The 141,171-nt window shown below is 40.6% G+C and overlaps 1 protein-coding gene across 1 annotated transcript; it reads right to left on the minus strand.

Annotated features, from left to right (window-relative positions):
- Positions 1 to 11,058: 11,058 nt before the first annotated feature.
- Positions 11,059 to 103,663, minus strand: LOC137361876 (prominin-1-A-like). The gene is made up of 23 exons (XM_068026477.1): positions 103,621 to 103,663; positions 103,413 to 103,529; positions 102,505 to 102,722; positions 96,474 to 96,548; positions 92,626 to 92,689; positions 89,878 to 90,037; positions 88,500 to 88,652; positions 88,222 to 88,345; positions 87,532 to 87,635; positions 86,441 to 86,522; positions 83,075 to 83,221; positions 80,832 to 80,903; positions 69,671 to 69,763; positions 68,764 to 68,781; positions 58,368 to 58,421; positions 45,498 to 45,578; positions 45,171 to 45,239; positions 35,443 to 35,532; positions 35,206 to 35,321; positions 34,189 to 34,212; positions 23,947 to 24,043; positions 17,919 to 17,963; positions 11,059 to 11,210 (listed from the first exon to the last, which is right to left on the minus strand). The coding sequence occupies exons 1-21, from the start codon at positions 103,661 to 103,663 to the stop codon at positions 23,974 to 23,976; spliced, it is 1,974 nt and encodes a 657-aa protein (XP_067882578.1). The 3' UTR covers positions 11,059 to 11,210; positions 17,919 to 17,963; positions 23,947 to 23,973.
- Between the last annotated feature and the right edge of the window lie 37,508 nt (positions 103,664 to 141,171).

Genomic DNA, 141,171 nt, shown 5'->3' on the forward strand with positions numbered 1-141,171 from the left:
AGATGAAGATGAAGATGAAGAAGATGAAGATGAAGATGATGAAGATGGAGATGAAGATGAAGAAGATGAAGATGAAGATGATGAAGATGAAGATGAAGATGATGAAGATGAAGGTGAAGATGAAGATGATGAAGAAGATGAAGATGAAGATGAAGATGAAGAAGAAGATGAAGATGAAGAAGAAGGTGACTAAGATGATGAAGATGAAGATGAAGAAGATGAAGAAGATGAAGATGAAGATGAAGAAGATGATGAAGATGAAGATGAAGATGAAGATGATGAAGAAGAAGAAGAAGAAGATGAAGATGAAGATGAAGATGAAGAAGATGAAGAAGAAGAAGATGATGAAGATGAAGATGAAGAAGATGAAGAAGAAGAAGAAGATGATGAAGATGAAGATGAAGAAGAAGAAGATGAAGATGAAGATGAAGATGAAGATGAAGATGAAGAAGAAGAAGATGATGAAGATGAAGAAGTTGAAGATGAAGAAGAAGATGAAGAAGAAGATGAAGAAGAAGATGAAGAAGAAGATGATGAAGAAGAGGAAGATGAAGATGAAGATGAAGAAGAAGAAGATGATGAAGATGAAGAAGAAGAAGATGAAGAAGAAGAAGAAGAAGATGATGAAGATGAAGATGAAGATGAAGAAGAAGAAGATGATGAAGATGAAGATGAAGGTGAAGAAGAAGAAGAAGATGAAGAAGATGCAGATGAAGATGAAGATGAAGAAGATGAAGAAGAAGATGAAGAAGATGAAGAAGATGAAGATGAAGATGGGTAGCTGGTTACTGATCACCAGCTCCCTGGGGGGTGGGTAGCTGATCACTGTTCATCTTCCTGAGGTGACATTGCAGAGTTTGAGATCTCAGTTGAAGAGGACATCAAACCTGCATTCCATCATTCAGTGGTGCCAAATGTTTTGTTGCTCCAACACACTGGGAAACTGCTGTCTTATCTTTGCAGTGAACCTGCCAGCTTGCATCTTGTATTTAGTGCACTATGTGCAGCAAGAATACAACAACAGTAAAACTTACGGTGGCTACAGTCACAGTAATAATCAACATTAAAGTTAAGTTCCCCAAATTTCTGACTTTTGAAATATCTTTAATCACTTTTATTTTCTTATCGTATAAGAAATAATTAAGCTTAGATGTGACTTTAAATGTCTGCATTGAAATAGCTATGGAGAATTGAATCAAACACTATCAAAACCTATACACTTGTGGACATACTGCAATTAGCAAAAGTAACCTTGGTGCACCAGTCATCAACTGCCAAGGAGTGGAACATCAGATCCAGAAGAAACCAAAGCTCAATTTCAATAAGAAACAGGACTAATCTTGGGTTTTAGAAATATTTCTGGTACCTAATGAATTTCAATCACTGAGCATTAAAGGGCCTTTTCTCACAAGTTCAAATATGAGGATTGACTTTCTCTGTTAATTTGCATGGTTAACTCCAGTGCAATTCACCCCAAATTGTTTAAACTAGAGCAAAATATTGACAGGTTTCAAATGCAAATTACATCCAGCACAAGTTGAGTTTCTGCGACATCCTAAAAACATCATGCTGGGAGGTGGGCTAATCCACAAAACTGGCCATGTGCCCAGATTGAATAAAATCACCATGGCAAATTTCCATGAATTGCATCTATTTGTGGGCCTTTGAGGATGTTCTTAAACTTTTTTTTAATGTGCATTGTTATGGACAGGGGAGAGGAGAGAAGGGATAGCTCCCTCTTTTCACCTCTCAACTGACCAAAGACAGCATGTTTTTTAAAAAAAGGTTTTAGCCCCTGAGTGCTTTAATTGTCAGGAATAGACAAATGACAGGTTTTCTCATAAGTTTAAAGAAAAGATAAATGTTAATTTTTCAATTCCCTAATATACGCAACTACACCCACTCTCACATTAATACAGATACACACACACCCAAGAAAAGATTTTGATTATAAAAGTAACTTGCATTTAGGTTTTATGATTTCAAGAGTTCCCTGTTACACTTGCTTTTCCCCCGGGTTGAAGACTTGAAACAATGCAGGCCTGTAATTCTTATTTGTGTCCACTGAAGAAAAGGCTCTAGAGGTTTAAGAGGATGGATTCACTGTTATTTTAGGTTTGCAGTAGCAGACATCTCTTGTTATACTCCAGTCAAGGTTCAATGGTGAAGCCCTGGTATGATTCTTCAGGTGGAAAGTTCCAGGATTCCAGTTACTGCCTACATGAAGCTTATGCTGGTAGTATTACGCAAAGTCTTTTCTCTTCATTAGCATAGATGCTTTTTTGTCTCTGTGTGCCCAGAATGAGCCTTATTAAAGCCCCTTAGCAGAAATCTAGTGTCCTCAGAAATAGTTTCTGATGGTTAGGCCATTGTCAGACAAAGAAGTCCAGGTATCACTCATCCACATACCATCTTGATAAAATAGAGTTTTTCGCACCCAGTTTCTGGATTTCAAGTTTGGCGTCAAAGATTTTTGTCTGCAACAGTATTTAATTAGTTGGCGAAATGCAGCCATTACCACAAGAAGGGTTGTTTGCATTTTAATGACTTCTCAAAGATATGTCTAGAAAGGTCATTTGCGTTTTAATGACTTTGCCAAGACTTGTTGAGGCATCAAAATTAGTTCAGTGTTCTTGCAGTTCTATATGAATTGGCAGGAAAGAAAAGATCACCTGACTTCTCAACAGCATTTTGTTTTACAGGAAAGTGTCCTTCATAAGTTCATATTTATAGTTCATAAGATTGTATTGCGTGAGCATGACACTTCCCCACAAAAAGGGAAAAAGTGAAATTCCTTGACATTTCATTGTTTTTACATCATAGAAAGAAAGAAATGGAAAAACACATATTAGCAAACATTCACATGCATTCCTCAGGGTCACTGTCACTAGGCCTTCCACAGCTTACTGGTGGCACTTTATTTAAATTCTGGACAGAGAGTCCACAATTACATTATTTTTCCCAGAAATGTGCGTATTTTTTAAGTTAAATGGCTGTAGGAGTAAACTTCGTCTGAACAGCCTGGCATTGTTAACTTTAGATTTCTGCAGGCAAGTTCTGGATTGTGGTGAGTGTATATTAATATCACCCCGTGTCTGTTACTGACATAGACCTCAAAATGTTGAAGGGCTAACAGAAGCCCCAAAGCCTGCTTTTCTATTGTGGAATATTTTCACTGATGTTTATTTAACTTTTTAGAAAAATAGCCAATTGGTTACTTGTTACCCGAGTCATCTTTCTGGAGTAAGATGGCTCCTACTCCCATATCGCTCGTGCCAATAGCCACCTTGAATGATCGATTAAAGTTTGGTGCTGCTATCATGTGTTCATTTGTTAGAATGTCTCAAAAGCATCTGGCACAGTTCTGACCACACTAACTTGACATTTTTCTTCAATAAATTGGTCAAAGGAACAGCTAGGATGCTGAAATTAGGGAATTTCCCCAGGAATCGTATTATCTCTCTCGTGGTTTTGGGAATGGGGAAATCTATCGGGGTTTGTACTTTTGCTGCCCTTGGCAACACACGATCCTGACATACAACATGTCCCAAGTAGCTCACTTTGCCCTTAGCGAACTCACCTTTGGTTAAGTTTACCACTAATTTAGTGCTTTGTGGACCTTCGATTAATGCTCTTAAGTCATTTAGGTGGTCTTCCCAGGTGTCGCTATAGACCAGCAGGTTATCAATGTATACAACACAGTTGCTTAAGGTTGATTCTTGATTCAACAATCTTTGAAAGGTTGCTGGGGCATTCTTTACACTGAATGGCATGACTTTGCGTTAGAATAGGCCATCTGTCATTAGAAAAGCCGAGATTTCCTTAGCTCGGTTGGTCATCGGGACTTGCCAGTACTCTTTTAATAAATAAATTTTACTGACGTAAGCGGAGTTGTCAACCCAGTCAATACAGTCTTCAATGTGTGGAATCAGGTACGAATCAGTTCGAGTCAATGCATTAACTTTCCGATAATCAATGCAGAGTCTCTTAGAACCATCCAGCTTAGGAATTAACACAATAGAACTGCAGCTGCTTTGACTAGTCTCGATGATGTCATTGTCTTACATGTATTAAATCTCCTCTCGGACTTGAGCCAATTTATCGGGGCTCAGTCAGTATGGGTTCTGTTTAATAGGTGGGGTCTCCTCTACACCCACATCATGAATGGCCAAAGAAATGCAACCCGGTTTGTCCCTACACACTTTTCCAAACTTTCTTAGCAGTTTTGTTATGCCTTTCCTCTGCTTGTCATTTAAATAATCAAGTATTGTGTCTAGCCTCCCAAAGGCTTCTGTGTTAGTTAGTTTCACAGTAGGGTGTTCAATCTGGGAATTTTCCAGGTCCCTTCTTCCCCCATCTCCTCCTCACTATTGTTTCCCTTCTCATCTGTCCTCACTACCTGGCATACATTTACCAGTTTGTCTTGTTTCTGATTATAATATCTCCCTTGCATGTTTATGTGGCACAGTCGTCGTTCCTTTCTCCGATCAGGTAATTGACCTCGCGGAATTGGCCCAAGCAGAACGTACCACTAAACCTAGCTTTCAGGTGTTCACCTGGTAATGGCAACAGCACCAGGACCTGATCCCCTGGGTTGAATGTCCGAGCCTCAGCATGTCTGTCTGCCTGCCTTTTCATGATCTGCTGGGAGGCTTTAAGGTGTTCCTTATCCACAGCACATGATTTAAAGAGTCGCTCACAGAAGACTGATACATAATTCAACAACGAGATTTCTTCCCTTTTATCAGCTTAAGGGGGCCTCTTACCTCATGCCCGCAGACTAGTTTGAACAGACTGAAGCCTGTCAAATCATTGAGTGAATCCCTAGTGGTGAACAGCAGAGAAGCTAACCCCTTGTCCCAATCGTGGGGGTACTCACAGCAGTTGGCTTTGATCATGGTCTTCAGGGTTTGGTGATACTGTTCCAGAGCTCTCTGTGACTGTGGGTGGAATGCTGAGGCTATGCATAACCTCCTGGAATACACAGGACATAAAATTTGATCCTTGATCCAATTGGATCTATTACGGAGGTCCGTAGCTGGTAAAAAAAAAAACCTGGGTCAGCTCCTCCATCATGGTTTGTGCTGTGATTTTTCTTAGGGGTATGGCCTCTGGGAATCGGGTGGCCAGATCCACGATAGTTAAGATATATTGAAAACCCGTCTTAGTTCTAGGTAAGGGTCCCACACAATCTACCAGAACCCTGCCAAAAGGTTCGTCAAAGGCAGGTATAGGAATTAGTGGGGCGAGCTTGATGCAGATTGTGGTTTCCCAAGAACCTGAGGTATGGCAGGTACTACAGAATTCAACCATATCTTTGTGCAGGTGAGCCAATGAAAGTACTCGTTTATCCGGACATGGGTCTTTTGGATACCCACATGCCAGCCATTGGGATTTCATGGGCAATCCTCAATATTTCCCTTCGATAACCAGGAGGAACTAAAATTTGGTGAACCACTGTCCACTCCTCCTCTGCAGGTCGCTGAGGTGGTCTCCACTTTCTCAGCACAACCCCGTTTTTTAAGTAATAGCATTCGGGAACTCATTCTGCCTCTGCCTCAGAACAGGTTGTCTGCGCTATTCTTTTTAAGTCAGGAGTCTGCCTGTTGAGCCTCAATCAAGGAGGATCTGCTGAACATCTCTTTCTTCTCATTTAATTCCCGAAAAAGTTTTCAGCTAGCCAGACCTCTGGGTCATCTGACTGAATTACTGGCTCAGCTCTCTCCAGTGAAGCTCATTTAGCCATGGACCTGGACACTACAGAGTCAGGGAATACTCCAGGGACTTCCTCCTGTAACTACTCTGGCTCCCTGGCCTCATTTGCCTTGGCTAAGACTACCATGGAGGCTATCACTCTACCCCCAGCCAAATCATTACCCAACAGCAAATCTATTCTGGCCACAGGCAGATTAGGGATAATCCCTACCATAACCAGTCCAGAGACTCGGCCGCACTGTAAGTGGGCCTGATATAGCAGTATGGACATAGACACCTTCAATGCCTTTTAGCAGAACCTTCGCATTCACCGAAAGTTCATCAAATTATGAACGAATTAAAAATTTATCCTTGGGGAATATGAGCTAGTACTGGAAGCTTACCGCCAGAAGTTCCAAACCCTTCGGAAACAAGCTGATCAAACTTACTTGGAGTTTGAGAGAAATAAGCAGCTGGCTTTTGACCAGTGGTTGAGCGCTGTTAAAGTACAAACCACATATGAAAACCTTGAGGAATTTAAAAACTCTCTCCCACTCTCCATAAAGACCCATGGGGAGGAACAAAAAGTGCACAGAGCGAAGCAAGCTACGGTTCTAGTTGATGAGTTCGCTCTAATACACAAGTCGGTTCGCCAGGGGAAAACCTTTTCCAGTCACCCCAGCAAACCCAAAAAGGGCAAAGGGTGGGAAGGTGATAGGAGCCCAAGGAGAGAAAGAAAAGCAGGACATACACCGGGGACCCTCCTCCAGCCAAAAGAGAGAGTGCGGAAAGTAAGAGTGAGACCCGGAGCCTGTGTGCTTCATTGTAATAAGGCAGGTCACCTCAGAGCTGATTGCGGGAAACTACAGGGAATGCCTGTAGGGTTAATGAGGACACAACCGCTCAGTGCAGGAGATGGGACCTGATGGAAAGTGCAGCAGAGCAGGCTAGGGCTTTAACTGCAACCGCAGTAAGATCCAGAAAACATACTGCTGCAGGTGCAGGAAAATTTAATAGGAAGCCTGAAGGTTATCAGGATTTCGTATCTGAAGGGAGAGTAACCCCTTACCCCTCAAGTGGGGCAGGCATGCCCATCATCAGACTCAGGGACACAGGGGCTACCAGATCCCTTTTACTGGGAAAAGGCATTACCTTTCCCCCAGAGAGTGCAGTAAGTACCAGAATGGTGGTGAATGGTATTGGAGGGCAGTGTACGCCTGTATCTTTACACCGGGTGCACGTGGAGTGCGACCTTGTTTCGGGACTGGTGACCATAGGGATTGTCCCTAGTTTTCCTGTGGACAGGGTTGGCCTGCTTCTAGGTAATGATCTGCAGGGGTGAAGGTGGTAGCTTCCCCAGTAGTGATAGAGACACCGAAGGAGGTCAGAGAGACAGGGCAGTGGCAGGAGACGGTCCCCTGCAGTTCCCCTGAATGTGTAGTGAATCGGGCCATGGCCAAACCAGCTCCCCCAGAGGAGACAGAATTGGAACTACAGACAGATGACCATGCTGTCTGTCAGATTCTTTCCTTGGAAAGTTAGAGGACCCAGGGACTGGATTAAATGATTTTCCCTAGCTGAGACTCAGCGAGCCAACCCAGTATTGAGAAAGTTAGCACAGGCTGCCTAGACTGAAATTGAAGCAGAGGGAGTCCCTGATTGCTACTAAAGAATTAGGTACTGATGAGGAAATAGAGTTCTCCTCACAGCCCTGAGGACAAAGAGTGGACAATGGTTCACCAGTTGATGGTGCCGCACAGGTACTGAAGAGAAATGTTAAGAATGGCCCATGAGACTACGGTGGCTGTACATGTCGGTATATGAAAAACCAAAGCCTGCATAAGTCAGCAATTTGACTGGCCAAAACTCTAGGAGTTGCCACATGTGTTAGGTTGAGGGGAAACCCCAACCTGTTGTGAAATCTGCACCCCTAATTCCTGTATCGGCTTTTGAGAAACTCTCCAGCAGAGGGCTGGTGAACTGTAAGGGATCTATGCCGAGAACAACCGGGAAAGACAGGCACAGGTCTGGCAGAGAGTTAGAGAGGAAAGGGAAAAAAGGGACAAAGAGGACAGGTTAAAGGAAGTCCGAGAGGATTCCCAAATGAGAACCCCCTACTGTCCGATCAGCCAACCCTGAAATGTTGGAAAAATTAGACCCCACATCCGCCTATGTAAATGCAGACAACAGAAGCACCCTACCAGGGCTGCTAACAGCATTTGCAGAAACCTATAGGGACAAAGTCCTCAAGCGGGCAGAGAAACCACGAGGGTGATGCCTCACCTAGTCGAAGTGTTGTAGAGAAGTGTAGTGGAATTTGGACAAATGCCTGTCAGCAGGAGTGTCCCAGAGGACAAAGGGAAGATTAGCAAAGAATCTTCCCCCCCACCCCACCAGTCAGGAGAAAAGGAAACAAACAATACCCTGAAGTGAACAGCACTTGGATGACTCACCAGAGCACTGAAAATGAGGTCAAAGTGGATCCACCCACTGCAGACTCCTATAATCAGAGCTCAAACCCAGAGCTAATTAAATCCAACAATCCCCCCCTGCAGACCCCAAAAGGAACAAAGGCACCCTAGACAATGATGGAACTTTGCAGGCACCAAGCTCCCAAAAAAGCATCCGCAGTATTTTGCTTTTATGTTTATTGGGATGCCCATCCCCAGCTTATCACCAGATGATACTAAGGAAACTTTAAATTCACTGGGTAACACCTAACTATATCAGACCCACCTCAAGGAAAAAGAGGGCAGTTTAAAGCAGCACTGCTACAAGGAAAAGACAGGCTGAAACAATTTCTAAGATTTCTGAATGAATGAGAAATGCAAGTGTGCTTTGCTGTATTTTTTCTTCTAATTTATAATAAAATGCTCCCCAAAATTGCATTCCATTCAGTGTGGGTGGAGGGGTGATGGAAATCACACCTGCCAAATAGAGACATTAATTTCGTCATATGGGACACTGCTTGAAACTGTTTTACTGGACATTGCAAATGACTTTTTAAAAAAGAAAAGCAGAACTGAACAGCTAAAAGATGACTGCATATTTGCATTCTGAGAAGACAAGGACTAGCTGAGAGACAGCTGAATAGAGTCAATGGGAGTGCTCATTGATTCAATTAGCAAGATGGGTTTTGCCAATATTGATGATCAAAAGACATCGAAAGCCTTTGACTTAGTAAGAGCCAAGCTCCACACCACCACCATGCTTCCCCCACCCCCCCTCCCCACCCCGCCCCCACCGAGTGGGTCTGAAAGACTTTGAAATCGAACGACCTTCCAAGAAGTGGCTGTTTCAAAAGAGATGGTCACATGACCTACTTACTGCGAAGACTGGGGCCTTTGATTTGTGCCTCAGAGTGAAAAAGACTGCAATTTGAACACCGAGGAGAAGACACCTCTCTCTGTGTGTCTCTCTCTCCAGCAAAGTCCCAAAGAACCCACAGTGGCAGCTTAAACTTCAAGATACAGAGAATGCCCCACTTCTGCCTTCTGGTACCAGAGAAGCAAGCCTGAAATTATGTACCTGGCCCCAGCGAGGACTCCAAGACCTTCACTTCAATCAACGACACTACAGCAAGGACAATAAGAACCATATCTGTATACCATTTATTACAAACTCTACTTCAAACCCCCTAATTATTTCTCCCCCTCTGTATCTATTTATGCATGTGCGCCTCTCATGCGAGCATGGTTGTGTTGCGTATTTTAGTAATTTTAACCGGGTTAGAGTGATAAGGTTAATAAACTTACATCTTTCTTGTTTAAACCTAAGAAAACTTGTCTGATTAGTTCATTTGCAATTGTAATGAGAGTGCAGTGAGCAAGGGCTCACTGAGGTGGTAAGCTAAAACCACTGTTTTAAAAGATAAACCCTGTTATGGCCAATCCAACGAAGGTGCAAAAAGGGAGCCTGAGACCCCTTCCTCACCTGGTCGTAACACTACACAGATCAGAATGGGATTTAATTAACAAGCATCATCGTTTTCAGCTTTTAAAATATAATTTTAACACTTTTGTATTAAGCATAGTTAGATGCTTAGTATTTTTTTTTAATTGTCTATAAAGTAAAAGCAGAAAACGTTTATTGGCGGAATAAAATGAAATACAATTGTAGGCTGACAAGAGTGGCACAGTGCAACACAATATCCAGAGTGGAAAATTAACAATTTTGGTTATACCTTCCCCACAGAGGCCTTCATCGAAAGGCAGCCAGACTTCCTTTTACACAAATTCTCGCATCTGGCTCACAAGCAAAATAGCCAGAGGAATGGAAAGCAGGAGGATTCAAGCTCTTTTGTTTAAATAACGATGCATGGTAGAGTAGAACTTATTAGGGGTGGGGTGTGGGGTTGAAGATGAACAGTGAATTGAAAGAAAATAAAAGACTAGCAAATTTCTCAACTTGTAGTTTGAGAGATCGAATTGTGTTTTTTTTTGCGGTAGCATTTCATTACAATGACACAGACCTATCTTTCACAGGAAATACAGCTAACAAAATACCTAGTATCCATGACATTTTATTGAATTTTCAAAATAGAAGATCCCATAAATCTACAACTATGAACATATATACAAACTCAATTCTAAAAAAGTTGTGGTTAAAGCATACAGTATTTGCACATTCTACTCAATGAGAGCACCTGAATTACACAATTCCAGAGATAACCCCATATTTAAATGCTTTGGATATTGCACACTTTGAATATAAACTGGTGGACATGATTATTAGGTGATGGCAGTAGTACAGTAATTTCAATGGTCAAAACAATTTCACTAAAATACTCGACATTAGTGGCATCATAAGCATCTTGAAATAAAAAGGTTAAAGATAACACCTAATTTAGAAAAGTACTGATTTCTTGTATAATAGCTCATGACAATTTAGTTCTAAAAAAAACTTGCATCACGTTTATCAAAAAGATTGAGAGACTGTAATAAACTATTTCTCCCCACCCAAAAATCTCAATTAGTTTGAACACCTACCCATACAACACAATTCCACCAACTATAATAGGCATTCCATTAAGTATTGTTGCATTTAAAGATTACTAAATTAATTCCACATTCCAAACATACAAAATATTTAACCTAATCGTCACAATTTAAGTATACAAAACAATCTACATTAAGAATTTTTAAAAATGATTAATTCAACAAGTTTATAATACACAGTATCCAAATTCAACTGGTTATGCAAACTGTTCACAAAGTTTAAATTATTCATAAAGCAAAAATGTAGCAAAATGTTTAGTATCCTGAAAGTGCTAAGATAAAATGTAAGCAGAAAGAACCTTATGATTTTACACACTGAAACACCACACTATAATGTAGGATAGAAACTAAAAAAAATCCCCAAGTGTTCAACTGTTTATTCACAATACATGTCAACAAACAGCTTAATAAGGTGCACATTTACTAAGCGATATGCTGGAGCTGATTCGTCTGAAGGCGTTCTGCAGGGCACATAGATGTGGATTGATTGTTGGACCCAGCAAAAGCATGAAGGTTCTCCTGTTGGTGGCATAAAAAGTAATGGCGATATGAAATTTGAAGAAAATACACAGGTCACGATCAAAATATGAATTTATGCTTCCTCGACCTTGGATTAATTTATTTCAGATTTGAGGGCTGTTCTTTGTTGAACAACTGCAGTTTATTATATTATGATAATAAATTTGTTACCTACATTAACTTATTTCACACAAGTTACAAATTAAGCTTACTTAAATTATTTGTTAATTCAGAGGAGGTAGGCTAACGGTCAAGAATTCTGATCCGCAAATAGCTGGTTTCAAAATAAACCACAAAATTGGTGATAGCTTTGCAGACAAGCTAATCTAATACACAAACATTTGGGCCGGAATTTTACAGTGGGCAGGAGGGGCCCCATCCACTGGCCGAAAAGTCGGTGGCGAGCCTGGAGATCCAGACTGGCTTTTACGCTCCCCAGGCCCTTAATTGGTCTTGGACGGGGCTTCCATCTCATTGAGGCAAGAGGTCCCACCTAATGGAGCTGCTGGCCAATCAGTGGGCCGGCAGCTTAGTCCCAGCAGCGCCAACAGGAGAGGTGGCCACCGCTGGGACTACACCCAGCTGCAGGTGGAAGATGACGGACAGCCCTGGAATTAAGTTTTTAGGGCCTCACCGGGCCCTAATTTGTCGGGCCCCAGTGAGGCAAGCGGGGTGGGGGTGGGGGGGGGGGGTTGTTGTGCGTTGGGGGCGGTTGGGGCTTCAGGGTCAGCCCTCTGTGGGGCACGGGGTGCCAGATTAAGAGGGTCCCCCCCACCCAGCCCACCATAAGGCTGCCTAGTTTTATCAGGCGGGTTTTCTGAGGCCTCAGTCGCCTGCCAGCCAAACGTAAAATACCTGTGGCAGCGGGCGGAGGCCTGTAATTGGCAGATAATTAGCCACATAAGCACCTTGATTGGCCTGGGGTGGGCAGACCATTTCTCACCACCGCCGTCCCGCGTAAATTGGCAGTGGAGGCGGGAGCGGGTTGGAAAAGGGTCCCCCAGCCTCCCATTCCATTTTACGCCGCCCCCCCCCCCCCACCAGCCCGCTCTTTCAGGAAGCGTAAAATTACGGCCTTGATTTCAATATAAACGTGAGAGGACTTATAGGCAGGATAAGAGACATAATAATCACTATGACAGACAGCACACATCTGGTGTGTAATGAACATGCAAGCATTCTGCCCGCTTTACTGGCTGCTTAGGAACTGTCTGGTGCTTGAAAAATGGGCATGGGGCCATCGCATTTCTTGGCCGTGAACACCCATGACAAAATGACAATAACTTGCACCTAAAGCCCTAAATGGGATATAAAATCATATTCACCATTCCTTATTATGCATCTTCTATATTGCTCATTAATTAAGCAAAGGACCAACATAAAATAATTGAGTTTAGTGGCATGCTATATTCCGGTATGGTTCCAGAAGAGGAAGAGGCAATGTTAATAAATTGACTGCTGTGTGACGTGGTTTTAAAATTTCTGAACATTTTGTTCAAACAAGTCTCCTAAGGTAAAACTGCTCCAGCAATTGAAATGTAATCTATGAAACATGAAAGCTGTTTTCTGGAAAAGGTATATTTTAAAATTAAAATGAACAAGTAATTTCAAAGTAAAAAAAACTGAAAATGCTGGACATATGCAGCAGGTCTGACAGCATCTGTGGAGAGAGAAACAGAGTTAATGGGCCGCATTTTAAGACTCCACCATCGAAATAGGTGGCGGGTGTAAAAAGATGCGACCCACACGCACGGGGACCACGGCACTGAGCTGCCATGATTTCAAACGTGGCAGCTCATTAGCATGTCCTTGCTGCCCGCCACCCCAACCACGTGGAGGGGGAGTCGTCGCTAGCAAAGGCCTCCAGCGCCAATGCTATTTTTAAAGGGTTTGCAGCCCTAAATAAGCATTGATCTTTTTAAAGGGCCTGTTACTTCAAAGTGTAAAAAAATGAATGGACAAGTCTTCCCATGCATTCTCCCACCTTCCCAATGGCATATCACAACATTCCTATCCTTCACCCCCACCCCCCAAGAATACCTACCTTGCAAATTTGGCCTTTTTCAACCCCCCCCCCCCCCCACCCCACCAAAGTTCGGCACCTTTGTCCTTTACTTCTTCCCACCAACCCCCACCCCACCAATCCGAGGCATTTAACACTGCTCCCCCCGGCTCCCCAGCAGAGAAAAAAACCTCCTGCCCCATCCCCACAGGTGTCGCACCATGTTTCCCCAAACGGGGATTTGAAGGTGCGGCATCGTCAGCCGCCAGAATAAAGATTGCAACATGGTGGCTGAATCGCTGCGGCCTGCAGTAGGTATTAACATATTTTAATGTGGGTCCCGTTGCCAAACGGCAGGGTGGCCGCCACCGAGATCGGTACAGGGCCTGCCGCCGTTGGGGTCGGGCCTCCTCCCTACCGACCTTCATTGCTCCCCGCCCCCCCACCATTCCCATTTCAGGTCTGTAACCTTCCATCAGAATTGGGAAAAATTAGAAATGTAATAGGTTTTGAGCAAATGAAAGGGTGAAGGTGGGAAAAAGAATATGTGAAGGTCTGTGTTAGGGTGTAGGGCAGGACAGATTAATTGACAAAAGGTTTCATGGTGCAATGTCAGTGAGTGGTAAAGGGACGAGCAAAGAAACAAAAGATGTGTCAAGAGGAGGTGTGAATGGCAGGATTCTGAATAGCTACCATCTGACAGCAAAGAAATGGAAATGAGAGAGAAAGAGGAGAAAAAAAAGCAAATAAAAAGGGAACAAAATTGGGTCAGAGGATACGATCTAAAATTGTTGAAAGCAATTTTAAGCCCGGAAGGCTGCAAAGTTCCCAGTTGAAAGACGAGGTGCTGTTCCTCAAGCTTGTGTTGAGCTTCATTGGAACACTGCAGCAGGCCAAAAAACTGAAATGTCAGAGCGGGAGCAAGGTGGAGAATTAAAATGAGAGGTGATGGGAAGCTCAAGGTCATGCTTGCGGAACAAACGGAGGTATTTCGCAAAGCAGTTATCCAGTCTGCATTTTGTCTTGCCAATGTACAGCCAACCACATTGTGAGCAGAGGATACAGTATACTAAATTGAAAGATGCATAAGTTAATAGTTGTTTCACTTCGAAGGAGTGGACAGTAAGAAGCGGGGAGGTAAAAGGGCAGGTGTTGCATCTCCTGCGCTTGCATGGAAATGTGCCATAGGAAGGGGAGGGAGAGTTGGGTGACTGAGTGGACCAGGGTATCGCGGAGGGAACGGTCCCTTCAGAATGCTGAAAGGGGAGGGGAAGATGTGTTTGGTCATGGCATCACACTGGAGGTGACGGAAATGGTGGAGGATGATCCGTTGAATACATACTATGCCCTGGAATATTTTTCTAATTTTACTTGTTAGCAGCACTGAAATAATTGAAATATTTAATGAGAAATATAAAAAGAGAAAATAACAAACCCACTGAACAGGGCTAAGTCTGAAAGGAGTGATCTGTCTAAATTTGGAATACTACAATTCTATTGCTGATGAGCTATATGAAAGTCCAGTTTGATCGCAAATTAACCATGGGGATATAACATAGTTGAAACTCTTTTGGATGGCTTTTACAGTTTACAATTTAGTTTCATTAGTATTGAATATTTACTGTATCTGTGTACTAATGGAAAGATTAAGATGCAACCGGAAAAAGGCCATTTTAACTCAAGTCACTCCTTCCGAATGGACAATTTATCCTTCATGAACCCTAACTTCCTACTTAATGGTCTGAGAAAAATGATGTATAAATAACTCCTTAAACTCAAAAGATGATCAAATTAAGCTACAGTTAATACATTCACTCCCTGATTTCCACTGATCAATCCTCGCTTCGGCCCAACACAGGAAACAACCTGACAGCACAGAATCCATGCTCTGAAATGTGCAATCAGCTCACTCCAAATTTATGCTCAAGACTTCTAATCGTCTTCCGAGTTATTTAACAGCGTTTTTTTGAAGAAATTAATTACTGCATTAGCTATTATTGTGAATGTTTCACATATCCACGCAGTTGAGGAAATAAACATTCTTCTAATCTTGCTCAAGATCTGTTAAGCCTGCTCTTATCTACATTTTCTGTACTAACTGCAATTTAAGAGTCCTTCCTGCAATGAAAATAAGTTCAGTTCTCAATGTTTTTAGGATGAGAATCAATACCAAAGTATACAACTGAAAATCTAATTTCATGCATGAGATCTTCATTATCTGTTGTTTTCTATTAGATCATAAAGCTGATAACATTGGAAAAGTATTAAAGCCAGAAACTATGAGAAGCACTTTGAGTGATCAAAAAGTACACAAACATGAATTTTTAAATGCAAGAAAAATATTAAAAGCTCGATCTTTTATTATTGTTCAAATGCCTATCCAACTGAAAGCAGCATGTTACAAGTTACTATTTATCGAATTCTCACCATACTAATACAAAGCTGGCAAGAGATTTTAAAGATTCCTTTTCTGAATAGTCAGCAATATAAGCTAGTTGATCTGACTAGTTTTGGTTTCTCACTATTGCAAGATGATAATTTATTTTAATAAACTTGTAAAATAGTTGTGTAATTGGCAATTCAACTTCAATATAGATAAGTGTGAGGTAATATTTTTGTAGGAAGAATAAGGAGACCACATACTCCTTGGAAAATGAAAGTGTCTAAATGGGGTAGAGGAAGAGGGGGATCTGGGAGTAAAAGTAGTAACGCAGGTTAATTAGGCCATAAAAAAGTAAACAAAGCATTTGGATTCATTTCTAGGGAAACAGAATTGAAAGCAGAAGTTATATTATGTTTGTGTAGAACCTTGGTTAGACTACATTTGGAGTACTGTGAACAGTTCTGATCTCCATACTATTAAAAAAATAAGGCCCTGGAAAAGCTGAAAAGACTGAGGGGTGACCTAATAAGAAGTTTGATGGAGTAGGCGTAGAGAAGTTATTTTCATTTGCAGCTGAGGCCAGAATTAGGGGCCAGAAGCATTAGATTAGGTTAGATTAGAGATACAGCACTGAAACAGGCCCTTCGGCCCACCGAGTCTGTGCCGAACATCAACCACCCATTTATACTAATCCTACACTAATCCCATATTCCTACCAAACATCCCCACCTGTCCCTATATTTCCCTACCACCTACCTATACTAGTGACAATTTATAATGGCCAATTTACCTATCAACCTGCAAGTCTTTTGGTTTGTGGGAGGAAACCGGAGCACCCGGAGAAAACCCACGCAGACACAGGGAGAACTTGCAAACTCCACACAGGCAGTACCCGGAATCGAACCCGGGTCCCTGGAGCTGTGAGGCTGCGGTGCTAACCACTGCGCCACTGTGCCGCCCTCAATTGTCACAAATAATTCCAATAGAGAATTCAGGAGAAATGCATCTACCCAGAGAGTGGTTAGAACACAGAACTCACTACCATAGAGAGTAATTGAGGCAAATAACAGATGTGTTCAAGGGGAATCTAGATAAGCATGAGGAAGAAAAGAATAGGAAATGTTGCTGGGGTTAGAAGAGGTGGGGTGGGAATGGGCTCATGTGGAGCATAAACACCAGCAGGGATCTATTGGGACTAAATGGCTGTTTCTGCATCATAAATGCTTTGTAATTTTCATAGGACCATTGTTAAAATGGATTCTTGAACCTATACCTGAACCACCTTTGCATTACCCTTATTTGGTACAGATTGCAGAGGACTTGTCCGAACAGAACATTAAAACAATAATGCATTTCAAAGTGAAAGACACTTAAAACATGAGGGGCCTCTCGAGAGGAAAATCTTGAATCCGGTTAAAGATGGCACATGTTAAAAAATATATAGTATTTGTTGACTGTGAAGGGGATTGGACAAAGGTGATTTTTATTTCAAGACTGGAATTCATGACTCAGCTATCAGCAGACAATTTAACAAATATGGGCCAAAGTATAACAATGAAAAAAAAAATCATGGTCAGAGGTTTTTTATTAACCCCTTCTGAGCTAGGGAATTTTACACACTAAAGGGGTTTGAGAAAAAGTGAGAATATATAGGGTCATGGGTTTTTGATTTTTATTGGCTAAAAAAAAAATCTTCAATTCAGTTGATTCATAGAAGCATTTGGTGAATATAGAATTGTAATGGAGTAGACCTTTACCAGTAAGGTGATGACAATTTCCTGAAGGAGGAAAACTGTAAGCAACACTACGGAATTTTGAAAAACACTGAAATTATATAATGGCTTGGACCAAAAATAAAATGGAAAGATTGAAACCAAAAGAGATAAATTTAACTCAGGGAACTTTCCTTTTTTAAAAAGAGGGAATTGGACAGAAAGCATTTGTGATCTAGAGTGACCAGCTACAAGAAAGTGCTGTTTTTCGTCCAAATATCTTAATCACCAAGTTTGAAGTAGACATCAGTAGTTTTCACAGCACACTGGTCCTAGAACATGAACTGAAGAAAAGAAATGGTCTCTTAAGTCAGTATTTCACACTAAAAGTGTTGGACAATAGATCAAGAATTACATGAAACATATTTTCTTGGAATATAAACTGGATATCATATTCAGTCATTACATTCTTTTCTTTGCCTTAATCATATTTAACTATCCTCATTTATGTGTATGACAATAGACAAATTGAATCCAAACATTGTGATAAAACTAACCACTTAACTCTATGCAAATCAAAATGATTAAAATGGTTGTTTTAAGAAACCTACCTTCAAGAAGCTGCCCAGTTCATCTACCAGTATTCCATTACACTGCTACAATTTTAGACAGAAATGCAAAGGTCAACATAGGTACAATTTCAGCATTGCAGCTATTCCATTTAATTTTAATGAAAAAAAATCTTATCCGTTTAGTTTAGTGAAGGGTTTCTTTCAAAATGACCCATTCCGTTAGGGTCTAACATTTAAGTAGTCAAGTTAATATTTCTTTAACTACATATTTATCTGCAGTGATAGCTGTGCAATACAAGATATTAAATATGATTAAGTTAAACATTTGTATTAATACAACAAATTTGAATACAACAAACTGCATAGCAATACAGTTCTGAAATGCAAGCAATGTCCCCACTACCAAGAGGCAGCTACAAGGTGATAAGCTGCACAACAGACATTAACACTGCTGGATAAGGAATAGGGACTGATTCTTTATACAGGGTAGGGGAATGATGTGACAATACGTAGTACATCAGTCACAGGAAACTGCTGAAAGTTCATTTAAAAATGAAACAAATTACTGTGTTAATCATAATGATAAAATATAAAATTCAGCTTTCCTTTACAACACTTTATTACTGGTTTTAGACATTTCAAGAACCTGATGAGAAAGCAATATTGGTGCAGAGGCATTAAGTGAAATTCAAGATGATTATCCATTTTATTCAGCACAACTTACAAATTACATTTGAAATCATTTGATACAATGTGCAGGATCACTTCGTGATCCAATTCTGTATCTTGGCAATTTTACACTGAAAGATCGCCATTTACTCATTCCAGCTTATCCAACAACAGGTCAAACCACCATAAATCTTTAACATTTTCTGCTGTCAGGACTCCAATGCCTTAATTCATACTCCATTCACTTTTTCGAACATGGCATTGTCTCTATTCATTCTACGTCAATAACCAAACCATTCATTTTTCTTTGGATCTTGCCTAGCAAACACCCATTTTCTAGTGCCAACTTTTCATCCAAACTTGAGCATGCTTTCTTTATGCTTCTGATGTGGATCAGCCAGGTCAATGTGGAAGACTCCTGTTGACCTTAGTGACCCTGGACTTCGGGTTGTGGTGGGGGGAAAGAAAATAAAGAAGTGCGGTTCCTGCATGCAATTTCTTTGTGGTGATCCTTGCTGAAAAGTGCGTGAATGCCAGGTGAGGACTGAATCATAATAAACTGCAATTCTCCCTTGAAACAAAATAATCTGCAAATGCTTATTATATCCAAGATCTCTCAAAGAATTGATAAATTGAGGGTTATTGCTGCTGGGAGAATTATATCTTTATACAGGTCAGGCTTCAAAGGAGAAAAAAATACTACAATAACTTTTTAAAATATTCTTTTCTTGGTGTTTCGGTCGACACCCCTCCCTCAACCACCACCAAAAACAGATTTACGGTTCTTATTTGCTGTTGGTAGGATCTTGTGTACAAATTGGTTGCCATATTTGCCTACTTAACAGCGATTACACATTAAAAAGTAATTAATTGAACATGATGCTCATTAAGACACTAAGGACATAGGTGCTACATAAATGCGTCATAAAGACAGTAAATATGTACCATAATTGTTTCATAATTAAAAATACAATGCATCCAAAACATATTTAATCACCAAAAACAGCCATTACCAACTATTGCCCAAACACTACAATAATGGAATTACTTTTCATAAATATGGGATAGACCAGCATCTGCAACAGCTGAGGTGGAGAGCATGCAGAAATTTATTGGTACCTTTAATTTGTTGACTGATTTTTGATGGTATTTCTTCAAACAAATGGGCTCATAATAGCACCCAAAGGAAAGGGTACCTCTGAAGTTTATTAACTGTAAATCTGCTATTAAGAATTAAAGTTAAAGATTGTATTAGATCAAAAGAAGAGACTTATTAAGTTGCCAAAAAAGTTGGAAGCCTGAGGATTGGGAGCATTTTAGAATTTAGAAAAGGAGGATCAGGAAACTAAAAAAGAAAGAGAAAATAGAATATCAAAGTACACTTGCGAGAAACATAAAATGGGACTATAAAAGCTTCCATAGGTATATAAAAAGGAAAAGGTTAGCAAAGACAAATGTGGGCACAGAAAGGAGAATTTATAATGGGGAATAAGGAAATGGCAGAGAACCTAAACAAATACTTTGTGTCTGTCTTCACAGAGGAAGATACAAAAAAACTTCCAGGAATACTAGAGAATCAAGGACTAGTGAGAATGAGGAACTGAAAGAAATTATTAGTAAAAAGTACTGGAGAAATTAATGGGACTGAAAGTTGATAAATCTGCTGGACTTGATGATTTATGTCCCAGAGTGTTGAAACAGATGGCTGTACAGATATTGGATGCGTTGGTGGCCATCTTCCAAAATTCTATAGATCCTGTAACAGTTCCGGCAGATTGGAAGGTAGCAAATGTAACGCCACTATTTAAGAAAGGAGGTGGAGAGAAAACAGGCAACTACAGACCTACTAGCCTGACATCAGTAGTAGGGAAAATGCTAGAGTCTATTATAAAGGATGTGATAACTGGACACTTAGAAAATACTTGTAGGATTGGGCAGAGTCAACATGGATTTATGAAAGAGAAATCCTGTTTGAGATTTTTTTGAGGATGTAACTAGCAGAATAGATAAAGGGGAACCAGTGGATGTGGTGTATTTGGATTTTCAAAAGGCTTTCGATAATGTCCCACACAGGAGGTTAGTAAGCAAAATTAGAACACGTGGGATTGGGGGTAATATACAGGCATGGATTGAGAATTGGTTAATGGACAGAAAACAGAGTAGGAAAAAACAGGTCATTCTCAGGTTGGCAGGCTGTGATTAGTGGGGTACTGCAAGGATCAGTGTTTGGGCCCCAGCTATTCATAATCTATATCAATGATTTGGATGTAGGGACCAAATGTAATATCTCCAAGTTTGCCAATGACAGAAAGCTAGGTGGGACTGAGAGTTGTGAGGAGAATGCAAAAGAGGCTTCAAGGGGATTGAGACAGCTAAGTGAGTGGGAAAGAACATGGCAGATGGAAAAATGTGAAGTTATCTACTTTGGTAGGAAAAACAGAAATCCAGAACATTTCTTAAATGGAGAGAGATTGGGAACTGTTGACATCCAAAGGGACCTGGGTTTCCTTGTTCATAGATCACTGAAAACTAACACGCAGGTCCAGGAAGCAATTAGGAAGGCAAATGGTATGTGCATTTATTGCAAGAGGATTTGCGTACAGGAGTAAAGAAGTCTTACTGCAATTATATAGAGCCTTGGGAGTATTGTATACAGTTTTGGTCTCCTTACCCAAGGAAGAATATATTTGCCATAGAATGAGTACAACGAAGGTTCACCAGACTGATCCCTGGGATGGTGAGATTTTCCTAAGAGGGGTGATTGAGGACACTGGGTCAAATTCTCTAGAGTTTAGAAGAATGAGAGGTGATCTCATTGAGCATACAAAATTCTCACAGGGCTTAACAGGAAGGATGTTTCCCCTCACTGGGGTTTCTAGAACCAGGGGACATAGTCTCAGAATAAGAGGTAGGCCATTTAGGACTGAGATGGGAAGGAATTTCTTCACTCAGAGGATGTTGAATCTTTGCAATTCTCTATCCCAGAGGGCTGTGGAGGCTCAGTCATTGAGTATATTCAAACAGAGAACGATACATTTCTTGTTTTAAAGCTATCAAGGGATATGGGGATAGTGTGGGGAAAATGACGTTGAGGTAGAAGATCAGCTATGATTGAATGACGGAGCAGGCTCGAGGGGCCAAATGGCCTACTCCTGCTCCGATGTACACCTACAACCTTTCCAGGATAATCAAATGTGCTCCACAGACTCTTCAATATCTTCAGAATTTATTTTAGCAATTTGTTGAAATGTAAATATGAAAAAATACTCATACATTTGCACTTGAGAAACAGTAGAAGCTTTGCAGAACTAATTGATGGAACACCTGTGGATGTGTTTATATAGACTTTCAAAAACTGTTTGATAAAGTTCCACACAAGAGATTAGAAGCAAAAGTTGGTATAGGGAATCTAAGTTAACCATGTGGCATGTTTTGGTAACTTGTTGGGAGCTAAGAGACAAAGCACAGGGATTAAGGGAATGTTCTTCGATTGGTAGGATGTGATAAGTGGTGCTCCCTTGGGATCTACAGTGAAGCCTCAGCTTTTCATCATATACATGAATGAATTGGATGAAGGAATAGAGAATTGCATATCCATGTTTGCAGATGATATGAAATTAGGAGGCAAAGTTGTGCGCGTGGATGGCTACAAAGGGACATATACAGATCAATTGAGTAGGCAAAACTGTGGCAGATAGAGCTCAATGTAGAGAAATGTGAGGTCCTCCACTTTGGATTCAATAAAGAAAAATAGGAATATTTCCTTAATGATGAGAGACTAGAAACTGGAAGAACAAAAGGCTTTGGGTGTCCAGGTACACAAGGCAGTAGACAAGTACAAAAAAAAAGCAAAATAAGGCTAAAGGAATATCGGCTTTTATTTCAAGTAACAGAAATACAAAGGGAAGGAAGTTATGCTGCAGTTGTATTAAAACTTGGTCAGTTCCCTTCCAGAGTACTACACTCAGCCACCACATCTCAGGAAAGACATACTGGCCTTGGAGTGCAAATTCCCTAGAATGATATCAGGGTTTTAAGGGTTAAGTTATAGAAAAGTTTGCATAAACTTGGCTTCTATTACCTTGATTTTAGAAGGTTGTTTAAGGTCAAAGTGTTTAAAATCATAAAAGAATTTGATAGAAAGGCTACAAAGAAGCCATTTTGTCTTCTAAGGGATTTCAAAACAAGGGGCACAATCTTAACTTTTTTAAATCTTTCAAGGGATGTAGGTGTCACTGGCAAGGCTAGCATTTGTTACCCAACCCTAATTGCCCTTGACAAGTGAGTGGCTTGCTAGGTCATTTCAGAGGGCAGGTAAGAGTCAACCATATTGCTGTGAGTCTGGAGTCACATGTAGGCCAGACCAGGTAATGATGGCAGATTTCCTTCCCTAAAGGTCATTATTGAACCAGGTAGGTTTTTATGACAATCAAAAGTTTCATGCTATCTTTCAATTCCAGATTTTTAAAATTAATTAATTGAATTTAAATTCCACCAGCTGCCATGATGGGATTAGAACCTATATCCCCAGGGAATTAGCCTGGGCCTCTGGATTACTAGTCCAGTGACATTACCACTGCACCACTGTCTCCCTGTAGAGCTAGGTCATTCAGCTGTAAAATCAGGATGCACTTTTTCATGCAAATTGTAGTGGCAGTCTCTCCCCCAACAGGCTGTGGATGTTGAGCCCACTGATTTTTCTTTGAAGGGGAAACTGATTTTTATTTGGTAAGTCATTCATAGGATATGGATCTAAAGCAGGTAAGTGGGGTTGTGGCACAGATCAGCCGTGATCTCATTGGATGGTGGAACAGGCTCGAGGTACTGAATGGCCTACCCCTGTTCCTATACCTCAAGCTGAACAGAGCTAGAATTCCTGAAATTGTCATGTTTGTCATGTCTTGCTGCTTATAGCATGACAGTAAATTAATGTTTAAATCCTCACATCAGTTGTGGCTCAGTGGGTAGCATTCTCGCCTCAGAGTCAGACGGCTGTGGGATCAAGTTCCACTTCAGCACAAAAATATAGGCTGACACTGTTGGAGGTGTCAGCTTTTTGGATGAAACGTGAAACTGAATCCCAATTTTCCCTCTCAGGTGCATACAAAGGATCCCATGGTATTATTTCAAAGAGCAGGGGAGTTATCCCACATCCTGACCAATATTTATCATTCAACATCACTACAAACAGATTATTTGGTCAGTACTGCATTGCTGTTTATTGGAGCTTGCTGCCATGTTTTCTACATTACAACAGTGACTATACTTAAAATATTTAATAGTTTGTGAAGTACTTTGGGACATCTTGAGATAATGAAAGGCCTTGTAGGTCTTTCTTTCTGTCTGATGCTGCACCACAATTTTTTTTAAAAAGAGAAAAATGTAGTATATCAAGTACCTTAACAACTCCAAAGACAGGAGTGTCTCACCAACCAGAAAGCTTTGGAGGAGCTGAAGCTCTGGGGAATCTGGTCAAAGTATCATATGGAGGTGTGCTATTGATGTGAACAAAACCCAAAATCAATTAAGCCAAAATATTTACCGCATCAGTTAAACAGCTATTTATTCAACTTTGTTCTGAAACCATGCTGTTTAAAATAAAAAAACATTCATCTGCTTGCTTGAAAATGATCATCGTTCTCTTTATTCAAACAGAAATCACAATCTTTAAAAAAAAATGCTGAATTTGCATTGAAATTGAAAAGTACTCAGTTCTCAAACATAACAGTTGTATCTATAAAATACTTGCTTGCCTTTGAACAGCATTTAAAATAACATTTGAAGCACAATAAATCTCATGAAAATAACTTTAGCATGCACACTCATACAGTAAGACAACAGCAAAATACTGCAGATGCTGGAAACCTGAAATAAAGACAGAAAATGCTAGAATTACTCAGCAGGTTTGGTGGCATCTGTGGAGAGAGACACAGAGTTAATGGGCTGGATTTAGTGGAGGCAGCAGGGGCCCTGCCGCTAGGGCCAAAAGTGAGGGGCAGCCCCGCTTCGGCAAGAAGTCGGACCCAGGGCCGCATTTTGCCAACGGCAGCCAATTAAGCAACTGCTGCCGGAACTGCCACCCTAGAAAGGAGTTACCCAATTGGAGGGCTGGCAACTCAGCAGCACCACCCCTAAAAGCAGCCACTTCTGGGGCTGCGCCTAGAAGATGAGGGCGCATCAATGGCCTTGTGCCCTCAAAGTCAGGTGAGTGGGGTCTGGGGGCACCAGGGCCAGTCAGGCAGGCCCGATTGAAAGGGGGGATGGGTGGGTGGGGGGGGGAGGGCCGCTGAGGACAGGAGTCGTTGTTGCCTCGGAGGTAGCCATTGGAGAACCCTTTCTGGGCTAAAGAGTGCCCAAAAAGGATGCCCCTCCACCTCCCCCAAGCTGGGTAAAATTCTAGCGGAGACAAGAAGTGGCTCAATTGGGCTCTGTGCAGGTGGGCTGTCTGCCAGCTTTCCGCTGCTGGCAAAAAGGTATGGTGGTGGTAAGACATCGGGCAAGCCACCCAATGCCTTCCAGTGCTGTTTTGCCAGCTTTCCTGCCTCCCAGCCCATCTCCTAAGGGCTGGTAAAATTCAGCCCAATATTTCAGGTCAGACAGACCTGAAATGTTAACTCTGTTTCTCTCTCCACAGATACTGACAGACATGCTGAGTATTTCAAGCATTTTTTGTCTTTATTTCTGATACATTAAGAAACTGATTACAGCTTGTTGGTGTTTACAGACATTAAACTGCACTGCTTACCCATTCAAATCAGACACAAAACATGCTTTCAATCACCCATTCTCTGAAATGAAGCATCATCACTTTACACGGAGTTAGAGTGATATATCTAATGAAAATTAGTTCATGTAAAGCTTCTAAAATTACAAGAAAATTAATTCAATTTTTATGGTGATTTATATGTGTACATATGCATTGGTTTGGACAGGCTGCTCCATTTTGCAACTTTCGCTAATTATGCAGAAATAATTTAGTCCAAACCATATTCTGAATCCTGTCTCATTTGAATTGTTCCAAAATCAAATGCCTTATTTGCTTCAGATTTGTTTTTTTTTATTTGGTTCTACAAATCCCTTTTTAAATAAAGGGGACGAAGAGAGTCATGATTCAAGCATACACACTTAGCCTAACAAATCTGAAGCTTTGTAGTTATGAAAATTGCCCTGAACCATAGCAGATATGGTAATTTTTTTAATTGCACAAGCTAGGTCCATGGCAGTTAGTAGCAACATGGTGGCAACCTTGTGAATTTTCTCTAACATTCAGAATTAATCAGCATGAAGAAAATTTTAACAGCTGTTTCATTCATGGTAAAATGTGCAACAGGCAAAATTGCAGCAGTTCCTGCTATTCCAGCCTCTGCCTTATACCAAGAGCAGATAAGTATAAACTCACTGAGACTTGCTGTGTTAATTGGGCTTAATTGTCATAGAGTCAGACACCATAGAAACAGACCCTTCGGCCCACCGCGTCCACGCTGACCATAATGCCTATCTATACTAATCCCACCTGCCTGCATTAATTCCATATCCCTCTATGCCTTGCTCATTCACGTACCTGTCCAGATGCCTCCACCACCTCCTCTGGCAGCTCATCCCAGATACCCACTATTCTTAGTGTGAAAAATTTACCCCTTTGATCCCCTTCAAACCTCCTCCCTCTCCCTCAAATCTATGCCCTCCAGTTTTAGTCACCCCTACCATGGGAAAAAGACTCTGGCTATCTACCCTATCTAATGCCTCTCAATTTTATATACCTCTATCATGTCCCCTCTCAGCCTCCTTCGCTTCAGGGAAAACAGACCCAGCCTATCCAATCTCTCTTTATAGCTCAAGCCCACCAAACCAGGCAACATCCTTGTGAATCTTTTCTGCACCCTCTCTAGCTTAATCACATCTTTCCTGTAGTGCGGCGACCAGAACTGCACACAGTACTCCAAGTGCAGCCTAACCAACGTTATGTACAACTGTAACATGACGTCCCAACTCTTGTACTCAATGCCTCGGCCGACAAAGGCAAGCATGCCATATGTCTCCTTCACCACCTGTCTACCTGTGTTGCCACTTTCAGGGAACTATGTACTTGCACCCCAAGGTCTCTCTGCTCAACAACAATGCCCAGGGTCCTGCCATTCACTGTATATGTCCTGCCCTGGTTTAACTTCCCAAAATGCATCACTTCACACTTGTCTGCGCTAAATTCCATTTGCCAATCCCTTGCCCACTTTCCCAGTTTATCTATTTCCTGTTGTAACCTTAGACAACCTTCTTCACTGTCCACTATACCACCAATATTGGTGTCATCTGCAAACTTACAAATCATGCCCCCTCCATTCACATCCAAATCCAAATCATTAATATATATGACAAACAACAGAGGGCCCAGCACCGATCCCTGCGGCACACCACTGGTCACTGGCCTCCAATCTGAAAAACAACCCTCCACTACCACCCTCTGCCTCCTGTCACCAAGCCAATTTTGTATCCAATTTGCTAGCTCACCCTGGATCCCATGTGTTCGAACCTTCTGGACCAGCTTACCATGCGGGTCTTAGTCAAAGGCCTTGCTAAAGTCCATGTAGACAACGTCCATCGCCCTGCTGTCGTCAATGCTCTTGGTCACCTCCTCGAAAAACTCAATCAAATTCGTGAGACATGATTTCCCATGCAATAAACCAGGCTGATTATCCCTAATCAGACTTCGCCTTTCCCAATGCATGTAAATCCCGTCTCTCAGAATCCCTTCCAATAACTTTCCCACCACTGATGTAAGGCTCACCGGCCTGTAGTTCCCTGGCTTATCCCTGCTGCTCTTCTTAAATAAAGGCACAACATTAGTTATCCTCCAGTCTTCCAGTACCTCACCTGTGGCTAACGATGATACAAAAATCTCTGCCAGTGCCTAGCAATCTTCTCCCTTGCTTCCCTTAGCATCCCAGGATAGGCCCTGGGATTTATCCACCTCAATGTGCTTCAAAACCTCAAACACCTCCTCCTTTGTATGATAAACTCCAGGATATCGCTGTTCCCTCCCTTGAACTCACTAGCTTCCATGACCATCTCCACGGTAAATACAGACAAGAAGTATTCATTTAAGACCTTGCCCATTTCCCGTGGCTCCACACACAGATTACCACACTGATCCTTAAGGGGACCTACTCGCTCCCTAGCTACCCTTTTACTCAGAATATACTTACGGAATCTTTTAGGATTCTCCTTTATCTGATCTGCCAGGGAAATCTCATGGCCCCTTTTCACCCTCCTAATTTCCTTCTTAAGTGTACTCCTACATTCCCTCTACTCCTCGAGGGACTCACTTGATCCCAGCTGCCTATACCTGACATATGCCTCCTTCTTTGTCCTGACCAGACCCTCAATATCCCTCGTCAACCAAGGTTCCCTAAACTTGCCAGCCTTGCCCTTCCATCTAACAGGAACATGCTGGCCCTGAACTCTTCCTATCTCACTTTTAAAAAGCCTCCCACTTGCCAGACGTCCCTTTACCTGTAAACAGCCTCTCCCATTCAACTTTTGAGAGTTCCTGTCTGATGCCATCGAAATTAGCCTTCCCCCAATTTAGGACTTGAACCTGAGGACCAGTCCTATCCTTTCCCATAACTATCTTGAAGCTAATAGAGTTATGGTCACTGGTCCCAAAGTGCTTCCACACTGACACATCAACCACCTGCCCAGCCTCATTTCCCAAGAGGAGGTCGAGTGTAGCCCCTTCTCTAGTAGGACCATCCACATACTGCTTCAGAAAACTATCCTGGACACACTTAACAAATTCTTCCCCATCTGATCCCTTAGCACTATGGCAGTCCCAGTCAATATTAGAGTAGTTAAAATCACCTATTACAACCCTATAATTCCTGCACTTATCTGTGATTTCCCTACATATATGCTCCTCCAATTCCCTCTGACTATTGGGGGGCCTATAGTATAATCCCATCAAAGTGAACACTCCTTTCTTATTTCCAAGTTCTATCCATATGGCCTCGCTGGACGTTTCCGGCCACCACTTCCCCCCCCCGACAGAGCTGCCTGTCCTGCCCATCCCTCAACCACGTTTCCGTAACAGCTACATCACAATCCCATGTACCGATCCATGTTCTGAGTTCATCTGCCTGACCTGTACGGCTTCTTGCATTAAAGTAAATACAATTTAGCCTACCAGACCTTTCATGCGCCCTGTCCTGCCCCTGCCCGACTTGCCTACTGGACTTGCTTGCTTTAACCTCTACATTTGCCACAACTATCTCATCGGAGAGACTACTACTTTGGGTCCCACCCCCATGCAAGACTAGTTTAAACCCTCCCAAGTATTACTAGCAAACCTCCCTGCAAGGATATTGGTCCCCTTCCAGTTCAGATGCAACCCTTCCCTCTTGTACAGGTCACTGCTGCACCAGAAGAGATCCCAATGATCCAAGTAGCTGAAGCCCTCCCGCCTACACCAGCTCCTCAGCCATACATTCATTTGCCTTATCCTCCGATTCCTACCCTCACTAGCACGTGGCACAGGGAGTAATCCTGAGATTACAACTCGAGAGGTCCTGCTTTTTAACTTTCTGCCTAACTCCCTATATTCACTTTGCAGGACCTCATCTCTCTTCCTTCCTCTGTCACTAGTACCAATATGGGCCATGACCTCTGGTTGCTCACCCTCCCCTTTCAGAATGTCCTGCGGCCGCTCCGAGACATCCTTGACCCTAGTACCAGGAGGCAACATACCATCCTGGAGTCTCGTATGTGGCCACAGAAACGCCTATCTGCACCCCTTACGATAAAATCCCCTATCACTATAGCTCTTACACCCCTTTTCCTCCCCTCCTGTGCAGCAGAGCCCTCCGTGATGCCACGGACCTGGCTGTTGCTGCTTTCCCCTGGGAGGTCATCCCCCCACCAATCCCCCCCCCCATCAAAAACAGTATCCAAAGCGGTATATCTGTTTGAGAGGGGGATGGCCACAGGGGACTCCTGCACTCCCTGCCTGCGCCGACTACTCTGTCTAGTGGTCACCCATCCCTTTTCTGCCTGTGCAGCCATTACCTGCGGTGTGACCACCTCACTAACGTGTTATCCACGATGTCCTCAGCATCGCGGATGCTCCACAGTGAATCCATCCTCAGCTCCAGCTCTGTACTGCGGGTAGCCAGTAGCTGTATGCAGGTGATGGGCATTAACTGGGGATTCACTTGTGCCTCTGTAAATAGAGGCAGACAAACTATGGCTGCTGTAGTTTGGAGGTGTATGCTTGTAATATGTAGCACTATAAATAAATGCTTATTAAAAAAAAGTGTATAAAGATTGGCTCCAGTTCTAGCATTCACCAACTGGCTTTCTGGATTAAAATGGTGGCTGAGGATGGTTACTTAAAAGGTGAAGGTTGGAAACCAAGAAAAAAAATTGAGACAGAAAACTACAATCCTTGCAGCCATTGTAGAAAACAGCAGAAAGCAAGTGTAAATTGGCAGGGTTTTGATCACATTCCAATGTTTACAGAGACTGAACCATATGATCAGTGGAAGAATGAAGAGGATATATGGACACGGTTTATGTCCCCATCAAAAAAGGAAACAAGGCATGGTCTTGGCGTTGTCACTTCCTACAAGTAGTCAAATCAGAAGTAGAGTATGTTGTGAGATAGATACCCGTCAGTTGGATAGTGAAGAAGGTATGGACCTTCTACTAGAGTTCTTGGATGAAATCTACAGGAAAGATGATCTGTTAAATGGCTGTGAGGTATGGTCAAATTTTGATAGATTTCGGAAAACAGATGGTCATTCCATGGAAGAATACATCACAGACTTTAACAGATTGAATAAAAGATTGACAAAATTCAAATTGGGGATCACTACTAGTACTTAAATTGCTGGATTGTGCTAACTGTCTCACATGCACAGATTACTGGTTCTAACTTGCGTTTGCTTCCCAGAGAGGGAGACAGAACCCTTTGCATTACAATGCTGCGGCCTTGAAAAAATTCCTGGGGAAAGTCTTTGCCTTCAGCCTTCATGGAAGGAATGGAACATTCCATGGTAAGAAGAAATGGGGACTCAATGACTGAAACATTTAGAAATATGGCAGATACTGGACATGGACATCAATACAATGGAAGTATTAGAGATAGGTAGAATGAGGATAAAAGCATATTTAGCACATCTGGCTATTACAGCAGAAGACAGAACTGAAACAGCAATAATAGGGGAATGAATCCAAAGAATGCCCAGGGAACAGTTAATAGGTGGTTCAAGCGTAACTCAAGGTATTATGTGATGAACTGCCCAAAGTGGAGAGGCAGGTTCCTCAAGATAACACATGAAGAGAATTCTGAGGAACAGGATAAGATAATGATGCACCCATACAAAGTATATTCGTAACCAGGAGTTTTAGGCTTGTGATGAATGTGTTAGTTGCAGATTCCTTTAACTGTACAGTACTAGATAGTGCTTGCACTTCAACAGTATGTGGAACAGACTAGTGAAAATGTTATCTTGATTCACGAAGTAGTGAGGATCAATGCAAGGTTAAGGAATATAAAAGTACTACTTTAGGTTTGGTGATGATGACACATTGACATCACTAAAGAGAGTTGGAATTCCATGTAAAATAGCGAGAGTAAACTATTTTATAAATACCTATGACAGTCCTATGCTGTTGAGTAAACCCTCTATGAAAAAGGCAAAAACTCGACATGGAGCATGATAAGGCAATTACTTTTGGAAAGTCAGTGAATCAGCAGTTTTATATAGACCGTGATTTAACTGTTAGTTCATGTTTAATTTTTGTAAGTTTTAGTCTGAGTGTTAAAGTAAAATTTATAAAAGTGAACTCCTCTCAGTTTGTTTTTTTTTCCTTCTAAATTGGGGTCAGTTGGTGGATTAGATTATTTTGGTTTGTGATCTCCACGGGGATCATAACAAAATCATAAAGGAGAACTTTCAGGCATCTTCGTGATGCATGCAAAATTTGAGAAATGCGCAAATAAGATTACAGTAGAATTTAAAATTGGGAGTTGAGCTTGTGGGGCCTTTAAATACGTTGGTTTAAATATTAAGCAGAGTAGGTCTTGAATAAATTTAAATCAATAATCCTATTCAGAAAGTGTTACTCCCATCCCGGTTAATCATGTTCGGTCTTCATAGAAAGATGAGTTATATTTAAAGAGACAGAGCAAATGTGAGGCTGGATTGGTCAGTTGAACTGGTTGGGCACTCAGCCTATACCAGATGCTAGTTTTGATGTATTGGAGTTAAGTACTATAATAAAACACCCTAAAGTTGAGAATGTCATAAGGGCAAATAAAACATAATGAAAATTACATCTGGAGAAATACATACTTAAGCTCCCATCCTTAGCTGCCCCAAAGAATATGAAATTAGTCTTTTTTAGTGATTCTTCACATACTAATCTTTATGATGGATGTTCTAGTGCAGCTGGTATCATAATATTTCTTATGGATGAGAATGGGAAATGTCCTTTAGCTTGGGAAGCTAAGAAAATAAAAAGGGTTGTTAAAGGTACTTTGGCTGCTGAAACACTGGCTCTTGTGGAAGCAGTGGATGCGGGATTGTATTTGTTGAACATTTTAAGTGAGATTCTATGTAATGGGTGTACTCAAAGTAGTATACCCATTGAATGCTAAGTAGATGATAGTTTAGTGTGGGATAATGTACACTGCACAAAACATGAGAAAAGTTTATGGATTCAACTTGCTGGTTTGAAACAAATGTTGGAAAGGAAATTACTAAAATAAATGGGTGGATGCAAGTCATCAACTATCTGTTTTACAAAATGAAGTGCATGTACAAATAATTTGTCAGGGGCCCTAGAAGAGGGGTGTCTCATAATGTAATGCTTTTCACAGATTATGGAGACTTTTGATTTGGTTGCACATATATACTCCAAATTTTATTTAAAGAGATAGAAGGAAATCGATTAATCATACATTAATTGTGTTTATTTGCATAAATGCGATAGGCATTAACTGGGGATTCACATGTGCCCCTATAAAATAGACAGACTAAAACTGGGGTTAGGTGGTATATGCTTATAATGTTGAATTCTGTAAATAAATGCTTATAGTGTGTAAAGATTGGCTCCAGTTCTACCCTTTACAACCAACTTTCTGGAATATAACATACTGTGCCCTTAAAAGGCAGATTTGAATTTCCAGCTCTCTGGATCCTGATTTACCTAAACATTCATTTCTGCTATCCAGCATGTAACACTGAAAAACTGATGCATCAAAACAATGAATTACTCAGCCTACAGTAATTTTCAAATAAAAGTCTGCTCCACAAATCATGTTTTCTTGGCTTGAAGCCGGTACAGCTCACAAGGTTTAGGATGTGCCCTGAAAACATTTCCTATAGATTATCATGTATATGTATTACACAGTTTATGGAGAAGAACAAATGAATCAATATCCATTTTTAAATTTATACCACTCCTTCCATAGATACACTAAAATTAGCCAGTCATCTCCATAAAATGAAAGCACACAACCTAATCCAAAGCAATGACCATGTCACATCCTTCAGACATGCATCTTTTAGATTATTTTCATGAAACTATGAATTCAGAAATATTGAAGAAATTTATAATCTTTTCACAGTGACAGAAGAAATAACATATTAGTTTGTAAAAAATAAATAATTTTCTACAAAAGTGTTTTTGGGCATTAATCAAACATTCCTGAACAGTCTACAATTGTTATATTCATGCCATACATTAAACATTTCACTTTGCTATGGAGCACAGTAAATTCAGTGAAAAGTTTATTATATCTATAAATGTACACACACCATACTCGTGCTGGTTAGTTTTATGGAAGCATGCAACAGTTAGAAGCTTTTCAGTGTTTAGCTTGAACAGGGAAACTTCCAGTAAATATAGACAAAATTCAATACCTTGAGAAAAAAAACAAAAATTACCATGCATAGATTCACGCTAAGCCCATTTACCTTATTAACTCTGGACTTTGAATATCTTGTGAATGCTTATTATGATAACCATTACTACCATTTTCCAAACTGTGACAAAAAGATGATGGAATATGTATGGTGTTTGGGGGGGGGGGGGGTGGGGGGTGGGGTGGGTGGTGGTGGTGCAGGTGGGTGGTGGCGGGGAAGACTTGGGATTTCAATACAGATTGTTTTAAAAACTGCATGAAGTAAAATGGAAAATGAAATAGGTCTGTACTGCTACAATTATTTCACATTCATCTCAAAACAAAGGAATTATACTTCTTCCATCTCTGGATCTGCAATGTTATCCTACACTAAAAGGTATCCAAATAGACACTAAATACACTGCATTAAAGCATACAGAGGGCTATTTTATAATAAAAGGCAATTAATATGCTTATATGCAGCTTAATCTATTTCAGTAGCAAAAATAATACAAAGCAGTTATGCAAATAATTAAAGTACATTTCAGAATATTTTTGTTCAATTTCTTTCACGATTGTGCTCGTTAAGTGTTACACATTTTAGTGCCATTCAAATTTCTTTAAATATACTTCTGCCCAGGTTTTGCATAACACCACAAGTATAATTTGGTTTACAACCTACTACCTTGTCCGACTTACAAGCTAACCCCAAAGGTGCATCAGTATGAAAAAAATTCTTACATTTTCATGGGAATATTCTCAACACTACAGAAATACAAGAAATAGGAATATTGTTAATATGCATGGAATATATTAAGGCAGTGTTTATATTTTGCTGAGGACAATATCAATGTGCAAATATTATGTGGCAATAAACCAGTGGCATTAAGTCTACTCAGTTTAACATTTAATGTCAAGTTTATTACAGAAAAAAAAGGTAGAATAGAAATAAAAATTGAAAATACAAAGATGTGACAACACTTTTCCAAATGCAATGTGCATCAGACCCCAACTAAAAGTAGCAATGATTGCCTGAAAAAAAGCAGAACTGAAAGAAAGTGGAAAGGGTATCAATGGTTATCACAAAGTAAAATGCCAAGTCCCTGAGACAGAGGAACTGTAGAGAAGAAAAGGAATATATAGGATTTAGAGTGTAATAATTAGTAATTCAATCATTCAAATTAGCTCTATACATTATTTACAAAGACAGCATATGAAACATTAGGAGAAACACAAGACCATAAAGAATCAGCGGGAGAATACAATGTCTAGAAAGACCACATTTTTTATCCAACACAAGGAAAAAAATCTTTAGTCCAAAACAAAAAATACAAATGAAAAGAAAAACTCAATCATTGGCTGTCCCCGGACAATTATGTTTGGCCTATGTTAACCAATTTATGAAACTAGCACAAACAACAACCAATATCAAAGGAGAACAGCTGCTCAAATTTAGTTCCTTCAGTTCAATCTGTTGTGAAATTGTAATTTGGAGAAAGGATTTTGTTTCTTGTACAAGGGAAAGGTGTGCTTTGTGGATTTTCCTCCAGACCTGCCATTCATTCAATTCCAGGCCGAAATCATGAATTATCTGCAAAATCAGTTTTATTTAGAAATGCTACAAATGCAGAAAGGCCAATATTTTCAGAACAATTCCCAATTATAAATTGGAGTTAACAATTCCTTGTGTTTTGAAAACATACAAAATAACTATAGGAACATTAGGAAATTAGAAACTTTTTTTAAAAATCTACTCACTCATCATATACATCCTCTGTATCCATCCGCCGATAGAATTTGGCTAGTTTCACAGCAATTATAATATTTGGAATTAAAAATACTGTACAGCATCCAAGGCTAAACCAAAAACCATTCTAAAGAAACAATGAGGAAAGAAAATATAGAAAACCAGTCATTCCTCGGTTGTCAAAAGCAAAATCAAATATTACTCGAAGAAAAGCAGCATACATCACACAATTAATGGAAATATTTTACCAGGGAATCCACTATAAAACCACACAGTATCATCTCAGCTGTATCCACCGCATTAGCAATCGGTTTACAGACTGCAACCTCATTGTTCATCTGCAAAATTAAAGAGAACATATTTTATGCCTTGAACATATGAACATACGAATTAGGAACAGAAGTAGACCACTCGGCTCCTCGAGCCTGCTCCGCCATTCAATAAGATCATGGCTGATCTGACTGTAACCTCAACTCCACATTCCTGCCTACCCCCAAAAACCTTTCACCCCCTTGCTTATCAAGAATCTATCTACCTATGGGAGACCAGAGACAGAGCGAGAGAAAGAGGAGCACCGTGGGAGCGGAGGATGAAAAAGCGCAGCAAAAGCCCAGAGTTGGAGACTGGAGAGGGAGTGAGGGAGTGAGGGAGAGAGGAGCGTGGTGGAAGCAGAGGTTTAAAAAGCATGCCAAAAGCCCAGAGTCGGAGACAGAGACAGAGCGAGAGGGGAGCACGGCAGGAGCGGAGCAGGGAAAAATCGAAAAGTGACAGAGTGATGTCACAGTCAACAGAGAGAGCAGGGAAACAGAGAGCCGCTAGGGTGAGTACACAGGTAAGCTTTTAATTTAACTGAAATCAAACATAGCATCAAACACCACAGGCAAGCAGGTAGGTGACTGATTTGGGAAGAAGCTACCTGTTTGTTGAGTATCTGGTAAGTGATTAAGGTCCATTCTAATCCTAATATCTAAAAGAGTAAAGGAACTAGTGGTAAGCTTAATAAAATATATAAAAAAAGTAAAAATAATTGAATAATTAAGTAGTTAATTAAAACACATTAAGGATGGCAGGACAGGTGATGTGTCATGGCTGCAGCATGTGGGAGCTCCTGGATGCCAGTGTGATCCAGGGCAAATACATTTGCACTAAGAGCTTCGGCTCAGAGTCATTGAACTGGAGGCCGAGCTGCAGACACTGCAACACATCAGGGAGGGGGAAAGTTACCTGGACATTTTATACCAGGAGGCGGTCACACCCCTTAGTACAGGGTCTTCAGATTTGGTCAGTGGTCAGGGACAGGAGAGTGTGGCTGCAGCTGAGGCAGGTAAGGGGACCCAGAGGGCAGGAGTCTCAGCCTTTGCAATCGTCCAACAGGTTTGTGGTTCTTTCAGCTTGGGGGAGCAGGGTGGATGAGCAACCTGACCATGGCACCATGGTACAGGAAGCCATTCAAGTGGAGGGAGAAAAAAGGAATGTAGTGGTAGTAAGGGACAGTATAGTTAGAGGGATTGACACTGTTCTCTGCAGCAAAGAGCGAGAGTCCAGACGGCTGTGTTGCCTGCCTGGTACCAGGGTTCGTGACATCTGCACAGGGCTGGAGAGGAACGTACAGTGGGAGGGGGAGGATCTAGTAATTGTGGTCCAGGTAGGTACCGACGACATAGGCAGGACAAGGAAAGAAGTTCTGCATCAAAAACAAGAAATGCTGGAGTCACTCAGCAGGTCTGGCAGCATCTGTGGAAAGAGAAGCAGAGTTAACGTTTCGGGTCAGTGAAGTTCTGCATAGTCAGTATAGGGAACTAGGCACCAAATTAAGAAGCAGAACCTCAAAGGCAATAATCTCTGGATTATTACCAGAGCCATGTGCAAACTGGCATAGGGCAAATAAGATTAGGGAAATTAATGTGCGGCTTAAAGACTAGTGTGGTAGAAGTGGGTTCCGGTTCATGGGGCACTGGCACCAGTACTGGGGAAAGTGGGGGCTGTATCGTTGGAACAGTCTGCACCTGAACTGTGCTGGGCTCAGTGTTCTAGTGAGCCGCGTAACTAGGGAAGTAGAGAAGGTTTTAAACTGAATAGTGGGGGCAAGGGATCACATTTGGGAAGACATGGTAAATCAAGGAGTAGAGACAAGGTAAGAGAAAAAGATATTAATATGGGAAATGATAAACAGACTGTGACAGGAAGGGATAGAGCGTACATATCTAAGAGTAAATCAACAGATAAGGCCAGAGGTTACAAAAATAATTAAAAAGGACAAAACTAAAGGTTCTGTATCTGAATGCATGTAGCATTCAAAACAAAACAGATGAACTGAGAGCGCAAATAGAAATAGATAAGTATGATCTGATAGCCATTACAGAGACATGGCTGTAGGACGACATAGATTGGGACCGGAATATTGAAGGGTACATGGCATTTAGGAAGGACAGGAAGCTAGGAAAAGGTGGAGGGGTAGCTCTGTTAATTAATGATGGTATTAGCGCAATAGAGAGAGATGACCTAAGTTCAGGAGACCAGGATGTAGAAGCAGTTTGGGTAGAGATGAGAAATCAAAGGCAAGAAGTCACTTCTGGGAGTGGTGTACAGGCAACCATGCTGTAGGACAGGGTATAAAGGAAGAAATAATGGCAGCTTGTCAGAAAGGTACAGCGATAATTATGGGGGATTTTTAATCTACATATAGACTGGAAAAATCAGATGGGCAGAAGTAGCCTAGATGAGGAGTACATAGAATGTTTTCGGGATAATTGGTAGGAACAATATGCTCTGGAGCCAAAGAACAGGCTATACTGGACCTGGTATTGTGCAATGAGATAAGATTAATTAATGATCTCCTAGTTAAGGTGCCCCTGGGTAGCAATTATCATAACATGACTGAATTTTACATTCAGTTTAAGGGAGAGAAGAGTGGGTCCAAGACTAGCATTTTAAACTTAAATAAGGGCATTTATGAGGACATGAAAGCAGAGCTAACTAAAGTGAACTGGCAAATTAGGTTAAGGGATAGGTCAATAGAGATGCATGGGCAGATATTTAAGGGGATATTTCAGAATACACAAAATAGATACATTTCAACAAGAAAGAAAAATTCCAAGGGTAGGATCCGCCATCCGTGGTTAACTAAAACAGTTAAAGATAGTATCAAACTTAAAGAAAAATCTTATAATTGTGCAAAGATGGGAGGCAGGTCAGAAGATTAGACAGAATATAAAAAACAGCAAAGAATGACTAAAAGATTGATAAGGAAGGTAAAATTAGAGTACGACAGAAAGCTGGCTAGAAATATAAAGAAAGAACGAAAGAGTTCGATAGATATTTAAAAAGAAAAGTTAACAAAGTAAGCATTGGTCCTATATAAAAAGTGAGCCTGGGGAATTAATAATGGATAATAAGGAGATGGCAGATGAATTGAACAGATATTTTGCATCGGTCTTCACTATTGAGCATACAAGTAACATTCCCCCAGTATTAGCTGTAAGTCAGGAAATGGAAGGGAGGGAGGAACTCAAGAATATTACAATCACCAGGGAGGTGGTACTGAACAAATTGTTGAAGCTACAGGCTGACAAGTCCCCCAGGTCCTGATGGGACTTCATCCTAAGTTGTTAAAAGAAGTGGCTTGTGAGATAGTCGATGCATTTGTTTTAATTTTCCAAAATTCCCTAGATTCGGGGAAGGTTCTGATAGATTGGAAAATAGCAAATGCACCCTTTATTCAAAAAGGGAGGGAGACAGAAAGCAGGAAACTACAGGCCAGTTAGCTTAGCATCTGTCTTAGGGAAAAACCATTATTAAAGACATTATAGCAGGGCATTTAGAGAAATTCAAGGTAATCAGGCAGAGTCAACATGGTTTTGTGAAAGGGAAATGTATTGAAATTCTTTGAGGGAGTTACATGTGCTGTGGATAAAGGGGAACCAGTGGATTTAATGTACTTAGATTTCCAGAAGGCATTTGATAAAGAGCCACATCAAAGGTTATTGCAGAAAATAAAAGCTCATGGTGTAGGGGCTAACATATTGGCATGGATAGAAGATTGGCCAGCTAACAGGAAACAGAGAGTAGGCATAAATGGTTCATTTTCTGGTTGGCAAGATGTAACAAGTGGTCTGCACACGGATCTGTGCTGGGGCCTCAACTTTTTACATTTTATATAAATGATTTAGATGAAGGGACCAAAGGTATGGTTGCTAAATTTGCTGATGACACAAAGATAGGTAGGAAAGTAACTTGTGAAAAGGACATAAGGGGGCTACAAAAGCATATAGATAGGTTGTGAGTAGGCAAAGACCTGGCAAACGGAGTATAATGTGGGAAAGTGGGAAATTGTCACTTTGGCAGGAAGAATAAAAAAGCATGTTATCTAAATGGTGAGAGATTGTAGAGCTCTGAGATGCAGAAGGATATGGGTGTCCTTGTGCATGAATCGCAAAAGGTTATTATGCAGATAATTAGGAAAGCTAATAGAATGTTATCGTTTATTGCGAGGGGAATTGAATACAAAAGTAGAGCGGTTATGCTTCAGCGATACTGGTCTCCTTATTTAAGGAAGGATGCAAATGCGTTGGAGGCAATACAGAGAAGGTTTACTACATGAATACCTGGAATGGGCAGGCTGTCTTACGAGGAAAGATTGGACAGGCTAGGCTTGTATCCGCTGGAGTTTAGAAGGGTAAGAGGTGACTTGATTGAAACATACAAGATCCTGAGGGGTCTTGACAGGGTGGATGTGAAAAGGATGTTTCCCCTTGTGGGAGAATCTAGAACTCGGTGTCACTGTGTAAAAATAAGGGGTCGACCATTTAAAACAGAGATGAGGAGAAATTGTTTCTCAGACGGTCGTGAGTCTTTGAAATTCTCTTCCTCAAAAGGCAGTGGAAGCAGAGTCTTTGAATATTTTTAAGGCAGAGGTAGATAAATTCTTGATAAGCAAGGGGGTGGAAGATTATCAGGGGTAGGTAGAAATGTGGAGTAATCAGTTCAGCCATGAACTTATTGAAAGGTAGAGCAGGCTGGAAGGGCCGAGTGGACTACCCCTGCTCCTAATTCGTATGTTTGTATGTTTATATGTACTCTGCCTTAAAAATATTCAAAGACTCTGGTTCCACTGTCTTTTGGAGGAAGAGAGTTGCAGAAACTCTCAACCCTCAGAGAAAAGATTTCTCATCTGTGTCTTCTGGAAATCTAAGTACAGTACATCCTCCAGTTCCCCTTTCTCCATGGCACATGTTACTTCTTCGAAGAACTCCAATAAATTAGTTAAACATGACTTCCCTTTCATAAAACCATGTTGGCTCTGCCTGATTACCTTGAAGTTTTCTAAATGCCCTGCTATAACTTCTTTAATGAAGGTAAAGAATCCTACTTATCCTAATTTTGAAAAATGATCACTATTTAATGTTAATTAATTTGACCTTTTTTGTGTAAATAAGCTGACTCATTACGGGGTGTTGCAAAGTAACCTATATACCTGCTCCGTGATTGGAAAAGGACGGGAGGGGAAGGAAGAGAAAGACATACACCATTTTGGACACATTCTTTCTTCATTGCTGAGTCAAAATCCTGGAACACCCTACCTAACAGCACCATTGGAGCACCTTCACTAAGATTAAACATTTAACCCTACTAAAGAACTTCTGTAGTATAGTGTACTTGAAATATAGGGCACTATATAAATGATGGCAAGGTAGAGGGATTGTGGGAAATTATGTAAAGCTGGAAGAAGCTCATTGCAGCTGAAGCTAAAGGTCCTTGAAAACTGAGACTGTGTACTGTCTATCAGGAATGCAGAGGCCTCTCTCAAGTAGATAAGAGACCACAGTATCTAGAAACATTGAGATAAGGAGAAAATAAGACCATGGTGAATACTAAGGGCATTACATAATTATTTAAGGTTGGTAGCAGCCACATGACCAAATACATGATTGGTCAAGAAAAGCATGTACAGAGCATGACAGCCACGGGATGAATATGATTGGGGATGGGGATGGGTTAATCGGATAGGAGCCAGGATAAAAGAGACCCTCCCAGTCAGGTCTGTACATTGGAGAGAATCAGAAACAAGAATACAGAGAAAAGAGAAGTTCGAAGACCAAAAGCTGCAAGAGAAGATGTGCGTTCCCCATCCAGGACTAATACAGGAAGGAGATAGCTTGCGTTAAACTGTAAATCGCTGCCCAAGAATATTGCCATAGTTTGCATGAAACTTAATAAACTTTATCACAACCTCAGTAGAGACAGCTAACTTTAAAACAAAAGATATGAACTTTCCAATGGCTGATAAAAGAATCACACGACAAGATTTCATGTTTTAAGACTTTTACCATAACAAAGGAACTAAAAATCAATATTAACTGAACAGTAAAATAAAAGCAAAATACTGCTGATTCTGGAAATCAAATAATAACAGTGTTGGAAATACTCTGCAGGTCAGGCAGCATCTGTGGAGAGAGAAGCAGAGTTAACGTTTTAGACCTGTGACCTTTCATCAGAACTAGCAAAGGTTAGAAAATTAGGCTTTAAACAAGTGAAGGGGGGGAGGCGGTTTCGTGGGGAAGAGAACAAAAGGGAAGGTGTGTGATAGAGCAGATTAAAAAACAAAGCTGTGATGGGACAAAGACAAAGAGCATGTTAATGCTTGTGGTGAAAGACAAAGCATTAATCCAGAGAGTGTTCGTGGCAGAGTAATGAGCAACTCTGTCCAGATGAAAAAACAGGCACATGGTTAAAAAAAAAATAGAAAAAAGGACAGTCATGCTCTGAAATTGTTGAACTCGAAGTTGAGTCAGTGAGGCTAGAGGGAAGATTGGACAGGCTAGGCTTGTATCCACTGGAATTTAGAAGAGTAAGAGAAGACTTGATTGAAACATATAAGATCCTGAGGGGTCTTGACAGGGTGGATGTGGAAAGGATGTTTTCTCTTGTGGGCGAATCTAGAACTGGAGGTCACAGTTTAAAAATAAAGGGGTCATCCCTTTAAGACAGAGATGAGGAGAAATTTTTTCAGAGGTTCATGAGTCTTTGGAATTCTCTTCCTCAAAAGGCAGTGGAAGCAGACGCTCTGAATATTTTTAAGGCAGAGATGGATAGATTCCTGATAAGCAAGGGGGTTGAAGGTTATCGGCGGTAGGTGGAAATGTGGAGTCATCAGTTCAGCCATGAACTTATTGAATGGTGGAGCAGGCTCGAAGGGCTGAGTGGCCTACTCCTGCTCCTAATTTGTATGTTCGTATGCTATAGGGTGCCGAATCGACAGATCAGGTGCTGCTCCTCAAGCATGATTTGATGTTCACTGGAACACTGCAGCAGGCCAAGGACAGAAGTGTGGGCATGGGAGCGGGGTAGTAGTTGAAATGGCAAGCAGAGGGAACGATCCCTTCGGAATGCTGACAGGGGAAGGGAAGATGTGTTTGGTAGTGGCATCACGCTGGAGGTGGCAGAAATGGTGGAGGATGTGGAGGCTGGTGGGGTGGAAAGTGAGGACAAGTGGAACCCTGTCGCAGTTTGGGGAGGAAGGGCAAGGGATGAGGGCAGAAGTTCCCTCTGCAACAACCTGGTCCACTCCTCCATCTCCCCCGACACCTTGTCCCCTTTCCATGCAATCGCAGGAGGTGTAATCCCTGCCCTTTTACTCCTCTCTCTCCTCACCATCCAAGGCCTCAAACACTCCTTCCAGGTGAAACAGCAATTTACTTGTACTTCCTTCAATTTAGTATACTGTACTCGCTGCTCACAATGTCGTCGCCTCTACATTGGGGATACCAAACGTGGATTGGGTGACTGCTTTGCAGAACACCTCCGCTCAGTCTGAAAGCATGATGCCGTACTTTTTCATTTCATCTTCATTTCAGAGCATGATGGACCCCGTTTTTATCTTTAGCTATTTTTTTCTTTTTACTTTGTTTATTTTATTGCATCATTCATTTTTTTTTAATCATGTGCCTACTCGCTGCTTTTTTTTGTCATATTTGTGCTTTGGGCCAGGTTGTTCTACTTTTCTGTCAATTAACACTCTCTCTGCACTAATGCTTTGTCTTTCAGCACACCGTTAACATACCGTTTGCCTTTGCTCCATGACCTTCTGGTCAATTATTCTCTTGTAATCTTGTCCTATCAACACCTTCTCTTTAGTTATCTCTTGCACCACCCCTGCTTTATTTGCTTAAAACGTATTACATTTCTAGCCTCTGCCAGTTCTGATGAAGGGTCACTGACCTGAAATGGTAACTCTGCTTATCTCTCCACAGATGCTGCCAGACTTGAGTACTTCTAGTATTTCTAGTTTTTATTTCAGATTTCCAGCATCTGCAGAACTTTCCTTTTATTATCCTGAGTTTCTGGTTTCTTGCCATGCGGGCCGCCATTTTCTTGACTCACCACATAATTCTGACCATAGTAAAATCACCTGAGCCTGCCTTTGTTTCGAGGTGTTAAAAATTGCAATGCAAATCCAATGAGCAGAGGAGAAGCCGGGCCTGCTACGTTCAGGATCCCTCAGCAGAAAAGCCAGGCCTGCTACGTTCAGGATCCCTCAGCTGAAAAGCCGGGCCTGCTATGTTCAGGATCCCTCAGCTGAAAAGCCGGGCCTGCTACGTTCAGGATCCCTCAGCTGAAAAGCCGGGCCTGCTACGTTCAGGATCCCTCAGTAGAAGCCAGGCTTGCTACGGTCAGGATTCCTCAGTAGAAAACAGGGCCTGCTACATTCAGGATCCCTCAGCAGAAGCTGAGCCTGTGTCTTTCAGGAACCCTCAGTAGAGGCCAGGCCTGCTACATTCAGGATCCCTCAGGAGAAAAGCCAGGCCTGCTACGTTCAGGATCCCTCAGCAGAAAATACAGGCCTGCTACGCTCAGGTTCCCTCAGTAAAAGAATGGGCCTGCTATGTTCAGGATCCCTCAGTAGAAAAGCCGGGCCTGCTACATTCAGGATCCCTCAGTCACGGCGCTGCAACCACCAACAAAAGGCAAGCTTTTTATTAATTTTTTTTTAAAATGCTCCTGAGGTGACAGTAGGAGCAGCACTGCTTCCCTGATTTTACAGTACTGCTGAACAACACATCACAGTGCTGTTCATCAACACCACCACACCACCACCACCCCCACCCCCACCCCCTCTCGCCCCAACCTCCACACCCCTTTGCAATTCCACTCCCCACCCTTCGGACCACTGCCGGCAAGCCGTGCAGACCAACATTCACCTGTATTGTAGGTGAGCTTCCCATCAAGGCACAACAGGTACTAGTAGTTTGCCCAGATGATTTTAGTGAGGTCCAAGGCCCAATTTATGGCTAACCGCCTGTCTCCTGGTTCGGATGCACACTCTGTACATTACTCTCATTTCAAGTTCAAAGACAGGCCTAAATGAATTTCTGCCTTGGGAATTTAAAATGTTATGCTTGCGGCTGCATAGTATAGATCAGTGAGGATTGTGGGGATGGGAATGCGGAGCTTAGTATAAAACATGTTGCAGCCAGCTGAAGGAAGGGTCAGCAAAGAACCAAGTTACTTACTCACTTGGATAGTAATTACATGAGGAAAGCATAAGGAGAATATGATGGATATTTTCTAAAAACTTGCAACTATTTGTGGGTACTAGGATCTTAAAAAATGTATTCCTAGAATAGTTAATCGAAACATATGGAAGCATAAGTTATAAGTGGAAATAACAATGGAATAGATAAAAACAATAAAAGAGAGAATATCAAATGACAAAAAGAAATGAGAAAAGGCAAAAAAAATTATAGGGAGGCGAGAGAAAAAGGTCCTTATGATAAATTTGCAGAGATAATGATTTTGATTCACACAAAAACATTTCAGTATTTTCAAACATTAGGTTAGCTCATCTAACACAGTGCTATTGAGTTAAAATCACACCAAATCGACCATTAAGAGACAAAAAGCTGTCAAAGTAAATCTGGAAAGACGTGTTCAAAAGACAAACCTTACTTAAGTGCAACACAGGCATGACAATACTCACAGCATCCTTGCTCCACTCTACATATTCATAGATGTAGCCTGTTAGAGTCTTTCTATAATGAAGGATTTCCTAAGACAGAAATACATTTTAGAAAATGTCACTGGCAACTTGAAAGACAGACTTGCATTTATATAGTGCCCTTCACAACCTCAGGTCATCCCAAAGCTTTTTACAGCCAATGAAGTACTTTTGAATTGTATACTCTATTGTAATGTATGAAATTAGGCACATAAACAGATAATGCAGGGAGCTTGTTTGCATTGCATGGAGAACATTTTATATACACTGGAGATAGCATATTCTGTTATAAGGCCAAGAACACATTACCTTATTTGCAATGTCAGTGCCATTGTTGTCGATTAGGTACTGAGCTGCTTCAACAGTATTAATTACTTCTCCCACTTTTATCTGTGGAAAAGTAACAGCAGTTACGAAGAATAACATAGAAATTACAGCACAGAAACAGGCCATTCCACCCAACTGGTTTATGCCAGCGTTTATGCTGCACACAAGCCTCCTCCGACCCTTCTCCATCTTACCTTATCAGCATAATACTCTACGCCTTTCTCCCTCGTGTTTATGTAGCTTTCCCTTAAATGCATTATACTATTCACCTGACCTACTCCTATGGTAGCCAGTTCCACAATCTAACCAGTTTTGGTTAAAGAAGTTTCTCCTGACTTCCCAAATGTATTTATTAGTGAGTATCTTACATTTATGATCCCTTAGTTTTGTGTAAAGAGCATGACATTTTTAAAAGATTGATGTTCGCGCAACTTAACCATACACCATTTTCCACGAAAGGGAACAGCAGTTAACTTGCCAACCCACATTTCTACAATGCCATTCATAAACCAGGAATGAACACAAGAAAAAAGAGTAGGCCATACTGTCCCTCAAGCCTGTTCTGGATCATGGTTGATCTGATCTTGGACTCAACTCCACTTTCCTGCCTGTTTGCCATAACACTCGACTCCCCTAAAGTTCAAGAAACTGTCCATCTCAGCCTTGAATATATCCCATGACCCAGAATCCACAGCTCTCTGGGGTGTAGAATTGCAAGAGAAGAAATTTCTCCTCATCTTAGTCTTAAACAGGCGACTCCTTATTCTGAAACTATGCTCCCTAGTTCTAGATTACCCCATTAGGGGAAACATCCTCTCAGCATCTGCCCTGTCAATCCCCCTCAGAATCTTAGTGCTGGATTTTGGTAACCCGTCACCGATTTCGGCTGCGATCTCAACCGAGGAGCAGCTGTGATCTCCTGTGCGGTGGCTCATTTGAATAGCCAGGGTGGCCCAAACCCCGCCCCCCCCCCGCCCACCCCGATCACATGGAGGTCTGTCTGTCCCTGGCAATGGCTTCAGCTGCCCATGAGCAAGCACTGGTGCGTTTTCAAAGGGTAGCCAGCCCTGCCAGCTCATGTAAATGTTTCAACAAGTATGCCCCAAAAAAATACAATAAATTTCTAACGGCCCTTTCCCACCCCCCATTAACATTACTTATTTGCTGTTCCACCACCCCAACCCCCCAAAACACTTACCTTTTAAATGTGACCACCCCCACCCAGACTGCACAATGTTTAGAGTTCACCCCTTCCCACCATCCCCTCCACCCATTACGTTTATTTGATCCCTCTCTCCCCCTCGACCCACAGAAAATATTAACTCCTCCCCCCTCCCCACCAGTATCGCGCTGCCTTTCCCCAGATGGGGAATTGAAGGCGCGGGAGTGCTGGCCATCATGCCAAAGGTCACGGCGGGCCAGGAAAATTGAAGGTAAATCCATTCATTTTATTTATTTAAATTCAGGCCCCGTCACCCAGTGTCGACGGTGTCGAAAGCAGTGGCGGGTCTCTTCCGGACCCATCTTCAGGCACCCCGCACCACAGATCACGACGCCACAGGGACAAGATCCAGCCCTTATTCTTTCAGTAAGGCCACCTGTCAATCTTCTACATTTCAATGAACATAGGCCCAACCTACTCAACCCTTCCTCATATGGCAACCCCATCATCCCAGGAATAAAAATACTTAGGTCAGGCAGCATCTGTGGAGAGAGAAGCAGAGTTAACGTTTCAAGTCTGTGACCTTACATCCCTGGAATCAACCTCGTGAATCTTCTCTGAACTGTCTCCAATGCAAGCATAACCCTCTTTAAATTACGAGACTAAGGCCTGGATATTTTGTTGCCGCCCCCGTCATTGTCAGCGGCTGTAAAAGATGGCGGCCCGCACACATAGGCTTTACTCTGTGGAGCTGCTGTGATATTAAATGCGGTGGCTCATTTACATGGCTGGGGCAGACTGCTCCCTCCGATGACGTGGGAAGGGGCGAGCAGTCCGGTGTCATTGCGCAGGTGCTGAGACCATTTTAAAAGGGCTTCCAGCTCTTCAATGTAACTTAAGTTTTTAAAGAAACCTGGTTGTAAAAAGGTGAATAAAGTTATTGCGACCCTCTCCCACCCACCCTCCCCCCGACAATGACCATAAAATTTATTACTTTCCCTCTTCCGCTCCCCTCCCCCAAAATTAATAAACCAAGAACTTTATCCCTTCTCACCACCCCCTAGACCAATCAGAAAGATTTCCCAGCGCTCCCCCAGCCTGAAAAACTTACCTCCTCCATCCTCCCCACCAGCGTTCCATTGGATTTCCAGGAGTCCCAGCAACCGACCATAGAATTGGAACAAGATGGTTGATGGGAGCAGGTAAGTCATTAATTCATTACTTTACATGAATTAATGTATTTAAATTTTGCTCCTGTCGCCAAGCAGCGGGAGGGGGCGGTACAGGGGGAGTTGGGCCGCCAAGAGGGTTCGCCACCGCTGGCAAATATGGGGCCAGACCTTCCCTTCGTCAAGGCCCGTGGTGAGCCTCCCTCAGAGGCATTTTCTGGGCTCCCCCACCACGAACCCTGACGTTGCTGGAAGGGGGGGGGTTGGGGTGGGTCAGTAAACTTCAGCCCTAAAACTCTATGGAATACTCTGGGTGCAAACTCACCAACGCCCTGTACAGTTGTCGCGAGACTTCCCTACTTTTATTCTCCATTTCACTTGCAATAAAGGCTAATAATCCATTTACCTTCCTAATAACTTGCTGCACCTGCATGCTAACTTTTTATGTTGAGTGTATGAAGACACCCAGATTCCTCTGTACCGCAGCATTCTGTAGTCTCTCTCCAATTAAATAATAATTTGCTTTTCTATTCTTCCTACCAAAGTGGATAACCTCACATTTTCCCACATTACACTGCCAAATTTTTACCCACTCACAATCTATCTATATCCCTTTGCAGACTGTGTCCTCCTCATAACTTGCTTTCCTACCTTTGTATCATTAGCAAATTTGGCTACAATACACTCGCTCCCTTCACCGAAGTTATTAATATAGATTGTAAATAGTTGAAGCCCCAGCACTGATCCCTGTGGCATTCCACTAGTTGTAGTTTGCCAACCTGAAAATGACCAATTTATGCAGAGTCTCTGTTTTCTGTTAGTTAGCCAATCCATGCTAATATATTACTCCCAACACCGTGAGTTCTTATCTTGTTTAGTAACCTTTTACGTAGCAACTTATTGAACACCTTTTGGAAATCCAAATATACTACATCTACTGGTTCCTTTTAATCCACCCTACTCGTTACATCCTCAAAGAATTCTAATAAATTTGTTAAACATGATTTTCCTTTCATAAAGCCACATTGACTTTGCTTGATTGTCTTATGACTTCCTTAATAATAATGACAGATGTTAGGCTAACTGGCCTATAGTTTCCTGCTTTCTGTCTCCCTCTTTTTGTGAATAGGGGCATTACATTTGCAGTTTTCCAATCTGCTAGGACCTTTCCTGAAACTAAGGAATTTTGGAAGCCTACAACCAATGCATCCACTATCTCTGCAGACTTTTCTTTTACGATCTTAGGATGCAGGTCATCAGGTCCAGGGGACTTGTCAGCCTTTAATCTCATTAGTTTGCTTCATACCTTTTCACTAGTGATAATTGTTTTAAGTTCCTCCCTCACTTTGACACCAGATTTTCCACTATTGGTGTCCACCGCGAAGTCAGATATAAAATATTGTTCAATGTCTCTGCCATTTCCTTGTCTCCCATTATTAATTCTCCAGTCTCATCCTCTAAAAGCCAACATTTACGTTAGTTACTCTCTTCCTTTTTATCTACTTGTAGAAGCTCTTACTGTCTGTTTTTATATTTCCCAGAGTCAGTCATTTACAGCACAGGAGGCCATACAGCCCATTAAGTCCATGCCTGCTCGCCACAGAGCTATTTAGTCAGTCCCATTTCCCTACACGATCCCCGTAGCCATGCGAGTCTATGTCCTTCAAGTGGCCATCCAATTTCCTTTTGAAATCATTGATCGTCTCTGCTTCCACCACCCTCATGGGCAGCAAGTTCCATGTTATTACCATCTGCTGCGTAAAAAAAGTGCTTCCTCATATTCCCCCAGCATCTCTTGCCCAAAACCTTCAATTTGTGTCCCTTAGTCCTTGTACAATTAGTTAATGGCAACAGTTTTTTCTTGTCTAACTTATCTCAGCCTGTCATAATCTTGTACACTTCTATTAATACTCCCCTCAATCATCTTTGTTCTAAGGAGATCACCAGTTTTTTTCAACCTAATCTTGTAACTAAAATCCCCCATCCCTGGAATCATTCTGGTAAATCTCCTCTGCACCTTCTCAAGGACCCGCACATCCTTCCTGAGGTGTGGTGACCAAAACCGGACGTAATACTCCAGTTGGGGCCTAACCAGAATTTTATAAAGGTTCAGCATAACTTCCCTGCTATTGTAGTCAATGCCTCTATTGACGAAGTCCAAGATCCAATATACTTTACAAAGCACTTCTCAATATGTCCTGCCACCTTCAAAGACTGATGCACATGCACCCACAAGTCCCTCTGTTCCTGCACATTCTTTAGAACTTTGCCTTAAATTACATATTGCCTCTCCCTATTCCTTCTACCAAAATGCATCACCTCACACTTGTCAGTATTAAATTCCAGTTGCCAGCTTTCTGCTAGCCTATATCATGTTGCAGGCAATTTATATCATCTTCACTGTTTGCCATACCTCCAGGTTTGGTGTCATCGACAAATTTTGATATTCTACTCTGTATTCCAAGATCCAAGTCACATATGTATATAGTAAAAAAAAAAGGAGTGGTCCCAGCACTGACCCTTGGCGTACACTACTGTTTACCATCCTTCCGTCTGAAAAACAACCATTTAGTATGACTCAAATAAAAACAAGAAATGCTGGAAATACTCAGCAGGTCTGGCAGCATCTTTGGAGAGAGAAGCAGAGTTAACGTTTCAGGTCAGATTTCCAGCATCTGCAGTATTTTGTTTTCAATTAGTATGACTTGCTGTGTTCTGTTCTTAAGCCAATTATTCATCCAATTGGACACTGACCCTCGTATTCCATGAGCTGGTTTACTCCCTCCTTTATTTGTCATCCTTTGTTGGTTTCTAAAATTTTCTCAACATTCTGACCTACCACTAAACTTTATTTTTTGTTCTTGGGTTGTGGTTGTCACTGGCATTTATTGACCATCACTAATTGCCCTTGGGTAAGCCACATTTTTGAACTGCTGTAGACAATGTCATGTATTACACTCACTGTGCTGTTAGGAAGGGAGTTCCAGTATATTGACCAGCAACAGTGAAGTAACAACGCTATAGTTCCAAGTCAGGATCGTGAGTGTCTTGAAGGGCAACTTACAGATGGTAGTATTCCCATGCTTCTGCCTCCCTTGTCCTTCTAGATGGTAGAGGCTGTGGGTTTGGAAGGTGCTGTCAAAGGAGCTTTGGCAAGTTGCTGCAGTACATCTTGTAGATGGTACACACTGCTGCCACTGTGCATCAGTGGTGGAAGGAGTGAATGTTTAACGTTGTTGAAGGAACTTTGCATGTCAAATGTGTGGGCACTAAAACCTTGTTGCTGCATTGTTGTGGCCTGTGGAGTAGTGGGCCGAGAATAAAGAGTGCACTCCTCCTGCTTCAGTCATAACACTTGCTATTTCTTATCTCCACCCAAACTGATTCTACGTCTCTATCTTCTGAGCCAAGATAATTTCTCATGAATGTACTGATCTCATAGTTTGTTAACAGAGGCACTCCACCTCCTTTTCCTTTCTGTCTATCCTTCGAAATGTCAATCACCCTGAATATTCAGTTCCTATCCTTAGTCACCTTGCAACCGCGCCTCTAACAGCTGTCAGATCATACACTTATTTCTATTTGCACCAGCAATTCATCTATCTTATGAATACTGCATGCATTTAGGTAAAGAGCCTTTAATTTTGTCTATTTTTTTTTTTTAAACATATTTTTCCATTCTCTGAACCTATTTGCTGGTGCACTTTTATGTTTGTACGCTCTGTCCCTTCCTATCACATTCTTTTTACCATCACTCATATCGTTACCTTGCACTATTGCCTTGCCCTTGAATTTTCTAAATTCTCCCTCACTTGAACTCTCCCCCCACTACTTTTTAATATAAAGCCCCATCTATAGCTCTAATTATTCAATTTGCCAGGACACTGGATGCAGCTCAGTTCAAGTGCCAGTGACCCATGAATTGAAACCTATTTCTCCCACACTATCTTTGAGCCATACATTCAACTCTCTGATCTTATTGACCCAATGCCAGTTTGCTTGTGACTCAGGGAGTAAACATTGTTTATTACCTTTGCAGTTCTGCTCTTTAATTTTGCCTCTAGCTGCTCATACTTCCTCAGCAGGATCTCTTTCTTAGTCCTACCTCTGTCGTTGGTACCCATGTGGACCTTGACTACTGGATCTTTTCCCTCCCACTCCAAGTTCCTCTCCAGCCCCGAGGAAATGTCCTTAACCCTGGCATTAGGCAGGCAACACAACCTTCGGGACACTCACTCTCAGCTGCAGAGAACAGTATCCATCACCCTAACCATAAAATCACCTACCATACTACATTCCTTTTAACTCCCCCAATTTGCCCCCATAGCACAGTGCTGTAGTCAGTTTATACATCCTCCCTGCAGTCCTTTCTTTCATCCACACAGGCTGAAAGAACCTCAGACCTGTTGAGCAAGTGCAAGAGGCTCCTCCAATGCTACCTTCTGTATCCTCATACTTGCCTCACTGATAGTCACACCCTCCTGTCCCTGACCATGGAACAAATCTGAAGTATTTATCCTAAGGGGTGTAACTGCCTCCTGCAACAAAGGATACTTTCTCCCTCCCTGATGCATCGCAATGTCCAAAGCCTGGACTCCAGCTCATCCACTCGGAGCTGAAATTCCTCGAGCTGTAGACACTTACCGCAGATGTGGTTGCTGAGGATCACACTAGTGTCCACCAGCTCCCACATGGTACAGCTGCAATACATCATCTGCCCTGCCATCTCTATAGTATTTTGTTTAACTAATTATGTTTTCAAGTTTGGAAACATCGCTCAATGGTCTCTATTTATAGTTTTTAATCCAGTTAATAACCTTGGCTAACTTATTAAATTTAGTTGAATGTTTAGGTATGCGGGCAGCCATAAAGACGGGGCTAAAGTGTGGCGAGTCGAAGAGACTTAGTAGTTGGCAGGAAAAAAGACAGAGGCGCAAGGGGAGAGCCAACTGTGTAACAGCCCCGACAAACAAATTTCTCTGCAGCACCTGTGGAAGAGCCTGTCTCTCTAGAATTGGCCTTTATAGCCACTCCAGGCGCTGCTTCACAAACCACTGACCACCTCCAGGCGCGTATCCATTGTCTCTCGAGATAAGGAGGCCAAAGAAAGAACGAACTGTAACTTAGCCCACAGTCCTAATTTGACCCTATTTGTTTGTATTTATTTTTTACATATCAAACAGCACCTCTTATCCCCACCTCACTGAATTCCTACACTCACTAAATTCCCTTGCACTCTGGTGAAATCTGCACTCAGGTAAAGGTGCTCTGTGCTAATACCCAATATTAATTAACTTATTGTTGTATTTGCTCCAAATGAAATTTTTAATTTCTTAACTCTAGTTTAAACCAAATCCCTAGTTTAGATAGAAAGAGAAAATGCTCATCAACCAATCACTTACCTGCTTTCCTGTGACATCATACTTCGATTTTATTTTTTCAAACTCGATTCGACTGCTAAGTACATCTTATCCAAAAACTTTCCCTCTCTACATCCAACTACCTTCCTCAACAACAGGTATACCGTTTTGGATACTGTTGCGGGGGACGACTTACCAGGGGTAAGCAATGGGGTACAGGTCTCTGGCACAGAGTCTGTCCCTGTTGCTCAGAAGGGAAAGGGGAAGAGGAGCAGAGCATTAGTCATTGGGGACTCCATAGTTAGGGGAACAGATAGGAGGTTCTGTGGGAACGAGAGAGACTCACGGTTGGTGTGTTGCCTCCCAGGTGCCAGGGTTCGTGATGTCTCGGATCGTGTTTTTGGGATCCTTAAGGGGGAGGGGGAGCAGCCCCAAGTCGTGGTCCACATAGGCACCAACGACATAGGTAGGAAGAGAGATGGGGATTTAAGGCAGAAATTCAGGGAGCTAGGGTGGAAGCTTAGAGCGAGAACAAACAGAGTTGTTATCTCTGGGTTGTTGCCCGTGCCACGTGATAGCGAAGCGAGGAATAGGGAGAGAGAGGAGTTGAACACGTGGCTGCAGGGATGGTGTAGGAGGGAGGGTTTTGGTTTCCTGGATAACTGGGGCTCTTTCTGGGGTAGGTGGGACCTCTACAAACAGGATGGTCTTCACTTGAACCAGAGGGGTACCAATATCCTGGGGGGGGAGATTTGCTAGTGCTCTTCGGGGGGGTTTAAACTAATTCAGCAGGGGAATGGGAACCAAAATTGTAGTTCCAGTGTACAGGATGTTGAGAGTAGTGAGGTCAGGGATAAGGTTACAAGGACGCAAGAGGGCACTGGCAAGCAAGAACTTGGTTTAAAGTGTGTCTACTTCAACGCCAGGAGCATCCGGAATAAGGTGGGTGAGCTTGCAGCATGGGTTGGTACCTGGGATCTCGATGTTGTGGCCATTTCGGAGACATGGGTAGAGCAGCGGCAGGAATGGATGTTGCAGGTTCCGGGATTTAGATGTTTCAGTAAGAACAGAGAAGATGGTAAGAGAGGGGGGGGTGTGGCTTTGTTAATCAAGGAGGGTATTACAGCGGCAGAAAGGACGTTTGAGGACTCGTCTCCTGAGGTAGTATGGGCCGAGGTTAGAAACAGGAGAGGAGAGGTCACCCTGTTGGGAGTTTTCTATAGACCTCCGAATCGTTCCAGAGATGTAGAGGAAAGGATAGCGAAGATGATTCTCAACAGGAGCGGGAGTAACAGGGTAGTTGTTATGGGGGACTTTAACTTTCCAAATATTGGCTGGAAATACTATAGTTCGAGTACTTTAGATGGGTCAGTTTTTGTCCAGTGCGTGCAGGAGGGTTTTCTGACACAGTATGTAGACAGGCCAACCAGGGGCGATGCCACATTGGATTTGGTACTGGGTAATGAACCCGGCCAGGTGTTAGATTTAGATGTAGGTGAGCACTTTGGTGATAGTGATCACAATTCAGTTAGGTTTACCTTAGCGATGGGCAGGGACAGGTATATACCGCAGGGCAAGAATTATAGCTGGGGGAAAGGAAATTATGATGCGATTAGGCAAGATTTAGGATGTGTAGGATGGGGAAGGAAACTGCAGGGGATGGGCACAATAGAAATGTGGAGCTTATTCAAGGAGCAGCTACTGCGTGTCCTTGATAAGTATGTATCTGTCAGGCAGGGAGGAAGTTGTCGAGCGAGGGAGCCGTGGTTTACTAAAGAAGTTGAAGCGCTTGTCAAGAGGAAGAAGAAGGCTTATGTTAGGATGAGACGTGAAGGCTCAGTTAGGGCGCTTGAGAGTTACAAGCTAGCCAGGAAAGATCTAAAGGGAGAGCTAAGAAGAGCGAGGAGAGGACACGAGAGGTCATTGGCGGATAGGATCAAGGAAAACCCTAAGGCTTTCTATAGGTATATCAGGAATAAAAGAATGACTAGAGTTAGATTTGGGCCAATCAAGGATAGTTTTGGGAAGTTGTGTGTGGAATCAGAGGAGATAGGGGAAACGTTAAATGAATATTTTGCGTCAGTATTTACAGTAGAGAAAGAAAATGTTGTCGAGGAGAATACTGAGATACAGACTACTAGGCTAGATGGGATTGAGGTTCACAAGGAGGAGGTGTTAGCAATTTTGGAAAGTGTGAAAATAAATAAGTCCCCTGGGCCAGATGGGATTTATCCTAGGATTCTCTGCGAAGCCAGGGAGGAGATTGCAGAGCCTTTGTCCTTGATCTTTCTGTCATCATTGTCGACAGGAATAGTGCCGGAAGACTGGAGGATAGCAAATGTTGTCCCATTGTTCAAGAAGGGGAGTAGAGACAGCCCTGGTAATTATCGACCTGTGAGCCTTACTTCGGTTGTGGGTAAAATGTTGGAAAAGGTTATAAGAGATAGGATTTATAATCACCTTGAAAAGAATAAGTTCATTAGCGATAGTCAGCACGGTTTTGTGAAGGGTAGGTCGTGCCTCACAAACCTTATTGAGTTTTTCGAGAAGGTGACCAAACAGGTGGATGAGGGTAAAGCAGTGGATGTGGTGTATATGGATTTCAGTAAGGCATTTGATAAGGTTCCCCACGGTAGGCTATTGCAGAAAATACAGAAGTATGGGATTGAAGGTGGTTTAGTGCTTTGGATCAGAAATTGGTTAGCTGAAAGAAGACAGAGGGTGGTGGTTGATGGCAAATGTTCATCCTGGAGTTTAGTTACTAGTGGTGTACCGCAAGGATCTGTTTTGGGGCCACTGCTGTTTGTCATTTTTATAAATGACCTGGATGAGGGTGTAGAAGGGTGGGTTAGTAAATTTGCGGATGACACGAAGGTCGGTGGAGTTGTGGATAGTGCCGAAGGATGTTGTAGGTTCCAGAGGGACATAGATAGACTGCAGAGCTGGGCTGAGAGATGGCAAATGGAGTTTAATGCGGAAAAGTATGAGGTGATTCACTTTGGAAGGAGTAACAGGAATGCAGAGTACTGGGCTAATGGGAAGATTCTTGGTAGTGTAGATGAGCAGAGAGATCTTGGTGTCCGGGTACATAAATCCCTGAAAGTTGCCACCCAGGTTAATAGGGCTGTTAAGAAGGCATATGGTGTGTTAGCTTTTATTAGTAGGGGGATCGAGTTTAGGAGCCACGAGGTCATGTTGCAGCTGTACAGAACTCTGGTGCGGCCGCACCTGGAGTATTGCGTGCAGTTCTGGTCACCGCATTATAGGAAGGATGTGGAAGCTTTGGAAAGGGTGCAGAGGAGATTTACTAGGATGTTGCCTGGTATGGAGGGAAGGTCTTACGAGGAAAGGCTGAGGGACTTGAGGTTGTTTTCGTTAGAGAGGAGGAGGAGAGGTGACTTAATAGAGACATATAAGATAATCAGAGGGTTAGATAGGGTGGATAGTGAGAGTCTATTTCCCCGGATGGTGATGACAAACACGAGGGGACATAGCTTTAAATTGAGGGGTGATAGATAAAGGACAGATGTTAGAGGTAGTTTCTTTACTCAGAGAGTAGTAGGGGCGTGGAACGCCCTGCCTGCAACAGTAGTTGGAGAAGTAAGGCAACTTCAGTTGACACAAAATCTATTTACAGGACTGGTATAGTACCAATCGGAAATTCAGGAATCACACTTCAACTAATACATTTTAAACCAGCGTCAATATGCTCCTTCTGCAACAGGATCCATCATCTCAAACTGCTACCATCATTGTCAGCAACAGCTTCCATCTGGCCAGTAATCCTCAGGAATAAAGTTTAGTGTAATACAACACACAACCTATAGTTTTGCTGCTAAATGTTTCCACAGTTCAGTCGATGGTGAGAAAATTTCATACACTTAGCAAATCTTAGCAACCATTTGCATTCATATAGTGCTTTTGAAGAAGCAAAATGTCCTAAGGTGCTAAACAAGAGGGATATTAATAAAAATATTAACACTGAGCCACGAGAGATATTATGTCAGATGACCAAAAGCTTTGTCAAAGAGGTTTAAGGAAGCATCTGGAAGGAGGAGAGAGGCGCAGAGAGGTTTGAGAAGTAATTTGAGTTTAGGGCCAAGGCAGAGAGGTTTGAGAAGTAATTTGAGTTTAGGGCCAAGGCAGAGAGGTTTAGAGATGTAATTTGAATTTAGGGCCAAGGCAGATGAAAGCACAGCTGCCAATGGTGCAGCGATTAAAATCAGGGATGCCCGAGAGGCCAGAACTGAAGGAGTGCAGGCATCTCAAAAGGTTTGCAGGGCTGGAGGAGGTTACAAAGATATGGAGGGAGCAAGGCCGTGGAGGGATTTGAAAACAAGGATGAGGATTTTACAATTGAGATGTTGTGGAACAGTGAAATTCACACCTGGCTTGCCTCTGGCTTCATTTGGTTACAAGCAGCACTGGCAGAAGCCGAGCAGAAGGTTTTGCATCTACTTTCTTGGCTCCAGGCAAAACAGAAGGATGATAGGGAGTCCAAATACAGAAAGGGGTGGGGAAGGTGTGGGAGAAAATAACTATTTACTTGTATACCTCCATAATAACATAAAAATTGTATACCTTATCATAATGAAGTAAAAAAAAAGGCTGATTTTAAAACTATGATAATGGGTGGGTGACACAACTGGGTAAAAGAATTATATTTTTTCAGCCATATTGCACAGCATTTCAAGTGCATGAGCACTCTTGTTAGAAATCAAGCCAATTTAGACTGCACAATAGTATGAAATATCAACAAGCTGCACTTCAGCAATGGAAGAGATAAGGATATTATCTGTGCGGCTACATTCCTGACCTAAATCATAACATTGTGATGAGGCAGTGAATGAAGTTTGCTCATGAGCACAAATGGGGGAAAAAAAAGGAAATTCATGAAAGTTGATGCAAGGAAGCCATTCCATGTCCACAGGGAAAAGTTGATGCTAGCCTACTGTTGCATGCCTCCATGTGACCAGTCAACAAAACAGGCGAGCTGAAAGTAGGCTGGCCCATGCAGCATCTACCTCAAGAGATGCACGATCAAGAATAGGGCACAAAACATGGAGAAAAAGAGCCATTAAGAAAATGTAACTTAAGAAATAATCTACTGAATTTTCAACGATGAAAGGATGCATTCAACCAAACATATTAAATGATTTACCTTTACGTTTGCTGCTGAGTTTTGTAGTATTCCAATACTTTCATTCAATGCGTTCTATTAAAGTAAACAGATTATTTAAATCAGAGAGTATAACAAAAATGATAAATGTGAACAACAGATAATACCCCTGCTGGATATCTGTAAATATTCACTTCTTTCTGCTCCCAAATTTAATCCTTTGATGATTAATGCAATGCAGATTTTAAACTGCAAGCAAAATGTGTCATTAGAAAATGCGGTTGATGATGGTCCAATGTGCTATTAGTGAATGCAAGCCTGAGCAGCAGCAGGAAGAGGAGCAGTGACAGTATATACTCAGCAAAAGAAAAAAAAAATCAAGGACTGACATTACAGGACAGCAGGTAGATGATTCGTTGGTTGGTTGGTTGGTATTACCACTGTTATTTTTCTACTCTAAGTTAGGGCAGTTTGTTAAACTAAGAAATTTAGTTAGTAGTCCAATAAGTTTTAAGTTTGGGAAGTTTTAAGCAGGCTTAAATAAGTAGGGGGTAATATAGAACAGAAAGTGAGCCTGCCTGGAAGGCAGAGCAAATATAGACCTGTTAAGGCACAAGGGAAAAATGCAAGGTTGGATTGCATCTATTTCAAAGCAAGGAGTCTGACTAGTAAGGCAGATGAATTGAGGGCATTGATTAGCACATGGGATTATGATATTGTTGCTATCACAGAGACATGGTTGAGGGAGGGACAGGACTGGCAGCTCAAAATTCCAGGGTATAGAATCTTCAGGCGCGACAGGGGAGGGGATAAAAGAGGAGGTGGCATTGCACTGTTGATCAAGGAGTCAATTATTGCAGTAAGGAGGGATGACATCTTAGAAGGTTTCTCAAATGAGGCCATTTGGCTAGAATTTAAAAACAATAAGGGGGCAATCACTTGGCTGGGTGTCTACTACAGGCCTCCAAACAGTGAGGAAGAGATAGAGGAGCAGAGATGTAGGCAAATCTCGAAGGTGTAAAAATTTCTTTTTTTCTTTTGGGCCTCCTTATCTCGAGAGACAATGGATACGCGCCTGGAGGTGGTCAGTGGTTTGTGAAGCAGCGCCTGGAGTGGCTATAAAGGCCAATTCTGGAGTGACAGGCTCTTCCACAGGTGCTGCAGAGAAATTTGTTTGTTGGGGCTGTTGCACAGTTGGCTCTCCCCTTGCGCCTCTGTCTTTTTTCCTGCCAACTACTAAGTCTCTTCGACTCGCCACAATTTAGCCCTGTCTTTATGGCTGCCCGCCAGCTCTGGCGAATGCTGGCAACTGACTCCCACGACTTGTGATCAATGTCACACGATTTCATGTCGCGTTTGCAGACGTCTTTATAACGGAGACATGGACGGCCGGTGGGTCTGATACCAGTGGCGAGCTCGCTGTACAATGTGTCTTTGGGGATCCTGCCATCTTCCATGCGGCTCACATGGCCAAGCCATCTCAAGCGCCGCTGACTCAGTAGTGTGTATAAGCTGGGGGTGTTGGCCGCTTCAAGGACTTCTGTGTTGGAGATATAGTCCTGCCACCTGATGCCAAGTATTCTCCGAAGGCAGCGAAGATGGAATGAATTGAGACGTCGCTCTTGGCTGGCATACGTTGTCCAGGCCTCGCTGCCGTAGAGCAAGGTACTGAGGACACATGCCTGGTACACTCGGACTTTTGTGTTCCGTGTCAGTGCGCCATTTTCCCACACTCTCTTGGCCAGTCTGGACATAGCAGTGGAAGCCTTACCCATGCGCTTGTTGATTTCTGCATCTAGAGACAGGTTACTGGTGATAGTTGAGCCTAGGTAGGTGAACTCTTGAACCACTTCCAGAGCGTGGTCGCCAATATTGATGGATGGAGCATTTCTGACATCCTGCCCCATGATGTTCGTTTTCTTGAGGCTGATGTTTAGGCCAAATTCATTGCAGGCAGACGCAAACCTGTCGATGAGACTCTGCAGGCATTCTTCAGTGTGAGATGTTAAAGCAGCATCGTCAGCAAAGAGGAGTTCTCTGATTAGGATCATCATTATTAAAAATAATAGGGTAATAATAGTAGGGGATTTCAACTTCCCCAATATTAACTGGGATAGTCTCAGTGCAAAAGGCTTAAAAGGGGCAGAATTTTTAAAATGCATACTGGCTCAAAAAGCTCTCCTGTATGTAGAAAGTCCGACAAGGGAAAGGGCAGTACTGGACCTAATCCTAAGGAATGAAGCCGGTCAAGTGGTAGAAGTGTCAGTGGGGGAGCATTTCGGGGATAGTGACCATAACTCTAAGATTTAAAGCAGTTATGGAAAAGGACAAAGATGGACCAGAAATAAAGGTACTGAATTGGGGGAAGGCCGATTTCAATATGATAAAACAGAATCTGGCCAAGGTAGACTGGGAGCAGCTACTTGTAGGAAAGTCTACATCACATCAGTGGGAGTCAAAGAGGAAATAGTGAGAGTTCAGAGCCAACATGTACCCATTAAGGTGAAGGGTAGGACTGACAGGCCCAGGGAACCCTGGATGTCAAGGGGTAGAGAGGATTGGATCAGGAAAAAAAAAGGAGGCTTACGGCAGATCCCAAGCGCTGAAAACAGCGGAGGCACTCGAGGAGTATAGCAAGTGTAGGGTGGCAATTAAAAAAGTAATTAGGAGAATGAGGAGGGGGCATGAGAAACACAGGCAGGCAAGATAAAATAAAATGCCTTGGGATTTTCCAAGTATATTAAGGGTAAGAGGATAACCAGGGAAAGAGTAGGGCCCATTAAGCACCAAAGTGGCAATCTGTGTGTGGAGCCAGAGGACAAAGGTGAGGTTTTAAATGATTACTTTTCATCGGTGTTCACTATGGAGAAGGACGATGTAGATGTAGAGATCAGGAGGGGGATTGCGATATACTTGAACATATTAGCATTGAAAGGGAGGAAGTATTAGCTGTTTTAGCGGGCTTGAAAGTGGATAAATCCTCAGGCCCAGATGAGATGTATCCCAGGCTGTTATGTGAGGCAAGCGAGGAGATAGCAGGGGTTTCGACACAAGTTTTCAAATCATCTCTGGCCAAGGGAGAGGTACCAGAGGACTGGAAGACAGCAAACGTGGTACCATTATTCAAGAAGGGTAGTAGGGATAAACCAGGTAATTACAGACCGGTGAGTCTATCAGTGGTAGGGAAACTATTGTAAAAAGTTCTGAGGGACAGGATTAATCTCCACTTGGAGAGGCAGGGATTAATCAGGGATAGTCAGCATGGCTTTGTCAGGGGGAGATCGTGTCTAACTAACTTGATTGAATTTTTCGAGGAGGTGACTAGATGTGTAGATGAGGGTAAAGCAGTTGATATAGTCTATATGGATTTCAGTAAGGCTTTTGATAAGGTCCCACATGGGAGATTGGTTAAGAAGGTAAGAGCCCACAGGATCCAGGGCAATTTGGCAAATTGGATCCAAAATTGGCTTAGTGGCAGGAGGCAGAGGGTAATGGTTGAGGGCTGTTTTTGCGATTGGAAGCCTGTGACCAGTGGTGTTAACACAGGGATCAGTGCTGGGACCCTTGCTGTTCGTAGTGTACATTAATGACTTAGACGTGAATGGAGGCGGTATGATCAGTAAGTTCGCAGATGACACAAAAATTGGTGGTGGTGTAAACAGTGAGGAGGAAATCCTTAGATTACAGGGAAATATAAATGGGCTGGTAAGATGGGCGGAGCAATGGCAAATGGAATTTAATCCTGAAAAGTGTGAGGTAATGCATTTTGGAAGGACTAACAAGAAAAGGGAATACACAATGGATGTCAGGACCCTAGGAAGTACAGAAAGCCAGAAGGACCTTGGTGTAATGTCCATAGATCACTGAAGGCAGCAGCATAGGTAGATAAGGTGGTTAGGAAGGCATATGGGATACTTGCCTTTATTAGCTGAGGCACAGAATATAAGAGCAGGGAGGTTATGATGGAGCTGTATAAAACGCTAGTTCGGCCACAGCTGGAGAACTGTGTACAGTTCTGGTCACCACACTATAGGAAGGATGTGATTGCACTGGAGAGGATGCAGAGGAGATTCACCAGGATGTTGCCTGGGCTGGAGCATTTCAGCTATGAAGAGAGACTGAAAAGGCTAGGGTTGTTTTCCTTGGAGCAGAGAAGGCTGAGGGGGGACATGATTGAGGTATACAAGATTAGGAGGGGCATTGATAGGTTAGATAGGAAGAAACCTTTTCCCTTAGCGGAGGGGTCAATAACCAGGGGGCATAGATTTAGGGTAAGGGGCAGGAGGTTTAGGGAAGATTTGAGGAAACATTTTTTCACCCGGAGGGTGGTTGGAATCTGGAACGCACTGCGTGAAGGGGTGGTAGAGGCAGGAACCCTCAAAACATTTATGAAGTATTTAGATGAGCACTTGAAACGCCATAGCATACAGGGTTATGGACCAAGTGCAGGAATATGGGATTAGAATAGTTGGGTGCCGTATGGCCGGCACAGACATGATGGGCTGAAGGGTCTGTTTCTGTGCTGTATAACTCTATGACTCTTTTACTGATAAGTTTAGATAATAGTATAATAAGTAGAAGCATGGCAGCGCACCTCAGTCCTGTCTAATGCACATCTTTTCATGTCCTGGACAACCACATGTGGAGGAAGTGTTGTCAGCTCGAGGAGCTCACATTCCGAGTTTCAAGCTTGAGCAGTAGCTGGCATCACTGCAGTACACCCAACACGGAAAGCCAGGTGGATGTTTTTGGAGGTGGTCACACTGCAGCTTAAGAGTGTGCAGACAGAGGGGAATAAGTGACTGCCAGACAGTCAAGGAGGATCAGGCAGGTAATGCAGGAGCCCTGAGTGCATCACACTTTTTAGCGAATATTCAATTCCAAGCACTGGTGAGGATGACTGTTCATCTGCAGAATACAGCCAGAGCTATGGCAACAGCACTATGGAAGACTCAGCTGTGCAGAGGAGTGGGGGAAGGAGGAGGTCAGGAAAGCAAAAGTGATAGGGGATTCCATAGTTAGGGAACAGACAGGTGTTTATCGCACACAGATGTGATTCCAGGATGATATGTTGCCGCCCTGATGCTGGAATCAAGAATGTAATTGAGCAGCTGCAAACATTCTGCACAGTAAGGGTGAACTTGCAGAGGTCATGGTCCATAATTTTCTTTTTATTCTTTCATGGGAATGTGGGCATCACTAGCAAGGCCAGCATTTGCGGCCCATCCCTAATTGCCCTTGACAACTGAGTGACTTACTAGGGCAGTTAAGAGTCAACCACACTGCTGTGGATCTGGAGTCACATGTAGGCAGACCAGGTAAAGATGGCAGATTTTCTTCCCTAAAAGGACATTACTGAAACTAGCTTTCAATTCCAGATTTTTATCAATTAATTGAATTTAAATTCTACCAGCTGCCGTCGTGGAATTTGAACTCAGGTTCCGAGACCATTAGCCTGGGACTCTGGATTACTAGTGCAGCTACTCCATGTTTCAGTAATAACTATGCATTCCAAGTATCTATCTGTGCCCTCAGCTCATTTTCCTTATTCACTCGGCTCCTTGCATTGAAGTATATACGACTAATTACTGAACAACAACTTTGTTGTTTATTTTCTAGCCTTTGTTTTCTTGGCCTTCCATTCTTGCTGACTAATACCTCTGCCTTCTATTTCCAGCTTTGCTTCTCTTCCTTCAAAATCTACGCTCAGTTTCCCATCCCCCCACTAAGTGAGTATAAACCCTCCCCAACGACACTAGCAAACTTCCCCACCACAATATTGGTACCAACCCTATTGAGGTGCAACCTGGCTGGCTTGGAGATATCCCATCTCTCCCAGAACCACTTCCAATGCCTTAGGAAACTAAAGCCCTCCATCTTGTAAAACCTTCCAGCCACATTCAGTTGCAGTATCTTCCTTTTGCCGTACTCACTAGCATGTGACATGGGAGCTAATCTAGAGATTGCTACCTTTGAGGTCCTACTTTCTAATTTCTTTCCGAGCTCACTAAATTCTGCCTACAGTACCTCATCCTTCTTTGTATCTATGTCATTGGTATTGACAAGGGGAGATAGTGGTGTAGTGGTAATGTCACTGAAATAATCCAAAGGCCCAGGCTAATGCCCTGGGGACATGGGTCCACCACAGCAGTAGGTGGATTTTAAATTCAATTAACTAATAAAATTAATTAATAAATAAAAATCTGGGATTGAAAGCTCAGTAATCAATTACCATCAGTATCAGGACTTGTGCCATGAAGTTATCATCAATTGTCGTAAAAACCCATCTGGTTCACTTTAACATCCTTTACAGAAGGAAATCTGTCATCCTTACCTGATCTAGCCTACATGTGACTCCAACCCCATAGCAATGTGGCTGACTCTCAACAGCCTTTGAAATGGCCTAAAGCCATTCAGTTATTAAGGGCAATTAGGGATGGGCCACAAATGCTGGCCTTGCCACCAACTCCCACATCCCATGAAATTAAAGAATAGCAACTCAACATTCCCGTTTACAGGATGTTCAGAAGAGAAAGAGAGGGGGATAAAAAAAAAAGGAGGGAGTCATAATATTGTTGAAAGAAACAATCAGAGCTGTGAGGAGGGATGGTATGCTAGGAACATCAAACGAGACCATATGGGTCGAACTGAAGGAAAAAGGGCAATCACACCACTGGCAGTATAGTACAGACACCCCCACTCCCTGACAACACCACCCCCCTCCCCCACCCCCGCCAGCCAGAAGGAAATAGAAAGGCAAATATGTACGCAAATTGCTGAGAAGTGCAGAAACAATAGGGCAGTAATAGCAGGGATTTCAACCACCCTAATATTAGCTGGGATAAAATCAGTGTAAAAGGTATAAAGGGCACAGAACTCTTAAAATGCATTCACAAGATCTTTTTTAGCCAGTACATAGCAAGGCCAAGGGAACAGGCACTTCTGGACTTACATTTTACAGAATGAAACTGGGCAGGTGGAAGGGGTATCAGTAGGAGAGCATTTTAAATGGGAGTGATCATAAATCAAGTTAGATTTAGCATATGGAAAAGGATAAAGATAGACTAAGAGCAAATGTTTTAATTGGGGAAAGTCCAATTTTACTAAGCTGAGATATTTAGCAAAAGTGGACTGGAAACAGCTACATGAACGTTAAATACGAACATATGAATTAGGAGCAGGAGTAGGCCACTCAGCCCTTCGAGCCTGCTCCGCCATTCAGTAAGTTCATGGCTGAACTGATTACTCCACATTTCCACCTACCCCCGATAACCTTCCACCCTCTTGCTTATCAAGAATCTATCTACCTCTGCCTTAAAAATATTCAAAGACTCTGCTTCCACTGCCTTGAGGAAGAGAATTCCAAAGGCTCACGACCCTCAGTGAAAAAAAAATTCTCCTCATCTCTGTCTTAAATGGGTGACCCCTTATTTTTACACAGTAACCCCTAGTTCTAGATTCTCCCACAAGGGGAAACATCCTTTCCACATCCACCGTGTCAAGACCCCTCAGGATCTTATATGTTTCAATCAAGTCGCCTCTTACTCTTCTAAATTCTAACGGATACAAGCCTAGCCTGTCCAATCTTTCCTCATAAAGACAGTCCGCCCGTTCCAGGTATTAGTGTAGTAAACCTTCTCTGTACTGCCTTCAACACATTTATATCCTTCCTTAAATAAGGAGACCAGTACTCTACACAGTATTCCAGATGTGGTTTCACCAATGCCCTGTATAGCTGAAGCATAACCTCCCTACTTTTGTATTCAATTCCCCTCGTGATAAACGATAACATTCTATTAGCTTTCCTAATTATGTGCTGTACCTGCATTCTAACCTTTTGCGATTCATGCAATTTTTTGAACAAGTGGCATCCCAAATGGTTGTGGAAAGCCCAAAGAGACAGTGTATCCAGACTTGTAAAAAGGAAATTGGCAAAGTTCCACACAAGATTATTCGTTAAACGCAAAGCTGCAGGAATTCAGGGTAAATCCTCGGAATGGGTAGGAAACTGGCAAAGAATAGAAAATGAGTGCTTGTGGTGGAGCAGCCCAGGATTCAGTGTTTGGGCCACAAATATTTTCCAATTTCCATAAATAGCCAGGATTCAAAAACCTCAATTAAAATGAGTAAAATGTGTTGATTTATCATCAAACTGGAATAGTAGGAGGCAGCTGAAAAAATAAACAAAAGTTGGACTCCATATTTAAGCAGATCAAATTTAATGCTGACAAGTGCAAAGCACTGCATAGAGAATGAAGGGGATTGAGTTAAGAAATAATCTGAAAAAGCCTTTGGAATCTTTGTAAACATTTTGCTCAAAATGGCCAACCAGTGCAGAGTAGTAAAGTCAATAGAACACTGACCTACTTAGCCAGAATGGTACAAGAAAGAGGAAGTCATATTCAAACAGCACAGTGCTCAGGTCAGACCACATCTTGAATTAACTTATTTAAATATTTAACATCTTAGGGGTGTGTGAATGCCACAATTTTATCAACAACTTACATTTATATAGTGCTTTTAACATAGTAAAAGATCCCAAGGTGCTTCGCAGGAGCAATATCAGATCAATGGCAGCTTGAAAGCAGTAGCTCTTTAAGTGAGGGGAGAGGAGATTCCATGATTACCCTCTCAAGGGGCCCCACAAGCTTTAAGACTGGTTCTGCCTGTATTTGATGCATGCCAACTGGGCCCAGCTAAATAATACATTTTTACATATGGACAAGTTGAAATCCATTTGCCCCAAATTTGCATCATCATATAACCCTCTCCAGTGCGATCACATCCTTCCTATAGTATGGCAACCAGAACTGTACACAATATTTCAGCTGTGGCCTAACTAGCGTTTTATACATCTCCATCATAACCTCCCTGCTCTTATATTCTATGCCTTGGCTAATAAAGGCAAGTATCCCAGATACCCTCCGAACCACCTTATCTACCTATGCTGCTGCCTTCGGTGGGCTATGGACAAGTACACCAAGGTCCCTCTGACACTCTGTACTTCCTAGGGTCCGGAAAATTGTGGGTAGGTAGATGTAAATTTATTCGTCGTTGATTTAAATATGTAGATGAAGGTCCTGTCGCCCAGCAGAGGGGGGGGGGGGGGGGCCGCCACGAGACCTCATCACCGCCGGAAGGATCGGGCCGGGCCCTCCCGGCATCGAGCTCCATGGCGAGCCTCTGCTGCAACCATCTTCCCGATCCCCCCTCCACGAAGCCTGACGTCGTGGGCTTGGTAACGTTCAGGCGACTATCTTGTAGGTCGCATATATACCTACAAGTATGTGCAAGCACATATATTCAATGATATGGCCAGAACACAAACATGTTACAGGAGCTTGATCAATATCCACCTGTAAATCACCCAGTTCTCAACCCAGGTAAACCAATACTCAACCTATCTGAGAAATGAGGCACTAATGCAATCAGAAATGTTACATTGTGTTCAATACCAGCAATACTGCATTAACCAAGTTATTTGATGTTTTAAAAGTAAGAAATTCTGAAAAATATCTACTCTAATCTAAAAAATTATGAAAATCCAAAAAGAAAATAATGTTGTGGAATAAGTTACCAAAAAAAGACAGGATAATGATGCGGCTCCTCAAGTGATAATTGTTCCAGACCTCTGCTTTAGGGCCAGATGCCCTTTCCTTCCTTTATATCTCTCCTTCAACTCTGAACAAAGGGCACCCAGAAACTACACCCTAATGGTTTCTCATGCCGTTCACACAGTTTGATTGCTAGTGCAATCTCATTGTACACACCAGTTATTAAAGCAAAGAAATCTTTCCAGTTGTGCTCACCTGCAACCTTTTCAGAAGTCACATATCACCACAACAATTAGCCTTTTTTTTTTAAGCTCTTTCACAGTAAGGCAGTATTGAATTTCTAATTAAGTACACATTTTTGCTACATATATACAATAAATTAAAATACACAATTAAAATATTTGTTTTTTAAATGTAACCTTATCTATCAGTATTTCCAACAGTGTTTGTGATTAAAACAATGTAATCAGTTATTTTTTGAGTTGTGAAACTCCCTCCTGTCTGTGCAAAAATGGAAGCACAAGTTCCGAGACATTAAAAAGTTATTATTTCAAATTAAACATGGGATAATCAGGGACTAGGGACCCAAACTTGTCACATTATTTTATGTGGCCTCACTTGTCAAAAAGATTACCAGCCGCCATTGCATTACAAGTAGGTTCAAGAGACAATTGCATGTACTTTTGGAGAGAAAGGGGCTCAGGGATCTAGCACAAGGTTGTTAAGGTGGTGTTGAGGAAAAGTGTCAGATTTGTTGAGCCCAATTGCTTTTTCCTGTTCCTACCAATTCCAATGCCGTTAACATTCTGATAACTTTAAAATTGTCTTCCCGGAAATACATTTGAAAGGTATAATGCACGATGGGTTATTTAACAAGAACTTACCCGGGCTTCAACATATTTCTGGTAAGCATTTAAAAATATCAGGAATAGGAGTTAATTAAAAATGTAAAGCAGACATCAGGTTAACATGTAAAGGCTTAAAACGTTTTATGAAACACAAGATAGTTTCCAAACAAAGAATGAAGAAAAAAAAGTAAACAGTGAAGGGATGGCATAAAGACCAACTAACTAGGAACAAGGTTCAGGGAAAATTTGTTTAGGAGAAAGCAAATTAATTTGTTTTCCAAAAGAAAAGATGCCACGTAAACAAGAAGCACTCCTTGGGTCTCCAATTCTCTACTTTGCCTCACCAGTGAGAACACCTCAGGCCAATAAGGGCTCGGTGAATAGGTGTTCAGGTTCCTAACATCAGAAAATGTATTCCAAGAGTTTGTTGAGAGCAGACTCTTCAGAACATCTTTCTGAAAAGGATATGTTAAGCCAGGTGGGCTGATTCTAGTTCTGTTGTTTTTAAGTGCTGTGTTTTTTTTAAAGTTATTTTGCTTTTATTATGCATTAGGCTGTTGATGTGTTATTTTCCACCTTTGAAGGTGGTGGGAAAAGCCCACGTATCTTTCAGTAAGTACTGAAATGATGGGCTGCTAACCCAAAAAACAGCAGTAGCAACAGGAACTCGTTTTAGTTCATAAGGCACTCTGTTGCTTATGGAGACTGCCATCTCGACATGAACACAATTGGAAGCCCAAATAGCAATAGCATTTTCATAGAATATTAACACATGAAGATTTCAGCTGGCCTTTTCAGCATACATGAGGAAATAACTAGCTCTGAAATACCTTTTCACCGATGTCAAAATAGGAATAATGTCTTGAACAAGGTACAACACAGCTGCACGAGCCGAAGCTTGAATCTTTGAAACAAAAAAAATGTTTCTCTGTACATTTCTTACCGCAGTTTGTTCTAGTGGTACAACGTGCTGCATGTAGATTGCCTGAATATCGTTTGCATGGCCTCTTAATGCATTCGCTAAGGCTCCTGCAGGCTGAAAACATGCATATTATTTTTAGACAGTCAAGCTGTAGAAGGGCCTATAAATCATGAACAAGTGCTTTGCATCAAGTATGCTTTCCCATGTAGAACTGAATGCCTTTACATGGCATTCAGAATACATGCTGGTTGTCAAACATTTGCAACAATGTTTTTCCGTAAATTTGGGACTTTAGTTTATCAGTAGACAGGCAGGTCTTCTCAGCTGCATGCACCGATTTACAAAGGTTGCAAGATACACAGAACACCAAGAGGATGGACAGAAGTGGACGGCCAAGCAATATTCCAATGGCAGGATTCTAATAGCATCAAAATCATTGCAATTTCTAAATACAATTCATTCCGTCCAGCCTAGAAGCAGAGAACAGAAGGAGACCATTCGTCCTATTGTGCCTATGTCAGCAGTTTGAATGAGCTATTCATTCTACTCCCCTGCTCTTTCCCCATAGCCCTGTATTCATTTTTCTTTTCAAATATTTATCCACTTCCCTTTTAAAAACTACTCCTGCAAAAGCTCCACCACCCTTGCAGGCAATGCATTGCGGATTACAATAACTCACAACAGCCTTTTCATCATTTATTTAAAAATGACTGTACATATGGATTTTAAATTTCCTCTGAATCAATTGTCATTTGTTCACCATCAGTTGGGTAATGGCACAGGACTGAATGATGATGCCAAATGACAGGGCATCAATGCACGTCAGGATCTTTCAGAAATGAATTGTCAAGTAACTTAGCATTGTTCATGTAACAACAACATGTAACATTATGTAACAGCGCAGGGGCTGCACAGTGGCGCAGTGGTTAGAACCGCAGCCTCACAGCTCCAGCGACCCGGGTTCAATTCTGGGTACTGCCTGTGTGGAGTTTGCAAGTTCTCCCTGTGTCTGCGTGGGTTTTCTCCGGGTGCTCCGGCTTCCTCCCACATGCCAAAGACTTGCAGGTTGATAGGTTAATTGGCCATTATAAATTGCCCGTAGTATAGGTAGGTGGTAGGGAAATATAGGGACAGGTGGGGATGTGGTAGGAATATGGGATTAATGTAGGATTAGTATAAATGGGTGGTTGATGGTCGGCACAGACTCGGTGGGCCGAAGGGCCTGTTTCAGTGCTGTATCTCTAAACTAAACTAAACAAAAAACAAATATTTACATAGCACCTTTAATGTAATAAGACATGCAAAGGCATTTCAGAGGCATTATAAAACAAAATATGACATCAAGCCACATAAGATGATAGAAGGGCAGGTGCCCAAAAAACTCCATCAAAGAGGTAGGTTTTAAGGAGTGTCTTAACGGAGGGAAGAAAGTTAGAAAGGTAGAGAGCTTCAGTGAGGGAATTCCAGAGCTGAGGGCCTTGGCAGCTGAAGGCACGGCCACCAATGATGGAACGATTAAAATTAGGGATGCGCGAGAGGACGGAATTAAAGAAGCATAGATATCTCGAAGGGTTGTAGGGTGGGAAGAGATTAGAGATAAGGAGGGGCCAGGCCATGGAAGAATTTGAGAACGACGAGAATGTTAAAAACGAGACGTTGCTTGACAAGGAGCCAGTGTAGGTCAGTGAACACAGGGGTGATGGGTGAACGGGACTTGGTCCGAATTAGGACACAGGCAACAGTGTTTTGGATTACCTCAAGTTTATGGAGGGTAGAATGTGGGAGGCTGGGCAGGATAGCATTAAAATAGTTAAGTCTGGAGGTAACAAAGGCATGGATGAGGGTTTCAGCAACAGAACAGCTGGGTGGTGCTATGGAGGTGGAAATAGGCACTCTGTGACTGTGTGGTTATGTGGTTGAAAGCTCAACTCAGGGTCAAATATGACACCAAGGTTGTCAACAGTCTGGTTCATCTCTGGCAATTGTCAGGGAGAGGGATGGAGTCAGTGACAAGGGAACGGAGTTTTTGGTGGGGACTTCAGTCTTCCCAAATTGGAAGAATTTTTTGCTCATCCAGTACTGGATGTCGGACAAGCAGTCTGACAAGTTGGAGATGGTGGAGACGTCAAGAGAGATGGTGGTGGTAGTGGTGAAGTAAAGCTTGATGTCATCAACATATTCGTGGAAACTAATATTGTGTTTTCGGATGATGTTGCGGAGGGGCAGCATGTAGATAAGAAACAGGAGAGCGCCAAGGAGAGATCCTTGGGGAACATCAGAGGAAAAGCCATTGATGAAATAGACAAAATGGAACCAGGCGAATGCAGTCCCACCCCGCTGGACGGCGATGAGGCATTGGAGGAGGATGGTATGATCAACTGTGTCAAAGGCTGAAGGTCGAGGAGGAGGAGAGATTCTTTGTCTTTGCCAGTCATATAGGATATCATTTGTGGTTTTGATAAGAGCCATTTTGGTACTGTGGCAGGAGCAGAAACCTGATTGCAGAAATTCAAACATGGAGTTCCCAGAAAGAGGGACACGAGTTTGGGAGGTGACAACACAATTATGGACTTGACAGGAAAGGGAGGTTGGAGATGGGGCAGTAGCTTGCAAGGCAGATTTGAAAGAGAGTGCGACAGAACCTGGGGAAAGAGAACCATTAACAATATCAGATTAACATGGGAACCCAGAAGGGAAGTTGGATTTTCAGTGGTTTAGCGGGAATAGGGTTGAGAGCACAGGAGGCGGGTCTCATGGAGAAGGCTAGAGATAGGAAAGAAACAAGAGAAAGATACAAGTTCGGGTTAGGGCAGGAGGGAGGCTTAGAGTTCAGCCTGGTGGGCTCAGGAAGAGAAACTGTAAACAATATTATTCAGCACATATGTATAAGTACAAAGCAACTCAGACCACAGAAATTTATCAATTAGAATTTTAACATTGTTATTTCACATATTAATGCTCCCATGGGTATTAAAATTATCAAGGGTAGAAAGACCAGTTAAGGAAACTTTTAAGCTAAATATAACTTGAGGAATAAAATACTTCATATTTGTAGAGGTTGAATTGGGGAGCTAAGTATATCCAAAGCACATAGTACTTTTTCTGGTCAGTATACTCGCTACCCGCAGTACTCTGTGTACTTGTACATGCAATTTACATACAAATATTTACAGAAAAGTAGAAACAAATGAAAAGCAGGTTACAGTTCATTATAATTGTTGTATTTTTCTCAGAAAGGAGAATGGATCAACTCAAGAAACCAAATGCCATATGGTGTAGCACTAAACTGCACAGCGCAGGCAAATATTCAATCTTCTGCCAGCAGTAGGTTAACTGATTGCAGCTTGGGTACGAATAATGGTTCACAACTGGCATCATTATGCAAGGGAAGGTGGAGATCTGAAGTAAAGACAATCAATCAGTCAGGGCTCCAGCTCTTTGTTGTTACCCAGCAACCATGCGCACTTGGATGTCAAATATCAAAGTTGTGCTATGATAACTGCCAAGGTCAATCAGCTTGTCCAGGCCAATACTCACACAAGATATTGGGCGAAGCAACAGTTGCTTACTCAGCCTGAGTTGCCACTTTCAAGAGAGGAAAGGAGTGGATGAGAAATCGACAATTAAAACAGCAACCTTGATAGAGAAATTCCTTTTCTTTAAAAATTTAGTGAGGAGACATAATTGCTAATATTAAGGGAGGCAGTGGTGTAATGGTATTGTCACTGGACTAGTAACCCAGAGACCCAGGGTATTGCTCTGGAGACATAGGTTCAAATCCCACCACGGCAGAAGGTGGAATTTGAATTCAATTAATAAATCTGGAATGAAAAGCTAGTCTAATGATGGCCATGAAACCACTGTTGGTTGTCATAAAAACCCATTTGGTTCACTAATGTCCTTTAGGGAAGGAAATCTGCTGTCCTTACCTGGTCTGGCCTACATGTGACTCCAGACCCACAGCAATGTGGTTAATTCTTACATGCCCTCTGAAATGGCCGTGCAAGCCAATCAATTGTATCTAACTGCTGCAAAGTCATAAGGAATTAAACCAGATGGACCACCCGGCATTGACCGAGGCACTGGAAACGACAACGGCAAACCCAGCCCTGTCGACGCTGCAAAGTCCTCCTTACTAACAGCTGAGGGCTTGTGCCCAAGTTGGGAGACCTGTCCCACAGACTAGTCAAGCAACAGCCTGACATATATATGAATTATACCTGACAATGTCCCAGACACCACCATCACCATCCCTGGGTATGTCCTGTCCCACTGGCAGGACAGACTGAGCAGAGGTGGCAGCACAGTGATATATAGTCAGGAGGGAGTTGCCCTGGGAGACCTCAACATCGACTAGAGACCCCGTGATGTCTCATGGCATCAGGTCAAACATGGGCAAGGAAACCTCCTGCCAATTACCAGCTACTGTGCTCCCCCACTCCCCTCAGTTGATGAATCAGTACTCCTCCATGTTGAACGCCCCTTGAAGGAAGCACTGAGGGTGGCAAGGGCACAGAACGTACTCTGGGTGGGAGATTTCAATGTCCATCACCAAGAGTGGCGCAGGAGCACCATTACTGACGAGGACAAGGCTGCGAAACTGGATCGACGGCAGGTGGTAAGGGAACCAACATACATGACCTCATCCTCACCAATCTACCTGCTGTAGATGCATCTGTCTGTGACTGTATTGGTAGGAGTGACCACTGCACAGTCCTTGTGGAGACAAAGTCCTGTCTTCACATTGAGAATACCCACCATCAAGTTGTGTGGTACGACCACTATGCTAATTGGGATAGATTTCGAACAGACCGAGCAACACAAAACTGGACATCCATGAGGCACTGTGGATCATTGGCAGAAGAATTGTACTCAACCACAATCTGTAACCTCATGGGTCGGCATATACCCCATTCTACTGGCATATCTTCTTCTTTGGCCTCCTTATCTCGAGAGACAATGGGTGAGCGCCTGGAGGTGGTCAGTGGTGTGTGGAGCAACGCCTGGAGTGGCTATAAAGGCCAATTCTACAGTGACAGGCTCTTCCACAGATGCTGCAGAAAAATTTGTTTGTCGGGGCTGTCACACAGTTGGCTCTCCCCTTGCGCCTCTGTCTTTTTTCCTTGCAACTGCTAAGTCTCTTCGACTCGCCACACTTTAGCCCTGCCTTTATGGCTGCCCGCCAGCTCTGGCGAACGCTGGCAACTGACTCCCACGACTTGTGATCAATGTCACAGGACTTCATGTCGCGTTTGCAGAAGTCTTTAAAGCGGAGACATGGATAGCCGGTGGGTCTGATACCAGTGGCGAGCTCGCTGTACAGTGCGTCTTTGGGGATCCTGCCATCTTCCATGCGGCTCACATGGCCAAGCCATCTCAAGCGCCACTGACTCAGTAGTGTGTATAAGCTGGGGATGTTGGCCGCCTCGAGAACTTCTGTGTTGGAGATACGGTCCTGCCACCTGATGCCAAGTATTCTCCGGAGGCAGCGAAGATGGAATGAATTGAGGCGTCGCTCTTGGCTGACATACGTTGCCCAGGCCTCACTGCCATAGAGCAAGGTACTGAGGACACAGGCTTGATACACTCGGACTTCTGTGTTCCGTGTCAGTGCACCATTTTCCCACACTCTCTTGGCCAGTCTGGACATAGCAGTGGATGCCTTTCCCATGCGCTTGTTGATTTCTGCTTCTAGAGACAGGTTACTGGTGATAGTTGAGCCGAGGTAGGTGAACTCTTGAACCACTTCCAGAGCGTGGTCGCCAATATTGATGGATGGAGCATTTCTGATACCTGCCCCATGATGTTCGTTTTCTTGAGGCTGATGGTTAGGCCAAATTCATTACAGGCAGCCGCAAACCTGTCAATGAGACTCTGCAGGCACTCTTCACTGTGAGATGTTAAAGCAGCATCGTCAGCAAAGAGGAGTTCCTTGGTGAGGACTTTCCGTACTTTGGATTTCGCTCTTAGACGGGCAAGGTTGAACAACCTGCCCCTTGATCTTGTGTGGAGGAAAATTTCTTCTTCAGAGGACTTGAATGCATGTGAAAGCAGCAGGTAGAAGAAAAGCCCAAAAAGTGTGGGTGCGAGAACACAGCCCTGTTTCACGCCACTCAGGATAGGAAAGGGCTCTGATGAGGAGCCACCATGTTGAATTGTGCCTTTCATATTGTCATGGAATGAGGTGATGATACTTAGTAGCTTTGGTGGACATCCGATCTTTTCTAGTAGTCTGAAGAGACCACGTCGGCTGACGAGGTCAAAGGCTTTGGTGAGATCAATGAAAGCAATGTTGAGGGGCATCTGTTGTTCGCGGCATTTCTCCTGTATCTGACCAAGGGAGAACAGCATGTCAACAGTCCATCTCTCTGCACGAAAGCCACACTGTGCCTCAGGGTAGACACGCTCGGCCAGCTTCTGGAGCTTGTTTAGAGCGACTCGAGCAAAGACTTTCCCCACTATGCTGAGCAGGGAGATTCCACGGTAGTCGTTGCAGTCACCGTGGTCACCTTTGTTTTTATGGAGAGTGATGATATTGGCATCGCGCATGTCCTGGGGTACTGCTCCCTTGTCCCAGCACAGGCATAGCAGTTCATGCAGTGCTGAGAGTATAGCAGGCTTGGCACTCCTGATTATTTCAGGGGTAATGCTGTCATTCCCAGGGGCTTTTCCACTGGCTAGAGAATCAATGGCACGACTGAGTTCGGATTTTGTTGGCTGTATGTCCAGCTCATCCATGACTGGTGGAGGCTGGGCTGCATTGAGGGCAGTCTCAGTGACAACATTCTCCCTGGAGTACAGTTCTAGATAGTGCTCAACCCAGCGGTCCATTTGTTTGCGTTGGTCAGTGATTATGTCCCCTGATTTAGATTTGAGGGGGGCGATCTTCTTGATGGTTGGCCCAACAGCTCTCTTAATGCCATCATACATTCCTCTGATGTTTCCGGTGTCTGACGCCAGCTGAATATGACTGCATAGGTGTTGCCAGTAGTCGTTTGCGCAGCGCCTGGCTGTTCTTTGTGCAGTGCTTCTCGCTGCTTTAAGTGCTATGGATGTTAGCTCACTGGGGGTTTTCTTGTAGTTCAACAATGCAATGCACTTAGCGGCTATGACAGGTTCCAGCTCTTCATTATGAGATTGAAACCAGTCTGCATTTCTCTTCGCACTTTTGCCATAGGTAGTCAAAGCTGACTCATAGATGGCGTCTCTGATGTGGGCCCACTTGGTCTCAGCATCCCCTGTGGGAGTGTTTTGAAGGGCTGTTACAAGTGAATTTAGAAATTTTTGTAACAGCTGTGGGTGAGAAATTCTGCTCGTGTTGATGTGCGGGTGGCCCTTCTGCTTGGAATGATGCAACTTTTTTGGTTTGAGTCTAACCTTGCTGCACACCAGGGAGTGGTCAGTGTCGCAGTCCGCACTGTGGAAGCTGCGTGTGATTTGAACACTGTTTAAGGCGGCTCGCCTTGTGACAATGAGGTCTAGCTGGTGCCAACGACGCAATCTTGGGTGCCTCCATGAAACCTGGTGACAGAGTTTAGTGTGAAAGAACGAGTTGGTGATGCAGAGGTTATGATAGGTACACAACTCAAGCAGTCTCTGCCCGTTCTCATTCATCCTTCCAACACTGTAGCGCCCAAGGCAGGAGGGCCATGAGTCATGGTCGGCCCCAACCCTGGCATTAAAGTCCCCCAGCAGGAATAGGTGTTCGGTGTTGGGGATGCTGCTAATGATGTTATGGAGTTCCTCGTAGAACTGATCTTTAGCTTCAGGTGGGGAGCAGAGTGTTGGAGCATAGATGCTGAGTAGCTGTACTGGACCAGAGGTGGTGAGCAGTCGGATGGACAGTATGCGTTCCGAGCCATTTGAGGGAGGCTCTATCATGCTGAGCAAGGAGTTTCTGATGGCGAAGCCCACTCCATGCTGTCTTGGTTCTTCAGGATCCCTGCCCTGCCAGAAGAAGGTGTAGTCTTGCTCTCTTGGAGATCCGCTCGCAGGGAGGTGTGTCTCCCAAAGTGCTGCAATGTCTACATTGAGTCTACTGAGCTCGTTGTTAATGATGGCGGTCTTCCAAGAATCGTTGATTTGTATAAGGTCTTCTGACAGGCCAGGACACATAGTTCTGAGGAACTCTACTCTAAAATTACCATTGAGCTGGGGGATCAATGCTGCTTCAATGAAGAGTGCAGGAGGGCATGCCAGGAGCAGCACCAGGCTTACCTCAAAATGGCGGTGGACAATTAAACAACTAACCAGAGGAGCTGGCTCCACAAATATCTCCATCCGCCATGATGGGGGAGCCCAGCACATCAGTACAAATGATAAGGCATTTGCAACAATCTTCAGCCGGAAGTGCCAAGTGGATGATCCATCTCGGCCTCCTGCTGAAGTCCCCAGATGCCAGACTTCAGCCAATTCAAGAAACGACTGAAGGCACTAAATACTGCAAAGGTTATGGGGCCCTGACAACATTCTAGCAATAGAACTGAAGACTTGTGCTCCAGAACTTGCCACGCCCCTAGCCAACCTGTTCCAGTACAGCTACAACACTGGCATCTACCAGGCAATGTGGAAAATTTCCAGGTATGTCCTATACACAAAAAGCAGAATAAATCCAACCCGGCCCATTACCACCCGATCAGTCTACTCTTGATCATCAGTAAAGTGATGGAAAGTGTCGTCTCAGTTCCATCAAGTGGCACTTGCTTGGCAATAACCTGCTCAGTGACGCTCAGTTTGGGTTCTGCCAGGACCACTCAGCTCCTGACCTCATTCCAGCCTTGGTTCAAACACAGAGACATTTACGGCACAGAAGGAGGCCATTAGGCCCATCAAGTCCATACCAGTGCACCACGGAGCTATGCTGTCAGTCCCACTACCCAGTTCGATCTCCTTAGCCGTGCAAGTCTATTTCTCTCAAGTGGCCATCCAACTTCCTCTCAAATATCTATCCAATTCTCTCTTAACTGTTTTTGAACTACCCATCTCACTGGAGAAGCCATTCACCAATCAAACCTGCTCTATCCTCACCTCACATTTACTAAAGGGGGTCCCGTAAATGCATGACATTGCCCCCTCTGGGGTTCGGGGGGTGGGGCGTTGAGATGGGTTGCAACTGAATTGATTGGGGCACGGCTCCCTAAGAATGGTCTCAACAGATTGGAAGTTCACAAATGTAACACTCCTCGAAAGGAGGGAGCGAGAAAATAGGAACAACAGGCCAGTTAACTGGACATTAGTCATCAAGAAACTGCTGGAATCTATTAAGGAACTTTAACAATGCACTTAGAAAAACAGACAAAGTCAACATGGTTTTACAAAAGGGAAATTGTGTTTGACAATTTATTAAAAGAGTTTTTTGAAGATGTAACTCGTAGGGTAGATAAAGAGGAATCAGTAGATGGACATGGACAAAAGAGCTGAACTCATGGTGAGGTGAGAGTGACTGCCCTTAACACCAAACCGAGTATGGCATCAAGGAGCCCTAGCAAAACGAGAGTCAACGGGAAATCGGGGGAAAACTCTCCACTGGTTGGAGTCATACCTAGCGCAAAGGAAGATGATTGTAGTTCTTGGGGATCGGTCATCTCAGCTCCAGTACATCACTGCAGGAGTTCCTCAGGGTAGTGTCCTAGGTCCAACTATCTTCAGCTGCTTCATCCTCCTTCAATCATAAGGTCAGAAGTGGGGATGTTTGCAGATGATTGCACAATGTTCAGCACCATTCGCGACTCCTCAGATACTGAAGCAGTCCGTGTAGAAATATAGCAAGACCTGGACAATATCCAGGCTTGGGCTGATAAATGGCAAGTAACATTTGTGCCACACAAGTGCCAGCCAATGACCATCTCAAACTAAGAGAGGATCTAACCATCTCCCCATGACATTCAATGGCATTACGATCGCTGAATCTCCCACTGTCAGCGTCCTGTGAGTTACCATTGACCAGAAACTGAACTGGAGTAGCCATATCAATATCATGGCTACAAGAGCAGGTCAGAGGCTAGGAATCCTGTGGCGAGTAACTCACCTCCTGACTCCCCAAAGCCAGTCCACCATCCACAAGGCACAAGTCAGGAGTTTGATGGAATACTGTCCACTTGCTTGGATGGGTGCAGCTCCAACAACACTCAGGAAGCTCGATACCATCCAGGACAAAGCAGCCTGCTTGATTGACACCCCACCCACAAACATTCACTCCCTCCACCACCGATGCACAGTAACAGCAGTAAATACCAGCTACAAGATGCACCGCAGCGACGCACCAAGGCTCCTTAGACAGCACCTTCCAAACCTGCAACCTCCAGCACCTAGAAGGACAATGCATGGGAACACCAACGACTGCAAGCTCCCCTCCAAGTCACACACCGTCCTGACTTGCAACGATATCACCGTTCCTTCACTGTTGCTGGGTCAAAATCCTGGAACTGCCTTCCTAACAGCACTGTGGAGTGCAGTAGTTCAAGAAGGCAGCTCACCACCACCTTCTCAAGGGTAATTAGGAATGGGCAATAAATGCTGACCTAGCCAGCGACACCCACATCCCATGAATATTTTCTTTTCTCAATGCATGATTAGTTTGCAACCACAATAGGCATTTTACAAAAACCATAAGCAGGTAATCAAATATCACCATTGGGAATCAACATGGAAGAAATTTTTCAGCAAGTGTTCACGCAGTTGTATTACTTAATCAGAATTACATTTTGCTTTATAGCATAGTATTGACATTTGGAATGTTTATTTAAGAATCCACAAGCCTCTGCTGTAATAAAGAAACAAAGCTTTGCTCCTGAATGGCATAAAAGCAGTCACAAATCAGTACTTTCTGGAACAGGCCCAAGGTAATACGAATGATGTCAGGATATACATATACTACTCTATAAAATGTAGTTTCACCAAATGAAAAAAAATTATTCACATGGAAAATTTACATGCACAAATTATGAAATTCAGATGAACAAAGTCAGCTACATAAAGAATTGTTAAACAGACTGAAAAAAATTAGGTTAATTGCATCACAATTAATTTTAATTTGAAGTTTGTCAGTTTAGGTGTCAAATAAATAAACCACAAGAATCTGCGAGAGTGCCTCTATGTGCATGTACAACAACGAGCACCTCTCTCCCTCTCCCTGCTGTCTCTCCCCAGTTGTATGTGGCCAGCTTCCAAGTTCAAAACTTACCAATGCATTTGCTTTAGCCTCTAGATCATTTGCAAATGTGCGAAGATCCACCATAGTCACACTTTTCTTGAGCTGAACATTTAAGAAAAATAAACATTGAAGTGAATTTATTGGATAGTGCTAAAATGCACACTTGCAGAAAAGCAATGATGTCTGCTTGATGGTAAGTTACACTATGGGAGTTATATAAAGTTGTGTGGCATAGAAGATTTAAGAGCTCATTTCTTGAGTTTTACATGTCTTCCATATAAACGAATTATAATCTACTCTGGAATTCTACTCCACTATCTAGTATAGGTCACAGGTACCAACGCATGTTTCATTCAAGTAGGAAAAATCACAATGCCTTTTTGAGCAGGGGAACATGGTGATTTTAAAATCAGTTTCACAAAAAGTCGGAGATCACCAGAATACTCAGCATCTGAGCTCATTTTAAGAAAGACTGAATGCAGGGAGATTTGCTCGTTCTGTTGGGGAGGGTTTAAACTAGCTTGTCAGGGGGATGGGAACCTGAGGGGTAGCTCAAATTGGAAGGAAGTAAAGCTGGTAATAGGAGGTAGAAAAGTAGCAAGCGACATTAGAAGGCAGGCGAAACAAAGGACAGCATCAACTCGGCTTAGAATCCAGAATAATGTCAAGACAACAAAGTTAAGGGCACTCTACCTGAATGCACGCAGCATTCGCAACAAGGTAGATGATTTAAAGGCCCAAATAGAGGTAAATGGGTATGATTTCATTGCCATTATGGAAACATGGCTCCAGGGTGACCAAGACTAGGAACTGAATATTCAAGGATATCTGACATTTAGGAAGGACAGGCAAAAAGGAAAAGGAGGTGGTGTTGCACTGATAATAAGGGATGGGATCAGTACTTTAGTAAGAGAGGATCTCAGATCGGAAGAACAAAACGTTTGGGTGGAGCTAAGAAACAGCAAGGCGCAGCAAACATAGGTAGGAGTTGTTGAGAGGCTACCAAACAGTAATGGTAGTGTGGGGCATGGTATTAATCTGGAGATTAGAGAAGCATGTAGCATGGGTAATACAGTAATCACAGGTGACTTTAATCAGCACATAGACCAGGTAAACCTAATGAGCACTAATGCTGCAGAGGACGAGTTTCTGGAGTGTGCTAGGGATGGTTTTCTAAAGCAGTATGTTGAGGAACTGACTAGAGAACAGGCTATTTTAGATCTAGCATTATGTAATGAGATGGGGCTAACTAATAATCTTGTAAAAAAACTTTAGGGAGGAGTGACCATAATATGATAGAATCTTACATTATGGTTGAAATTGAGGTAGTTCAATCTCATGCCAGGGTGTTAAATTTGAACAAAAGAAATTATGACGGTATGAAGGGCAAATTTGCTGAGGTGGATTGGAAAAATACATTAAAAGGTATGACAGTACATAGGCAATGGATAGTCTTTAAAGAAATATTACATAGTTTACACCAACTATACATTCCTTCAAGGCACAAAAACCCCAAAAGTAAAGGCAGCCAAGCGTGGCTAACAAAGGAAGTTAAGGATTGTATATGATTAAAAGAAAAGGCCTATAAAGAGGTGTAAGGGAAAAAGATGGATGCTAAGCGAAAGGAAGAAATACTAACAGGGGCAACTAATAACTTGGTCAAAGAGGTGGGTCTTAAAAAGGAGTGAGAGGAGCAGAGGGGCTTAGGAAAGAAATTACAGAGCTTGGGACCTACATCACAGAAGGAGTGGCACCAATGTTTTGGCAAAGAGGTGGGAGATATACAGCAGACAAAATCAGAGGAAAGGTGAATTTGGGTGGTTGCAGTGCACAAGGAGGTTACAGAGATACAGTGTGGCATGACTATATAGGATAGATGCAGAGGCAGAGAACTTTATATTTGAGGCATTAATTTTACAGGTGTGAAAGAAGAGATTATTTTATTTTTAATAGATAGCTTCCTTGGATATGAAACAATCTTTAACTAAAACCCTATTGGTTAGGTGAACGCTTAAAATTAAATTAAGTCTTTGGATTCAGTAGATGATATTTTAACATCACTTTAAAAAAAACTAGCGGCACCATCAGCTCTACCTGTAATTCATTTGAATAGCAATGTCACTGACATAAGGTAAGATGGAATTGTTTATAATTTCAAGATAGCATAATTAGGAGATTTGATTAAAAAATGTATGCAATTCAAGGAAAACAATATTTTCTAGCTGGTACCATGTTTTATCGCCTAGGAAAGTAAAAGAATTAAAAAGTATTACCTCAATGAAGTAGGCAGTATAATTAATTTGGTCAATGCCACTGTCAGCGAAATCATGAAGGCTCTTTTTTGCCTCGTCATCCAGTATTACTATAGTACTTAAGTTCACATCAATATTTCTGATTTTGTCGGTCAGATACGTTGAATGCTGAAAAATAATTATTGCCATAAAAAGTAAATTTGAACTTCTTTCACAGATCCCATAATTTTTGATCTGTTCACATAAAAAATCTTACACTATTGAAAGCTGCAGTCACATAATCAATGTCTATGTACACTGTCCTTGCTTTGTCGAGACAGGCATCATATCTCCCAAACTGCTACTAAGCAAAAACATTCCAAAAATGAACATTTTGAGCTTCAGGTATTTGGCCCAGCTACAGTTGACAATCTCTGCTACATTATGTTGCAAGTTGAACATAGTATACATTCATGCATTTCCAGAGCTTTTATCATGTCGATCAAGGTATTAAATTAAGTGTTTCTGCAAACTGTTGTGATGTATTATCTTAAAAAATGAGTCGTTCTAAATTTGATTGGCTAGTTGTGATACTGGTTAATGGTCTAAAGTATGACTGAGGGGATGGAGTAAGCACAGGCTGACAGTGGCCCACAACTTCCCAGCATAGCTGGTTTGGCTGCTGTGCATTTGAGAAAATTGATTGAGGTATGCATGGTGCTTATTTTCTGGTGCAGGAATTAGGAATTAAAATCAAGGCCCATGTTCCTTTTACAAATCCTAATTTAAAACTGCATGGTCAACATAAATTTCAATCACTCAATTAAGTGTTTTGAAACTGAAAACAAGTTTAATTATGTTGACACGAACACAGTTTACTTCACCAAGTGTCGAAACCTGAGGCATATTGTCATAGTCAATGAAACCCTCAAGTAAATAAATGCAGTCACGGGTGGACAAAGTAAGAGAAAAAGGCCATTTTAAAATTCACTTCGAAAATACTTCTTCGTAGGCAATCTATGGAAAGCATTTAATCTAATCGCATCCCCACAGCAGCACCCCACCCCCCACCACCCCCTTTTCCAGATTGATGCAGGAAAACAAACGTAAAAAAATACAGGTCTCTGGTCAACAATTCAGTTGTGAAGAAGTGTTTCTCGCCTCAAGTGCTGCAATGGTAAGATAGGCTTGCGTTTACCACTTGCTGAGTTACTGATCATAGCAGTTTATGGTTGCAGGGTGCTGAATGAAAGTCTATCACTTCCTTATTGGAAAACCAAAAAACAAATTTAAGTAAAAGAAAATCTGGCTGTAGTTGTTATTGTGCACTAGCTGCCACCTAGTATCAAAGCAGCCCTATTTAACATATAAGTGAAATGTAGAAGAATCAATCCTAAGAGGCAAGATGAAATATTCTCAATGGAGCTAGCACAGAACATCTTGTGTTAGACAACCTTTTGCTCCATATAAAGTCCGAACCCCATTTCACCAACAGTAAAAACTGCAACATAAGGTGTGGAAAGGCAACAAAAGATTTTTTAAAAACACAAGGTTTTGATGCCTTTATCTCCACAACCACAAAGCTCATCATCTCTTTTCAACGTCCTGAAATATTCTTTGAAGAATTGCTAAATAAAGGAAACCAAGCAGAATTTTTCCAGCCAAGTGGAGGCAGGTTCCAGTGCATGTGGGGTAGTAAAGTCCCTGAAATTGACTCCGGGTCGGGATCCCGACATCATCCCGCCCTTTTCTAGCTTTCCCTGGGGCAGACTCTGAGCTGTGAGTCCAGTGAGGACTTCCCCACTCAGCGACCCCGCCACACCCCACCCCCCAACCCTTGGGTCTGGCGGGAAAACAACTGAGCCAATTAAAAATGCAACTAAAAGCTTTTTTATCCACGAATTCCTTCTTTGCCAAGAGTATATGGCTTCCACGCTGTGTACTTGCCTGATTGACCATAGCAAGGTGAGACAAAGTGGGAACAGCTTCTTCAGTGAAACTGTCAAGGCTTTGATCAGTTACACTGAAGAGCTGCGGCCATGGTCATTGACAGACTGCTGGTCAAAGCACTCGCAGAGAGTGTAGTTTCAATGCTTGACATGTGACTGCCAACTTCTTGGAAGACACTTCACCTACCTTATGCTGCATTTCCCTGCTGCCAGCCTTCACCATAGTATGGTAGCAGATTATGAAGTTCCACCTTCCACCTCTGCTGAGGGGCAAGAGAAGAAGCCACACTACCACCATCAGCTCCAGCAGCAGCAGCAGAATCAGCACCAGCTGCCTTCTTCTCAGGGATCTGCCTCTCCACAGGGCAAAAGGGATGGACACAGAGATTCAGGTGGAAGGAGGTGAGATGTCTGAGCACCAGTGCCTCAGGAGGCTCAGACTCTCACGGCACGTCACTGCTGACATCTGCAGTCTCCTCGAACAAGACCTCCTTACCAGTGTACCAGGTGGGCACACACTGCCAGTGGCCGACAAGGTGCCAGTTACTGGAGGGCCACCTCTGACAAGGTGCCTGTCACTGGAGAGCCACTTCCCAGGCCCCTGCTTTTTGCCAAGTTGCGCCCTCTCTTCTCCTTCAAGGAAGAACTCAGAGAGATGCGAGTACCTGTAAAGGCTCATGTGGAAAGTGATTGTGAGGCACGGGTGCAGAGGGCAGGAGGCTGAAGTTGAGTAAAGGTTATTGGCTGTTCGGATGGGGATATGAGGTGCCTGCAGAGGAATGAGTGCAGCTGCAAGCTGTGTTGACCTGAGGAGTGCTTTGCAGGAGAAATGCTGAGCAAGTCAGGGTTTTGGGTTGGTACCTGAATGTGTTATGCTACTCACCTGCCATATCATCCCAAGGTCTGGATACTCTTGGTGCACTGTCTCCAGTTTGGAAGGACATTTCTTCTGCTGACTTCCTAAGCCACTTCCGTCCACGCCTACTCATTTGGAGAGAGTGTCCATCTGCCTCCCGTACTGGAGAGAGTGCACCTCAATGTAGCCACTCAGATCCCGCAACAGGGCCTCCAGGAGAGTAAAAGACCTGGGGTGGGGGGGGGGGTGTGGGGGGGGGGTGGAAGTGAGGGCACGGATAACTTTCCCAGGTGTCCTTTCCATTCCTGTGGTTGCCTCAGCCTCAAAGATCCAAGTGCTAGAGAACCATTGTAACTCATGTCATGTTCCCTTTAATTAGATATCCTTCCTTTGACAGAATAGATGTGCCATCACACCTGCCCTGGGGAGCCTGGAAACGGGAGGCTGTCATTGCTCTGGGAAAGAGCCTCTGAAAGCTCGGCCATTCGTATATCGGGTTCCCAATCCAAAAATGGTCCTGCCATTCTGGCAGGGACTAAATGGAGAAGATTCTGCCATCTATAAATTATTTTGCCCAGAGATGACGCCAATATTTTTACTTACTCTACTGAGTTTTACACTGTCAACGTTGAATAAATGTTGTAGCTGAAAAGCTGAATATACTCCTTCATTTTTGCGGCATTTGCTGTATAAAATGAAGAAAAGCTGATTTAGTGCTCACACCTCAACTGCTTTCTATAATATATATGACACACATAAATGGCTGTGAAATAGTATGGGTAACAGTTATCATTCTTGAGGTGTACGCTGCTGCATTTGATCTATTAAGATGGATGGCATAGTGGAAAAGAGTGGTAAAATAATATTTCCACTTCAATGTCATACAAATTTGAAGGAGTAAAAAAGCTATAGAATTGAAACCATATGGGATAGAGCTCCTCAATAGTGCCCCTTCCGAAATAGTGCCTTATGGGAAAAAAACAATAGTAAATACACTAATATAGTCCTTGGATGCAATTAGTTAATACTGCTACAGATAACTAGTTAGATCTGGCACAAAAGTGTCCATTTTCCCCTATGTAAATGTTATACTTTTTTAATATTTCCAACACCAAGCCATCCAACAACAACTTTCTTTTAACACCTTTAATGTAGAAACATGTCCCAAAGTGCTTCACAACTGACAGAAGCAACCCAGCTAAGTTGAAAGACCCCAAGAAGATACTGGAGAAATTGCTGATTTCTTCATCCAGGAGTCAGTGCCCTTCTGTGCCAAAGGCACTTTTAATGGCTTTATCAGCACCTTGACATGAGGTTTTCTGATTCAGTAATCCTGGGGTGGCAAAGGGAGGCACAGCCAATAGCTTCAGATTTCCCAAGTTTGGTTTGAGTTAATTGGAGAAAAAAAAATCATCTGGAGTTGCACTCCTGGTCAATGTTTAGTGATCCTTACATATGGAGGTACTGTACCAAGACAGAATTGGGATTGGCTACAATATTCTCTACTATTGAATAGCCTGCCAAAGCATATTGTCCAATCTCACATGTGAAGAACAGGCACATGACAAACCTGGATCCCTACCCCTGCCAAGTCTACACCTTTTAGAGAAGGTGGCAAGGAGAAAAATGGGAGCAAAGTATTTTTTTCCCTCGAAACAAGCATTATAAGTTAGCAATAGACTGTAGTATCTGACCTGTATACACTCTGAAAAGTGAGGTTTATGTTGAGTTCAGAAAGCAGAAACCCAGAAAGGAAATGTTTCCATTGTGAGTTCAACAAATAGGGAGTATCCAGAACCTTAAATGTACAAAAATAACAGATTTAGAGAAAAACACAAGAACACTGATTTTCCAGACATCGTGGCCAGAGTATTACGCCACCCCAGCGAGTTGGATGGTGGCGGGGGAATGGTGTAAAATGGAGCGGGAGGCCTTCCTGACCCGCTCCCGCCCTACTTTTTGTAGGACGGCGGGGCGGAAAACAGGCCGCCCGCCCCAGGTCAATCAAGGCCCTTAAGTTTCCAATTAACGGCCACTTAAGGGCCTTCGCCCGCCTCCACGGAGATTTTACCTGTGGCAAGTAGGCGTCCTGGAGCCGGAAAAGGCTGCCCGCTGAAAGTTGTCAGCCGCTCTGCGCCCAGGGGTGGGGGGGGGGGAGGGGGGGGATGGGGAGAGGGGTGCCTGACAATCGGGCACAGGATTGAGGGCCGCCCCTGCTTCCCCAACCACCCCCAGGACCCAAGAGTGGTAGAGAAATGGGTGGAGCAAAGAGATTTTAAGGCCTAAATATATAATTTTCTAATAAAAGGGCCTCAAATTTTGCAAAAAATAGCAAAAGTGAATAAAATCGGAAATTCCATCTTTACAAAGCTCTTTTACTTTACCTTAAATAAACTGTTGTCTTTTAAAGATTGACAAGCGAGTTTTTCTACATTTCCACCTGCAATGAAAGTGGCCAAAACTACCAGCATCAAAAGCCAGGAGAAGATGAAGCTGACCCCAACTCCACTGAAAGAAATGACAATTAGATTTTAAATATGTTTATAGAATTTCAAAATTCACATTGTAATGAATGCTTTTACCCCAAAAGTTACACATTACATGCATTTGTCAAGCTCTGGGACTGCAGTATTTGAAATATTTTGTCATAATAAGTTCTTACGCTAAAAGAAGGTTGCCTCCAGTGTTTGATACACAGCCTCTTGTGGTTGGAGAAGCATGTTGGTCAAAGCCACAGGATCCACAAAGCAAACCCAGATAGTTGAAAGCAAGGATAAGTACCACTGAACAGCAGAGTGCAACACTGGCAAGCCATCTATAAAAGGACACATATGCTGAAATCACTTGTTTTTAATTGCTGCAGAAATAAGCTTTCATTGCAAATGCTTAAAACTGAACAAAATGGAGATCGGGCAATGTCCAGTTTTAAAACCTGAGTAGAGTGGTGCAAGTCATTTAGTGGGACTGTAAGTAAATCTAAACGCATACTGATCCTTGGTTACTTCTGTTTTATTTGAAACCTTGTGATACTGAAACAATAATATGATACACTTGATTCCTCTCTCATTGAGCAACAAATACATTTGGAAACTTATAAGATAGGTTTAAGTTATCAAATTAAGGTGCAAAACATTTTGCAAATAATTATAAGAACAATGAACAGTACAGCACAGCAACAAGCCATTCGGCCCTCCAAGCCTGCGCCGATCTTGATGCCTGCCTAAACTAAAATCTTCTGCACTTCCGGGGTCCATATCCCTCTATTCCCATCCTATTCATGTATTTGTCAAGATGCCTCTTAAACGTCTCTATGGTACCTGCTTCCACCACCTCCCCCGGCAACAAGTTCCAGGCACTCACCACCCTCTGTGTAAAGAACTTGCCTCGCACATCCCCTCTAAACTTTGCCCCTCTCACCTTAACCCTATGTCCCCTAGTAACTGACTCTTCCACCCTGAGAAAAAGCTTCTGACTATCCACTCTGTCCATGCTGCTTATAACTTTGTAAACCTCTATCATGTCGCCCCTCCACCTCCGTCGTTCCAGTGAAAACAATCAGAGTTTATCCAACCTCTCCTCATAGCTAATGCCCTCCAGACCAGGCAACATCCTGGTAAACCTCTTCTGTACCCTCTCCAAAGCCTCCACGTCCTTCTGGTAGTGTGGCGACCAGAATTGCACGCAATATTCTAAGTGTGGCCGAACTAAGGTTCTGTACAGCTGCAGCATGACTTGCCTATTTTTATACTCTATGCCCCGACCGATGAAGGAAGGCAAGCATGCCGTATGCCTTCTTGACTACCTTATCCACCTGCGTTGCCACTTTCAGTGACCTGTGGACCTGTACGCCCAGATCTCTCTGCCTGTCAATACTCCTAAGGGTTCTGCCATTTACTGTACACTTTCCACTTGCATTAGATCTTCCAAAATGCATGTTTTAATTATGTTTAAGCTTTTTCAAAAAAATGTCAATGTTGGAATCTTATAATGAATATGTTGATGCTATTGTATTAAAGGTAAGCTTGAAAGAAAAAACCTACCTGTAGAAATCATATTTTTCCAAATATGGAAGGTACTCAAGAAAGTATCTCTGACCCTGATTGAGATATGCAGTAAAAGTATTGAGCATATCGTGAATAATAGGCTCCTTGCTCAAACTTGAAATGATCTCTTCAGCTTCACTTAGTACACTCTTTACATCTGAAACAAAGGACAAATAATACAAATCTGCACAGCTACATGTGTGCACACTTCGTTAACTGTGTCAATTCTGTTATAACTGTTGACTGAAACAGATGGAACAGGCTCACAAAAATGCACTATGCACCATGATAAAGAGCACATCTTTTTATTGCCATGTACAAGTATACACTTTTTTTTTAAAAACAAGACTGGTCCAGAAGGTTCGAATACATGGGATCCAGGGTGAGCTAGCAAATTAGATACAAAATTGGCTTGGTGACAGGAGGCAGAGGGTGGCAGTGGAGGGATGTTTTTCAGATTGGAGGCCGCTGACCAGTGGTGTGCCACAGGGATCGGTGCTGGGTCCTCTGTTGTTTGTCATATATATTAATGACTTGGATGTGAATGTACAGGGCATGATTAGTAAGTTTGCAGATGACACCAAAATTGGTGGTATAATGGACAGTGAAGAAGGTTGTCTAAGGTTACAACAGGATATAGATAAACTGGGAAAGTGGGCAAGGGATTGGCAAATGGAATTTAGCGCAGACAAGTGCAAAGTGATGCATTTTGGGAAGTTAAACCAGGGCAGGACATATTCAGTGAATGGCAGGGCCCTGGGGAGTGTTGTTGAGCAGAGACCTTGGGGTGCAAGTACATAGTTCCCTGAAAGTGGCAACACAGGTAGACAGGGTGGTGAAGGAGGCGTATGGCATGCTTGCCTTCGTCGGCTGAGGCACTGAGTACAAGAGTTGGGACGTCATGTTACAGTTGTACATAATGTTGGTTAGGCCGCATTTGGAGTACTGTGTGCAGTTCTGGTCACCGCACTACAGGAAAGATGTGATTAAGCTAGAGAGGGTGCAGAAAAGATTCACAAGGATGTTGCCTGGTTTGGAGGGCTTGAGTTATAAAGAGAGATTGGATAGACTGGGGCTGTTTTCCCTGGAGCGAAGGAGACTGAGAGGGGACATGATAGAGGTATATAAAATTATGAGAGGCATAGATAGGGTAGATAACCAGAGTCTGTTTCCCATGGTATGGGTGACTAAAACTAGAGAGCATAGATTTAAAGTGAGAGGGAGGAGGCTTAAAGGGGATCAAAGGGGTAAATTTTTCTCAGAGAATAGTGGGTATCTGGAATGAGCTGCCAGAAGAGATGGTGGAGGCAGTAACAGCAGCAACATTTAAGAGGCATCTGGACAGGTACTTGAATGAGAAAGGCACAGAGGCATATGGAAGTAATGCAGGCAGGTGGGATTAGTATAGATAGGCATTATGGTCGGCATGGACGCGGTGGGCCGAAGGGCCTGTTTCTATGCTGTACGACTCTATGACTCCATAACAGCAAAAGTGCATAGTAAACACAAGCTAATACATTACCAACACAATGAGACAATGCCAGTGAGCATTTATGTAAGGCTTCTATGGAATTGGTCATACGAACATAGGAATTAGGAGCAGGAGTAGGCCATTTGGCCCCTTTGAGTCTGCTGCGCCATTTAATAAGATCATGGCTGATCTAATTGTGGCTTCGACTCCACTTTCTTGTCTACCCCCGACAAACTTTGACTCTCATTAGTCAAGAACTAATCTACCTCTGCCTTAAAAATATTCAATGATCCTGCCTCCACCGCTCTCTAGGGAAGAGTGTTTCAAAGACTCAACCATCAGAGAAAAAATTTCTCCTCATCTCCATCTTAAATGGACAACCCCTTATTTCTTAAACTGCGTCCCCTAGTTCTAGTCTCTCCCATGAGGCTCAACGTTAATAAAGTTCGGGATCGGAATAAAAGTTTATTTTGGGGGGAGGGGGCAATTTATATATTGAGTACTCATTGCGGGGTGGAAAAGGGGATTCAAAGTCATATTTAAATTATAAATCTTATTTTTTGGAGACATGACCTTTAAAAATTTAAATCTAACTGAAGGACTTTAAGCCCTTTAAAAATGGCGCCACGCCTGCGCGATGGCACTGGGCACCGGGCGCTGTTGCCATGGACGGAGCGCCTACCTCCTCTACATAATCGGGGGCGGGCATTCCACCCCCTCCATGTTAATGAGCCACCACGCAAAAATATCGCAACGGCTCCCCAGTGCACATCTTGCGCCTGCACTGTGCTGTTTTTGAAGCTGTAAAAATTCAGCCCAGTGAAAGAGCTTTATACAGAGTATAGGGATTAGTTTGCCATCACAAATGGACAGTGACTAACATTTTAAATTCAGTAGAAATTCAGTTTTTCAGAACATAAAAAAGAATTATTGTAGCTTCTGCAAATAGATTGCTGAGATTAGAAAACTCTGGTGCATTACAGGAAAAACACACAAAAAGGCACACTATGTTATTGTATTTACATACTGTGCTTAGATTTTGCTTAAACTTACAAGGAAGTGCTGCAAAATTGAGAAGATGTTGTTGTAAACAAGAGAAACACACCAGAAAAAAGGTTCAGTATAAATGAATTGAAAAACAATTCTAAAACTTCGCACTCTTCTGCATGCACACATTTCTCTTTCAGCAAGCTAACAGTTAAGCTATTGTTTATTTAAGAAAAAGAAATTTATGCACAAAATCAAAAACACAGAGGATTTTTCTATAGCTGTACCTGATGTAAAGGATTTGGTTTCATTCTGAAGCACTTCTGGAGTATTGTTAAATGCTGAATGTCCCTAAAATTATAGAAGTAGATTATTAACATATGAACCAACAGTGCAAACAGATTTTTTTTTATTTTATCCTCAGTAGCTCCAGCAAAAATAATGACGATAAAATTTATCATTGGCAAAAAATCCAGTGGAGAAATAAGGAGAATCTGAAAAGAAAAAAAACCATGAATCATTACAATCTGGGATTCACCACTTGAAAGGTTGGTGGAAGCAGATTCAAAACCAGTTTGGACAAGACATACCTGAGTTTTCCAAGTCACACACCAATCTAATCTGTAAATATAACGGTCATTCCTTCACCATGGCTAGAACCCCCTACCTAACAGCACTGAGACAGTACCCTCATTAGAAAGACTACAGCAGTTCATGGCAGCAGCACAGCATCCCTTCTCAAAGACAATTAAGAATGGACAATAAATGCTGGTCTTGCCAGCGAAGTACAAATTCCAAGAAGGAATAAATATGAAAAACACTTTAAAAAGGGAATTGGATTTTTCCTGAAAAAGGAGAAATTTGCAAGGCTATAGGGAAAGAGGTGAGTGGGACTAATTGAATAGCTCTTTCAAAAAGCCAGCACAGGCATGATGGGCTGAATGACCTCCTTCTGCCTTGTATAATTCTATGATGATAATTCAACTAAGTTCATTATTATTAGTTCACCTGGGTCATCCTCTTCTGACTGATGAATGAATGTCTTTTCAGTCTCAAAGGATATATTTTATGAACTACATGTTGTCAGTTTTACATCATTTCCTAATGGCTACCACAAAGCTAGGCATGACTTAGCATAAATTAGCTATCTCACTCCGATCATTGTTTACTCATTGTTTAAGCATAAACCAAATTTATACACAAATTAAATGCAGAAATTAAAGCAGATGGCTGGTGTGGAAAATTATGAGATTCGCATTGGCTCTGTAGGATGTGGTCTGCTGAGCATTTTGTTGGGCTTGAATGGGGAAGATTTCTCCATGCAACTAGCTGTACGACTATTAACCTGAAAGTGCTTCATATTGACATTAGCTGCCAATACATTCTCACCCTGAAGAGCATGGAAGCTCACAGATGTTTTTATTTTTTTTTAAATATACCTTTACTGTAATTGTTCAATGGTGTGAAATACTGCATTGATGTACTAGCACAAGACAACACTAAGTTTTAATACAATTTCCATATGTTCTGCTTTAAACTAGGTTACTTCTTGAAGCTGAGCAGAGGTAAGACAGTTTAGATCACTGTATGGTACTCTTGTACAGCCACTAACAGATAGCACAGGTTACCTGACTGCCATCTCAGGTACTGGTATAAACTCTCTTTGCAGAGAGATGAGAAAGAGACATGGTGGTGAAGAATGCAAGACGTATTGTACAGTAATTTTCTGAAGGAGTGAAACTACAGTATTTGCCATTAGTTAAGATTTTCCCTTGCACGTTTAAGATTTTACATTTTTTTGTGTGGGAAATTGGTGAAAGTGGGAGCTGAAAACATTGCAGTGAGGGAACTGGGCATCTAGGACATGAGTGAACAGGACAAGCAACTGAACATCTCCTTAACCAATCAGACTGAAGGATTGTGAAACACTGTTGCACCACAATATTGCTGTGAACAGATGTGGCCTCGCTAACGATCAACTATCATTCAGATGGGGGATGGGGTATGTGGGACAGTCCAAGGCAAGATAACTTAGCCATTCTATTGAAACCCCAAATATGCATGGTAACTCCCAAACCAATTTTTGACTGGGTATTTGTTAGAGAAAGGGGGAAAGGAATAGAAGATTTGTTTGATATCCTTCAATTAATAATTGTTGCATGATATGGATTTTGTGTGACACTTAGGGCTGCATTTTGTTCTCTTGTTGGAGGTGGGTTCGGTGGCGTGGGGGGTGGAGAATCCCCACGGAGCTGTCAGCCACGAAACATGGCGCCATACCACAGTGTGCCAATTTCGTTGGAGGCGGGGAAGTACTGTGGCGATACTGATGCTCCGACGCATCAACATTGTCATTTAAATGTTGTAAATGCTGCTTTAAATAAATTTGAATCTAATTCACTGAAATTCAACAAAGGTTTCTCAATTTTCTGGTTGACATGCAGCACTCACGTGCTTTCAGTTTTGCGACTTTGAAAAGCTGGCGCCACCAAGACAAGAGTCCTCGGAGCTGTGAAAGGGCAGGTAACCTAACCAGAGCAGCACAGGGGAAGTGGGTTGACAGCAGCCACTGCCGCTATGCTGAGTGTCCAAGGGACTGGTGTGTGAAAGGGGGAATTCTGCAAGAGGCTTGTATGTAAATGGGGGGGGAGCTCTGGAAATTATTCAAATCAGAGTTCCACTCATTAACTGTGATTAAATTTTCATGTAAATGGAGCAACCAGAATGTAAGACGCAACATTATTTTCCACTTATTACCATTAAAACAAATGTGCACGTCTGCTTTAAAATTAACATAAATCAAATCCACTAGCAGCATACAGATTATACATTAGCAGACATGCATATTTATCACATATATGCATAGCATATACAAAAAATATTAAACAAACAGGACACAACCAAGTACTGAACCAGAAATAGTTTATTTCTAAATGCCAAAACCTTGCAAAACTCAGAATACAATGTTTAACATTAGATGCGATTCCGCAATTGGACAGCACTTAAAGAACAATCGAGTGTACCAAGAATTACACTAACAACCAATTTAAGATTGTCAGTTGGGCTTGCAATGTGGATCACTTGCGCTTGCTAGAAGTTACACATGTTCATTTGCAGGGACCTGTCCTGTGTAGACATTGTGCCTTTTTTGAATTAAATAAAAGCATGGGGGAGAATAGTTCCCTGGTCCATTCTCCATGGCAACGCCTTGACTAGACCAACCAATCATGCAGTATAAATTGTTGCTCCCTATGAAATTTGGCATTCTTGTGCCTGTTCTGATGAGTGCAAGGCGAAAAGCTTCGACAGCATGTCTCTTTGTTCAGCAATATATAATTTATTGTTATAGGTTTTTCACAATATCCAAAGGAGGTGATAGATCACAAGGAAAACCTACAAGATGTTCAGGCTCAGCTCTTTTATGGCCTCTCAGAGAGATAAACAAATTGAACGTTAAGACATTGATCAAGTGTTATAATACCCTGACTATTCAACTCCAACCAGCAACACTCTACACATGCCATTAGTCACAATCCACTAGTGTAAATTATTTGGCCTCAGCTCCATTCTTAATTCATCCAGCCTTTTTTTTTATAAAGTAGTTAAATAACAGTATTAACTGCTTTTGATGGAACTCTATTCCATACTTCTCTGAGCGCACAAGACGCAGCTACTAAAAAACCTGCAGATTTGAACATCCCCTAAACTGTCCTTCACTAACCCTGGACTCGCTACCATGACCTTAACATCTCCACCACTCTATAGTTTTACAGAATTTTTCCTAGTCAATCGCAGCCGTTTCCAAGTTCGCGTGCAGCAAATTCCCTTAAAGAAATTGAAGGTCATCTAAAGAGATTATCAGTCTTTATAATCAAAGAAAACACACCCAAATGATACAGAGTCTTTGGAACACAAAATTCATCTTTCGTCCTTTAAATATTACTCGAACATTGGCACCATATAAATCACAGCATCTGTCATGTAGAATGCAATTTTCAATACTGTAGTAACAATCAACCCTTCAGAATTTAGTTAAAAGTAACAGCATTAAGAGCAATACCCGGTAGAAATCCAGAGGTGACAGCATAACATAATTGGAATTTTAAAGGTCCCAAGTGAAAAAAGCATTGCTTACCTTCTGAATCAAGCCTTCAAAGTCAGTTTTCAGCACATCATTCACTTTGGCGAGTTCAGAGTCAACATCTTGTAACTGAAAAACATAATTTCAGGTGGCTCAAAAAGGCCTGGGCCGTAAAATAAAACAGCAGCCCGTATACACAGGCTTTACTCCGTAGAGCCGCCACGATATTAAAAGCGGTGGCTCATTTACATGGCCATGGCAGACAGCTCCCCTGAAGACGTGGGAGGAAGTGGGCGGTCTGTCCCTGTCCATTGCGCAGGCACAGACGCCAGTTTTAAAGGACTTTCAGCCCTTCATTGTAATTTAAATTTTTGAAGAAACCTGATTGTAAAAAGTTAATAAAGCTATCGCGACCCTCTCCCACTGCCTCCCCAACTGCCTTAAACATTATTACCTGCCCTCTTCACCAGCTCCCACCTCAAGAAAAAAAAACTTACCTTGCGATCCCGACCTTCCCCCATCCAAGTTAATAAACTATGAACTTTACCTCTTCCTACCACCCCCTAGACCAATCAAAAACATTTTACCCCACTCCATTCCCCCCCATCTTGAAAACTTGCCTCCTCCCACCTCCCCACCAGTGTCCTGCATCGGATCTCCAGACGGAGATCCAAAGGCATGGGAGTCCAGTCAACTGACTGGAATATTGGAGCGGGACGGCCGGCGGCAGCAGGTAAGGCATCAATTCATTAATTTGCATTGATTAACATATTGAAATTCTGCTCCCCTCGCAAGCAGCAGTGGGAGAGGGGGGGCCGCCATATGGCTTCGCCGCCGCCAGCAATTTGGGACCAGACTTTCCTGGCATCGAGGCCCGTGGTGAGCTTCTCCCGGAAGCATTTTACAGGCCCCCCAGTATCACGACCCCTGACGTCGGGTGGTCGGTAAAATTCAGCCCCTGGATTTTGCAGTTGTAATGACAGTGAAACTGTCAGAATGTGCCATCATTACAACTGTGAAACTGACAGCTGCTTCTGATTTTTTTCCACATAGGCAGTTAAACACTGAAATCCAAAAGTTGCTGTCAGTGATTTCCCACTCCTTCAAAGGGTGCATTGCTGCAGACCCCGCAGATGGAAACCTTTAGAAATTACTTGAATTTGTGTGAACTTCCACTTTTAAGCTATCAGTCCCACTGTAAAAACCGTTGAAAAAGTTACACTGTATTGAATGAAGTATAAACTGCGTTTTTAAACGGCATACTGCATAATTCATAATTCTTAATGAACAATCTCTCTGGCCCTTAAAAGCTAATGTTTGTGGAAAGCCAAATGTTTCCATTATAGGAACATTCCATAGATTTTTATTTTTTTTTTAAGTTTGATATTTCAGCTTCTACCTTAATCCCACATGCATGCCTCAATCTTTATTTTGCTGTCTGTAAAATGATTTAACGGTGAAGGATAATCAGTGGTTTTTACTTTGTGGTTTGTTGACTGTGTCACGCCCAGTAATGACATATCGTATGCCTACCTTTAGGATAAGAACTTTATTCAATGTAGACTCTTTGAAAAGGTCCACTTTTAAAAAAAGGAAAAGTGAATGTGCTGCAAGATGGCCAACGACGGTCCGATGACCTGGCCTGTATATTCAAACTGTCTCACTATCTCGAAAAGACAAAAGGATACATTCCAGACTAAGGGGTGTCGACTACACCCATCCTGGAAACATCAAGAGACATTCTCAAATTGAATGGTTTCCTTTTGAGACAAAGAAGGTGTGAAGTAGACAAATCATAACAGAACAGTATCCAATCAAACATTAATAGATAGCCATGGATTCCACATTCTGGTCCATTGTGTGGTCAGACCAGGGGAGAAGGCCATGCGGCAACTAACACAAACTCTGTGATGGATTTTGGCCTTTAAACGGTAACCCTCTGGAGAGAGAGAGGACAGATCACAACAACATCACAGAGAAGGCAGTCCAGCCAGGGGCTGTGGAAAGATCTAGCCTAAACAAGAAGCAGCAGCTCTGCTGCTAATTCTACACTTCAACTTTTTAGAACATTAGAACATTACAGCGCAGTACAGGCCCTTCGGCCCTCGATGTTGCGCCGACCTGTGAAACCATCTGACCTACACTATTCCATTTTCATCCATATGTCTATCCAATGACCACTTAAATGCCCTTAAAGTTGGCGAGTCTACTACTGTTGCAGGCAGGGTGTTCCACGCCCCTACTATTATCTGAGTAAAGAAACTACCTCTAACATCTGTACTATCTCTATCACCCCTCAACTTAAAGCTATGTCCCCTCGTGTTTGCCATCACCATCCGAGGAAAAAGACTCCCACTATCCACCCTATCTAACCCTCTGATTATCTTATATGTCTCTATTAAGTCACCTCTCCTCCTCCTTCTCTCCAACGAAAACAACCTCAAGTCCCTCAGCCTTTCCTCGTAAGACCTTCCCTCCATACCAGGCAACATCCTAGTAAATCTCCTCTGCACCCTTTCCATAGCTTCCACATCCTTCCTATAATGCGGTGACCAGAACTGCACGCAATACTCCAGGTGTGGTCTCACCAGAGTTTTGTACAGCTGCAGCATGACCTCGTGGCTCCGAAACTCGATCCCCCTACTAATAAAAGCTAACACACCATATGCCTTCTTAACAGCCCTATTAACCTGGGTAGCATCTTTCAGGGATTTATGTACCTGGACACCAAGATCTCTCTGTTCATCTACACTACCAAGAATCTTCCCATTAGCCCAGTACTCTGCATTCCTGTTACTCCTTCCAAAGTGAATCACCTCACACTTTTCCGCATTAAACTCCATTTGCCATCTCTCAGCCCAGCTCTGCAGTCTATCTATGTCCCTCTGTACCCTACAACATCCTACGGCACTATCCACAACTCCACCGACCTTCGTGTCATCCGCAAATTTACTAACTCACCCTTCTACACCCTCTTCCAGGTCATTTATAAAAATGACAAACAGCAGTGGCCCCAAAACAGATCCTTGCGGTACACCACTAGTAACTAAACTCCAGGATGAACATTTGCCATCAACCACCACCCTCTGTCTTCTTTCAGCTAGCCAATTTCTGATCCAAAGCTCTAAATCACCTTCAACCCCATACTTCCGTATTTTCTGCAATAGCCTACCGTGGGGAACCTTATCAAACGCCTTACTGAAATCCATATACACCACATCCACTGCTTTACCCTCATCCACCTGTTTGGTCACCTTTTCGAAAAACTCAATAAGGCTTGTGAGGCACGACCTACCCTTCACAAAACCGTGCTGACTATCGCTAATGAACTTATTCTTTTCAAGATGATTATAAATCCGGTCTCTTATAACCTTTTCCAACATTTTACCCACAACCGAAGTAAGGCTCACAAGTCTATAATTACCAGGGCTGTCTCCACTCCCCTTTTTGAACAAGGGGACAACATTTGCTATCCTCCAGTCTTCCGGCACTATTCCTGTCGACAATGACGACAGAAAGATCAAGGACAAAGGCTCTGCAATCTCCTCCCTGGCTTCCCAGAGAATCCTAGGATAAATCCCATCTGGCCCAGGGGACTTATCTATTTTCACACTTTCCAAAATTGCTAACACCTCCTCCTTGTGAACCTCAATCCCATCTAGCCTAGTAGCCTGAATCTCAGTATTCTCCTCGACAACATTTTCTTTCTCTACTATAAATACTGACGAAAAATATTCATTTAACGCTTCCCCTATCTCCTCTGATTCCACACACAACTTCCCACTACTATCCTTGATTGGCCCTAATCTAACTCTAGTCATTCTTTTATTCCTGATATATCTATAGAAAGCCTTAGGGTTTTCCTTGATCCTATCTGCCAATGACTTCTCGTGTCCTCTCCTTGCTCTTCTTAGTTCTCCCTTTAGATCCTTCCTGGCTAGCTTGTAACTCTCAAGCGCCCTAACTGAGCCTTCACGTCTCATCCTAACATAAGCCTTCTTCTTAAAGGGGAATTTCAGTGAGTCTTGAAAACTGACCATTTATTCAATCTTTAATTCTAAAAGGTATAATGTATTAGCTATATCTAAATTCGACCTAATTAAGCCTATTATACCTATGTTTCATCACAACTCCACCTCACCTTCACACACCTGCCAATGCTACCAGTTTCATACCTACTTCTTGCTGCCTCCACATAACTTCAGCTATGGCATGCACATCACCCAAACACAATGCTATACCATTACTGACATTCTGCCCTCTCCCTTTTGCAGGACAAGATGGCACACAATAGAAGGGAGCAGGGTAGAACAGGCAGGGGACAAGGACACCTGCATCTCCTGAGCCTATGGAGGAGATGGCTCTCAGCATTATTGGGCTGGCTGCGATACAACCCGTGACATCCGGCATCACTGAGAACATTGAGAATGATGGCATATTCCTGCCTTATGCCTCTTCTCAACTCCAGCACACTCTAATCTTGCTATCTGGCATGATGAGCAAGCTGATAGTGTGACAATGGGCCTCTTGCTTCCCACCCCACCTTGCTTCTCTCATACCAACCTTCCCCTTCTGATTTCCTGCTTTCAGACATCCAAGGACTATTGCCTGGCCAGCCACAGCAACCCAAGGAGGAAGAGAGAGAGCAATAGCACAGCACTAACGAAGAAGCCCCAACCTCTGCACATACCTTGAAGGCAAATGTAGAGTTGGGATCTGTACTGAGTGAGTCATCCGGGCACAAGTGAACTGCAACCAGGCCAAGGGGAAAGGATAGCTCACTTGCCAACTCACTGAAGGGCAAGGTTGCAGACAAGTTCTTTAGCAGAAGACTCAGATGAGGACCTCAATGAGGCAGCGTACAGGAGATTGCTGATGTGCACATACACTGTGTTGCTGGTTGCTTTGGCTGGCCTGCCAGACAGATTCCTGCCACTGCAAGAAGCATGGATGAGGCCAGCTCCAAGTTGGTGCAGCAGAGAACTGAAATCTTAACCAAAAGAAATCTACAACACCTCAAGAAGTTCAAGACGACAAAACCCAGGCCTACACCGTTAAAAGAGACTTAGAAGATTCAACTGGTTTACTGTAAACCACGAACATCTACCACACCTTGAACTCTTACCCATACCTTCTATCTATCTTCTCGAGAGTGCATGCGAGAGTGCATACAAGAGTGCACGCGTGCATGAGTGGCATTGCAAACATTTTGGGGAATATAGTCCAATAAATAGCTAACCCTCTGCTTTAAACCTACAAGAAAACATGTAATTTGTCTGTTTATTTGGCAAGTAAAACACTCAGGGGCTAACTCATCATTTTAAGCAAAACACAATTGCGGTCAGTTGGGAGGTGAACAGTGGGAACCACCCACACCCCTTCTTACCACCAGTCCAGAACAACTGTGAGAATTCTTCAATGTGATTGGCTAGATCTTTGTGGGCAGCTTTCTTCAAGGTCAGCAGCAAGTGCCATTATGACCCAAATGATTGCTTAACAATTGGAAAACTTAGCAAGTAAAATGCGAAGGAGAAAGGAATTGAGCAGATCTCATTTCTGTTTAAGAATACACAGTTCTGAATATTTTTGTAATGCATACATAAAAAATAATTTTAAAACAGTACTGAGTTTTGTGAACTGTAATTTAATTGCAATCTAGATTTAGATGGGAAGTGTTATAAAGTCAACAGCGACACATACAATTATGTTTACAGTAACAAAGGCTGCAGGTGCTACCTTCTAATTTAACTAATTCAGACTGTTAACATATTGTTTTACCTCCATGAACAATATTTGCAGATTGGTAATGGGATAAAGGGCAGAAAAAATTAATTTTTAGCAACATTTATTTAAAAATTTCCAGGAGTCCTCATTTTTGAATTTTTGATGAGTTGTTTTGCTTATGCTCAGTTGGTAAATGAACAATCTATGAGAAGCACTATTGTAATCTCTTAAATAGTAGTGGCGGGGGGGGGGGAAAGGGAGTGGGCAAGGAGAAATTTAAGCTATAAACTATAACCTGAACATGTTATTGGGTGGGGGAAGGATGAGGAGAGAAAGTGGACTTAAACAAAGCATGTCTTACCTGGCTAAAGTTTGCATTTATATTGAGAGAGTCCAGTGAATTCCTTATGTCATCACAATATGCAACAGTTTCAGGTACTCTGCAAGCTGCATCATTCAATGTGTTATTGAGATTTGTTCGTACATCAGTCAAGTTTGCTTGAAGTTTGCTGGTTGTGTTGTCTAAAGTTTGACGTGAGGTTGTCACGTTCTCTAAAACTTCCTTGGTTTCTACGATAACTGCAGATAGAGGGTTAATCAAAAATTATCCTATTTACTATACAGTATAAAGTTTACTTTGGATGTCAGCTGGCTGGACAGAACCCACCATATTTCAACTTTGCATTCTGCAAGTCCTTCTCGGATAGAAAATAATGTTTAGTTTCTACTTGAAGTTATGAAACATTTAAAGTATCTTTTTGTACTGTATAAAATGAACATAGTTGCAAGACTAGACACTAACATTGCCCCAGCTCATCTGCTACTGAAACCTTCATCTATGCCTAGCTTAACCTCTAGTCTTGACTAGTCTAATACTCTTCTGACTTGTCTCCCATTTTCCACCCTCCATAAACTGGAACTCTTTGAAAAACTCGGCTACCTATATCCTAACTCATACCAAGTCCTGTTCACTCATCACCCTTGCACTCGTTGGCCTACATTGGCTCCCACTCCAGCAATGCCTCGATTTTAAGAGTCTCATCCTCATTTTCAAATCCTTTCATGGCTTCAACCTTCCCCGTCTCTGTAATCGTCTCCAGGCTACAATGGTCTGAGATTTCGACACTCCTCTAATTTTGATCTCTTACGCATCTCTGATTTTAATTATTCGACAATTTGCAACCGTGCCTTCAGCCGTCTAGGCCGAAGCTCTGGAAAGCCTCCGCCTCTTTAGCTGCCTCCTTCTTTAAACCGTTCCTTAAAACTTACCCCTGTAACCAAGCTTTTGGTCTTCTATCTCCAATATCTCCTTACATGGTTTGGTGTCAAATTTTGTTTGATAACACTCCTGTGAAGCACCTTGATATGTTTTACTCTTTAAAGGTGCTATATAAATGCAAGTTGTTGTTGTAATGCCCCTCTTCGTGACTAAGTGGCAGCAGTATCTTCTACACAGGTTAAATTTACCCTCATCTACCCTCCTTGCACATCCGTACACATCTTCCAATCATGTCAGCCATGCGCACACCTCTCCAGCCTCCACGGACCTACAGCTATTCAGCTATGGCAGGCACATCACCCAAGCACAGTGACACGTATTGAGGGCAGAACTTCAGTGACTGAGAGAGGGTGGTCTACAAGAGGAGGGAAAGCCAGAGGAGCTGGAGGATCAGCATGCCTACATCCCCTCTGCACCCTCAAGAAGATGGTAAAACAGATGACTGGGACAGATGTCACAGAGCCAGTGGCACCCGATGCTGCCAAAGCCATCGAGGATGATTGTAAACTGTTACTTTATGTACCTTCTCTACTCACTCCCCACCCTCATCCTAAAAGGTATCATTAAATGGAAACTGTAGATGATGTGACAATGGAACGCCTACGTTCCTCACCCCTCCCCTTTTGCTTTTGTGCTTTCAGATAGCCAAGAACTGAAGCATGATCAACCTCCAAAGAACCATGAAGAAGAGGAAAAGCAACCTCACAACAGTGAAGAAGCGGCACAGTCACTTGATCTGACACTCGCAGCCACCAGCTCAGATTCTGGCATCATGCAAATTTGAGGCTACTGTAGAGTCAGGATCAGCAAGTGGTGAGTCACCAGGCACAAATGGGCTGCAGCCAGTCTGGGGTCATGTGCAAACTCCCTAGAAGGCGAGGTCGCAGACGAATTCTGCTGCAGGAGACTCCAATGAGGATCACATTGAGGTGGACTATAGGAAAACAGCCTCCACTCACTGGCAAGGAACATGGAGGATTCCATCTACAACATGGCACAGGGCTTCACACAGAACTTAGAACCCAGACTTTCCATCATGGAAGTGGTGTGCAACTCCATGGCTGCACTGCCAGATCAACAAAGTGCCTGTTGGCTGGTCTTAGCTTTCACTGCAGCACAGGTGGAGGCCTCCCAATGTCTCACTTTGCAGTAAAAACTCAGATGGAGGCCACGAGATCTATGGTTACTGCCATGCAGGCTCAAACTGCTGCCATCATGGGTGTGGATCTCAGTGCTCAGAGGGGCTTGCAGGGCATCGCATTTGTTCAGCTATCTGTCCTCCAACGGATTACTAGGATTGTTGAGGTCCTGCCCCATGGCAATAGCTGTTGCAGCCTGGATCTGCTGTCCTCCCTAAAGACGACAGCACTGATGCTCCCACCACTGCCACTCCAAAGTGTCCTTGTTGTTGCCAGTCAGCCAGCCAACCCAGACTGCTGCCACCCATGCCGAGATAGTGCAGTCTGAAGCCAGATCCTCAAGACCTGTTTCAGGGTTTCCTTCAAAGTCATCTGCAATCTCTGCCAGTGAGAGGCAGTGATGTATCGCTGGAAAAAGGTGTTGGTCTTTATTGACTGATATTGGGGACTTTGATGTGGATTCAAGATTGGAGAATGGGGCCCGGGGGGGGGGGGGGGGGGGGGGTGGGGTGGAGAGAGAGTCCATGTTGGGTGGAGAAGTTCCTTTTCAGTGAAGCAAAGTCTCACAGTATGGTCCTTCTCACTCCCTTCAGTTGCGCAGCGTGGATATGATCTCCTCTCTGCCTCCTTCTCCAAATTGGATTTCCGGATCTCAGGAGATAGTGGCTGTGTCCTCAGAATGACTAGGCTTTGGAAGACACAGCACACTATCACAAGCATGGAGACCCTCTCTGACATGTATGCAGACATTCCCCCACCCCCCATACGACCTAGGCAGCAAAACTGTTGCTTGAGGAGGCCAATGGCTGGCTTCAGAGTGTTACAGGTCGCTCCATGGCTTATTGAAGGCTCTCTGGTGGGACGGCAGAAAGGGTCATCAGCCACATTTAGAAGGGGTAGCCCTGGTCGCCAAGTAGCCATCCTCAGTATATCTTGGAAGCTGGGAGACTGTAGGTAGTACAGACTGGCACAGGACAAATGCATCATGGGTGCTGTCAGGATAAAGAGTATTCACCAAGATGAACTTCTAGGTGTGACCGCACTTCAACTGCACATTCAGAAAGTGGCAGGCCTTGTGGTTCCTGAATTGCACCTTGTTGAAGTGGGGGGCCCGCAGAGCCACATGCATGGAGTCAATGGCAGCATGCATCATCAGGTAGCCCACTATCCTGGTGAACCCATGTGCCTTTTCATCCTGGTGTTCCCTACTCAGGGAGGAGGAGGAGGAAAAAAAGAAGAAAAAGAAGAAAAAGAAGAAAAAGAAGAAGAAAAAGAAGAAGAAAAAGAAGAAGAAAAAGAAAAAGAAAAAGAAAAAGAAGAAGAAAAAGAAGAAGAAAAAGAAGAAGAAAAAGAAGAAAAAGAAGAAGAAGAAGAAGAAGAAAAAGAAGAAGAAAAAGAAAAAGAAAAAGAAGAAGAAGAAGAAGAAGAAGAAGATGAAGATGAAGATGAAGAAGAAGAAGAAGAAGAAGATGAAGATGAAGATGAAGATGAAGATGAAGATGATGATGAAGATGAAGATGAAGATGAAGATGAAGATGAAGAAGATGAAGATGAAGATGAAGATGAAGAAGATGAAGATGAAGATGAAGAAGATGATGATGAAGATGATGAAGAAGATGAAGGTGAAGATCAAGAAGATGAAGATGATGAAGAACATGATGATGAAGAAGATGATGATGATGAAGATGATGAAGATGATGAAGATGAAGAAGATGAAGAAGATGAAGAAGATGAAGATGAAGAAGATGAAGAAGATGAAGATGAAGATGATGATGATGATGAAGATGATGAAGGTGAAGATGATGAAGATGAAGATGAAGATGATGAAGATGAAGATGAAGATGAAGATGATGAAGATGAAGATGATGAAGATGATGAAGATGATGAAGATGATGATGAAGATGAAGATGATGAAGAAGATGAAGATGAAGATGAAGATGATGATGATGAAGATGAAGATGATGAAGATGATGAAGATTTAGATGAAGATGATGAAGATGAAGATGAAGAAGATGAAGATGAAGAAGATGATGATGATGAAGATGAAGAAGATGAAGATGAAGAAGATGAAGATGATGATGATGAAGAAGATGAAGAAGAAGATGAAGATGATGAAGGTGAAGATGATGAAGATGAAGATGATGAAGATGAAGAAGGTGAAGGTGAAGGTGAAGATGAAGCTGAAGATGAAGATGAAGATGATGATGAAGATGATGAAGAAGATGAATATGAAGATGAAGATGAAGATGAAGATGAAGAAGATGATGAAGATGAAGATGATGATGATGAAGATGAAGATGAAGATGAAGATGAAGATGAAGATGAAGATGATGAAGAAGATGAAGATGAAGATGAAGATGAAGATGAAGAAGATGAAGAAGATGAAGAAGATGAAGAAGATGAAGATGAAGATGAAGATGAAGGTGAAGATGATGAAGGTGAAGATGATGAAGATGAAGATGAAGATGAAGAAGATGAAGAAGATGAAGAAGATGAAGATGAAGATGAAGAAGATGAAGAAGATGAAGATGATGAAGATGAAGATGAAGATGAAGATGATGATGAAGATGATGAAGGTGAAGATGATGAAGATGAAGATGAAGATGAAGATGAAGATGAAGATGAAGATGAAGAAGATGAAGATGATGAAGATGATGAAGATGAAGATGATGAAGATGAAGATGATGAAGATGAAGATGATGAAGAAGATGAAGATGAAGATGATGATGATGAAGATGAAGATGATGAAGATGATGAAGATGATGAAGATTTAGATGAAGATGATGAAGATTTAGATGAAGATGATGAAGATGAAGATGAAGATGAAGATGATGAAGATGAAGATGAAGAAGATGATGATGATGAAGATGATGAAGATGAAGATGAAGAAGATGAAGACGATGAAGAAGATGAAGAAGATGAAGAAGATGAAGATGATGATGATGAAGAAGATGAAGAAGAAGATGAAGATGATGAAGGTGAAGATGATGAAGATGAAGATGATGAAGATGAAGATGAAGATGAAGAAGGTGAAGGTGAAGATGAAGCTGAAGATGAAGATGAAGATGATGATGAAGATGATGAAGAAGATGAATATGAAGATGAAGATGAAGATGATGAAGATGAAGATGAAGATGAAGAAGATGATGAAGATGAAGATGATGATGAAGAAGATGAAGATGATGATGATGAAGAAGATGAAGATGATGATGAAGAAGATGAAGATGAAGATGAAGATGAAGATGAAGATGAAGATGAAGATGAAGATGAAGATGAAGATGGTGAAGATGAAGGTGAAGATGATGATGAAGATGATGAAGAAGATGAAGATGAAGAAGGTGAAGGTGAAGATGAAGATGAAGATGAAGAAGATGAAGATGAAGATGATGAAGATGAAGATGAAGATGAAGAAGAAGAAGATGAAGATGATGAAGAAGATGAAGATGAAGATGAAGATGAAGAAGAAGATGAAGAAGATGAAGAAGATGATGATGAAGAAGATGAAGAAGATGAAGAAGAAGATGATAAAGATGATGAAGATGAAGAAGATGAAGAAGATGAAGAAGATGAAGAAGATGAAGAAGATGAAGATGATGATGATGATGATGATGATGATGATGATGATGAAGAAGAAGAAGATGAAGGTGAAGATGATGAAGATGAAGATGAAGATGAAGATGAAGAAGATGAAGAAGATGAAGAAGATGAAGAAGATGAAGATGAAGATGAAGATGAAGAAGATGAAGAAGATGAAGAAGATGAAGAAGATGAAGATGATGAAGAAGATGAAGATGAAGATGAAGAAGATGAAGAAGATGAAGATGATGATGATGATGAAGATGATGAAGGTGAAGATGATGAAGATGAAGATGATGAAGATGAAGATGAAGATGAAGATGAAGATGAAGATGATGAAGATGAAGATGATGAAGATGATGAAGATGATGAAGATGATGAAGATGAAGATGATGAAGATGAAGATGATGAAGAAGATGAAGATGAAGATGAAGATGATGATGATGAAGATGAAGATGATGAAGATGATGAAGATTTAGATGAAGATGATGAAGATGAAGATGAAGATGAAGATGATGAAGATGAAGATGAAGAAGATGATGATGATGAAGATGATGAAGATGAAGATGAAGAAGATGAAGAAGATGAAGAAGATGAAGAAGATGAAGAAGATGAAGAAGATGATGAAGATGAAGAAGATGAAGATGAAGAAGATGAAGATGATGATGATGAAGAAGATGAAGAAGAAGATGAAGATGATGAAGGTGAAGATGATGAAGATGAAGATGATGAAGATGAAGATGAAGATGAAGAAGGTGAAGGTGAAGGTGAAGATGAAGCTGAAGATGAAGATGAAGATGATGATGAAGATGATGAAGAAGATGAATATGAAGATGAAGATGAAGATGATGAAGATGAAGATGAAGATGAAGAAGATGATGAAGATGAAGATGATGATGAAGAAGATGAAGATGATGATGATGAAGAAGATGAAGATGATGATGAAGAAGATGAAGATGAAGATGAAGATGAAGATGAAGATGAAGATGAAGATGAAGAAGATGAAGATGAAGATGAAGATGAAGATGAAGAAGATGAAGATGAAGATGAAGATGATGATGATGATGAAGAAGATGAAGGTGAAGATGATGATGAAGATGATGAAGAAGATGAAGATGAAGAAGGTGAAGGTGAAGATGAAGATGAAGATGAAGAAGATGAAGATGAAGATGAAGAAGAAGAAGATGAAGATGATGAAGAAGATGAAGATGAAGATGATGAAGATGAAGATGAAGAAGATGATGATGATGAAGAAGATGATGATGAAGAAGATGATGATGAAGAAGATGAAGATGAAGATGATGAAGATGAAGATGAAGCTGAAGAAGAAGATGAAGATGAGGAAGAAGATGAAGATGAAGATGAAGATGAAAATGATGAAGATGAAGATGAAGATGAAGATGAAGATGCAGATGAAGATGAAGATGATGAAGATGAAGATGATGAAGAAGATGAAGATGAAGATGAAGAAGATGAAGATGACGATGAAGATGAAGAAGATGAAGATGATGAAGATGAAGAAGAAGATGATGAAGAAGATGATGATGAAGAAGATGAAGATGAAGAAGATGAAGGTGAAGAAGATGAAGATGAAGAAGATGAAGATGAAGATGAAGATGAAGATGAAGATGAAGAAGATGAAGATGAAGATGATGAAGATGATGAAGAAGATGAAGATGATGAAGAAGATGATGATGATGAAGAAGATGATGATGATGAAGAAGAAGAAGAAGAAGAAGATGAAGATGATGAAGATGAAGATGAAGGAGATGAAGATGAAGAAGATGAAGATGATGAAGAAGTTGAAGAAGATGATGAAGATGATGAAAATGAAGAAGATGAAGATGATGAAGAAGATGATGATGAAGAAGATGAAGATGAAGAAGATAAAGATGAAGATGATGAAGATGATGAAGATGAAGATGAAGATGAAGATGAAGATGAAGATGAAGATGAAGATGAAGATGAAGATGAAGATGAAGATGAAGATGAAGAAGAAGAAGAAGATGATGATGATGATGAAGAAGAAGATGAAGATGAAGGTGAAGATGATGAAGATGAAGATGAAGAAGATGAAGAAGATGAAGATGAAGATGAAGATGAAGAAGATGAAGAAGATGAAGAAGATGAAGATGATGAAGAAGATGAAGATGAAGATGAAGAAGATGAAGAAGATGAAGAAGATGAAGATGAAGATGAAGATGAAGATGAAGAAGATGATGATGATGAAGATGATGAAGATGAAGATGAAGAAGATGAAGAAGATGAAGAAGATGAAGAAGATGAAGATGAAGAAGATGAAGATGATGATGATGAAGAAGATGAAGAAGAAGATGAAGATGATGAAGGTGAAGATGATGAAGATGAAGATGAAGATGAAGAAGGTGAAGGTGAAGGTGAAGATGAAGCTGAAGATGAAGATGAAGATGATGATGAAGATGATGAAGAAGATGAATATGAAGATGAAGATGAAGATGATGAAGATGAAGATGAAGATGAAGAAGATGATGAAGATGAAGATGATGATGATGAAGATGAAGATGATGATGATGAAGAAGATGAAGATGATGATGAAGAAGATGAAGATGAAGATGAAGATGAAGATGAAGATGAAGAAGATGAAGATGAAGATGATGATGATGATGATGAAGAAGATGAAGGTGAAGATGATGATGAAGATGATGAAGAAGATGAAGATGAAGAAGGTGAAGGTGAAGGTGAAGATGAAGATGAAGATGAAGATGAAGAAGATGAAGATGAAGATGATGAAGATGAAGATGAAGATGAAGAAGAAGATGAAGATGATGAAGAAGATGAAGATGAAGATGATGAAGATGAAGATGAAGAAGATGATGATGATGAAGAAGATGATGATGAAGAAGATGATGATGAAGATGAAGATGAAGAAGATGAAGATGAAGATGATGAAGATGAAGATGAAGCTGAAGAAGAAGATGAAGATGAGGAAGAAGATGAAGATGAAGATGAAGATGAAAATGATGAAGATGAAGATGAAGATGAAGATGAAGATGCAGATGAAGATGAAGATGATGAAGATGAAGATGATGAAGAAGATGAAGATGAAGATGAAGAAGATGAAGATGATGATGAAGATGAAGAAGATGAAGATGATGAAGATGATGAAGATGAAGAAGATGATGATGATGAAGAAGAAGATGATGATGAAGATGATGATGAAGAAGATGAAGATGAAGAAGATGAAGGTGAAGAAGATGAAGATGAAGAAGATGAAGATGAAGATGATGAAGATGATGAAGAAGATGAAGATGATGAAGAAGAAGAAGATGAAGATGATGAAGATGATGAAGATGAAGATGAAGGAGATGAAGATGAAGAAGATGAAGATGATGAAGAAGATGAAGATGATGAAGATGAAGAAGATGAAGAAGATGAAGATGATGAAGAAGATGATGATGAAGAAGATGAAGATGAAGAAGATAAAGATGAAGATGAAGATGAAGATGATAAAGATGAAGATGAAGATGAAGAAGATGAAGAAGATGAAGATGAAGAAGATGATGAAGATGATAAAGATGAAGATGAAGATGAAGAAGATGAAGAAGATGAAGATGATGAAGATGATGAAGATGAAGATGATGAAGATGATGATGAAGAAGATGAAGATGATGAAGAAGATGATTATGAAGAAGATGAAGATGAAGAAGATGATGATGAAGAAGATGAAGATGAAGACGATGAAGAAGATGAAGATGAAGAAGATGAAGATGAAGATGAAGAAGACGATGAAGATGAAGAAGATGAAGAAGAAGATGAAGACGAAGAAGAAGATGAAGATGAAGATGAAGAAGAAGATGAAGATGAAGATGAAGATGATGAAGATGAAGATGAAGAAGAAGAAGATGAAGAAGAAGATGAAGAAGATGAAGATGGAGATGAAGATGATGAAGATGAAGATGAAGAAGAAGAAGATGAAGAAGAAGATGAAGAAGATGAAGATGGAGATGAAGATGATGAAGATGAAGATGATGAAGATTTAGATGAAGATGATGAAGATGAAGAAGATGAAGATGCAGAAGATGAAGATGATGATGATGAAGAAGATGAAGATGAAGATGAAGATGAAGATGAAGATGAAGATGATGAAGATGAAGATGAAGATGAAGATGAAGATGAAGAAGATGAAGATGAAGATGAAGATGATGAAGATGAAGATGAAGAAGAAGAAGATGAAGAAGAAGATGAAGAAGATGAAGATGGAGATGAAGATGATGAAGATGAAGATGATGAAGATTTAGATGAAGATGATGAAGATGAAGAAGATGAAGATGCAGAAGATGAAGATGCAGATGATGAAGATGAAGATGATGATGATGATGATGATGAAGATGAAGATGAAGATGAAGATGAAGATGAAGATGAAGATGAAGATGAAGATGAAGATGAAGAAGATGATGAAGATGAAGATGATGATGATGATGATGATGATGATGGTGATGGTGATGGTGATGGTGATGGTGATGGTGATGGTGATGGTGATGGTGATGGTGAAGGTGAAGGTGAAGGTGATGGTGATGGTGATGGTGAAGGTGAAGGTGATGGTGATGATGATGATGATGATGATGATGATGATGATGATGATGATGATGATGATGATGATGATGATGATGATGAAGATGAAGATGAAGATGCAGATGGTGAAGGTGAAGGTGAAGGTGATGGTGATGGTGATGGTGATGGTGATGGTGATGGTGATGGTGATGGTGATGGTGATGGTGATGGTGATGGTGATGGTGATGGTGATGGTGAAGATGAAGATGAAGATGATGATGATGATGATGATGATGATGATGATGAAGATGAAGATGAAGATGAAGATGGTGAAGGTGAAGGTGAAGGTGAAGGTGAAGGTGATGGTGATGGTGATGGTGATGGTGATGGTGATGGTGATGGTGGTGATGATGATGATGATGATGATGATGATGATGATGGTGATGGTGAAGGTGAAGGTGAAGGTGAAGGTGAAGGTGAAGGTGATGGTGATGGTGATGGTGATGGTGATGGTGATGGTGATGGTGATGGTGATGGTGAAGGTGGTGGTGGTGGTGGTGATGGTGATGGTGAAGGTGAAGGTGAAGGTGATGGTGATGGTGATGGTGATGGTGATGGTGATGGTGAAGATGAAGATGAAGATGATGATGATGATGATGATGATGATGATGATGATGATGATGAAGATGAAGATGAAGATGAAGATGGTGAAGGTGAAGGTGAAGGTGAAGGTGAAGGTGATGGTGATGGTGATGGTGATGGTGATGGTGATGGTGAAGGTGAAGGTGAAGGTGAAGGTGATGGTGATGGTGATGGTGATGGTGATGATGATGATGATGATGATGAAGATGAAGATGAAGATGGTGAAGGTGAAGGTGAAGGTGAAGGTGATGGTGATGGTGATGGTGATGGTGATGGTGATGGTGAAGGTGAAGGTGAAGGTGATGGTGGTGATGGTGAAGGTGATGGTGATGGTGATGGTGATGGTGATGGTGATGGTGATGGTGATGGTGATGGTGATGGTGAAGGTGAAGGTGAAGGTGATGGTGATGGTGATGGTGATGGTGATGGTGATGGTGATGATGATGATGGTGATGGTGATGGTGATGGTGATGATGATGATGATGATGATGATGATGATGATGATGATGATGATGATGATGATGATGAAGATGAAGCAGAAGATGATGATGATGATGAAGATGATGAAGGTGAAGATGATGAAGATGAAGATGAAGATGAAGATGAAGAAGATGAAGATGAAGATGAAGATGAAGATGATGAAGATGAAGATGAAGATGATGAAGATGATGAAGATGAAGATGATGAAGATGAAGATGAAGATGAAGATGAAGATGAAGATGATGATGATGAAGATGAAGATGATGTAGATGATGAAGATTTAGATGAAGATGATGAAGATGAAGATGAAGATGAAGATGATGAAGATGAAGATGAAGAAGAAGATGATGATGATGATGAAGATGAAGATGAAGATGAAGAAGATGAAAAAGATGAAGAAGATGAAAATGAAGAAGATGAAGATGATGATGATGAAGAAGATGAAGAAGAAGATGAAGATGATGAAGGTGAAGATGATGAAGATGAAGATGATGAAGATGAAGATGAAGATGAAGAAGGTGAAGGTGAAGGTGAAGATGAAGCTGAAGATGAAGATGAAGATGATGATGAAGATGATGAAGAAGATGAATATGAAGATGAAGATGAAGATGATGAAGATGAAGATGAAGATGAAGATGATGAAGATGAAGATGAAGATGAAGAAGATGAAGATGAAGATGAAGATGAAGATGAAGATGAAGATGAAGATGATGAAGATGAAGATGAAGATGAAGATGATGATGATGATGATGATGATGATGATGATGATGATGATGATGATGATGATGATGATGATGATGATGATGATGATGATGAAGAAGATGAAGGTGAAGATGATGATGAAGATGATGAAGAAGATGAAGATGAAGAAGGTGAAGGTGAAGATGAAGATGAAGATGAAGATGAAGAAGATGAAGATGAAGATGAAGATGATGAAGATGAAGATGAAGATGAAGAAGAAGAAGATGAAGATGATGAAGATGATGAAGATGAAGATGAAGAAGATGATGATGATGAAGAAGATGATGATGAAGAAGATGATGATGAAGAAGATGAAGATGAAGATGAAGATGAAGAAGAAGATGAAGATGAAGATGATGAAGATGAAGATGAAGCTGAAGAAGAAGATGAAGATGAGGAAGAAGATGAAGATGAAGATGAAGATGAAAATGATGAAGATGAAGATGAAGAAGATGAAGATGATGATGAAGATGAAGAAGATGAAGATGATGAAGATGAAGAAGATGATGATGAAGATGAAGAAGATGAAGATGATGATGAAGATGAAGAAGATGAAGATGATGAAGATGAAGAAGATGATGATGATGAAGATGAAGAAGATGAAGATGATGAAGATGAAGAAGATGATGATGATGAAGATGAAGAAGATGATGATGATGAAGATGAAGAAGATGATGATGATGAAGAAGAAGAAGAAGATGATGATGATGATGAAGAAGATGAAGATGAAGAAGATGAAGGTGAAGAAGATGAAGATGATGAAGATGAAGATGAAGATGAAGATGAAGATGAAGATGAAGATGAAGATGATGAAGATGAAGATGATGAAGAAGATGAAGATGATGAAGAAGATGATGATGAAGAAGAAGAAGATGAAGATGATGAAGATGATGAAGATGAAGATGAAGATGAAGGAGATGAAGATGAAGAAGATGAAGATGATGAAGAAGATGAAGAAGTTGATGAAGATGAAGAAGATGAAGAAGATGAAGAAGATGAAGATGATGAAGAAGATGATGATGAAGAAGATGAAGATGAAGAAGATAAAGATGAAGATGAAGATGAAGATGAAGATGCAGAAGATGAAGATGATGATGATGAAGATGATGAAGAAGATGATGATGAAGAAGATGAAGATGAAGAAGATGAAGATGATGAAGAAGATGATGATGAAGAAGATGAAGATGAAGAAGATGATGAAGAAGATGAAGATGAAGAAGATGAAGAAGATGAAGATGAAGACGATGAAGAAGATGAAGATGAAGATGATGAAGATGAAGATGAAGAAGGTGAAGATGAAGATGAAGAAGATGAAGATGAAGATGAAGAAGAAGAAGAAGATGATGAAGAAGAAGAAGAAGAAGATGAAGATGAAGATGAAGATGAAGATGATGAAGATGAAGATGAAGATGATGAAGATGAAGATGAAGATGAAGAAGAAGAAGATGAAGAAGAAGATGAAGATGATGAAGAAGATGAAGATGGAGATGAAGATGATGAAGATGAAGAAGATGAAGATTTAGATGAAGATGAAGATGAAGATGATGAAGATGAAGATGAAGATGAAGGTGAAGATGATGAAGATGAAGATGAAGATGAAGATGATGAAGATGAAGATGAAGATGAAGAAGGTGAAGGTGAAGGTGAAGGTGAAGGTGAAGGTGAAGGTGAAGGTGAAGATGAAGATGAAGATGAAGATGATGATGAAGATGAAGATGAAGATGAAGATGAAGATTATGAAGATGAAGAAGGTGAAGGTGAAGGTGAAGGTGAAGGTGAAGGTGAAGGTGAAGATGAAGATGAAGATGAAGATGAAGATGATGAAGAAGGTGAAGGTGAAGGTGAAGGTGAAGGTGAAGGTGAAGATGAAGATGAAGATGATGAAGATGAAGAAGGTGAAGGTGAAGGTGAAGGTGAAGGTGAAGGTGAAGGTGAAGATGAAGATGAAGATGAAGATGAAGATGAAGAAGATGAAGATGGAGATGGAGATGAAGATGAAGATGAAGATGAAGATGAAGATGATGATGAAGATGAAGATGAAGAAGATGAAGAAGGTGAAGGTGAAGGTGAAGATGATGAAGATGAAGATGAAGAAGGTGAAGGTGAAGGTGAAGGTGAAGAAGATGAAGATGAAGATGATGAAGATGAAGATGAAGATGATGATGATGATGAAGATGAAGATGAAGATGATGAAGATGAAGATGAAGAAGAAGAAGATGAAGATGAAGATGAAGAAGATGATGATGATGAAGAAGATGATGATGAAGAAGATGATGATGAAGATGATGAAGAAGATGAAGATGATGAAGATGAAGATGAAGAAGATGATGATGATGAAGAAGATGATGATGAAGAAGATGATGATGAAGAAGATGAAGATGAAGATGAAGATGATGAAGATGAAGATGAAGATGAAGAAGAAGATGAAGATGAGGAAGAAGATGAAGATGAAGATGAAGATGAAGATGATGAAGATGAAGATGCAGATGAAGATGAAGATGATGAAGATGAAGATGAAGATGATGAAGATGAAGATGAAGATGAAGAAGATGAAGATGAAGACGAAGAAGATGATGAAGATGAAGAAGATGAAGATGATGAAGATGAAGAAGATGAAGATGAAGATGAAGAAGATGATGATGATGAGAAGATGATGATGAAGAAGATGATGATGAAGATGATGAAGAAGATGAAGATGATGAAGATGATGATGAAGAAGATGAAGATGAAGAAGATGAAAATGAAGAAGATGAAGATGATGAAGATGAAGAAGATGAAGATGAAGATGAAGATGATGAAGAAGATGAAGAAGATGAAGATGAAGATGATGAAGAAGATGAAGATGAAGATGAAGATGAAGATGAAGATGATGAAGATGAAGATGAAGATGATGAAGAAGATGAAGATGAAGAAGATGAAGAAGATGAAGAAGATGAAGATGAAGATGAAGATGAAGATGAAGAAGATGATGAAGATGATGAAGATGATGAAGATGATGAAGATGATGATGATGATGATGATGATGATGATGATGATGATGATGATGAAGAAGAAGATGAAGATGAAGATGAAGATGAAGATGAAGATGAAGATGATGATGAAGAAGATGAAGATGAAGATGAAGATGAAGATGAAGATGAAGATGAAGATGATGATGAAGATGATGATGAAGAAGATGAAGATGAAGATGAAGATGAAGATGAAGATGAAGATGAAGATGAAGATGAAGATGAAGATGATGATGATGATGATGATGATGATGATGATGATGATGATGATGATGATGATGAAGAAGATGAAGATGAAGAAGGTGAAGGTGAAGGTGAAGATGAAGAAGATGAAGATGAAGATGAAGATGAAGATGATGAAGATGAAGATGAAGATGAAGAAGATGAAGAAGATGAAGATGAAGATGAAGATGAAGAAGATGATGATGATGAAGAAGATGATGATGATGAAGATGATGATGAAGAAGATGATGATGAAGAAGATGAAGATGAAGATGAAGATGAAGAAGATGAAGATGAAGCTGAAGAAGAAGATGAAGATGAGGAAGAAGATGAAGATGAAGATGAAAATGATGAAGATGAAGATGAAGATGAAGATGCAGATGAAGATGAAGATGATGAAGATGAAGATGATGAAGAAGATGAAGATGAAGATGAAGAAGATGAAGATGATGATGAAAATGAAGAAGATGAAGATGATGAAGATGAAGAAGATGATGATGATGAAGAAGAAGATGATGATGAAGATGATGATGAAGAAGATGAAGATGAAGAAGATGAAGGTGAAGAAGATGAAGATGATGAAGATGAAGATGAAGATGAAGATGAAGAAGATGAAGATGATGAAGATGATGAAGAAGATGAAGATGATGAAGAAGATGATGATGAAGAAGAAGAAGATGAAGATGATGAAGATGATGAAGATGAAGATGAAGATGATGAAGAAGATGAAGAGGATGAAGAAGATGATGAAGATGAAGAAGATGAAGAAGATGAAGAAGATGATGATGAAGAAGATGAAGATGAAGAAGATAAAGATGAAGATGAAGATGAAGATGATAAAGATGAAGATGAAGAAGATGAAGATGATGAAGAAGATCAAGATGAAGATGAAGAAGAAGAAGATGATGAAGATGATGAAGATGAAGATGATGAAGATGATGATGAAGAAGATGAAGATGAAGAAGATGAAGATGATGAAGAAGATGATGATGAAGAAGATGAAGATGAAGAAGATGATGATGAAGAAGATGAAGATGAAGAAGATGAAGATGAAGAAGATGAAGAAGATGAAGATGAAGACGATGAAGAAGATGAAGATGAAGATGAAGATGAAGAAGGTGAAGATGAAGAAGGTGAAGATGAAGATGAAGATGAAGAAGATGAAGATGAAGATGAAGATGAAGAAGAAGATGAAGAAGAAGAAGAAGAAGAAGAAGATGAAGATGATGATGAAGATGAAGATGAAGATGATGAAGATGAAGATGAAGAAGAAGAAGATGAAGAAGAAGATGAAGATGATGAAGAAGATGAAGATGGAGATGAAGATGATGAAGATGAAGATGATGAAGATTTAGATGAAGATGATGAAGATGAAGATGAAGATGATGAAGATGAAGATGAAGAAGATGATGATGATGAAGATGAAGATGAAGATGAAGATGAAGATGAAGATGAAGAAGATGAAGATGCAGAAGATGAAGATGATGATGATGAAGAAGATGAAGAAGAAGATGAAGATGAAGGTGAAGATGATGAAGATGAAGATGAAGATGAAGATGATGAAGATGAAGATGAAGATGAAGAAGGTGAAGGTGAAGGTGAAGGTGAAGGTGAAGGTGAAGATGAAGCTGAAGATGAAGATGAAGATGAAGATGAAGATGAAGATGAAGATGATGAAGATGAAGATGAAGATGAAGATGATGAAGATGAAGATGAAGATGAAGATGAAGATGATGAAGATGAAGATGAAGATGAAGATGATGATGATGAAGAAGATGAAGATGATGATGAAGAAGATGAAGATGAAGATGAAGATGAAGATGAAGATGAAGAAGATGAAGATGAAGATGAAGATGAAGATGAAGATGATGATGATGAAGAAGATGAAGGTGAAGATGATGAAGATGAAGATGAAGATGATGAAGATGATGAAGAAGATGAAGATGAAGAAGGTGAAGGTGAAGGTGAAGATGAAGATGAAGATGAAGAAGATGAAGATGAAGATGATGAAGATGAAGATGAAGATGAAGATGAAGAAGATGAAGATGAAGAAGATGATGATGATGAAGAAGATGATGATGAAGATGATGAAGATGAAGATGAAGATGATGAAGATGAAGATGAAGAAGATGATGATGATGAAGAAGATGATGATGATGAAGAAGATGATGATGAAGAAGATGATGATGAAGAAGATGAAGATGAAGATGAAGATGATGAAGATGAAGATGAAGATGAAGAAGAAGATGAAGATGAGGAAGAAGATGAAGATGAAGATGAAGATGATGAAGATGAAGATGCAGATGAAGATGAAGATGATGAAGATGAAGATGAAGATGAAGATGATGAAGAAGATGAAGATGAAGATGAAGAAGATGAAGATGAAGATGAAGAAGATGAAGATGATGATGAAGATGAAGAAGATGAAGATGATGAAGATGAAGAAGATGATGATGATGATGAAGAAGATGATGATGATGAAGAAGATGATGATGATGAAGATGATGATGAAGAAGATGAAGAAGATGAAAATGATGAAGATGATGAAGAAGATGAAGAAGATGAAGATGAAGATGATGATGAAGAAGATGAAGATGAAGAAGATGAAGATGAAGATGATGAAGATGAAGAAGATGAAGATGAAGAAGATGAAGAAGATGAAGAAGATGAAGAAGATGAAGAAGATGAAGATGAAGATGAAGAAGATGAAGATGATGAAGATGATGAAGAAGATGAAGATGAAGATGATGAAGATGATGAAGATGAAGATGATGAAGATGATGAAGAAGAAGATGAAGATGAAGAAGATGAAGATGATGAAGAAGATGAAGATGAAGAAGATGAAGAAGATGAAGATGAAGATGGCGAAGATGAAGATGAAGATGAAGAAGATGAAGATGAAGAAGATGAAGAAGATGAAGATGAAGATGATGAAGATGATGAAGATGAAGATGAAGATGAAGAAGGTGAAGATGAAGAAGATGAAGATGAAGATGAAGATGAAGAAGAAGAAGAAGATGAAGAAGAAGAAGATGAAGAAGAAGAAGAAGATGAAGATGAAGATGATGAAGATGAAGATGAAGATGATGAAGATGAAGAAGAAGAAGATGAAGAAGATGATGAAGATGATGAAGAAGATGAAGATGAAGATGAAGATGATGAAGATGAAGATGAAGATGAAGATGATGAAGATGAAGATGAAGATGAAGATGATGAAGAAGATGAAGATGAAGATGAAGATGAAGATGAAGATGAAGATGAAGATGAAGAAGATGATGAAGAAGATGAAGATGAAGATGAAGATGAAGAAGAAGAAGAAGAAGAAGAAGATGAAGAAGATGAAGATGAAGAAGATGATGATGATGAAGAAGATGAAGAAGATGAAGATGAAGATGAAGATGAAGAAGATGAAGAAGATGAAGATGACGAAGAGGAAGATGAAAAAGATGAAGAAGATGAAGATGAAGAAGAAGAAGATGAAGAAGATGAAGATGAAGAATATGAAGAAGATGAAGATGAAAAAGATGAAGAAGATGAAGATGAAGAAGAAGAAGATGAAGAAGATGAAGATGAAGAATATGAAGAAGATGAAGATGATGAAGAAGATGAAGATGAAGAAGAAGAAGATGAAGAAGATGAAGATGAAGAATATGAAGAATATGAAGAAGATGAAGATGAAGATGAAGATGAAGATGAAGATGAAGATGAAGATGAAGATGAAGAAGATGAAGATGAAGATGAAGATGAAGATGAAGATGAAGATGAAGATGAAGAAGAAGAAGAAGAAGAAGAAGAAGAAGATGAAGATGAAGATGAAGATGAAGATGAAGAAGGTGAAGGTGAAGGTGAAGATGAAGATGATGAAGAAGAAGAAGAAGATGAAGATGAAGATGAAGATGAAGATGAAGAAGATGAAGATGAAGATGAAGATGAAGATGAAGATGAAGATGAAGAAGGTGAAGGTGAAGGTGAAGATGAAGATGAAGATGAAGATGAAGATGAAGATGAAGATGAAGATGAAGATGAAGATGAAGAAGATGAAGATGAAGATGAAGATGAAGATGAAGATGAAGATGAAGATGAAGATGAAGATGATGATGATGATGATGATGATGATGATGATGATGATGATGATGATGATGATGATGAAGAAGAAGAAGAAGAAGATGATGAAGATGAAGATGATGAAGATGAAGAAGATGAAGATGAAGATGACGAAGACGGAGATGAAGAAAATGATGAAGATGAAGATAAAGATGATGAAGATGAAGAAGATGAAGATGAAGAAGATGAAGATGAAGGAGATGAAGATGATGAAGATGATGAAGATGAAGAAGATGATGAAGATGAAGATGATGAAGATGAAGATGAAGATGAAGATGAAGATGAAGAAGAAGATGATGATGAAGAAGATGAAGATGAAGAAGATGATGATGATGATGAAGATCAAGAAGATGATGAAGAAGATGATGATGAAGATGAAGATGATGATGAAGATGATGATGAAGAAGATGATGATGAAGATGATGATGATGAAGATGAAGATGAAGATGAAGAAGATGAAGATGAAGAAGATGAAGATGAAGATGAAGAAGATGATGATGAAGATGATGAAGAAGATGAAGGTGAAGATCAAGAAGATGAAGATGATGAAGAACATGATGATGAAGAAGATGATGATGAAGATGATGAAGTTGAAGATGAAGAAGATGAAGATGAAGATGAAGATGAAGAAGATGAAGATGATGAAGAAGATGAAGAAGATGAAGATGAAGAAGATGAAGATGAAGAAGATGAAGAAGAAGATGAAGAAGATGAAGACGACGATGAAGAAGAAGAAGAAGAAGAAGAAGATGAAGATGAAGAAGATGAAGATGAAGAAGATGAAGATGATGAAGATGAAGAAGATGATGATGAAGAATATGATGATGAAGAAGATGAAGATGAAGATGATGAAGAATATGATGATGAAGAAGATGAAGATGAAGATGATGAAGATGAAGATGAAGATGAAGAAGATGAAGATGATGAAGATGACGAAGATGAAGAAGATGAAGATGATGAAGATGAAGAAGATGAAGAAGATGAAGATGAAGATGATGAAGATGATGAAGATGATGAAGAAGATGATGATGAAGAAGATGAAGATGACGAAGATAAAGATGATGAAGATGATGAAGAAGATGATGATGAAGAAGATGAAGATGAAGAAGATGAAGAAGATGAAGATGAAGATGAAGAGGATGAAGATGAAGATGAAGAAGATGAAGGTGAAGATGAAGATGATGAAGATGATGAAGATGAAGATGAAGAAGATGAAGAAGATGATGATGAAGAAGATGATGATGAAGAAGATGAAGATGAAGAAGAAGAAGAAGAAGAAGATGAAGATGAAGAAGATGACGATGAAAATGATGAAGATGATGAAGATGAAGATGAAGATGAAGAAGGTGAAGGTGAAGAAGGTGAAGGTGAAGATGAAGAAGATGATGATGAAGATGATGAAGATGAAGAAGATGAAAATGAAGAAGATGAAAATGATGAAGATGAAGATGAAGAAGATGAAGATGAAGAAGATGAAGAAGATGAAGATGAAGAAGATGAAGATGATGAAGATGATGAAGAAGATGAAGAAGATGAAGATGAAGAAGATGAAGATGAAGATGAAGATGAAGATGAAGATGAAGATGAAGATGAAGATGAAGATGAAGATGAAGATGAAGATGAAGATGAAGATGAAGATGAAGAAGATGAAGATGAAGATGAAGATGAAGATGAAGATGAAGATGAAGATGATGAAGATGAAGAAGATGAAGAAGATGAAGAAGATGAAGATGAAGATGAAGAAGATGAAGATGATGAAGATGATGAAGAAGATGAAGAAGATGATGATGAAGAAGATGAAGATGAAGAAGATGAAGAAGATGAAGATGAAGATGAAGAAGATGAAGATGAAGATGATGAAGATGAAGATGAAGAAGATGAAGATGATGAAGAAGATCAAGATGAAGATGAAGAAGATGAAGATGATGAAGATGATGAAGATGATGAAGATGAAGATGATGAAGATGATGAAGAAGAAGATGAAGATGAAGAAGATGAAGATGATGAATAAGATGAAGATGAAGAAGATGAAGATGAAGAAGATGAAGAAGATGAAGATGAAGATGATGAAGATGATGAAGATGAAGATGAAGATGAAGAAGGTGAAGATGAAGAAGATGAAGTTGAAGATGATGAAGATGAAGATGAAGATGAAGAAGAAGAAGAAGATGAAGATGAAGAAGAAGAAGAAGATGAAGATGATGAAGATGAAGATGAAGATGAAGATGAAGAAGAAGAAGAAGAAGATGAAGATGATGAAGAAGATGAAGATGAAGAAGATGAAGATGATGAAGATGATGAAGAAGATGAAGAAGATGAAGAAGATGAAGATGAAGAAGATGAAGAAGATGAAGATGAAGATGATGATGAAGAAGATGAAGATGAAGAAGATGAAGATGAAGATGATGAAGATGAAGAAGATGAAGATGAAGAAGATGAAGAAGATGAAGAAGATGAAGATGAAGATGAAGAAGATGAAGATGATGAAGATGATGAAGAAGATGAAGATGAAGATGATGAAGATGATGAAGATGAAGATGATGAAGATGATGAAGAAGAAGATGAAGATGAAGAAGATGAAGATGATGAAGAAGATGAAGATGAAGAAGATGAAGAAGATGAAGATGAAGATGGCGAAGATGAAGATGAAGATGAAGAAGATGAAGATGAAGAAGATGAAGAAGATGAAGATGAAGATGATGAAGATGATGAAGATGAAGATGAAGATGAAGAAGGTGAAGATGAAGAAGATGAAGATGAAGATGAAGATGAAGAAGAAGAAGAAGATGAAGAAGAAGAAGATGAAGAAGAAGAAGAAGATGAAGATGAAGATGATGAAGATGAAGAAGAAGAAGATGAAGAAGATGATGAAGATGATGAAGAAGATGAAGATGAAGATGAAGATGAAGATGATGAAGATGAAGATGAAGATGATGAAGATGAAGATGAAGATGAAGATGATGAAGAAGATGAAGATGAAGATGAAGATGAAGATGAAGATGAAGAAGATGAAGAAGATGATGAAGAAGATGAAGATGAAGATGAAGATGAAGAAGAAGAAGAAGAAGAAGAAGAAGAAGATGAAGAAGATGAAGAAGATGAAGATGAAGAAGATGATGATGATGAAGAAGATGAAGATGAAGATGAAGATGAAGAAGATGAAGAAGATGAAGATGACGAAGAGGAAGATGAAAAAGATGAAGAAGATGAAGATGAAGAAGAAGAAGATGAAGAAGATGAAGATGAAGAATATGAAGAAGATGAAGATGAAGATGAAGAAGATGAAGAAGATGAAGAAGATGAAGATGAAGATGAAAAAGATGAAGAAGATGAAGATGAAGAAGAAGATGAAGAAGATGAAGATGAAGAATATGAAGAAGATGAAGATGATGAAGAAGATGAAGATGAAGAAGAAGAAGATGAAGAAGATGAAGATGAAGAATATGAAGAATATGAAGAAGATGAAGATGAAGATGAAGATGAAGATGAAGATGAAGATGAAGATGAAGATGAAGAAGATGAAGATGAAGATGAAGATGAAGATGAAGATGAAGAAGAAGAAGATGAAGAAGAAGATGAAGATGAAGATGAAGATGAAGATGAAGAAGATGAAGGTGAAGGTGAAGATGAAGATGATGAAGAAGAAGATGAAGATGAAGATGAAGATGAAGATGAAGATGAAGATGAAGATGAAGATGAAGAAGGTGAAGGTGAAGGTGAAGGTGAAGGTGAAGATGAAGATGAAGATGAAGATGAAGATGATGAAGATGAAGATGAAGATGAAGATGAAGATGAAGATGAAGATGATGATGATGATGATGATGATGATGATGATGATGATGATGATGATGATGATGATGATGATGATGATGATGATGATGATGATGATGATGATGATGAAGATGACGAAGACGGAGATGAAGAAAATGATGAAGATGAAGATAAAGATGATGAAGATGAAGAAGATGAAGATGAAGAAGATGAAGATGAAGGAGATGAAGATGATGAAGATGATGAAGATGAAGAAGATGATGAAGATGAAGATGATGAAGATGAAGATGAAGAAGATGAAGATGAAGAAGAAGATGATGATGAAGAAGATGAAGATGAAGAAGATGATGATGATGATGAAGATCAAGAAGATGATGAAGAAGATGATGATGAAGATGAAGATGATGATGAAGATGATGATGATGAAGATGAAGATGAAGATGAAGAAGATGAAGATGAAGAAGATGAAGATGAAGATGAAGAAGATGATGATGAAGATGATGAAGAAGATGAAGGTGAAGATCAAGAAGATGAAGATGATGAAGAACATGATGATGAAGAAGATGATGATGAAGATGATGAAGATGATGAAGAAGATGAAGATGAAGATGAAGATGATGAAGTTGAAGATGAAGAAGATGAAGATGAAGATGAAGATGATGAAGATGAAGATGAAGATGAAGATGAAGAAGATGAAGATGATGAAGAAGATGAAGAAGATGAAGATGAAGAAGATGAAGATGAAGAAGATGAAGAAGAAGATGAAGAAGATGAAGACGATGAAGATGATGAAGATGACGATGAAGAAGAAGAAGAAGAAGAAGAAGATGAAGATGAAGAAGATGAAGATGAAGAAGATGAAGATGATGAAGATGAAGAAGATGATGATGAAGAATATGATGATGAAGAAGATGAAGATGAAGATGATGAAGATGAAGATGAAGATGAAGAAGATGAAGATGATGAAGATGACGAAGATGAAGAAGATGAAGATGATGAAGATGAAGAAGATGAAGAAGATGAAGATGAAGATGATGAAGATGATGAAGATGATGAAGAAGATGATGATGAAGAAGATGAAGATGACGAGGATAAAGATGATGAAGATGATGAAGAAGATGATGATGAAGAAGATGAAGATGAAGAAGATGAAGAAGATGAAGATGAAGATGAAGAGGATGAAGATGAAGATGAAGAAGATGAAGGTGAAGATGAAGATGATGAAGATGATGAAGATGAAGATGAAGAAGATGAAGAAGATGATGATGAAGAAGATGATGATGAAGAAGATGAAGATGAAGAAGAAGAAGAAGAAGAAGAAGAAGATGAAGATGAAGAAGATGACGATGAAAATGATGAAGATGATGAAGATGAAGATGAAGATGAAGAAGGTGAAGGTGAAGAAGGTGAAGGTGAAGATGAAGATGAAGAAGATGAAGATGATGATGATGAAGATGATGAAGATGAAGAAGATGAAAATGAAGAAGATGAAAATGATGAAGATGAAGATGAAGAAGATGAAGATGAAGAAGATGAAGATGAAGAAGATGAAGAAGATGAAGAAGATGAAGATGATGAAGAAGATGAAGAAGATGAAGAAGATGAAGATGAAGAAGATGAAGAAGATGAAGAAGATGAAGAAGATGAAGATGAAGATGAAGATGAAGATGAAGATGAAGATGAAGAAGATGAAGATGAAGATGAAGATGAAGATGAAGATGAAGATGAAGAAGATGAAGATGAAGAAGATGAAGAAGATGAAGAAGATGAAGAAGATGAAGATGAAGATGAAGATGAAGATGAAGATGATGAAGATGATGAAGAAGATGAAGAAGATGATGATGAAGAAGATGAAGATGAAGAAGATGAAGAAGATGAAGATGAAGATGAAGAAGATGAAGATGAAGATGATGAAGATGAAGATGAAGAAGATGAAGATGATGAAGAAGATCAAGATGAAGATGAAGAAGATGAAGATGATGAAGATGATGAAGATGATGAAGATGAAGATGATGAAGATGATGAAGAAGAAGATGAAGATGAAGAAGATGAAGATGATGAATAAGATGAAGATGAAGAAGATGAAGATGAAGAAGATGAAGAAGATGAAGATGAAGATGATGAAGATGATGAAGATGAAGATGAAGATGAAGAAGGTGAAGATGAAGAAGATGAAGTTGAAGATGATGAAGATGAAGATGAAGATGAAGAAGAAGAAGAAGATGAAGAAGAAGAAGAAGAAGAAGAAGATGAAGAAGAAGAAGAAGATGAAGATGAAGATGATGAAGATGAAGATGAAGATGATGAAGATGAAGATGAAGATGAAGATGAAGAAGAAGAAGAAGAAGATGAAGATGATGAAGAAGATGAAGATGAAGATGAAGAAGATGAAGATGAAGATGAAGATGAAGATGAAGATGAAGATGAAGATGAAGATGAAGATGAAGATGAAGATGAAGATGATGAAGATGAAGAAGATGAAGAAGATGAAGAAGATGAAGATGAAGATGAAGATGAAGATGAAGAAGATGAAGATGAAGATGAAGATGAAGATGAAGATGAAGATGATGAAGATGAAGATGAAGATGAAGATGATGAAGAAGAAGAAGAAGATGAAGATGATGAAGATGAAGAAGATGATGATGATGAAGAAGATGAAGAAGATGAAGATGAAGAAGATGAAGAAGATGAAGATGACGAAGATGAAAAAGATGAAGAAGATGAAGATGAAGAAGAACAAGATGAGGAAGATGAAGATGAAGAAGATGAAGAAGATGAAGATGATGAAGATGATGAAGATGAAGATGACGAAGATGAAGATGAGGAAGAAGATGATGATGAAGAAGATGAAGATTAAGAAGATGAAGATGAAGATGAAGATGAAGATGATGAAGATGATGAAGATGATGAAGATGAAGGGGAAGATGAAGATGAAGATGATGAAGAAGAAGAAGATGAAGATCAAGAAGATGAAGAAGATGAAGATGAAGATGAAGATGAAGAAGATGAAGATGAAGAAGATGAAGAAGATGATGATGAAGATGATGATGATGATGATGATGATGATGATGATGATGAAGATGAAGATGAAGAAGATGAAGATGAAGATGAAGATGAAGATGAAGATGATGAAGATGATGAAGAAGATGAAGATGAAGATGAAGATGATGAAGATGAAGATGAAGATGACGAAGACGGAGATGAAGAAAATGATGAAGATGAAGATAAAGATGATGAAGATGAAGAAGATGAAGGAGATGAAGATGATGAAGATGATGAAGATGAAGATGAAGAAGATGAAGATGAAGATGAAGATGATGAAGATGAAGATGAAGATGATGAAGATGAAGATGAAGATGAAGATGAAGATGAAGATGAAGAAGAAGAAGAAGATGATGATGAAGAAGATGAAGATGAAGAAGATGATGATGATGATGATGAAGATCAAGAAGATGATGAAGAAGATGATGATGAAGATGAAGATGATGATGAAGATGATGATGAAGAAGATGATGATGAAGATGATGATGATGAAGATGAAGATGAAGATGAAGAAGATGATGATGAAGATGATGAAGAAGATGAAGGTGAAGATCAAGAAGATGAAGATGATGAAGAACATGATGATGAAGAAGATGATGATGAAGAAGATGAAGATGATGAAGATGATGAAGATGAAGATGAAGATGATGAAGTTGAAGATGAAGAAGATGAAGATGAAGATGAAGATGATGAAGATGAAGATGAAGATGAAGATGAAGAAGATGAAGATGATGAAGAAGATGAAGAAGATGAAGAAGATGAAGATGAAGAAGATGAAGATGAAGATGAAGAAGATGAAGATGAAGATGAAGAAGATGAAGATGAAGATGAAGATGAAGATGAAGATGATGAAGATGATGAAGAAGATGAAGAAGATGATGATGAAGAAGATGAAGATGAAGAAGATGAAGAAGATGAAGAAGATGATGATGAAGAAGATGAAGACGATGAAGATGACGATGAAGAAGAAGAAGAAGAAGAAGAAGATGAAGATGAAGAAGATGAAGATGAAGATGAAGAAGATGAAGATGATGAAGATGAAGAAGATGATGATGAAGAATATGATGATGAAGAAGATGAAGATGAAGATGATGAAGATGAAGATGAAGATGAAGAAGATGAAGATGATGAAGATGACGAAGATGAAGAAGATGAAGATGATGAAGATGAAGAAGATGAAGAAGATGAAGATGAAGATGATGAAGATGATGAAGATGATGAAGAAGATGATGATGAAGAAGATAAAGATGATGAAGATGATGAAGAAGATGATGATGAAGAAGATGAAGATGAAGAAGATGAAGAAGATGAAGATGAAGATGAAGATGAAGAGGATGAAGATGAAGATGAAGAAGATGAAGGTGAAGATGAAGATGATGAAGATGATGAAGATGAAGATGAAGAAGATGAAGAAGATGATGATGAAGAAGATGATGATGAAGAAGATGAAGATGAAGAAGAAGAAGAAGAAGAAGAAGAAGATGAAGATGAAGAAGATGACGATGAAAATGAAGAAGATGATGAAGATGAAGATGAAGATGAAGAAGGTGAAGGTGAAGAAGGTGAAGGTGAAGATGAAGATGAAGAAGATGAAGATGATGAAGATGAAGAAGATGAAGAAGATGAAGATGATGAAGAAGATGATGATGAAGAAGATGAAGATGAAGATGATGAAGAAGATGATGATGAAGAAGATGAAGATGAAGAAGATGAAGATGATGAAGATGAAGAAGATGATGATGAAGAAGATGAAGTTGAAGAAGATGAAGATGAAGATGAAGATGAAGATGACGAAGATGATGAAGAAGATTATGATGATGAAGATGAAGATGACGAAGATAAAGATGATGAAGATGATGAAGAATATGATGATGAAGAAGATGATGAAGATGAAGATGATGAAGATGAAGATGAAGAAGATGAAGATGAAGAAGAAGATGATGAAGAAGATGATGATGAAGAAGATGATGATGAAGAAGATGAAGAAGATGAAGATGAAGATGATGAAGAAGATGATGATGAAGAAGATGAAGATGAAGAAGGTGAAGATGATGAAGATGAAGAAGATGATGATGAAGAAGATGAAGATGAAGATGAAGATGATGAAGATGAAGATGAAGATGATGAAGAAGATGAAGATGAAGATGATGAAGATGATGATGAAGATGAAGATGAAGATGAAGAAGGTGATGGTGAAGAAGATGAAGATGAAGAAGATGAAGATGATGATGAAGATGAAGATGAAGAAGATGAAGAAGATGAAGATGAAGATGATGAAGATGATGAAGAAGATGATGATGAAGAAGATGAAGATGAAGATGACTAAGATAAAGATGATGAAGATGATGAAGAAGATGATGATGAAGAAGATGAAGATGAAGATGAAGATGAAGATGAAGATGAAGATGAAGATGAAGATGAAGAAGATGAAGAAGAAGAAGAAGAAGAAGAAGAAGATGAAGATGAAGATGAAGAAGATGAAGATGAAGAAGATGAAGATGAAGATGAAGATGATGAAGATGAAGATGAAGATGAAGAAGATGAAGATGCTGAAGATGAAGAAGATGAAGATGATGAAGATGATGAAGATGAAGATGATGAAGATGAAGATGATGAAGATGATGAAGATGAAGATGATGAAGATGATGATGAAGAAGATGAAGATGAAGATGAAGATGAAGATGATGACGAAGACGAAGATGAAGAAAATGATGAAGATGAAGATGAAGAAGATGAAGATGAAGAAGATGAAGATGAAGATGAAGAAGATGAAGATGAAGATGAAGATGAAGAAGATGAAGATGAAGATGAAGATGAAGATGAAGAAGATGAAGATGAAGATGAAGAAGATGAAGAAGATGAAGAAGATGAAGAAGATGAAGATGAAGATGATGAAGATGAAGATGAAGATGATGAAGATGAAGAAGATGAAGAAGATGATGACGATGAAGATGAAGATGAAGATGAAGATGAAGAAGAAGAAGATGATGAAGAAGATGAAGATCAAGATGAAGATGAAGAAGATGATGATGATGAAGATTAAGAAGATGATGAAGATGATGAAGATGAAGATGAAGAAGATTAAGATGAAGAAGATGATGATGAAGAAGATGAAGATGAAGATGAAGAAGATGAAGATGAAGAAGATGAAGATGAAGAAGATGATGATGAAGAACATGATGATGAAGAACATGATGATGAAGAAGATGATGATGAAGAAGATGAAGATGATGAAGATGATGAAGAAGATGAAGATGAAGATGAAGATGATGAAGATGAAGATGAAGAAGATGAAAATGAAGATGATGAAGATGAAGATGAAGATGAAGAAGAAGAAGATGAAGGTGATGAAGAAGATGATGATGATGAAGATGAAGATGAAGATGAAGATGAAGAAGATGAAGATGAAGAAGATGAAGATGAGGAAGATGATGATGATGAAGATGATGAAGAAGATGAAGATGAAGATGAAGATGATGAAGATGAAGATGAAGAAGATGAAAATGAAGATGATGAAGATGAAGATGAAGATGAAGAAGAAGAAGATGAAGGTGATGAAGAAGATGAAGAAGATGAAGATGAAGAAGATGAAGATGAAGAAGATGAAGATGAAGAAGATGAAGATGAAGAAGATGAAGATGAAGATGAAGCAAATGAAGACGATGAAGATGAAGATGATGATGAAGAAGATGAAGATGATGAAGATGAAGAAGAAGATGATGATGAAGAAGATGATGATGATGAAGATGATGAAGATGAAGAAGATGAAGATGAAGATGATGAAGATGAAGATGAAGATGAAGATGAAGATGAAGATGATGAAGATGATGAAGATGATGAAGATGAAGAAGATGACGAAGATGAAGATGATGAAGATGATGAAGATGAAGAAGATGAAGAAGATGAAGAAGATGAAGATGAAGATGATGAAGATGATGAAGAAGATGATGAAGAAAATGAAGATGACGAAGATATAGATGATGATGATGATGAAGAAGATGAAGATGAAGAAGATGAAGAAGATGAAGATGAAGATGAAGATGATGAAGATGATGAAGATGAGGATGATGAAGATGAAGAAGAAGATGAAGGTGAAGATGATGAAGAAGATGATGATGAAGATGAAGAAGATGATGATGAAGATGAAGAAGATGAAGATGAAGATGATGAAGAAGATGATGATGAAGAAGATGAAGATGAAGAATATGAAGATGATGAGGATGAAGAAGATGATGATGAAGAAGATGAAGAAGATGAAGATGAAGATGAAGATGAAGATGAAGATGAAGATGAAGATGATGAAGAAGATGAAGATGAAGATGATGAAGATGATGATGAAGATGAAGAAGGTGATGGTGAAGAAGATGAAGATGAAGAAGATGAAGAAGATGAAGATGATGAAGAAGATGATGAAGATGAAGATGAAGAAGATGAAGAAGATGAAGATGAAGATGAAGATGAAGAAGATGATGATGAAGATGACGAAGATAAAGATGACGAAGATAAAGATGATGAAGAAGATGATGATGAAGAAGATGAAGATGAAGAAGATGAAGAAGATGAAGATGAAGAGGATGAAGATGATGAAGATGAAGATGATGAAGATGAAGATGAAGAGGATGAAGATGAAGATGAAGATGAAGGTGAAGGTGAAGATGAAGATGATGAAGATGAAGATGAAGATGAAGATGAAGAAGATGAAGATGAAAATGAAGATGATGAAGAAGATGAAGATGAAGAAGATGAAGATGAAGAAGATGATGATGAAGAAGATGATGAAGAAGATGAAGAAGATGAAGATGAAGATGAAGATGAAGATGAAGATGATGAGGGAGAAGATGAAGAAGAAGATGAAGAAGAAGATGAAGAAGATGAAGATGAAGAAGATGAAGATGAAGAAGATGAAGATGAAGAAGATGATGATGAAGAAGATGAAGATGATGAAGAAGATGAAGATGAAGATGATGAAGATGAAGATGAAGATGATGAAGATGAAGAAGATGAGGAAGATGAAGAAGATGAAGAAGATGAAGAAGATGAAGAAGATGAAAATGATGAAGATGAAGAAGATGAAGAAGATGAAGATGGAGATGATGAAGATGATGAAGAAGATGATGATGAAGAAAATGAAGATGAAGATGACGAAGATATAGATGATGAAGATGATGAAGAAGATGAAGATGAAGATGAAGATGAAGATGAAGATGAAGATGAAGATGATGATGATGAGGATGATGAAGATGAAGAAGATGAAGGTGAAGATGAAGATGAAGAAGATGAAGAAGATGAAGATGAAGAAGATGAAGAAGATGAAGATGAAGATGAAGAATATGAAGAAGATGAAGATGAAGAATATGAAGAAGATGAAGAAGACGATGATGAAGAAGATGATGATGAAGAAGATGAAGATGAAGATGAAGAAGATGAAGATGAAGATGAAGAAGAAGAAGAAGATGAAGAAGATGAAGATGAAAATGATGAAGATGATGAAGATGAAGATGAAGATGAAGAAGGTGAAGGTGAAGAACGTGAAGGTGAAGATGAAGATGAAGAAGATGAAGATGATGAAGATGAAGAAGATGAAGATGAAGAAGATGAAGATGATGAAGATGATGAAGAAGATGATGATGAATAAGATGAAGATGAAGATGATGAAGAAGATGATGATGAAGAAGATGAAGATGAAGAATATGAAGATGATGAAGATGAAGAAGATGATGATGAAGAAGATGAAGAAGATGAAGATGAAGATGAAGATGAAGATGAAGATGATGAAGATGATGATGAAGATGAAGAAGGTGATGGTGAAGAAGATGAAGATGAAGAAGATGAAGAAGATGAAGAAGATGAAGATGATGAAGAAGATGATGAAGATGAAGATGAAGAAGATGATGATGAAGAAGATGAAGATGAAGATGACGAAGATAAAGATGATGAAGAAGATGATGATGAAGAAGATGAAGATGAAGAAGATGAAGAAGATGAAGATGAAGAAGATGAAGATGATGAAGCTGAAGATGATGAAGATGAAGATGAAGATGAAGATGAAGAGGATGAAGATGAAGAGGATGAAGATGAAGATGAAGATGAAGATGAAGGTGAAGATGAAGATGAAGAAGATGAAGAAGATGAAGAAGATGAAGAAGATGAAGATGAAGATGATGAAGATGAAGATGAAGTTGAAGATGAAGAAGATGATGATGAAGAAGATGATGAAGTAGATGAAGAAGATGAAGATGAAGATGAAGATGAGGAAGAAGATGAAGAAGAAGGTGTAGAAGAAGATGAAGAAGATGAAGAAGAAGAAGAAGATGAAGATGAAGAAGATGAAGAAGATGAAGATGAAAATGATGAAGATGATGAAGATGAAAATGAAGATGAAGAAGGTGAAGGTGAAGAAGGTGAAGGTGAAGATGAAGATGAAGATGGAGAAGATGAAGATGATGAAGATGAAGAAGATGAAGATGAAGAAGATGAAGAAGATGAAGATGAAGAAGATGAAGATGAAAATGATGAAGATGATGAAGATGAAGATGAAGATGAAGAAGGTGAAGGTGAAGAATGTGAAGGTGAAAATGAAGATGAAGAAGATGAAGATGATGAAGATGAAGAAGATGAAGATGATGAAGAAGATGATGATGAAGAAGATGAAGAAGATGAAGATGAAGATGATGAAGAAGATGATGATGAAGAAGATGAAGATAAAGAATATGAAGATGATGAAGATGAAGAAGATGACGATGAAGAAGATGAAGAAGATGAAGATGAAGATGAAGATGATGAAGAAGATGAAGATGAAGATAATGAAGATGATGATGAAGATGAAGAAGGTGATGGTGAAGAAGATGAAGATGAAGAACATGAAGATGATGAAGAAGATGATGATGAAGATGAAGATGAAGAAGATGATGAAGATGAAGAAGACGAAGATGAAGAAGACGAAGATGAAGAAGACGAAGATGAAGAAGATGAAGATGATGAAGATGAAGAAGATGAAGAAGATGATGATGAAGAAGATGAAGATGAAGAAGATGAAGATGAAGGTGAAGATGAAGAAGATGAAGATGAAGAAGATGAAGAAGATGATGATGAAGAAGATGATGAAGAAGATGAAGAAGATGAAGATGAAGATGATGAAGAAGATGAAGAAGAAGATGAAGAAGATGAAGAAGATGAAGAAGATGAAGATGAAGATGAAGAAGAAGAAGAAGAAGAAGATGAAGATGATGAAGATGATGAAGATGAAGATGAAGATGAAGAAGGTGAAGGTGAAGAAGGTGAAGGTGAAGATGAAGATGGAGAAGATGAAGATGATGAAGATGATGAAGATGAAGAAGATGAAGATGAAGAAGATGAAGAAGATGAAGATGATGAAGAAGATGATGAAGAAGAAGATGAAGAAGATGAAGAAGATGAAGAAGATGAAGAAGAAGAAGAAGAAGAAGATGAAGATGAAGAAGGTGATGGTGAAGAAGATGAAGATGAAGAAGATGAAGAAGATGATGATGAAGATGACGAAGATAAAGATGACGAAGATAAAGATGATGAAGAAGATGATGATGAAGAAGATGAAGATGAAGAAGATGAAGAAGATGAAGATGAAGAGGATGAAGATGATGAAGATGAAGATGATGAAGATGAAGATGAAGAGGATGAAGATGAAGATGAAGAAGATGAAGATGAAGGTGAAGGTGAAGGTGAAGATGAAGATGATGAAGATGAAGATGAAGATGAAGAAGATGAAGATGAAAATGAAGATGATGAAGAAGATGAAGATGAAGAAGATGAAGATGAAGAAGATGATGATGAAGAAGATGATGAAGAAGATGAAGAAGATGAAGATGAAGATGAAGATGAAGATGATGATGAGGGAGAAGATGAAGAAGAAGATGAAGAAGAAGATGAAGAAGAAGATGAAGAAGATGAAGATGAAGAAGATGAAGATGAAGAAGATGATGATGAAGAACATGATGATGAAGAAGACGAAGATGATGAAGAAGATGAAGATGAAGATGATGAAGATGAAGATGAAGATGATGAAGATGAAGAAGATGAGGAAGATGAAGAAGATGAAGAAGATGAAGAAGATGAAGAAGATGAAAATGATGAAGATGAAGAAGATGAAGAAGATGAAGATGGAGATGATGAAGATGATGAAGAAGATGATGATGAAGAAAATGAAGATGAAGATGACGAAGATATAGATGATGAAGATGATGAAGAAGATGAAGATGAAGATGAAGATGAAGATGATGAAGATGAGGATGATGAAGATGAAGAAGATGAAGGTGAAGATGAAGATGAAGAAGATGAAGAAGATGAAGATGAAGAAGATGAAGAAGATGAAGATGAAGAAGAAGAAGAAGATGAAGAAGATGAAGATGAAAATGATGAAGATGATGAAGATGAAGATGAAGATGAAGAAGGTGAAGGTGAAGAACGTGAAGGTGAAGATGAAGATGAAGAAGATGAAGATGAAGAAGATGAAGATGAAGAAGATGAAGATGATGAAGATGATGAAGAAGATGATGATGAATAAGATGAAGATGAAGATGATGAAGAAGATGATGATGAAGAAGATGAAGATGAAGAATATGAAGATGATGAAGATGAAGATGAAAATGAAGATGAAGATGAAGATGATGAAGATGATGATGAAGATGAAGAAGACGAAGATGAAGAAGACGAAGATGAAGAAGATGAAGATGATGAAGATGAAGAAGATGAAGAAGATGATGATGAAGAAGATGAAGATGAAGAAGATGAAGATGAAGGTGAAGATGAAGAAGATGAAGATGAAGAAGATGAAGAAGATGATGATGAAGAAGATGATGAAGAAGATGAAGAAGATGAAGATGAAGATGATGAAGAAGATGAAGAAGAAGATGAAGAAGATGAAGAAGATGAAGAAGATGAAGATGAAGATGAAGAAGAAGAAGAAGAAGAAGATGAAGATGATGAAGATGATGAAGATGAAGATGAAGATGAAGAAGGTGAAGGTGAAGAAGGTGAAGGTGAAGATGAAGATGGAGAAGATGAAGATGATGAAGATGATGAAGATGAAGAAGATGAAGATGAAGAAGATGAAGAAGATGAAGATGATGAAGAAGATGATGAAGAAGAAGATGAAGAAGATGAAGAAGATGAAGAAGAAGAAGAAGAAGAAGATGAAGATGAAGAAGGTGATGGTGAAGAAGATGAAGATGAAGAAGATGAAGAAGATGATGATGAAGATGACGAAGATAAAGATGACGAAGATAAAGATGATGAAGAAGATGATGATGAAGAAGATGAAGATGAAGAAGATGAAGATGAAGAGGATGAAGATGATGAAGATGAAGATGATGAAGATGAAGATGAAGAGGATGAAGATGAAGATGAAGAAGATGAAGATGAAGGTGAAGGTGAAGGTGAAGATGAAGATGATGAAGATGAAGATGAAGATGAAGAAGATGAAGATGAAAATGAAGATGATGAAGAAGATGAAGATGAAGAAGATGAAGATGAAGAAGATGATGATGAAGAAGATGATGAAGAAGATGAAGAAGATGAAGATGAAGATGAAGATGAAGATGATGATGAGGGAGAAGATGAAGAAGAAGATGAAGAAGAAGATGAAGAAGATGAAGATGAAGAAGATGAAGATGAAGAAGATGATGATGAAGAACATGATGATGAAGAAGATGAAGATGATGAAGAAGATGAAGATGAAGATGATGAAGATGAAGATGAAGATGATGAAGATGAAGAAGATGAGGAAGATGAAGAAGATGAAGAAGATGAAGAAGATGAAGAAGATGAAAATGATGAAGATGAAGAAGATGAAGAAGATGAAGATGGAGATGATGAAGATGATGAAGAAGATGATGAAGAAAATGAAGATGAAGATGACGAAGATATAGATGATGAAGATGATGAAGAAGATGAAGATGAAGATGAAGATGAAGATGATGAAGATGAGGATGATGAAGATGAAGAAGATGAAGGTGAAGATGAAGATGAAGAAGATGAAGAAGATGAAGATGAAGAAGATGAAGAAGATGAAGATGAAGATGAAGAATATGAAGAAGATGAAGATGAAGAAGATGAAGAAGATGATGATGAAGAAGATGAAGAAGATGAAGATGAAGAAGAAGAAGAAGATGAAGAAGATGAAGATGAAAATGATGAAGATGATGAAGATGAAGATGAAGATGAAGAAGGTGAAGGTGAAGAACGTGAAGGTGAAGATGAAGATGAAGAAGATGAAGATGAAGAAGATGAAGATGAAGAAGATGAAGATGATGAAGATGATGAAGAAGATGATGATGAATAAGATGAAGATGAAGATGATGAAGAAGATGATGATGAAGAAGATGAAGATGAAGAATATGAAGATGATGAAGATGAAGATGAAAATGAAGATGAAGATGAAGATGATGAAGATGATGATGAAGATGAAGAAGGTGATGGTGAAGAAGATGAAGATGAAGAAGATGAAGAAGATGAAGAAGATGAAGAAGATGAAGATGATGAAGAAGATGATGATGAAGATGAAGATGAAGATGATGATGAAGAAGATGAAGATGAAGATGACGAAGATAAAGATGATGAAGAAGATGATGATGAAGAAGATGAAGATGAAGAAGATGAAGAAGATGAAGATGAAGAAGATGAAGATGATGAAGCTGAAGATGATGAAGATGAAGATGAAGAGGATGAAGATGAAGAGGATGAAGATGAAGAGGATGAAGATGAAGAAGATGAAGATGAAGATGAAGGTGAAGGTGAAGATGAAGATGAAGAAGATGAAGAAGATGAAGAAGATGAAGATGAAGATGAAGATGATGAAGATGAAGAAGATGAAGTAGAAGATGATGATGAAGAAGATGATGAAGTAGATGAAGAAGATGAAGATGAAGATGAAGATGAGGAAGAAGATGAAGAAGAAGATGAAGAAGAAGATGAAGAAGATGAAGAAGAAGAAGAAGATGAAGATGAAGAAGATGAAGAAGATGAAGATGAAAATGATGAAGATGATGAAGATGAAAATGAAGATGAAGAAGGTGAAGGTGAAGGAAGGTGAAGGTGAAGATGAAGATGAAGATGAAGATGGAGAAGATGAAGATGATGAAGATGAAGAAGATGAAGATGAAGAAGATGAAGATGAAGAAGATGAAGATGAAAATGATGAAGATGATGAAGATGAAGATGAAGATGAAGAAGGTGAAGGTGAAGAATGTGAAGGTGAAAATGAAGATGAAGAAGATGAAGATGATGAAGATGAAGAAGATGAAGATGATGAAGAAGATGATGATGAAGAAGATGAAGAAGATGAAGATGAAGATGATGAAGAAGATGATGATGAAGAAGATGAAGATAGAGAATATGAAGATGATGAAGATGAAGAAGATGACGATGAAGAAGATGAAGAAGATGAAGATGAAGATGAAGATGATGAAGAAGATGAAGATGAAGATAATGAAGATGATGATGAAGATGAAGAAGGTGATGGTGAAGAAGATGAAGATGAAGAACATGAAGATGATGAAGAAGATGATGATGAAGATGAAGATGAAGAAGAAGATGAAGAAGATGATGAAGATGAAGAAGACGAAGATGAAGAAGATGAAGATGATGAAGAAGATGAAGAAGATGAAGAAGATGATGAAGAAGATGAAGATGAAGAAGATGAAGATGAAGATGAAGGTGAAGGTGAAGATGAAGAAGATGAAGATGAAGATGAAGAAGATGATGATGAAGAAGATGATGAAGAAGATGAAAAAAATGAAGATGAAGATGATGAAGAAGATGAAGAAGAAGATGAAGAAGATGAAGAAGATGATGAAGATGAAGAAGATGAAGAAGAAGAAGATGAAGAAGATGAAGATGATGAAGATGAAGATGAAGATGAAGAAGGTGAAGGTGAAGAAGGTGAAGGTGAAGATGAAGATGGAGAAGATGAAGATGATGAGATGATGAAGATGAAGAAGATGAAGATGAAGAAGATGAAGAAGATGAAGATGATGAAGAAGATGATGATGAAGAAGATGAAGATGAAGAAAAGAAGAAGAAGAAGATGAAGATGAAGATGAAGAAGATGAAGAAGATGAAGAAGATGAAGAAGATGAAGATGAAAATGAAGATGAAGATGAAGAAGGTGAAGGTGAAGGTGAAGATGAAGATGAAGATGGAGAAGATGAAGATGAAGAAGATGAGAAGATGAGATGAAGATGATGATGAGAAGATGAAGATGAAGATGATGAAGATGATGATGAAGAAGATGAAGAAGATGATGATGAAGATGAAGATGAAGAAGATGAAGATGAAGAAGATGAAGATGAAGAAGATGAAGATGATGAAGAAGATGATGATGAAGATGAAGATGAAGATGATGAAGATGATGAAGAGATGATGATGAAGATGAAGATGAACAAGATGAAGATGATGAAGATGAAGATGAAGATGAAGATGAAGATGAAGATGAAGATGATGAAAATGAAGAAGATGAAGAA

Source organism: Heterodontus francisci, unplaced genomic scaffold (assembly GCF_036365525.1).
Source record: "Heterodontus francisci isolate sHetFra1 unplaced genomic scaffold, sHetFra1.hap1 HAP1_SCAFFOLD_927, whole genome shotgun sequence".
NCBI lineage: Eukaryota > Metazoa > Chordata > Chondrichthyes > Heterodontiformes > Heterodontidae > Heterodontus > Heterodontus francisci.

What these genes read in the sequence shown, in the direction of transcription:
- LOC137361876 (XM_068026477.1), bottom strand. Translation starts at nt 103,663, where the DNA reads ATGGCTGACATGATTGGAAGATGTGTACGGATGTGCAAGGAGG. An exon ending in AGGCTAAAGCAAATGCATTG is followed by an intron (nt 69,764 to 80,831) that starts GTAAGTTTTGAA and finishes GCATGTTTTCAG; the next exon opens with CCTGCAGGAGCCTTAGCGAA. An exon ending in TAGAGTGGAGCAAGGATGCT is followed by an intron (nt 35,533 to 45,170) that starts GTGAGTATTGTC and finishes TTAATTTTGCAG; the next exon opens with ATGAACAATGAGGTTGCAGT.